Here is a 144,179-nt window from a genome sequence, read left to right as displayed (position 1 = left end):
CTTCGGACTCCTTTTTTTTAGAGCTTGAATTGCTGCAGAAAGTGGCAAACCAACTGCAAGAGAGAAGGAGCACTTGGAGAAATTTCCCGAGCAAATTAAAGTTTGGTGTTGGCAGCCTAAAAGGATTCCCATCCTGACATAGGCAGAAGAAAAGCTAGAAGAGAGCCCAGAAAGGAAGTGTAAAGTGTGACTGGCTCAGAAGACACACACTTTCACCTTTAGGTCATAGCATTGAACCTCGCCCAGGACAGAGGCGACTGAAAAATCAGTGCTGTCACTGGCTGCTGTTGAAGATGTTCTGTGAAATTAGTGAATAGCTAGTCCAGCTGCCCACATCATAAAAACCCTTGTTATCATTGTCACTGTTTTGCAGTTCAAGGTAAATCAGAATTAGATCTGAAACAAATCCCGCATCTTGGATTGGACGGATGTTCTCTATACAGCAGCTCTTGATTCCCTCTTGCCAAACTGGTGAAACCGAAGTAGCTAGATATTTAATATCAAGCCAAATATGGACAAGTAGGAGCCCTATATACAAACACCTCTAGAAACAGAAGTATATTCACTTTCAAATAGAAATATGACTGAGCAGTACACGCAGATACTGCATCTGCATAGGAATAGGGATGTTTCCCACATTCCTATTTAAATAGCGCTATAGAAAGCAAATTTCTCACTTACCACATTATGCTACTTGCAAAAACAAAACATATTTTATCTTCTGAGTCTCCTTGTTTTGCTCAAATGGAGGTGGGGAGAAATGCAGTTCAGTTCATCAACATGTTTAAATAGTGCCTTTGAGAAAGGATTCAGAAGCAAATATGTACCATTGCACTGGGCAGCTGCTCTTGTGGATTTCCAGTTAAACAAACATCTATTGCAAGGTATGTCTCGTAATGAGGTTGTTTTTTCTGGATTTTTTTAGGGTCATGGTCATAACCCAGGAATTGTGCTTTTCAGATTTACGAAATTACTAATCAATATTTGTGCAAAATTACACAATAGTATATAAATAATAGCAGTGTACAGTGTGCAGTGCAAAAAAATAAAAAGTTTGTTTCCTGTGAGAACAGTTGATATCCAGATTTTAATTCATATTGTACTTTATTAAATAGAGTCAGAAGGAACAAGTGACAAAACTTATAACACGATGAATACATTTTTACATATTATGCAAAAAGAGGCATGTAAACCAATGGTACAGAAGCAAATGTAAATATGATTCTGATCTAGCAGTACTCATACATCTAATTTTTTGTTACATTTAATAGGGAAGAGTGAAGTAAAGAAGCATATGTCTTTGCAGGATTGGTGACTGATCATTGCAGTGCACTTGCAGTCTTCTCTAGCATGTTCATTCAGCCTGCTGAGCCAGGAGAAAGCTTTTACTAATAGCACTGAATAAAAAGAAATACTAACTGCCTACTACAAGTCAAGGAACGGTTTTTCTTTTTAAATATTGACAAAAAACTACTAATATACTAACCAGATTTTCTCACTAAGAGCCATTTTAACTGGCATGGTAAATACATTTGCTTTCAGCTTCAGAAAGACAAAACATTCCAATCTGGATTTCCTTTCTGACTGTTTTTACAACAGTATGGAGTTATAACAGGTTCTCAACTACTGCCAAGACTCTATACCCTGCTTTTAAGTTAGGTGCTCAAACTGCAGTGAAGTGCCTGGCTTCATCTGTCTCTGATTTTCAGCAGCTGTGTTTGAACTGAGAGCTTGATTGACAATTATCTCACCTTGACAGAAGCTTGATTACTTGGTCTATGAAAAGATTCTTTGGGCTATTTTGTAATGCTTCATGATAAACAATCACTTCTTTATCCTGCTTCTTCACATTTGTTTGTGAACAGTCAAAATTACCATTTTAAAATGGGATAATCCCTTAATGGGTAATAATGTTCCTACTTGGTACAGAGCAGATTTATCTGTGCCCACAAAGTTTTAGCACTGATAAAATTCTAAATCAATTTTTTCTCAAGAGTTCTAGTGAGCAAGGATTGGGATAAACTCTGTTAATTTAGGATAGCAATAGGGGATGAGTAATGGAAAATGTTCTTGCTGTGGACTAATCAGAGTGTAATTGCTAAAGGAACCAATCTTTCATTAATTGGAAAGGCAGTAAACTCAATCAGTCACAGTGCCAAAATATTGCAGTTCAGCTGAAGAATTTTATTGAACTAATTGATTTAATTGTTTTAAGTAATGCTGTTATAAGATTCATTATTAAGAAACATTATTCTCAATATAATATTCTGAAACATAAAAGCTTTTTATGAGGCAAGTGATTTTCCTTTGAAAAAAATAACAATTTTGATTTAAAAGAGCGACTTCACTAGGTTACGTTTCATTTGAAATTATCAGTACTTGATTTTAGATGCCATCACGGATAAAGTGAAGCACTTTGCAAGTGAAGGGTACTTTAGCTATGTTTAGACTAGGTTAAACATTTCTGGCGGCATTTTCTCTGTATCGGAAAAATTGGCTGCATCTTATCTGCCTAATCCAGGTGTAATGGACCAGGGAAGTCAACTTCCCACTTTCACACATCCCATCCTCCACTGTTCTCTAGCCCTGAGGGAACTTTCTACAAGCTCTGTAAGCTCCTCTACAGCTCCCCAATCAGTTTAAACTGGAATAAGCAACCCTGGCTTACCTTCTGGTCCTCACCTGTGCACACTTATTGCTGCTTCCACGTGTCTCTCTCCCTTCTGCCAGATGTTCATGCAGCCGCACAGTGAGTGGGATCAGGGCAATCCTCTAGGTTAAAACTAGCCTTTTTTCCCCCTCACATATGTATGTATGACTATTTGCAGTTACCGGAGAAGCAAGGAGAGTGAAAACAGTGATTGGGTCAGTGGGAAGCTGGCACTGCCTCTTTTAGCATCAGCATTTGCTTATGTTGACTTAAGCTAGTTGTGGGACTATAGTGTTAGAATCGCTCCTCTGTGGTTCAAACTTAGCCTGCATCTGTGTAGCAAGAAGCAGGAAACCAGACACATCGGTCACTGGTTCCCCTCCTTTCCCAATAGCGTTTTGAGTGATTGAGGAATCCTGCTCGTTGGCACCAGTTCTGATGCAATACCACTTAAATTCAAAAGTGGAGGGAGAGCGCTTTATATGATATTGTAACCCTATATGAACTGCGACTACAGTGTGCTGACCACGTCTGTGTAATCTTGCTCAGTCTGTGACCGTGTCAATAAATATTTACATCACTGCAAAGCCAGGCAAACCACTTGGGAGGGTTTTATGCCACAGTGAACCTCTAGTGTGTTTCTAGCAACATCCCACTGGTTACCAAAGCTTAGACAACCCTCATGAAGCAAGATTTTTAGGGAAGGTAATGTAATTCTTTAGACCAAGTGATAGAATTCAGGAGGGAAAATTCACATTTCCAGACCCCAGGTCTGAAAGACAGAGTTTTGCATTTGTTAGCCTTTCATATAAGGTGCACAATTAAGAAATATCACTTGTAAATGGGTTTCCATAACATGACTTTCTTTGATCGTTATTTGTGTTCAGACAGTCACTTGGCAGAATTCTTGCTATCAAAAGTTGTGGATTCAATCTGGCTCAGAAGTCCAAAAGACTCAGTTAAGTGCTTGGAAAGCCTCTGAGCCAAGGTTTTCCATAAATTCATTGCAGCTGCAGTATGAGAATAGGATTGCCATTAGTTCTTCTTTATTATTGTTATTTTCAGTTATTATGTATGTCTTTCGCATTCTCCTCTTGATCAAATACTGTTATACTAATAATCATGCAGACAGGCAGAACATAACTGTTCCTATCGCACATTTGAGGAAAGAATAGAGCTTAAAATTCAGGAAATCTGGTGAACTAGGATTAGGACTGAAGAAGGAATCCTCCCTATGGAGTGCCTCTCAAAATTAGGTATGGTACTGAGAGGTAAAGGACAATCTGCTCGGTTAGATACAGGCTACCATCACGCAAGGTTTTTGAACTCAGTGGATCAATGGTTTGATCACAGAGAGCAAAACCTCACAGAATTTTCACAGTTTGGTCAGAGCTAAAGTATGCTTTTCACAAGGTAGCAGGAGGGATATAAAAACATGACAGTGTAATAAACATGTTTCAGCTAGTATAATAAACACAATTTGGAACCTTCAGAGCTGAGCCAGATTTCTCTTTTTAAGGAGGAAAACTGCACAGCCAGGCATTGTCTCATATGACAAATGATAATAATGAGCAATAACAATAATATGAATCATTGTTATAAGTCCATCTGGTGATTCTTTTTTTTTTTAGAAGTTAATAAAGCATTACAAAAAGTCACTAGCATGGGGTAAGGACCACTATCAAGAAAAGTATGTAGAACTGATAGAGATAAAGCTTTTCCAAATATGAAATTTCAACAAAAAAGTAAGAACAGGAATGTTTCACATAGAGTATGATTTTGATCTGTTTAAGCCAAAGGGGTTGGCTTTACAATATTATTCATTCTGTTAAATATAAGTTGATAAATGGCAGCCTGTTTTCCTTGAGAACCTCTGTGCTCCTTTGCTGTTCTTGTCTATATATCCAAGTGAAATAGGGATGTACTGCATTCCCCATTTTGCAGATGGAGGACTGGGGAACAGAGAGTGGATTAGGTCCATGAAGGATAGGTAGACATTTTATTCTGAGCTGCTATCAGTTTGTCTACAGGGTGTGTTTTGGGCAGACATGTGCTAATACTGCCCATGCCCAAAGCCAGTCAAACCCATGGGACTCTCAGTAGTCCAACATGGAGGAGAGTCAAAGCTTCATTAGGCTCCTGCGTGTCGTACCACTGTTGCGTGTTCTGAACATATATAACAGACTGGGCTGAAATGAGACTTGAGTAAAGGGATTTGGATTTTGTATTTTGTGGAGTCTGATTTCCCAGGTCCTAAGCTGCTCAGCCCTGCCTGTGTGGTGGCAGCGCTGAACAAGAACACTGAGTATCTCGGAGACCTCCCTCAGGGAAAATGCAGAAGCCTAACACGTTGACATGAGCTTTAACTGCCATCCTAGTGCCTAAGCTCTTTGTGAATGTGACGTGTTCAAGATGGCAGGAAAATTCTGCAGCAAAACCAGGAATTCAGTTTCATGTTCTGGAGTACCTATGGGGCCACCATGCTGTACAGTCTGAGGACAGCAGGTTTGATTACTATGTATACATCTCCTTCTTACTACCAGACGAGAAAAAAGGACTCCTGCTCTACTGGAGAATTAAGTCCTGGAATGTATCAGTTTCACCTCTTTGCTCATTCCTTTTAATAAATGGGAAATCCTCGTAAGCTGTCAACACCCTTGGGTCTCTGAAGGCATGCTTTTTCCTTCTTGCAAATATAAATCTTTTTAAGGGTAGTACCTCACCCTGATTTCTTTTAAAGAGCTGTCTTTGCTCCCAGGGTTTAAGCAACGTTATTGAGTGCTGCAGAGTATTATACTCTGTTCAGGCAGTACAAATCACAGTATTGCTCTCCTGCAGAGTCTGCTAAAGCAAGGGAATTCTGATTGTTTTCATGGACTGATTTTCATTGCATCTAGTTTATATGAACATGTTATTTTTATAAATAAGTTTTAATAAGTTTTATACAAACTTATTGACTCCTAATACAACAACTGAAAAACACAGAGCCAAATCATGGTTAACATGAACACCTTCATAGATAGATTAGATGGCTTGGTGGCAAGGCACGAATAGAGTCATGTAGGCTGGAAGGGGCCTCAGGAGTCCATTTGGTCCAGCCCCTGCTCAGAGCGAGGCCAACTGCAGCAGATTGCTCAGGGCCGTGTCTAGTCAGGTTCTCAATAGCTCCAACAGTGGCAATTTCACAACCTTTCTTGGTAGCGGCTTCCAATGTTTGACTACCTTCATTGCGGAAAAACTTTTCCTAATATCAGATCTGAATTACTCATGTTCCATCTTGTGTCCACTGCCTCTTGCTGTGCACCTCCAAGCAGAATCTGGCTCTGTGTTCTGCATACCTCCCTTTAGGTGGCTATAGACAGTAATAATATCTCCCCTTAGCCTTCTCTTCTCTTCTCCAGGCTGAACAAGCCCAGGTCTCTCAGCCTTTCCTCATATCCCTTGCACTCAAGCCCCACACTGTCTTGGTGGACCTCTGACCAGTTTGTCAATGTCTTTCTTGTAGTGGGGGGGCCAAAAAGTGAGATGTCATCTCAGAAGGGCCAGATAGGAGGGAAGAGATTATTCCCTCAGCCTGCTGGCTGCACCAGTGCTAGTACAGCCCAGACGGTTTTCTGAGAGCTCTTTTAGCCCTTTGCTCTGCGACTCTCAAATGAGGAGTGGGGTTGGCCAGCTTGTCAGCCCTGGCAGGCCATACCAGCTACTATGGAGGCTGTTGAGGGCTGTACACTGCCACATAAATATATACTTCTCCAATTGATAAGACATGACCAAAAATGTGTTCCCCATTAAAAGATGAATGATGAGCTCTTCCCAATCCTGTGTGACTGGAAGTGCATCTATCTCATGTTAAATAATTGTGTTCAGTCATGGTGGACACACACCTAGTCATGACATGGAACAGATACTATTGGGCCCCAGGGAAAGGAGGCAGGAAGCAGGTTATCCTTGCAAATAATCCTGCTGGGAACAGTTCCTTACTCTCATCTGAAGGGCCTCCATGAAAAATGGCAGCAGAGATGCAAGGACCACCCAGGTGAAATGTTCTGGCAGGTCAGATCTGATCTTGGCTGCTGCTGATGAAGAGCTGAGGACACAGAGGTCATTGCAGCTGTTACTGCAGCTCAAGATAATACCCAGCAGCAAAAATTGGCCTTCTCAGATAAGGATGAAGACAGAAATATTAAACCATGTTTAACTCCTTTTCACCTGGCAGACCTGGACCTGCAAGTGGGGCTCTTAAAAGAAGCACAGCTCCCAAAGATATGCCTGATGTGCAGCTCTGGATGCTTCCAGGGTCCCTGAGTGCCCATCACTCACTGCCCAAGTCACTAGTATATTCAAGTGCTCAATGTGAGTCTTTCACATTAGGACAGAAAGTGGCAACAGCTATGAGAAAACATAGGCACCCTTTTAGTCACCATAAAAGGGAGTTTTCTACATTTAGCAAATGGCATGGTGTAAAGAGATTGGGAAAATTGCAATATATAGCTCCAGATGATCAGGGATGTTAAGACTTCTTACACATACCAGCATATAAAGGGGATAGACTTAATTGATCTAACACTTCAGTGTTTCTCTATGAGTTATTATATTGAAAAATACTGTTCACAAAATCATGGTATTATCTTCCATATTATCCAGTGGTGGCTATTCGCTATCGAGTGAATTCGTCATTCCTCTGTCCTGGAGCTAAGTTTGCTCAGTCTCTTTCTGTGTAGAGCATGGACAATATGTTCTTCCTAGCACACGTGGGCACTTTCAGAACACAAACAACAGACACAGGCTTGCAGCAAGAATCTCCAGGTAGCCTCCTGCCCTCACTCAGACAAGGCTTGAAGCCAGAAATAGTTGTCCCAACAGTGCAGGACGTTCCCAAATGTGTTCTCAAAATAACGGAGGGGAGATCGGCATCACTGGAGTCAACTTTTTTATGTTAGGGTGTGGAACAAGAAGAAGGCCTGGGGTAAAAACGTACAGAATATGTTTTTGTCTATTTCTGACATCGTTAAGATAGAAAGAAGGTAAAACATGTTTGGCATGGTTAGTTCTTCTTTTAAATAGCATAAATAATATGTACATCCTTCCCATGGCCCATACACATCCCATCAAGTTTTAAGCACCTAATTGAAGTTTTGAAAAGCTGGCTGGTGACTAAAAGCCTCTTCTGTATTCAATAGAGAAAGAGGCATTTTCAGGGAGCTATACAGACCTTAGGTGAGCTGAACTGTTGTCTGAGATGTTCCTATATCTCTCTGTGGAAGGTACAGCGACCCTAAGGCAAACTGTCTCCTTGCTTAGTCATTGCAGAGAAGTGCCTTTTTTTTGAGTGTGGTGAATCTGAACTTCTTTGTCTTTACCTTCAGCCTAAAAATATTGGGCAACAATAAATCCTTACAGTCTGCACTGGCAGGAATCATTATGAAAGGAAGATGTGGTAAAGGTGCAAATAAAATAGCCAGGGCCATCTGTAGTCACACTTAGTATGGTAAGCAAATGGTCAAAAGCATGGTAGCAAACCAATTAATATGTTGCAAATTATAACCTTGGTTCTGAAACTTGTGCTTATTATGAGGAATCCTAGTTCTTAAAATGAATTGCTTGAGTTTTGTTAAATAGTCTATTTTAGCTCTTCCTCCATTTACTGTCAGTAATTGCTAGATGCAGCTTTTCATACTCGCCTTGTGAAGCTCGTTATTGTCAGAGAGACTGGCATAAACTTGGGGATAAGAAGAAATTATGGTTTTGGAAATGAAAAACAGGATATTGCAGCATTTTTTCAAACATACCACGGTTATACTGCTAGAGAACATACATTTAATACATTTACCAACTATCCTCAGTTTTGTTTGGCAAAATTTGTAAATATTAGCATTTTTAAAAAGCACTTTCAACTCTGTGTGGGTAGTTGTGTATTTACAGTGTACATGTGAAGACAAAATGATTTGTCAAGCCAAAAATTGTTGTTCTTTCTTCAGTAAATCTCCTGAAGAAATCAATGGAGTATTGAATTCCTCACTAAGTCTTTTTTTTTGACCTGTTTCTGATGCATGGAGTGTTGTTTACCTAAGGTCTGGCCATGTCTCACCTAATCAGACCCCTGCCATGAGTAGGTTTGAGGTTATCTTTAATATCTTTGCTTTCCTGTCTGTGGCACTAAGTAGTTTATCAGAATCATCAAAACACCGTTTGGACAGCACCTCTGGAGGTCATCTAGACCCACTGCCTGCACAAAGTAGGGCTGTCACTAATGCTGGGTCAGTTCAGACACGGCTTTGCTTTCCAAAGTCTTGAAAACCTCCAAGGATGACAATCTCCAGCCTGCCAAAGTAACGTGTTCCAGAGTTGCACTACCTTTCCAGCAAAAAACTTTCTCCAAATGTCCACTGTGAACCTCCCACACCCTAGTTTGTGGCTGCTGCCCCTTATCTGTGTTGTTCGGCACTACTGAGGAGTGTGTGGCTTTGTTGCTTTTGTAATTACCCTTCAAGTAGCTAGAATTTGCTCTCAGGTCTCCCCTTAGCCCTTCTTTGCCAGATTAAATAATCTCTGCTCACCTAACCTTTTCTAGCCTGAAGATCCAGATGTTTTAGTCTAGCTGAAGCCATGCCGCTCCTTGGATTTGCATGACCTGGGTAAGAATTCAGGGTGTTTGACATTACTCCTCTTGGCCCTAAACTTAATTAAATTGTAAAATAAAGAGGAAATGTATATTACTAAGGATACAACATAGCTAAATTCAGCTAAATCTGAAGTGATCCCTATATAATGCATTCTAAGACTTTTAAAATGTGGGTTTGAACTTATTTGCATTTAGATGTGTGTATAGGGGTGGGTCCTTTGAAAACAGGTGGTTTAGTGTCACCAGTATTACTTTTCCTTTAGTGTACCAAAGAACAGTAGACAGTCACAACTAAGCATCAAAATATGCTTTGCTTTCTGCTAAAGACTGGCTGTTTGAATGATGATGACAATTAGTAGAGACTGAAATATAAATTCAGAGCTCCAACAAAGTCTCCTGTGTCTTCAGAGGATGGCTTGTTGAACAAGAAGCATGCACAGACATAAGAATCTTGTAGCAAGAGGAAGGTAGCATAAGTCAGAGAGTAGCAGCTACTCCAAAACAGTCATCTTATTATTATTATTTTTAGTTAGAGGTAAGAGTGGGCTTTCCTGTTTGTAGAAAACAGGAAAATGCTAATAAAACATTTTCTATAACCTCACATTCTAAAACCCCAAGGCCAAAATGTAGTAGAAATATGCTTAGTATTTTGATAAAAGCGTCTCCTGCACATTCAGAATCAACTTGTTTTTATACATCCATCATCTTTTTGCCAGTCTAGGCTCCAGGCATAGGCCAGGGACTGCAATGCAGCTGTGACCAGCTTTGCCTTTGCCAAAATCCTAGAAATTCTGCCAGCATTTCCTTGGTCCATCTCAAGGCTGATTGCTGTAGCCCATGTGTGTGAGTCAGTGCTGGGCAGAACGCACTGGTCCCTGCCATCAGTGCTTCGGTGGTCCCCATGTTTGGGGGACCTGAAGTGCTGAGCTTGGAACCAGCAGTCCCCATTCACACAGTCAAACAAGATTTGATTGCTTTTTGCCACAGGTGAGTGCTTTGAGCAATGGTTGGTAGATTTTGTTGCAAGTGCCCTAAAGAATACGGTAGTGCTCAGAAAATGGGAACTCATGAAAGTGGGAGGCTGTGCCTGGAGCAAAGTGGCACTGAACCTCACCAAGTGGCACTGCCGTCACTGCTAATTTCATGCCTAGCTTAAAACCTCTGCTGTCCAAACGCCCTTCTAGCTGTAGAAGATTGTTGAGGGAACGCCTATTCTGAGCAAAAAATATGCCCTCAGTCCTTAGATATCCTGCGTCCGGAAATTTTTTCCTGTAAGCAAAGGCATGTATTACTGCATCATGTGCTGTCTCTATGAGATGCTAGCTAGCCAAAAGGCACTAGAAGAAGAAAGTACAGTATATGATTTCCCAGTATTATATTGCTCGTTCTACAATTCACTGAGCTTCTGCAGAAAAAGGGCAAGCACAGGTCTGCGTACTGAGGGGCAGGCACTCGCTGGTGAACTGGAGCACACTCCACAGACATCAGGACGACTATCAGAGTTTGTAGTATAGCCAGTTCCACAAACTAATAGAGAAATAAGGGAACTGTGGAGATTTGTTTAGCCACTTCTTTGGCCTTTGGTAGAAAACAGTACACTTGGCCTTTCCCCGAGTGCAAGCGGAGCTGCTCTGACTGCAGAGAGCTTGCAACTGAGACATGCCCTGCAGAAGACCAGAGCCAGCTAGAACCAGGGATGGATAGCATGCATAGCCCAAAGTTGCGTTTTCTCTTCCTTACTGTGTTCCCAACGCTATAATCAAGAACTCAGTACTTTTCTTTGCTAGAAAGCAAGAAAATATCTTTGCTTCTTTAAACGCATGCATGATCTTGAGTAATCTTAGCAAAGGTAAAGTTTTCTTCAGAAGCAGTAAAACCAGATACAGCAACACCGAAGACAAGATAGAAAGCGGTCTGCAATCCAAGGAGTTACTGTTTTTCTTCCTTCAAGCAAGATTGGGCAGTGACAGCTGCTCTGTGGAGATAAGTCCTTTTCTACTTAGGGATATGCAGAAAGAACTGGTAGCATCAAGAAACGCCATATTTTCACAGGTGACTCCTCTTCTGCAGATAAAATTGCTTACAAGCATGTGCACGCTTTATGTCACGTTTACCTGGCAGCTCACCACACATGGACTGGCATCTTTTGGCAAGAGCAGCTGTTGGGTAGGCAGAGAGGGTCTCAGTGAAGCCAGTGCCCCATCAGTCTTGATGACTCCACCCATGCATCCACGCACGCAGAAAAGATCAATCCAAGTACTGTGATTTGGCTACAGAGAAAATTGTGGCACGTTACTTAGACTCTCTGGATATCAAATATAGACATTGGTATCTGTGGTATTTGAAAAGGAAGTGAACTCTGATGTTGATTATTATTTTTTTAATTAGGTTCAAAAAATGTATTAGATGTAATTTTTACAGCTGTTGCTGGTTTGTTAGTACATCTGTCCCTAAATCCCCCCGCTGTTTGTTTTATGGTTTACAATCATATTTTCATTTGTTTAAAGAAATGTTTTTCTCTCCCCTGTTGTTACATGAGACATCCACATGAACAACAGGGCAATGAGGAAACTGCCTATACCCACAGTTCTGTCAAGTGTACAAAACAAACAAACTGCAGAGCAGAGCAGGGCTTCCTTCCCCCATCCCCTTTTGCAATTGTACTCATCTCACTTGTAGCAACATTAGAGAATATTTTGGTGCCAAAACATGATTCTTTCAAGTGATTAAAAACTACTTCAATTCATTAAGGACATATTCTGTGTTGTATGCTTTTTAGGAAGCGAACGTATCCCTCATTAGATCATCTAATGTAACGGAAAATAAGAACAGCTTTCAGACTCCAAGTCCTTTCAACAAGCCTCAACCCAGAAGTCTGCCTGTTTTTCCAGCCGTGTTAATAGGTAGAACGTGATACAGGACCTCTTGCTCCAAACTCTGTGCATCTTAATAAGGCTCTACTGCTTTTACGGCAGCAACGTGTTTTAGTCAGGTAGTTTTGATTTACATGACTGTCTTTGTAATTAATCGCATTTTCATGGTCATGTGCAGCTGAAAGAGATAGAGCTTATTTTTTTGAAACTATTCATATGAGTCTAAGATTTTTGAGGGAAGAGAGGGAAATCAAGCAGTGGCACACTGCAGTGCGCCAGCTGCGGCGAGCTGGCAGAAGCCCAGCTGCCCTGGCTTCGCCTGACACAGCGCTGTGTCAGGGTATGGGGCGTCTGCACCCAGGTCCCCCCAGCCAGGGCACCTAGGCCATTGCCACCACGCTGCATAAGAGCAGGGGCAGCCCCAGCCGGGGCAGTCCCAAGCCAGCCCTCCCCCACGGGAAACCCTGCGCTGGAAAGTGCCCAACCACTGCCCTACAGCAGGGCGAGGGTCCCATGGGTTGTCCTCCAGCTTGCCTAAAACAGCCTGAAACGCTCTGCGGGAAGCGATGGGAATTGAGTCACATACCCTCACTTGCCTTTCTGCCATCTCAGCCGTGCCAGCCTGACTGTTTTGATTGCAAAGTCTGCATGGGAGGAGGGGTGGAGGGGTTGTTTTTTTAATGATGGTCATTATGTGATTGGACAAAAGGGTATAAATTCTAAAATACGACAGGCACGTCAAAGACAAAGAAACACTTCTCCACAGGTCTTCTATATTGCAGTTAAAATGATTTATACCACACCAGCCCTCTGCAATAGCAGTTATGGTAAATATTTCAACTGGGAAACTAAGGCACAGGTCAGCTATTATATTTGAAAGTACACACTTCTGATCAATCCTACCTGTGCAGACCTCACTGCAATTTCAAGATGCATATTAGTGGCAGAGATAAGAAAATTGTGGGACCCCTAAGCTATTTATCATAGGCGATATTTTTAAAGCTTATTGCTACTGTGTTACTGCAAGTTTAGCGCACACATACATATCTTTCAAAAACCAAAATCATCAAATGAAAGCATGAACAAGTCCAGGTGAAGCATTCTGCAGATATGCATTTTGTAATAGTGCTAAGCTCAGAGAGCAAATAGCTCTGGTAACTGAGATGTTTGCCCTCAGTGTGCTCCAATAAACTGATTTACCTTTCTTCTTTTTTTTCCCCTTTTTTTTAAAAAGAGCTGACGCAAGTTTGTCAAAGGGAGTTGTTGGGGTGTAGCAGCTGTTGATTGGTTCATCTGATACACTCCCATTTGTCTTTAAATCACTGTCCAACTGCTCTAGGTTGCACATGAGCAAACTTTTCATTACAGGTGCAATTCCTAAAAGATATATCCTGCTTAGCAAGCAAGTAAGAGAACCTGTTTAACTCAAAGGTAAACCTAAAACTTTTACTTTACAAGATATAATCAATTTAGTGTAGACATTTTCCACATCTTTAAAAATTGAAAATTAGAAGAAAATAAAGCTTCAAAAATTTAATTAGTCTGTAAATATATGTGCAATGTGAATGATAGGGTCCTTAAGATTTGTTGTCATAATAATTTATGTTGGCAAGTATGTTTGTTTTTCTTCAGGCATGAAATTCAGTCTTTTTTTGTGCAGAAAATCAAAACCTAAGCAACTACAGAGGTAATAGGAGGTGATTAAAACTAACCAGACAGTTAAGAAATGGTATGTTTGCTTTCTTTTGTAGCCTTTGGCTAACTTCTGAGAATTTTTATCAAGGATCCTGATTTAGCGATAATGGAGTTGGTAAGGGAGTTCAGGAAGTGAATTTGTGAAAGCTGGCTTTGCATTTTAATTGTTTATTTCACAGTGATAACACGTTTTTTATTCTGAAGTAGCTGCACGGACAATGATTTGGTAAACTCACTGCTACACAGATGAAGAAGCAGGCAAACTCTGCTGATTCAGATACCATGACAGGGTTTTAAAATATTTATATTTAAAAAAAAATTAAAAACGTTAGCCATATCTGTGATCTGGCATTACTTGCCTGTCTGATGGTTGTCCATGCTCTTAATATCCTAACCGTAGACTGGAAAGATGTCCCTAACACTGTGAAATTAGATGCCAAAAAAGTTTATAGTTTTCTGAGTTATTTCTGAAAACCATTATTCAATAAATGATACAGAACTGTACAGAACCCTGTACAGTTTTATAGGGATAAATAACTTTCCTGAAATAATAGGTGAATCTTTTTTGCAGCCAGTATTTCCATTTTAATACCATATTTTAAGAAAAGTCTTCTCTGTTCAGCCAAATACCACAGGAGGCAACAAAAGCATCGCTGCATTGAAGCCAAGTTTAAGGAATACTGTAAAGCTAATAGATTTTTCTTGCATGTAAATATAGTGGGAAAATAGTATTGATCTTAACTAAAGGAAAGGAAAAATAAGTGGAGAGCTTTTTGTTCATGTTCACACTTACAAAAATCCTCTCTAGGGAAAGGAAGTCAGTCAGACATCAGCGGGTTTAGATGCCCAAAACAGGATTTGGGCACCCGAATCCAGAATTCTGAACCGGAAAGCAGGAAATCCCAGGAGAACCTCAAGCAGATGCACTTCAGTGTTGTGCTTTAAAATCCCTCCCACGACTGTAGGTTAGGCTTCTGCCAGGGTGCAGGACTGCCACGGCCCCGGGTGGCCACAAGGTGCTCGGAGCAGCTGGTGGTGTCACCACGCAGGTCCCCGGAGCAGGTCGGTCTGACGCCCGTCGTACAGACCCGTCGTACAGACCCAGGCATGCCACAGCCTCGGACAAGGTGCGAAATGTAACTGGAGCCAGTGTTTTCTATAAAATATAGCCAGCTAGTGCATCCCTTGTTTATAAATGATGTCTCGCCATTAGAGCAGCTACATGAGAAGTGCGGCATTCCTCCGTGTTCTCCCTGGCCTGAGCGATCATTTGAAGGGGTAGCAGTACCTTTCTTGTTGTACTGTCTTCTCCAGTACCACCTCGCAAGGCTCAAGGGGCTGGGGTGGGGTGTGTGAGAGTATAGAGGCCCATGCCTCTGGTAGCTGGTGGTTTGGACCCTCATCCCAAGGGCTTTGAGTTCATGGCAGAGCTGTCAGGATTCTTTCTTGACTTTTTTCACAGCTTGCTTAGTGTAAGATGTCAGTGAGCATGTGAGAAGTGAAAGTGGAAGGGTCAAATGAGCGTAGATCTCATACATTGCTTGTCTGGTTGACATGCCGGGATGTAGACTGTGACCTTGTAAGCAGCTTTAACCCTTCAAGTACTTTTGGGGAGCACGTGCTACCAGGACACCTGGACCTCGATGTCCTCCTAAAAACTTGTCAGTATTTACAATGTTAGAAATGTGAAGAAATGGATTTCCACCAGCTAAGGACCAGCTTCTGCAAGCTCTGCTGAAGGTCAAAGCAACTGTTGGTTATAAATAATTTTAAAGTTAATAGTGTTTGCGCGATTTGAACCTAACTCTAGCTCTGAGTTTATCTCATGGATCTGATCTTGCCCACATTTATGTCCGTGGTTTTCATCTCAAGGTCTGCAGACCCCTTGAGCTCTATCATCTTCTCCCTAAAAAGTTCCTGCTGCTGTGTTCTCAGTAGATTTAATTTTGTCAATTGCAGGTGTGCACCTTCAATGGAAAATTTCTGTGAATTCATAAGTTTAAAAAAAAGCAAATCGCTGCTCTATGCAGCAATTCTGCAGCCTCTTGGGATGACTCCCATAAGTCACATTACTCACTTGTGTAAATGTTTGACAAGACAATGTCCAAAATGATCCTTACACTGTAATGCATGATTCTGATCAATTTTTGCTCTCCTTTCCAAACAATGTTTGCTGTGCTCTCCAGAATTTTTTTCTCAGTGTAATTGCTGTGTAACTTAACTCCTGGCAACTTTTTTGCTTACTTTTTCTCTGTTCCTCAGCTCTTTGAAGATCTGTATTTTTGAGGCTGCCGTGTCTGGAAAAGATGTTTTTCCAGCAAGCATTAGGTAGCGTGCACAGTGGAAATTTTAATCTTTAACAGAATAGGGCTAAATGTAGTCAGATTTATTTACCCGATTTTTACATAGCAGATTGAAAATAAATATTTGGAATCGATATGATTCTGTTCCTCAGACAGGACAAAGTTTGTGTTTAAAGTCACCTCTGTGAATGAAATGACAGTTGCACGAGCTTTTTAATTGTTTTGTCTCCTGGAGTTAGTCCATCCCGAGTGGGCAGGAGCATCAGGTCCCAGGAATGTAAGTAAGTCTGCCGGGTAGCTCTGACTTAATGCCGGAGCAGTCATCAGTCTCAGTCACAGTCCTGGAGTGGCAGCAGAAAGGAGTAAACAGAGCCGCTCTCTCTGGTAGGAAATCACCTAATACACTATGCTATTTTATTCCTTTTCAGTTGTTCATTCTGGTGAATGATCTTAGTAAGAAGCAAGGAAGTTGACTTTAATTTCTGACCTGTGGTCAGTTCTAGCTTCCAGAATCGGTATTTAAAGTTTACATTTACATTTTAAGTACACGCACTCTAACATTTTGCCACTATAAATAAGTTTGTAGATTCTCTTAGGAACAGCAGGAGATCAGCAGCAGAGGATACTGAAAGTCTGGTCATTGAAAGAGGACCTGTACATCTGTAAATGCAAAACCAGGAGACAGGCTATTGAATAATTGCAGGGTTAGTGCTGCAACAAGGCAGAAATAGAAGTTATTTATTGCAGTATTTGTTGATACTGTTATTATGCAGTGCTGCTCTGCATTTCACATGCGATATTTATGAAAAATAAAACGGATCCGGCCAGAGTGTCTGACTGAAGGTAGAAGTTAAAGAGCCAGGAGTCTGCAGTTCTGGCCCCAAGTGTGTCAGTAATGTGCTGCCTGATTTGTGCACGCTCCTTGCACCGCTGCCCGTCTTTGTCTCCTCAACTGTGGAACAGCAGTGCTGAGATGTGTCAAGGAATATCTCTGGGAAGGGAAAAGTACTATAAAGCTGCAAAATTTGTTGCACAATGTTTTCTTATCGAACCTGGGAAATGAGAAAATGAATGTAAAAATGTATTTGTAGTTGAGGTTGTAACAGGAAGCTGCTGTAAATGCTGGAGGCAAAGTCCTCTCTGTAAACTTGTTTTGTATTGTTTCCTTTGGTCCGTATAGAACTAGATTGAGGAGCATTCATCCACATGTTTTTTAAAAAGCTGAGAAATTTTCTAACAAGAGTTGAGATAGTAAGTCTTACACCTATATGACAATCCTGTGTGAGACAGATCTAGCTGTAGAGAAAGATGAGAATTAAACACAGATATACTGAGAAACAGAAATTGCTGTAACAGAATTACACCTCCCAGTTATCGAAGAAGTGACTATGCAGAGATGCTCTTCTGTTTGGTTAGATCCCAATGAAAGGGAAAAATTACCAAAAGCATTTAAACCTGTGACGATATTGATCTTACAACAAATGATTCAAAACACTGAGCATTTCCTTCAAAAGTATATATGTTTTGCAGAACTGGTAAAACTCTGATATACTCCCTTCATTTCTAGAGAAATGAGCTTTTCTGCATTACCATCCCCTTGCGATTCAAAAACAGCAAATCAAGAAATTATTTTCCTCTGGTTTTGTTATTTCACCACATACTGGCCATCCACTGTGCGTCTGCTGGTCACTGCATTCTTCTACCGTTCTGAGGAAGACAGAGGGGCCAACTGCTGGTATATAAAGGAACATTAGGCTCATACAGAATTTTCCCAGTCCAACACAATTTCCTCTCTTAATGCTATTACAAAGAACAAACACAAACCAAACGATTCACACACATTTGTCTAATTTGAGGAAAATTCTAATGAGTTCCTTTGTGTTTTGTTTGCAGAACAGAGTGTTCTGGCAGTCGCCACATGGTAAAGCGAACCCGCAAGCAGCAGGCGCAGTGCTGTTTACCCTGAAGAAGCTAGTGTGCGCACTGGAAAGCGCTGACCGCTCAAATGGATCGCATGGAGCTGCAAAAAGTCAACATCGAACTTGATGACCAGAGCAACAGCGGGGAAAGCCTCGAAGACAGCTACACGGAGATGGCTGATTCAGAAAAGGCTGCAATCAGGAGGTAAGCATTTCAATGGGAAGGCTGCTCCGTTAAGGCTAAAAAACAGCAACTGAAAAAACAGCTTCACCAACAGCATCTTGGACTCGCAACGTTTCGTAGGTAATGCATTGAAAGTAGTCTGATAGTTTAGCTGCTGTTTTCCTACAGCACAAAACTCTGCCTGTTCTGTGCCCTGATGAACCGTATGCCTCACATAGCAGGGATATCCCAGGCTCGCGCTTGCCTTTCGCTGCCTGGAGTGACCTTTGCAGGCTCCCAGCTCTGAGCACCCAGTTGGCAATTTGCAGCCACTCCAGTCACATAGTACACATGGAAATAGTATGTCAAAGGGGCAGTGTAACACGAGCACGCACCCTATGTGCTTCGGCCTCACGGGAAAGGTTTCTGGGGCAGGATATGGAGACGAACAGCAAAGTGCTCCCGCTGGGACTGCCCACGCTCAGGTATTTTCAGCAGGAGCCCCCACAGTGCCAGCATTTGGATGGCCTGAGAGAGACATCTCAAAACCAGCTATTGGCCTCTAGCCCTGAGCCTGCTGAGGCCCCAGCGTAGGTCTCTGATAGGGCAGTTGCAAGGCTCTGGGTTACACGGATTTGAACTACGAGCTCAGCTGAGCCCACTGCTAGCAGTCACAATTGTTACTTTCGATCCTCCACAATCAGATATTGTTTGAAGGTTACTAGTTCTAACAGAGATTTTTCCAGGCAGGACAACGATCCATTAAACATGCAACTGAACATGAGAGACTTGCAGAAGAAAAGAGTTTTGTTCTGAAGGACTTTTAAGTATTTAGCCCGATGCCAAAGGAAAGTTTTCGCTAATGTCAAAGGGCACTGACTGAACACAACGTGTGTCATAAGCTTTATCTAATGTTTTCTTATTTTTCTTTGTGTTCAGTCCATTTGCTAGTGATGACGCAGAAAGTCAGAAGTTCCTTACAAATGGATATCTGGGTAAAAAGAAATTGGAAGACTACAGTGAGGAATATGTAAGTTTTATTCATTTTTAAGGGTTATCACGAAATAAGAATCATTGACCTGAATCATTTTACAAACGTTTTTGTAAACAAAGTTACTCTGAAATTTGATCAGTGTAATCTTGGATTTGGAAGAGTAAATACATTTCCTAGTAATTAGAGCTGCAATTTTTTTCTGTTGTCTGGCAAGTACGACTGGGTCTTTCCTTCACAAGCAGTCATAAAGGTTCCTCAGGGCATATTCTGTCTTCAGCAGCACCTGTGTCATCTCACCCAGGATGTTCAGCTAAGGGTACGTTCGCGCACATACTTCTGAGGGGAGATCCAGTCCAGAGAAATTTTATTGCTGCAGACACAGGAAGAGAAAGAACTCAGGTGGAGTCTTAAATGTTGGGGTCAGGCTTACAAGTAATTGAAATGAGAATTTGTAAACAAAAAAGCCGACACTCCTTTAAACATGGCACCAACAATTCCATTTTTAGACTCTCATTTCAGGGTAGATCTAGGCCTTATTGTGTATGTGCTTGTATTGTTTATTTGCAGGACTGGTGTAAATGAATTTACATCCAGCTGCATTGCTTTAAACAGATGATATTTATGTTTAGTTTTGCAACGCTAAGCATTACACTCTTAGCACTCCTCAAACTCTCTAGGCAACTCCATGTGCAGATGGGAACACAGCATGTGTGCGTGTGTGTATTTGTGTGTGTGCGCATCTGTTTGGTCAGGATTTAACTTTATTTAAAGTTATATTGAATCTGATGACAAAGAAAGATGTTATTTTATTAGATATGTTACGGATTTTATTAGGATTGTTCAAATAAAAACATCCGATAAAAAGCGAAAATTACTGTTTGTAATTGTAAACTAAAATTAACAGTTGTATTTCCCCCCCTTCTCTTCCCTTCTCACCTGGTGCCAGATGCTACTCCCTGACACACACGGTCCCCTGCTTGCTCCTAGTTTTTAATCCTTTCCCGCTCTCCTTCTCCCAGTGCAGTGGATTCCCCAGCAACACAGTGCTTTCTTTTCTCCCACCACCCCTAGATACATTTTTAGCTCCCTAGAGGAGGAAGCACATCCTACTTGGATAAAATTCAATAATCAGTGGAATTCATTTTAAAAAATCATCTGAATTTGTTAAACTAATAGCTGGGAAACCTGCTGGATAAAAGCATTTATGTCCATAGCTGCTGGGCAGCGCAATCAGTTCTGGCTGCGTCATCTCCGTTGGCCATCTCTCGAGGGAGAGCTGGAGGGAGACACCACAAACACGTGCTAGCACAGCAGGCATTTGGCACAAAAGGACTTCTGAAGTGACTGTAGGCTCAGGAACCTTGATAAGCAGTAAGAAATAATTAGTCTGTTGCACTCTAAAACGCAGGTTAATCACCATTTGCTGTTACTGTTCCAACAGCACCGGGGAACAGTTTCCTTTGGGATGTCATCCTTTAACCTGAGCAACGCCATTATGGGCAGTGGTATCCTGGGGCTGTCGTACGCCATGGCCAACACTGGAATTATCCTTTTTGTGTAAGTACGCAGACAAAAAATGAGTAGAATAGAAGCAGTGCGCTATTGGATCTTGTGGTAAGAGAGGTAAGGTAGCTTAAGAAACCATGTTTTGTTAGCTGAAAAGTATTGTAAGACCTCTTGTAAAGAAAACGTTTTAGATGCACCACAAGAAACCATCCAGCGCTGAAAAACCTTTTTTTTAATTTGAGGCCTGTTTTGTATCAGGAGCACAACAGTGAATTGATTCTGTCCGGTCAAAAACCAGAGGGGAAGAACAAGTATACTGGTCGTAAAATAACAACAGAAATCTTGCTGGTTCAGTATGGGAATTCTACAAGGGCAATAAATCACCCATAAAGTATATATTTGCACCGTCCTAATTATGTAATCACTATGTAGAAAGGGAAGGAGAATATTCAATGTAAGTCTGAAATGGTGGCATGTTTTGACTAGAAAGGCACTCACAGATTTATTCAGATTTAATGTCACTCACTGCCTCAAGTCTATTTGTACTCAGTGTACTACCACAGACGACCATGGTATGTAGCTGACATACAGTATCTATACAAAATGGGTTTTGGTTGACAGTAACAGATAGCTGTGTGCAGTTTTTTAATCTACAGCTAACCTTGTCAAATGAGAGAACTTACAGAAAAATTGCTTCTCTCTAACAATTGGCTTTAATCTTAATTGGAGCCTTAATTTTAATCTTTCTTTAGGCTGGAACAGTGTACGACACTAGGTCATTGTTCTGAAATCTAAGAAGTCTCTAAACCAGGCGGCAAGGCTATTGCTATATGATTTTTTACTTTTGCAAGTTGTATAACTAGAACTGCAACAGTACTGCAAGTGTAACTTCCAGTTGCTAAGAAACACCTCCTATTTTTCTAGTAGAGTTTTTAACTGAAAATTAATTGTAGATGCAAATGCTACCACTCTCTGAGATAAGTACTTCTTAGCACCTGCAGTTGAATGGTTTAGATGTAGTATTTACACATACAAAAATGGAACCTAGTTCTAAAATTGACTGCATTAGAAACTGAAAAACTTAAGATTTTTTTTCCTCCACCTCCTTAGTTTAGGAACCTTGCTTTCTCCAAACATTTTTATTAATTAGTATGGCCATAAATTATACCACTGGAAAGAAAGCCATGGTATATCAGGCCTCAACAGTAAAAAAAAAAAAAAAAAAAAAAAGGCTCTGGTATATCTCTTTTTTTGAGGCTCTGTACATTCACAAGTGTGGCTGAAAAAAATCTGATGTGAGCCTAGTTACATTAGCTCTGTTGGCAATGCTAAGCAAAATGCAAGCCTTAGCCTTGAGTAATGCTAAAGCAACCCTATGGAGTCTTATATAGCAAAAACAAAGGACATATCTACCCAGCAGCTCATTTTCTTTTCTGTGCTACTTTCATACTTTGTGCATGAGAACATTCTCCCTTCTGGTAGAGGAAGGAGTTTTATTTAAAAGTACATAACTATGTGGGGGATACTGTTACCCGGATGGCATGCATCCACTTGCTGGAGGTTCTTCTGTTTTCACAAATTGTGACGTTAGCGTTAGTGGGGAAAAAAAATTCCACCTACTAAATGGAAGCTGCCGTACATCAACATTAATTCAGACTATGCTGGCAGCAGATGATTTACTGTTCTCATGTTGCCCAAGTACTCTCATGCTGGAAGATTTTCTACAGGGTGAAGGTGAGAGGAGGACTTCTAAAGCTCAGTAGACCCCAGGAGTTCCCATTAGCTCCTTCTCTCCAATGGGATAAGTGTGAAATTGCATGGAGCATGCACTGGAGCCTATTCTGCTGCCTGGCACAACTCAGCGGGTGCAACTGGGATGTCTTTGGTTTGCAAAGATGCACCTCACATGTCAGGACACGGAGACCATGGCTCTGAATAGCAGCTACACAGGTGCCCCTTGTCAGGAAGGCTGCCTTTTAATACACTGCAATTTCAGCCGTGAGACTTTAGCCAAGAGCCATGACTGCAATCTCAGCATGTATCACATAGCCTGTGTCCACAGAAAGAGACACGACCTTGTTCGCATGAAGTGTATGGTTCTGTTTGTTTCTCTCAGAGAAAGAGCCCTAAAAGAAACTTGTGATGGTCTGGTGGCCATCCCATGGCCCCTAAGCTGATGTCACTTCTGCTCTTAGGCCATAGCTTGCTTCGGAAGCTGGCTGTCAGTGTCTCCCATATCTGCACTGAACCTCATCTTCAGTGGAATAGAAGTGCTGGGGGCAGAACCTCCTGTTCAGCTACTGAATAAGGAACATAAGCAGATAGAGTAGATATTTCCTAGCTCCATCATGTTATCACCACGTCCCCTTCTGCACCAACACTTGTGCAAGCTGAAGACAAGATAGTTATGGTAACAAGATATGCTGCCCATGGTACTGTGGCCTGAGAATGTCATACAAAGATACATTTTTCACTAGCAGTTCTCAAGAGGCTGATAACTGAGATCACATAGAATGCAAATCTTGTGTGGAAGGAACAGGGCAACGGTCAGAATTAATAAATTCAGGTGCCCATACCTTCAAGTAGATTAGGCTAGAAAAGAATGCTGCAAGCTCTCTGAAAGCAAGTTTTCTAGTGTCATACCATGCTTTAGCATTATGCAAGATTTCTCCTGTACTTTGCAAAGTGAGTACCTCAAATTAAATTCCACAATTTCATGATTACGTGGTAAAATGGTCTGATTTTTAAAAGTATTGACTAGACAGGACTTGTCAGTGAAGTTGTTTCAATTCTTTTTTTTGTTAGGGGGAGGGGTTGTTGGGGGACACAGTTCTGTGTCAGGACAGATCAGGGAGCAAGCAGGAGACCAAATACCTGACATTTGCACAGAGATCTGTTTAAATCAGTAGGGTGTTGTTTAGATGCACAAGTCTATCTCTGTGGAAGAACATGGAATTGGCACCTACCTGCATTTAAACAAAGTCCGAGGGACTTTTGGGATGCTTACGGTCCAAGTGCAGCTACTAGTAAGCTACAGTTGACACTTATCTCTGCATTTTGTATCACAGGTCCAAAGCACAAATTTGCTGAGAACAATTTACCCATTGAACTTCTGAAGAACAAGCAAGCGTGAATTGTGCTCATACAAATTAACTGAGTGTCTTTGATGTCCTGTTTAGAATTCTGATTTCTGCTTTGCCTTGCAGAGTTCTGCTGCTCAGCGTAGCAATATTGTCGCTCTACTCCATCCACCTCTTACTGAAGATATCAAAAGAAGGAGGTATGAGGATCAGGCTGCGCCTGACTAAAAGTTCCTGTGTCCTATTTGCACATATTTTACCTTGGAACGCAATTCATCAAGCGCATCCAGGGTAGCGGCCCATATTTCTTTTTTTGTTTTGCTTTGTTTTTTTCAGGCTCGCTAATATACGAAAAGCTGGGAGAAAAGGCATTTGGATGGCCTGGAAAATGTGGTGTTTTCATTTCTGTTACAATGCAGAATATTGGAGGTAAGGGGAAAATATTCTTAGAAAAAAAAAAATTTCTAACTTCTAATGTTGTTCTACAGAATACCAGTGCTTTCTGCCTACATGGCATCAGAGGTGAGCAAGCCACAGCATGTGCCCTTCACTAGTATAGTAATGGAAGGACAGAAGGGGTTTATCTTGCCTAGTTTTAGCTATGTGACACTTTGGTGTCCAGTCAATGATAGTTGCCTGGAATCTCTCCATGACCAATGAACTCCGAAGATGGCTAAAAGGGCTTGGATGTCTCTCCTCATGGATTTGGCCATTATTTTTCGTTGACTACAGCTCAGACAAGGCATTTACCTGAGGTGAGGAAAGATGAATCCACCTAAAAGGAGGAAGAAAAAAAGAACATGGTTCTGACTTCTCTGTAAAAAAAAGACTCTTCAGGTCTTGGTTTTCCAATTAAATTCTCTACTTGAAGCCACATTTTGATTCTAATAGCTCTAAAATGTTGAGTGGTTAACAATGACCTTTTAAATCATTGTTTCACAAAAGTATTTCTTGTGAAATACTTTTGTTGAATAACTGCAGTGCACTCAGCACAAGATACCATTTACTTACTGATATAGATAGCAGCTGTGGGACGGGGCCTTCCTGCACTAAAACTTATCTCCTTTTACAATCCTATGAGAAACTTCTTAGGAAATTTCTGAAAGCTTATGGAAGTCTGCAATGTTTTCCAGATTTCTTAACAAGAGGCAGTAGAAATAATTTAAATGTATCACTAGTCAATGAAATATAGATTTTTTTGTGATCTCTCTTAGAACTTAGCATGTTTTGCAAATCTCCACAGGCAGATTACTAGCTTTAGTCCTTTTAGACTAAAGGACTTTTAGAGTAATTTTTTTATCCAGAGATGGTGCACATCTCTTTCCTGCAAGAGACTTTGATTTGGTTCATAAAAGTTCTCATTCCACAATCTTCCTTTCCTTACACAAGCTTGGATATCATATGTGGTTGAATTCAGGACGAATTATACTTCTCTGATAGAGAGGAATAGCTGGTCATCTCATTCAGTGGTTTTCAACCTGTTGTCTAATGTTGATCCATAGGTTTCCAGGGACCTCTCTGTGGCCAAAGTAAGATAACGGGGGGAAAAAAAAACGTGCCTGCTGTCAGCAGATTGAAATGAGGTATATAGAGGTCGACCATTCCACCAGGAATCATGACAATTAATCTTTTGGATCCGTGGAGTAAAATATTGAAAAAAAAAAAAGAAGTTAGAAATAGAAGGGCCAAAGGGAACAAGAGATTCAGAGGTAGCGACAACCAATGTTACTGCAGAAAGTGGACAGACAGTGCCCATTCAAAAAACATTTACATGGCAAAGCAAAAGGAAGACTGTAAATTCACATTACAAATGTAAAATTCATCGTAAGAGTGATTTATGTTTTTAATTCACACAGAATCACACAGAATCGTTTAGATTGGAAGGGACCTCTGGAGATCATCTAGTCGAACCTCCCTGCTCAAGCAGGGACCTCTAGAGCATATTGCCCAGGATCAAATTCCGTAATAACTATATTGTATTCTGAATACGATGCTGGATGAATACAGAGATGAATACAAGGCTGAATGCTGGATGTCATTCAGTACACTCTAGAAATAGAACAACATCAAAAGAACATACCATCTCTTTACTCACCCTGCTACTTAAGCAAAGTTCGTTTCTCTATTTTAATGAAAACTGATTCTCAAAACTGTGCTTTTCAAAAGTTTTTTTTAAACAAATTTTTTTTGAACTATGTTCTTTCCTCTAAAGGCATTTGTTTGTTTGTTTGTTTTTCCCAGCAATGTCAAGCTACCTCTTTATTATTAAATATGAACTTCCTGAAGTGATCAGAGCATTTATGAAACTTGAGGAGAGTTCTAGGTAAGTACCTTTGCCCAATTTCAACCTTGGATGAATATTTTCCACTTTAATGTCAATAAAAATGATTGTTATTTTTTCATTTCCCCTCTTCAGAGAATGGTACGTAAATGGGAACTACCTCGTCATATTTGTAACAGTTGGAATTATTCTTCCCCTCTCCCTTCTAAAGAGCTTAGGTAAGGTTAATGCCCTGCTTAACCTCATTTCTTATTTCAGCTAGTTCTGTGAATTTATGTGTGGCTAAACTGTTTATTTTTTTTTCCTTTCTCTCTGTCTCTCTTTCTTACTTCACAGGTTATCTTGGTTATACAAGTGGTTTTTCATTGAGCTGTATGGTTTTCTTTGTCAGTGCGGTAGGTGATTTTTCAGGCTATGTCTCTATGCAAGTATAGAGTCTGTAAACTGTGCAACACCACGAAATTCCTTGCTACAACAATTTAATGTAGATGTTAGAAAAGCACCTGCGGGTGAATCAAATCAATTACCCTAATGCCAAACGGAACCGGAATAAAAAAGATCAGGCTAAAAACAGCGCTTGAAAGGGTAAAACATAAAGCAGGACAACAGCAGAAGCAGGGTAACAAAAAATATTTCCGAAGCAGCGGAAGTGATAGCACTTGGTTTCTTGCTCCCTATCTATCCCCTCCCTCTTCAGTGTGCCTGTTTATATTTCTGTTGGCTTATCAAGGGTGATCATCTTAGCCTGCCTGTCAGGGCAGGCTTTCATAGGGGTTCCACTCTGCTCAGTCATCTGTCTTCAGAGAACGTGAAGGAAGTGAATATGTTGAAGGAATAGAATATTTTTAAGTCTATTTGACTGGGTTGAAATTACCCAGTGGGCTGAAAGGTTATTAGAGAGGTTCTGTCAGATACAGATACACACAGTTGATGATATAAAGCCTTGTTTTTTCCTTAAATAATCATGTTACAAACATGACATTGTGGAGCAGGGCTGAGTTGGTGGATCAGGGGCTGTAATCGTAATTGGCCGTGCTGGATAAAAAATTCTCACATTACTATCAACAGGTGTAAAGGTAATCTCTTATGGCTGTACTCTTGTGATCACATCATCTATTCTTATTGTAGGTAATCTACAAGAAATTCCAAATCCCCTGCCCTCTCCCTGTCATGGAGCATGGGGCTGGAAACTGGACCACCATCAACAACACCATGCCAATGCACCTGGTCATGCTGCCCAATGAGTCTCTCAATTCTGGCGTGAATTTCATGATGGACAACACAGCTGGGCACATGCCAGGCCTTGAGGAGCCAAGGGACACCTTCCCTAAAAGTGGTGTGGAATTTGAAGCACACAGTGACAGCAATGACATGTGTCAGCCAAAATACTTTGTGTTCAACTCACGGGTAAGGAAGATTCTGTTGAATTATCTTTAGCGATTCATACCACAACTAAACTGCTGCCTGCCGAAAGTCAGAGATCCAGTAGTGACCATTCTTACTAATGAGAGCTTTATTTTACAGACTGCCTATGCAATACCCATCCTGGCATTTGCATTTGTATGCCACCCTGAGGTGCTACCAATATACAGCGAACTGAAAGAGTAAGGTTCTTAAATTTTGTTCTATGCTTCCAGTTAACCATAGCGAGGGATCACTTTCTAGGCATTTTGCCTTACCTGCTAATATGTAGACACCCACCCAGTAATGATTTAGTGCATTCTGTAGTAAGCAGATACTGTCTTTGCTTTGACCTGATAATCATATCTTGGTGAAAGAGAACCACTATTCAGAGATCCACATTGGATGACACTTACTTAGGAAAGGAGCAATCTGGATAATCCTTTGAATAATATTAAAAACACTGGGGAACGTGGTTGCACAGCATATAACACTGAAACAGAGAATTCTGATTTCTAAAAATATCTTAATGAGTTTTCTGTCTGATCAGCTGTTGCTTACTCTTAAAGTTTCCTGGGATGTCATTGGTTTGAGTGTCTTACATATGGTCTTAACCTAGCTTATTTTGCTTATCATATATCAAAAATCAAACACATTTGCTTATCAAATATGAAAAATAAAATAAGGCTTAACCTAGCAAAAAGTTGTCAGTTGGGAAGGGCTAAAAAATGCACGTGCTCAGCAGCAGGAGTTACATGACAGGAGGTTGTGCAGCAAAATTCAAGAAGGCCAAGCCCCATTGCCTCCTATTTGAGCTTGTTCAGCCTCAGAAGAAATCCCAAAGTTCCCATATGATATGCAAGCTTACTTCCAGCCCCCGTAACCTGAAGGTTTTCTTATAGCACATTTTTAACTAAAGAATCTCTAAAGAAGGGATTTGACCTGCAGGAAGTTCTTCAACCTGCAGAACAGTTCTATGCTGATTTATGTGTATTCGCATAGAGCTGACTGAAAGCTCTTGTCTCATTACTATTAGCAGCCTCTGTAATTTTAGCTGGTCCATTTTTAATTCAAAAAATACAGTCTGAGATTGCTAGTGTTTAAATAATAATATATAAAATAACACGATGCATTTACATGTTGTCACTAAGTAAACAGTAGAAATTACGTCTGAGTACACTTCAATAAATCTGTGCTGTTCTGCACAGATCTGTGAAGCTTGAACTAAAGAGCCCCGTCTAACTAACATAGTTGCTATGAATTTACTAGCCAGTGAGGTGATGCCAGTAGAGTGAAGACTCTTCAGAGTACTTCTTGTACAACTAGAGGCTTTGTAAGAATAGCACTGTTACTCTCTTTCTCTCCTACTTCAGCCGTTCTCGAAAGAGGATGCAGAATGTCTCAAATATCTCCATCACCGGCATGCTTGTCATGTATCTTCTGGCTGCTCTCTTTGGATACCTTACCTTCTATGGTAGGTCAAGGCCCTGTTCTCTGCAGAATTTTCCCCATAACTTTTTTCCCCTAAGCAGGAGAGATGGAGCTTTCACACTTAGGATCAAGAGCCGTTGTGTTTTTGGTGGTCAGGAATACAGGTCTATGTGTTATTTAAAAATAATATGCAGCGTGTAATCTCCTGAATAAGTGGTGAGACATATCCAGCTGTCAGGCTGCAAGTTTCTCAGCTGTTGGATACTCAGCAGTACCTACTAGGGGGACCGGCTGTGTATCTGATTTTGTGAACTCAAACAACAAGCTGCTGTAAATTTGGCTCTTGGCAAAGACCAAGAGTGACAGTACTAAAAATACCCCAATACTCAAGAGCTTTGCGTGATACAATTAAATGCTACCTGCCCTAGCTCTAACACCAGTAAGTCAACTTCACCTATGCTGAAAAACAGGTGCAAATCATTCTAGTGTAAAAAAAATATGGATGAGCTGGCCTAACTGGAGGGTAAACAGAGTAGTCCCTATATTAGTGCACAGTTTTATGCAAACGACACCTCTTTTTACCTTGTTAGTTCCTCCATTACAGCAGAGAAGTGAATGACACAGCATAATCTGTACTCTATTGCTGTGGCAAGGGGGCTCTGTTTGAAAGCTGGGAGACTTGTGTGGAGGTCAGGAGATCTATTCCCAGTTCAGCAAGTTATTTTCTATTTCATATCAGAGAAACTATTTTGCCTCAGTTTCACATCCGTGTAATGACTTTGAGAAAGCATCACCTCAGAGCTGTACTACCATAGTCGATACTGGGTGAGGGACTTGTACCAGTCATACTGGGAAAATTCCTCTTTCCTGCCTAGCCCATAACACATATCTAATGACAGCAGCTGGGCCAGAGCTAGTCTTATCTCACTGCAGTATAAAGATCTCCCTTTTGCATGTGCAGATATTGCTTGAGTAATTTAACTCCTCTCTATTTCCCTTCTGTAGGAGAAGTTGAAGATGAGTTACTTCATACGTACACCAAAGTGTACACATTTGATACCCTCCTCCTGACGGTTCGCCTCGCAGTGCTGATGGCTGTAACTTTGACTGTGCCCCTTGTCCTTTTCCCTGTAAGTAGCAGAGTGGACAAAGCTGAAATCTGGGCTAGCCTGTACACGCTGACTGTGGTTAGCAGCTGCAAAATTTACGCAGACAGTCCTTAGCATTTGAGAAAAGGAAGCCTGAGCTTTAATTTGGGAGGGTCTATTTTCTCATCTATAACTTGCCTGAGGCAAGGATCTTAGGTAGTTAGGGTTGCAAACATTGAAAGACTAAAATAAATCAGCCCTCAGGAACAACTGCCCTGTCTCTCTCTGGCCCTCTCTGTACTACATTTAACAGAGCAGCAGTGTACTGCTCTGTACACTGAAGTACTAGACTTAGGGACATACTACAGCATCCAAATTCAAGACAGACACGTGCAGCTCAGGCCACGTGTTAGGCAGGGCTGCCAGACCTGGCTCCCTGGAGAACCAAGGTAGAGAAGTAGAGGCCTTGTGCATATTGCTTAGTGTAGGTGCCTAACTTGGATGTCACAAATATTATTATGTATATTATATGATCAAATAATGATCATTTTAGAAGTCTTATCCTTCATATTAGGAACAATTCTGGATGACGATATTGGGATTTGCATAAAAAAAAAAAACCCTTTGTTAAAGAGGGTTCGGGGTAGGCTCTAGGCACTGCTGTGGTTTTTAGTTTCAGCATTTTGGAAGGCTGCAGAAGTGGCTTTCCTCAGGCGGCACGATATAAATAAGGACCACAGCTCCAAAGGGGAACATACATACCATTTTACACTTCAATAGGTTTCCTGTGTGTTCCCACTTGCGGACTGACTCCAGTCAGTGAAACTGGGGCAACTGGCAGAGAGAAGTATAATGCAGCACACCTACCAGTTCAGTTCCTGCGCTCGCGCAAAAGGCTGTGGGAGCCTTCCCAAACCAACATCTTGAGTTGAGCCTATGGATAGGAAATGAGGCTAAGTGCCAAAAAACCAGATGCAGTCAAGATGCAGCCACACAGTCGGATATCTGAGCAAAGTGCAGAGCTTCTAGATAGTGTTCACAGGAAAAAATACAATATCCATAGCAGCAGGAACAGAAAGAGAAGCTAAATGGCTCTTCAGGGATCAATCCCAGCTTGAAGAGCAGACCTTTGGACTCCTGAACCTACAGCACTGTCCCTTATGTCCTCCCTGCACTGCTCTGCAGCAGGGGAGAAAATAATTGATCCTTGACAGTACATTTCAGGGGACTTGTGTGCCATTTTCTGGGGTCCATACAATGCCAGCATCATGCAGTTGGTGGGTTTCCAACAAACTGCGTTGCTCTCTAGTGTTCCTGTCTGATGGGAGCAGTAATCCCAGGGTCCTGTTGCTCCATTGTCCTGGATGCAAACACAAGTTGTGCAGAGGTACTGTTTCCAGGCTCACAAATACTTAAGAGCAATGATCACCATTCAAGGTTATCTGCAAAAAAAATCTGGAAATCTGGTCTGGTGTAAAGCTCCCAGAGAGGTCAGTCCCCCTGGCTTGCAGAGCGTTCTGATGCTCTGCCTTAAATCCGATGTTGAAAGAGATAGTTACGTGTGTATATTAGTCTTAACTAATAGATCATTTTTCAGGAGAAAATAGGTTCAGGGCCTTACAAAAACCTCTATCTGTCAGATGTTGTATTTTGCATTTTTAATTTTCTGTATAATTATTTTTATACCTGGATAGTGTACAGAGGCTTAGCAGTTACATACCACAGAACTAATTGCTCTATTAAAAGAATTCCTGAGAAGTTATCATTTATTTTAAAGCCAGTATACAATTAGATTGCGTACAGTTTATACAATTATTTGTATAAAATCAAACAATTTTATATGGCCTATCAAGATAGCCAGCTCAGCACTAGTGATGATCTGCTTACTCCAAATATGTAAAATAGCTGTACCGACTACTTTGTAATGAACTATTAGGTTTGTATTTTCTTAAAGTAGTCAGTTTATTCTCTTAAAAAATGTATTCATTGCACTGCAAAAATATTTTTAAAGATAGGTCTAAATAACATTAGTCACTACAAAATCTCTGTTTAATAACTTTGTTTCAAGGGCAACACGACAGCGGGAATAATACACAATATGCTGACAATGAGTGAGCAGGAATACAGAGCACCAGTTCACAGTGTACTAATGCTGTTTTACACTAACTCAGAGACTGAACTAGATTTTTGCAATCTGCCTCCCTCTTCATCCACAGCATTGGCTCACTTCACCCTGAAAAATATAAAATGCAAAATTCTTGCTGTGTTTTGCAATGATGGGCTCCGAGTTTGGCAGAACTCCATACATTTACAGAATTGCCAAACTCATCCAGAAACAGTTATTTTCAAATAACTAAACAAAAGTGCTTTTTGAGCTTTTTTTTAAGTTTAAAAACATTTTTATTCAATGCCTACCCTTCAAATCTTTTAAGTTTATCATGGTACTTCAAAGTAACTCTGTCTTCTGCCACCAAAGGGATTTGCCATTGACCTTTTTCCTACTTACTGTCTTTGCTGATGAAAAAGCAAGAGAGTCTCATATTCACGCAATAAAGTCAGTGGAACAAAAGAGATCCTCTACAAAAGCTTTTAAAAGTATAATTTCCAAGTGACGTTGTAAGATGTGCTTTTATTTTGATATGTATGCTTTTTTTTCGTAATGCAAGTAAAACAAAAGCTTGCTCTTTCTCTCATGAAAGTAAATGACAGAACTCCTGTGGGAATTTCAAAGGGATCAGGTTCAGGAATACAGCAACTCATATTTCACCCATGCATTTTTGCCTGTTGATTAGTATTCATAGTGGGGGTTTCTTTGGGGGTTTTTTGCTGATACTAGCATCTTTCAGTTGAACAGATTTCATCTCCCTGATTTTACACCCTATTTACTTGTCTTTCTTCTGCACTGCAAATATTTGAGTTTCTGCATTAAACTGTGAATGTAGTTCTCAAAAACCTTCATCAGAGTGAGATTACATTAAGGGAAGTAAAGGCTGAAAACACATTTCTTCAGTCAGAATTTCGCACCGCAAAAATGACTGGAATAGATCATTTAAAAAGTGAAAAACAAAAATAAATTAATTGTTGTTTTACTTTCCCTGGTGATTTTCGTCTTACAGATCCGTTCATCTATCAGTGCACTGCTGTTTCCCAAAAGGCCATTCAGCTGGATAAGACATTTCCTGATTGCAGCAGTAATTCTTGCTTTTAATAACCTGCTTGTAATTTTTGTCCCCGCTATTAAAGACATCTTTGGATTTATTGGTAGGTTTCATAAATACTTTGCATTTACTGTGCTAATCCTTTCCACAATATATTTACGTTCATGTACTGAATGACATTTCTCAGTTCAGGTCTTACAATGGAGTAATTTAAACACAGGTTTGAGTTTGTATAGGAAAAGTTAAAACGGAAGTAAAAATTCCCAAGTAGCTGACACACAAAGCCAAATTCTACCCAACTTAGCTGTCAGCCCGCAGAAGGCACAAGGAATCTAATAAATCTAGCATAAAAAAATGATAAGGAATTCACATTTTGATTAAAAAAAGGCATTTTGTGCGTGGAGGGAAAGGGGTTTTCAAGCATCTCTAACCGGTACAAAATGCATTGACTTGCAAACTGTGATGTTAAAAAGGAGAGAAAAGTAACATATTTCTTCTGAAATTCACAGTTCTCTCTCTACCTCTTTCTTCCAGTCAAATTTGGCACCTGATCACTGAGCAGGGAGCTTCCGTCCCCCCAAACTGCTTGAGGACTCAGGGACTGAGATGCCCTTGAGACTGGCACCCCCACGTCTTTTTCGCACTGGTGCCTTTTTCACATTTTGTGCTTCGTGCAGACAGCCAGTTTGCAGTTCCTTGCTTTTTACATCTGAGCTATCACCCTGGGCTCTGTTAAGGGCCTCTCCATTGAGAGGAGAGAAATAGGCACGTCCAGGGCACAACTCAGCCACCCAGTTTTATATACCTCCTCTCCAGGGCACTTGTACCCTGGAAGTGCTTATTTGTTTCCACTGACTACGGTGGCAGTCTGGAGGACCAGCTCACATGCATCATCTGTATCGCAGGCAGCTGCGCTGGATTCAACGGATCGTCCCATCACCAGGCTCTTTTCAGGCCCTGAATGCTCACATAAGTGTGTAGACACGAAAAGAGCTTTCCCAAGTCTGGGTCTCAGGAGAAGGAGGGGACAACGGTCCTCCAAAGAACACAATACAGGCCTGAAGTCAGCCCCATAAAGCCCAGTATAATTATTCCTGAGGCAGAGACCAACCTGAGACTTTTTTGTAGCCTGGAAGTGAAACTGTGCAAGTTCTGGGTGAATGTAAGACAGTTCTGCATGAACACCAAATATGAGATAGATCCTTTTTTGTGCAACTGGAATTAGAACAGCAGCTAGCACCCTACACGCTCTTTTTGCAGCATACACCACACTGATGTGTTTTCCTTACACAACACAGTACTCAGATCTAGTTTCTGTTCTAGGCGCCTCTTCCGCCACGATGCTGATTTTCATTCTTCCTGCTACCTTCTACATACGGCTTGTTAAGAAGGAGCCTCTGAGGTCTCCCCAGAAGATCGGGGTAAGTGGGCGGGCAGCCACTGCAAAAGGAAGGAAGGGAGATTTTGTGCTTTCCGCTGATCACAAATACTCAAACTTTGACTTGCAACATCTGGCAGCTGATCACAAATGGTAGCGTTTCACTCAAAATGCTTGGTGATTGTTAACCTTTGGGCTCTGATTTAAGACATGTGGTGATTCATGCTGAGCAGTATCTCCCTCACTCCGTTTCAAGTCTCCATGACCCTATAGTAGAGCGGGCAGAGCTTGTTGAGTGGCTGCTCCTCAGCCACCGTGTCCAGCTGGACGTGGACCCACCACATGGGACTGTGGCCTGCACCCGCTAAAGAGCGACGGCTCAGTGCCTGAGCTGCCACCTCACTGACAGGGGCAGGGGTGGGGTGAAGCATGGCGGTGGAAGAGGGAAGCGGGCGGGCTGTGTAATTCACACTAACCCAGAGAGCCAGCATCCACAAGTCAAAGACTTTGAGGCCCTGATGCTACAGATACCTTACTGCTGTACAGAAAGCTTCCTTCTTTGTGTGGAGTCTGACCAAAAGCTTTGGTCCCTCATAAACAACAGCATTCAGTCCCTCAGATTATGTATGCTCCAGAGATTAATTCTCCTAAAAAATTGGGAAGGGCTCTTGGCCCTGTTGAAGTCAAGGAGGGGCAGAATTTCACTGCTGAAGCATTTTTCGCAAATATTTATAGGGTTTGTGGTATTGTTCTTAATATGGATGAGGCTACCAAGTATAAAACCAACTCTGCCTAGCAAACCTATCCTTTTACTTACCTTGCCATGTGGATATTATTACTATCATTAGTGCAGAACAGCTTTGAGGGGTCAAAGACCTGGAGCAGGGCTGGCAGTGGTAAATGAAGCCACTGTATTGGTCTTGTTTGCAGTAAAGATCATGAGATTAGAGCAATGAAAGAATTTTCACTGTGGCACAGCTCAGAAGTGATATCAGAAACCAGGAATGGAGGACAGCATGTGTATGCGGGAGGATCCATCACAGTTCTTTCACACTAGACATAACAATCAGTGCAGGCGAAAAAAGGCTTAATACGACAAACCAGTCACACCTACTGGTGCTGCTTATTCCCAGCTGTCTTTATGCATCTCTGATGTAAGGGAATTTCCTCCATTCATGAACTTCTGCAGTCCACCTGTTCACAGAAACAGTAGAATAAGTCTCAGGCCCAGCTAAATTGTATAATAAACAGTATTTGTCTAGATTAAAGTGTGTCTTAAAACACTAGAAAAAGGCATTTATTTAATCCAACCTAAGGTTTAGCTAAGACCTGCACTTGTATAAATAATACCTAAATACTATATAAGGAGCTGTTGATTCACACTAGAAGGCCAGCTGCAGATTAAGAGGAAAATTTGAGGTCAAGGTTAAGAAGAAGCTTGTACTGCAGAGATAATGAAGTAACAAAGAGATGGGAGTTCCCCACTGAGATAGACTCATACAAGCACAGAAGATATACAGAAGATATATATAAAGCTCTATCGTTTATACACAGCATGTGTTTACAGGTCATGCTGGACTGCCACAGCAGTACCTTTTATTCTGAACATGGATAGCTATCTGCACATTTAACGGTATCTCTTAGGAGATGTTCTTTGAAAAATTAATTGGAAAATCTATTGATGAAATACATATGCAGACAAATAATGTAAATAGATATACATATCCACATCTATATACATGTAAACAACAAACGATGTACATCATTGACATGAAAGAAGTACCAACTGAATTGGTACATAATGCAAGTATAAAAGAAAAATCTTTACCATCATAAGATGTTTTCTGAAGATCATTTTTGAAACAGTTATCATTAGAGAGAAACTGTGAATATTTGTTCATGTCTGTCTTTGTTCATTCTTCAAGTTTCTGTGCTTTGATCATATCTAGAATTTCCCACCCTGTGCTAGGATTGCATGCAATATTCATCTTTGTGTTGTGAGGCAGAATATTGTTAAGTGTGGACAGATTATGGTAAATTAAAGTCCTGCTAAAGCAGAGGGGGAATGTAAGCACCTGAATCGTCTGAATATACACAGAAATGCTTTTAGAGGAGAGAGATGGATTTGCCTGTTTGTCTACTAAGGATGAAAAGGATTAACTATGAAACTGTTCTTGATATCAGAGACAATGATCCTTCATTGACAGCAGGCCAGTTTTTAAAGAAAAAATATGCTTCTCTTATATTTGTATTACTACTCTTACTAACAAAGTGGGTTTTTTTAAGGTCAGGTGTTCTAAAGCCCAGCTCTCTCAATCTGAAATTTATTCCTAGGTAGAAGCACAGGCAATGCAGAAATTACACTGAACTTCTATACAGGATTAACTTTGGTTCATGTAGCCCTATATGATGTTATTTAGGCTTAATCACAGAGAATGTCCTCAGTTCAGGCCCTGAGTGCTGTACAAATAAGATTCCCATGGAATAGCCAGTGAATTACGGTGCATTCAGCCATTTTCTTTATTAATATAATTTTATTTTCCAATTGCAGGCTCTAATTTTTCTTATAGTTGGCATAATCTTCATGATTGGAAGTATGACTCTAATTGTAATGGACTGGATTTACAACCCTCCAAGTTCCAGACATCACTAACCTGTAGAGATAACCACGTACTTTTTATACCATAAATATTTGTATTGTGTGCTCCAAAGGACATCTAAATGGGAATGTTATTCCTTGGTAATAACTGCAATATTTCGGAGACGGTTTCTGGTAACCTCACTAGAACCCAAAGGAGTACTACGTCATCCTTTCCACCGAGGATCGTTATTTATGCATTAAGAACCTGAGCTTAGCATTTCTGGCCAGGTTAGATGAAATGTGTGGTGTGGATGCTTTTTATTTCCAAAACCAAAATAAGAGCAATTGTGTATATAGTCCTCAAAAATAGTTTGGTGTCACCCTGTCCGACTCCAATCCCTCATCTGAATAACTACAGTTCCTAGAGCACTGGAAACGTAATGGCCGAAAAACTCGCTCATGCTTTGTTTTGTATCTGAAACTCATGGGAGCAGCTGTCCAGCTTTAAGAGAGAGGATACGGTTTTTGTTGGTGAGCTCAAAAGTGGCTGCTCCCTGCCGATCTTTCTATAAGAAAGGTGACAGCTTTGGCAAGACAGTAGACAAGGCTGAGCATCCGATTGTTGCCCAAATTCATCACCCTCAGCACACGACAGCTGTCATTCAAAAAAAGCTCTCTCTTGTACAGTCAGCTCTCTGCAAGGAGACCCTGTGCTGGCGCACAAGCTTAAATAACAGTTGAGCGTTAGCGGTGTTTTGTTGTTAAAGATGCCTGTGCTGGAAACAACAGGCATTTCTGGTGTGGGTTTTTTGGTTTCTCTACCTTTTTTTAATTCTTGTGTGAGCTTGCACCACTGAACAAGTTGTACCCTCCATAGAAACTTGTCTTCCATTCTCACAAGAATTTAAGGAGACCCCAAGGTGTTGCACAGCACCCTATCCAGTATTGTTCAGTACTTGTGTATTTGACAAATGTTCAGTGCGGGAAACTGTAATTTGCTATATATATGTCTATATATATATATATAAATATATATATATATTTATGTACATAATCTTTTGTTTTCCTCTAGTTATCAAAATGTTACCCTACGGTACATTATTTTTGATTTTTTTTTTATATGTGTCACTGTTTTCGTAGCCACACACTTTATATTGTTTTGAAGAAAACGTATTGGATTGGTGGGTTTGTAAAAGGTTCATTTTTATTCAGCAGTGTTTGAATTATACAAGCTCTAGCCGTTACACGTGTAGAAAGAAATTCAGATATTTACTACATATGTTACAATAAATTGCAAGATGCTTTTCTCCTGAGAATTTTTAATGTGTGCCTCAAAATTCTGTATTATTATCATTGTAAACTAAAAATTTGGGTAACTTCTGTTGCTGTATCTTAGCTTGCCTTTGTATACGCTAGCATTCAATGACATACATATATAATTAAGCTACGTCAAGGAAAAGACATTACTGGGAGTCTCAAGTGCATCACGCCGTGCAGCTGTGCAAGACCAAAAGAAAATGTGAAGTTCCATGTTATATGGATGATTCATTAATGCTCAGTACCCTACAGATTGTGATTTTCTCTGTGCTGTGGGGTACTCTGTACTCACCAGGAAAAACAATCAGTGAAGACACACTAATTCCATAGCATGGGGAATGAGTGGGGAGGCCCCACTCTTGGATCGAACATGCTTACACCGATCCAGGCTTATGTAATCAGAGTTTTCACTCTCCAGCTTAAAAATCTGTTGAGTACACACCTGTGAACTCAGAAAGTCATAAAGCACACAAATTTATCTCTGTTCACAAAATTGTGTGTGTGTGTGTGTGTGTGTGTGTGTGTGTGTGTGTGTGTGCGTGCAAATGCAGGTATGCATACAGATTAACTGAAAAAGCATCTCAAATATGTATTCCATGCTGACCACTATCTTTCTGGGCGGTATTTTATGCTCACTTAAGTACTGTATACTTAATATATTGGAGTACATTTCCTTGTGAATACTAAGTCTCTTTTTGCATTTTTTAGAGAAAAGGGCTGCAATAATATTTTCCTCTGTTTTAAGCAGATTAATGCAAATAATGCTGCATTAATACTGAAGAGACCTTTAACATGGACTAGAGTTAACAGTAATACACACACACACCCTTTCCTGTCGTTTTTATTGAGAGTTACATGTATGGAAGAATTGAGCTGTAATTGCATTTTCATTTTAGTATGCAACTGCATATAGTAACTGCAGTTGTATTTTGTAGCGCACCTAAAATGTGGATGAAGTCAAGAGAAATAACAGAAAAACTACAGGCAACAGTGCAAGTCACTGCCTTTTCACGGCCCAAAACTAGTGGTACCATATAGTGAATGACCTTCCATAACACAGTTAGAGAAAGTCTGTGAAAGGCCAGATTTTAAAGCTAAAGTATGCTGCTCGCAGCGTTATGCAGCTGCCATTCATACTGAGAGTAAAGATAGTATTGTACACTAACTTATTTAGCACTGCTGGGAATGGTGGATGTTGGAGTTACTCGTTCATTTTGTAATACTGACAATAGGCATTGTGAGGATTTTTATTACAAAACCATCCACTGATATACAATAAATGAACTTTTCAAAGATTGCAGATTTTCTTTTCTTCTGTTTTAGGCTAGCAGGAGAAGGCTTTTTTTTTTTTTAAATGAAGCACTGGCAAACTGATAGCCTTCACATTAGCATCACTAAAACTGCATTCCCTTTTAAGAGAGAAACTTGTGTATCCATAAATATGCAGATGAGCAAGAGGGCAGACATGGCAGCCCCTTCACAGAATAACCCTTTTACATCCCCTGTTTTGCAGCTATTCATGGAGATTCATAGAGATTGCAAGGTAAAGAATAGCTGGCATTAAATCTGGGGTTATCTGCAAGATACTCTATGCGTTGTTCTCTGGAGCATGGGATTAGTCAGGATACACGGTATAACAGCTAAGTATAGTCACTATTAGGAGTGCACACCAGATGGTAGTGCTCTATATAAATACTTCCTATAATTGCAGCTGTAGGTTTTCCTGCTGTCACATATTTGTCTGGTGTATAATCATAGCCCAAAATATACCAGATTATATGCCACTCTGGCACTGATGATCTCGTATGAGAACCACATTCTCAGACCCAGCAAGCCAGAGTTTGTAACCTGTCTGCTCATGAGAAAGGCATTGCAGACCCAGACACTTGCTAAACACCGGCTATGCTGCATGGACTGAGGACCACGTGTCCCCATGAGCAGAGGGACAGTGGGAGAAGCCACCACATGTTGCTAGCAGATCCACCGTCCATCCTCAGAGCCGAGGCTGAAGATGTGATCATTGCTGGTGCCTCGGCCCTGTGGCTCACAACTCAACCCAAAGTGCTTTAAATTAGGAGGCCAGCCTGAAAGATTAACGCATATTTGCTTCTGCCATCTCTGGCTATGGCACTCACTTCCAGCTAAGAGAAAAATCATCCTGCCATGAGTCTTGACTGGTGGTACCCGTATTGCGAAGAACGGCTGCTCTCAGCTTTGGCTCACTCTTCCTCATCCACAGTTAGCATGGAGGCCACACTGCCACCGCCACCAGAACCCCTCTTGTCCGGGACTGCAGGCCATTCACTGTGCCCTGGCAGAAATTCCTCACAGATTTTTCTCCCTGCCTTTCGGTTAGGTATCCTTAATTCCCTGCAGCATTTACTTGTGCCCTGCCTTGATGTTTCTTAAGCTGTAAGTTCCCTGTGGCAGAAGTTTAATTAAGTAATTAAAATTGTGGAAAGTGAATGAGGGAAGTTAAGGAAAAGGAAAAAACATGTCTATATGGACAAAAAAAAAGAAAGTATATTAGAAATTTTAGCTGTCACAGAGGTGTGTCTTTGAATGGAAATGGTAAGAATGCCAGGAATGATATAGAAAAGCAGAAGTGATCAATAAATATCTCAGTTCTGGCTTTGGAAAGAAACTGAACGAGGGACGCTCATTAGAGGGCAAAGTCATCTCTAGTCCATAAGTAATCAAAGATGATGTTAAACAACATCCATCTGAATAGAAAGGCAGCAGGCCTAGATAAGTCACAAAAGCAGCTGGCTCTCTGGTGTTAATTTTCAGTAAACCTTTGCATGCTTGGCTAGTTCTCGATGGCTGACATAATAATAATTAGAGCTAGTCAGCAATTACTCACTAAGAGGTTTAGTCGGTGGTATTGATGGAAAATTTCCATGACTTTAAATTGCAATGGAAGTTTTGCTGAAAATGTGCCATTGTAACAACATTCTGACAGAACCGAGGCAGACTCTAAAGGAAAATCTGCCTGGTTTTCTGTTAACCCATCCGCAAGGTGCTGAAGGCCTCCAGGAGCTGTAACTTCTGGTCTCCATGTACCCTGGAAGCTGGATCCTCCACAAGGCTATCTATCTGGTGGCTTGAGATAGGGCCAGCATGCTGACAGGGAGCCCAGGCAGCCCTGATGCTTTGGCTTGGGGTCTAGGGTGAACTCAGGATCGCAGATTTTCCTGCTGTGGAGTTTGGCCTCAGTGCTGCTATGACAATCCCTTCAAAACTCTCACAGTAATAATAATGCTGTCCAGTAGCATCCTGCAAAAACCCATTCTGGAGAACAGAAGCTGCAGCTTCTTTCTATTTAATTAAATCAGCACTTATTTTATTTTATAATTTTTTAACTATTTTATAAGCTTGCGCTGAAGCTGGGTGATAAAGACTGTTTTCATAAGAGTACAGGAGACACAAAGCTGGAAGGGATCTCAAGTAACTTTATACTTCAAACCTCTGTCATGGGTTAGATAAGAGCGTAAGGTTAGTGTTTACAGGTAGGAACGTTGGGTTCCGCTGCTTATTTCAGACATTCAGTACACTCCACGGAGAAAGAAATTGCAGTGCTAACTGGTTTCACGATCGCTACAGACTGTGAAGAGCTACTTTTTCCGGTCACACGGGAGACGCTCTTGACAAGCCTGAAGTCTGCCAGCATCCGCCCTCTGTACACCTGAGATACTACGACGGGCCCACAAATTGTCACGTGCAGCTGATTCAGGCAGCATGTCAGAGTGCTGCAAAGCTACAGTCTTTATTGGTGGAGTATAACAGTAAAAACAGCTGTGTAATATGGATCCTAAATGCCCTGTGCCAGTATGGTGAGCTAAGTTCTAGAACTAATGCACTGTGTAATGATGAATAGCTTTAGAAATCAATGCACTGTCCTAAATTTGCTATATAAAATGAGACGGAGACCTTGTTCTGTTACTAACAATAAAACAGAAAGTATTTGTCTCCCAAAAGAAGTCAAACTAAATGTAGTGGGACACTTGCTTGGCCAGAACTTTCTGGGACATATTGAAATGAATGCTTCAAGTTCCGCACATTCAAATGGAAAGTGTTCACAGCATTCATTCATCTTTACATAGCATGTGCCTCTTCTGGCACAGTCCTCTCAAGGCCTGGGAAAACTACCCCATCTTAAGTAACAGATTGTCTACATCTAAATTATTACCTAAATATTTATTCCCAACAGGGCGATCAGTACCTCCTTTCAGGCAGAAACTTGGTGATGGCAGGAAATGACAGTTGCATGCAGCTTCCTTTTCTCTATCCGACCAGAGTGAAACTCCTGCTTCTTCCATCACAGAACATCTGATTCATCTCGTCCTTTCTTCTTCAGATTTGTGGCTGCAGTTATTATACAAGGAGCTTGAACAACTGACCCATTCCAATTGCTACGGTCAAACTAAGCCAATACACAGTTTCACGTATATGAGTTAATACAAGTGCTGATAATATGGTTATCACTTTTCATTTGAATCCTCACCTTTAGGTCCATCCTGAAAAACCTAGAGGGCTTAGCATAATACAGGCCTTCAGATCCTAATATTTCAGAATCCCCCTGGGAAGAAGCAGCTTCTGAGGCAGATTCCTTTTCAGATAGCCCACGCTATTTGCTGTTTCCTACGGGCTTGCTTGGTGTTCTCCTCTCGGTTTGCAAGAACACCACCTCACCATTCAGAGGCACTTCAGCCTCATGTATAATCAGTGGACAGAAATAGGTGCCCTACTGACGTCCTCAAAACCTCATTGCAGGAGCTAGGAGCCACCTGTTTTCATCCATCACCTGCAGTGATATAGTCTTCATATATTTGGAACGTGCAGAGAACTGAATCTTCTGACCCTCTGGGGCCTGGAAATCACTTTTTGGGTACTTCAGTGACTGAACTGCATACTTGAACTGGGCTGCCATAATACACTCCTATGTCCCTAATAATGTTTTTGCATTCTACAACTCTTTGTATAAACTTCCTGCAAAATACAGTTCAGACCTTTTTTTAATCCACCTTCAAAGAAATCCAGCATTTCAACTACCTCTGGTTTTACACCTCTGAATAAGTGGGCAGATACAAGCACAGCAGAGAATTGTAGTCTCCCTTATTTTCTCCAGGTAATCATAGGTCGTACCCTAGACTGTTGTAGGGAACATGTGTGTAACAACCAGGAAACTCCTCCATCTTTGGCTCCTTATGCTACTCATCAAGGATCTGTTAGACATGGAATATCAATAACCTAGTCAGGGGTGAGTTGTGCAACACCCTCACAGTAAGCAACTAAAGCAACAACAGGCAATTAAAGCAACTGTGATCTTAACAGCTTTTGGGAAATCAAAGACAGGATTACTCAGAAAGCAAGTTTCCCTGAAATTGTCTCAAATGCCCAAGATCTCATAGTACTATGTGACAATAGAGTTCCATTTGGTCAGATAGCATTTATGGTCAGGTGAGTGAAGCAATCTGTTCAGGAATAACTCACTTTCTTATGTACAACTATATACACTGTCAGAGCCATGAACTGATTCATTTTGGTTAAATGGGAATATTTTACCAGGTTTCAGGTAAAAAAAAAGCACCAGGGCAAACTCAATATTCCTGTTCAAAAAAGAGGGTATATTGCTGGCCTCCAGACCAAAGGTGAGACCGGAACTGTTTCCCTGTCATAGACACCGCTTCACTAGCACCAAGGGGTGCATCGCTTAACATCCTTAGCTTCAAAAATTCGAACGGTGCAGTAAATACTGGCTAAATTTGTGCTCCAGACACTTTGAAACACAGCAACAACACAATAAAGCTGTGTTCAGTACAGGACAAAGGTAAATATAGTAAACACTGACAACCCAGCTTTGCTAAAACACTGGAGTCTAGTAAGTACTGAAGCCTTCAGGCAGCATCTTCCAGATTCAGTGCCAAATCAGAGAAAGGTCCCACAGCTGGGTGCATGTGTAAAAAAAAAAATTTACAATGCTTCTAACAGTCTGATAGAATATTTTGATTGATTATCATATAAAATGTTAGGACGAAAACTATTAAAACAGGAAAAAGAACAGTTTCCTATACTCAAACTGGACGGTTTCCAGCCACAAAGAAGCTTTTTCCGTTTCACTTGAACCAAGCAACGTATAGGTATTAGCGACAAAATGTGAACTCTAGCAGAAAAGGGCCTGCAAGGTGTGCTAAACATTCACTTCTCTCACCATGAAGTCAGATGCTGAATTTTGTCTTCTTTCATCAGCAGCAATACAGCCAACTTTTTTTGACCTGTTGGAGACAAAACGCAACGAAGTTGACACGGAACCATTTGAAATCAGGAGCGGATCACCCCAAATGTCCAAGTCCATCGTGCTTGCTACAAAATGATTTACAGCATTTCAGCCTCAGTTGCAGCTGGAACAGCTTTCTCTCTCTATGAGCAGAAACTAGAAATTGCTTGTTTTAGCCCAGATTCCTCTCTTAAAAGCTAAAAATAATTCCCTGCAAACCTGTCTGGGGAGAAAAACAGCAAAGGATAATGAAATGGGGAGAACTTCAGTGTTTTAAATGTTGTCACCGAGTGATTGGGGAGGGAAACAGGAAACAGGCATTTTTAAGCTTCTCTAAATACACCATTCAACATGGGGGAAGGAAGACCTGCAGTGTTTGTGCTCCCATGTCCTATGTGCTGAGGTTTCGCCTGAGCAATGGAAATTATTCCTTCTGTAATCTTCTTTGAGTCTACATTCTGGCTTTCCTAGCCTTTGATATTTGGAGGTCTATGCTGGTCACCACAGCTGTCTCAACGTGAGTTTTTAAATGCATCTAATGCAAAAATCTCCAGGGAAACGGCATTAAAAAACAATAGTTACATCTGTCCCTGAAAGGAACAATGAAAAAAAACTTCTCTGTTTGCTCTGGTAAATCAACCAGTGCGTTCACATTGGCAAATAGTTACGTTGAAGCTGGTGATCAGAAGATAAGGGAGAAAGAATGAAAGATGTCACCTTCCCGCCCTCAGTTTGGAGGGGAGACATGAATGACCACTTTTTCAGCTACGGATTAGAAGGCAGCGAACCAAGAAAATAGTAACAGTATTCTCAAACACCTGTTTAAATATCATGTGAATGCTCTCCTTATTCCTGGATGAAAAAATACTTTGCTCATGACAACTCTTGTGCAAGGAGATTGCCCGCAGAATGCTGATATGAAAATGAATTCACCAGAACGATCACTGCTGGTTGGGGAAGAAATACACTCCATGATGGATTATACGCAAACACAGTGTTCCTGCAGCAATGCTCACATTGATACGTGTTTGTACAAAGGTCCAAGTCCTGAGGGTCTCACTCAAGCCATCATGAAAAGTTTCAGGTCACCAATGAAAGAGCAGGAACAATCCCATGGGATGTAGACAGCCAACACGCCGTATATTGCAAGAATTACTAGTCACTAGGGACTGAAACAAGTCACAGGAAATAGTGAGAATTCTAGCATCTGACTAAAACTGTCCAGAACTAACCGAATAATGAATATATTCATAAAAATCCAAGTCTTCCAATGATAATTCACAGGAGTCAGTAAATGTATGGAGTTAATTGTTTGCCTTGAACAGTTGCGTCATCTTTGCTAAGATAGGCAAACTTGATACGCCACATATCAAGTACAGGCTGGCGTGAAGTTACTCTAATAAAAGCAAGTAGACAAATTCACACGCACACAAAGACAAGAGGGAACCAAATCACAAGAAGGAACACATTAAAACATGTTTCTGAAATAATTTCTTTACTTCTGTTTTGCGGATCCCTCATATATTATCTTTTAATGGAAAGAAATCATGTAAGTACTAATACAGATTTACTGTTAGCATGTGCCTTACTGCGTCAAGACCATCATCCCTATATAAACTATCAGTTTATATAAACTATCAGTTTATAAACTATCAGTTACAGCACAATCCTCTGGGCTTTTTTTCTGGGGCATGATTATTCTCTGAAATTCACTGTAATTAGGAACACAAAATATGATGTTCCTAGCACCTGACATATGGAACAAAATGTTGAATATTTTGAATTTTTCAGTTAAAATCACGTTATATTTACATTTATCCTGACTATGAAGAATTGAGTTGAATGTCAGACAAGTTTTTACGGATCTACTGTTAGTGTTAGGGTGTCCTTTAAAAGCATTCAGCTCAGCTGCATCCAAGGCTCAAAGAGATTTTAATCTTAGTGAGGTAAAATCCTAATCAGAAACCATAAGTATAAGTAATTTGTTGTTGATGTTGTTTTTGTTGTTGTTGTTGTTGTGGTTATCATCATCATCATCATGCAAAATTTTGCCCCATCTTCAGAAAGCATGTTTGTTAGACAGCTCTCCTCACTGGTCACATCTATCCATAGATATAACCTTACCAAAACCCGATGAAAGGCAGGGGTGCAAGTTGACAGCAGAAAGCCCATGAAACTATTTCTGAAGTTCATGCAGTATGAGGAACTGTACTTTGCATTTTCTTTTTCCACGTGCCTCATCACACTGACGAGCCTCATAACAACATCATTTTTAAGGCAACCCGCTTATGTAGATGCCTATTTTAAACATTGTTGGACAAAGCTACTTATCATAGTCATCAGGAGGTGGCAGGAAGCAGTAGCCCTGTGCACAGCATAACTGTTGACACAAGGCAAGAGGCCTTTCTTGATTAGGCACTGATTAGATCTTTGTGTGTTAAATGATCTTTACTGGGCAGTGGTCACTGACATCCTCCCTGTGAACCATTACACTCCCCAGGTCACCACAGCAGCATTTAACCAAAGGAATAGGAAACACTCAGACACTAGCCCTGCCAGTGCCTTTGAACAATATCACTTGTACTTCTGCCTGGAGAAAACATCCAAATGCATCCCTCTAGGAAGAGTTTTCAGCATTAACAATACATATTTATATATACTGCTAAAGATTGCACATTAAATCCTGCCATGAGAGGGGAGAGAAGTGAACCTAGCTACAAGGAGCTACTGCCAAGTGGGAGCAACCATCCTGGAGTGTGCGGAGCAGTTTGAACCAAGCCAGCTGACTTTGCTCTGAAACTACTGCCGAATGCTCATGTGTCCATCCCAGTGACTGTGCTGCGGCCACTGCAATTTCCAGCAAAGGGCAGTAACAGAGAGCAGAGGGAGAGTAACTTTTCAAATGCCGAAGCCCTTTTCCTCAATGTCTATCAGTGTATGCATGGTTACTGAAGGCAGCCAGCCAATACCCTTTAACTTGCAGTGTAAGAGTTGAGACAAGCCAGTATTAAAACCATTTGACTAATATCTCCTCTCTGAGCTAATCTGTTTATTCTAACCGACAAAACTGCATTCACTTGTATTTGATTCTCTGTGTGAGAGAGGAAAATTTCTCTTTGCAGGTCTGGCAAGGTCAAACACCTCTGCATTCAATAATACACGATGTGCATGACAGAAATGAATATTTTTAAATATGCACATTGCTGTTTCCTGATTGCTTATGCCTGTGTAAAGAGTGCGACAAGTTCTTGAGTTTCTGCAGGGCATGACATAGTAATCCTCAAAACTGCTACAAACTAGCTGAGGTGAAATTTCTGCCATAGCCACTCCTGAAGTGATTGAATAAAAGCTGAGTACGCTTACACATCATACACACTCTGTGCTGTTCTATACCATGTTGCAGAGAGCATGGTCTTTTAACCTCTTTTTGCTGTTCGTCAAACCTTTTGATTCATGTTTCAAGGAAGATGCTACATGCTGCTGGGTCACGTGTGGAGGGATGATTTCACATAATTCCCAACAGCGACATCATCACAACATCTGAGGCAGTCAGTACAGATAGGATGGAAGAAACAAAGTTCACTTTAAAATGACACATTTCACAGATCAGATGCTAGAAGGAGGGGAAAAATAAGCAGTTCAGAGAAGATTGGTTTTATTCTATCCATGTGATTATAATTGAGGAAATGTCAGGCCAGTCTCTAACCTAACAAGTCATTGAACTGGGAGGGAGCAGGTGGATCCAGCACGACTCTCTAGGGAAAAGATGGGGGATGAATTCTTGTCTGATTGTTTTCAATTTCTGTCAAGCAAAAAAAAAATCTGTAGACAGGATTTATATAGGTGGAACAATATGGAACAATATTAAAATGGACATATGATGATCCATAAGTTCAAAATTTCTATTATAATTTTAAGATTAAAAACACACACGTCTCTACTGTAATAAGCAGTGAGAAAGGTAACAGAGCATGAAGCAATTACATCCAAGCGCACTAAAATCCTGCCTTTGCCTTGACTGGGAAAATGGCAGCATTGTATTGGCTGAAAAAGGTATTGCAAATGGCATTAGATTGCTAAGGAACAGGGTCTAAGCTAATCACAGCACGCATACACTTGGGGAAAATTATTCAAACCTGAAGCTGGATCATCCCGTTGGTCCAACAGGAGAAGATTGACCACTGAGACCTTCTATGACCTGTGTGATAGGGTAAGTTTGGATAGGATACTAATAGCCACATAGCTAGGCCAGCAGAAGAAGGGCTCCCCCAGCAATTTACCCCTCTGAATGCTTACTCAGGGTCACAGGCCAGTTTTGCAGCCCACACTGCTGGGACTGTACACTGCTATCAGTGCCTGGAGGAGGTGAACCTACATACATTGCAGACACACTGTGGAGCGCAGACAGCCCTGCAACCAAGCTTACCCTCAGCAACAGCATCGGTTCAGTCAGCTCTCAGCTACCAGTTAGCAGGTTATCTCTTCTGCAGACAACAGATGTCACAGGGTAGAAATATCAAAGCTGGATCTACACAGGGAAGTATATCTACAGCTTCACTTGCATGGAAAATGGATCTGAGGTTGGCCCCAAGGACAAGCAGTACCATACAGCTCATGGCCATATGGACAGATCGCTTCCACCCCAGAGTGAGATGGCCTTGTCTGCATTGCCTTCTGGGAACAGTGGCCAGCCCATGCTCTCCAAACTGTGCCAGTCCGCTCAGGTACAGGGGAAAATCATGCCAAGAAATGGATGAACAATTAACAGTATGGAAAGTTAAGGGCCACTGCTTGAGTCCACACTCTAGCTGTGTTTTGTTTAGTATCATTGAGGTACCTAGGACAGACTTTTTAACTCAAACAGGCCTTCATTCCTGCTGAGCTAGCTGGAAGCAGTACATCTGCAGCCAGAGCCCAGCACCAGGAGCCAGCGAGCCTGCAAGCGCTCCATACCTCTGCCCCGTGCTCCTTGGTCCTCGCTGCACCAAGAGGGCACACTAGCTCAGTCTCGAGGCCTCCGCTCCCATGAGACGGGGCTTGTGGACACTCGCCTGGCAACACAAAGAAGCTGGGGAGTCCTCTTGGAATGAGCGCCCCAGGCAACATGATGCAGAAATTTTCAAGCTGGCTTTAGGCAGAGCCATCCCGAGACACCCTAATACCTGTATTATCCAGGTCTTCCTGTCCCATTTTCTCTTGGATAACCAAAGCCTAGCAGGATATATACTATAACGGTACAGAAACAAGCAAAAGCTTAGGAAACAGATTGCTATCCAGAAAAGCATTCATTATGGCACATATAACATTTTAATTTGCACTTTCAGCTTCCATTGTACAACTTTTATTTGGTGCAGTTTCTTTGTCCTTCACTTGCACATTAAATGTTTCAGGGCATTATCCTGAAGCTTTTATGCCTTCATTTATTTTCCTGAGGCAAGGTGCAGTATACATGTACCTGTAGAACTAAGATCTAAGTGACCATTTCCATCTCCTTGCTTGTAATGTTTTGATCATCTCTTTGTCCTTTTGCCTCATTCTCCTGGCAAAACCTTTCAAAGCCAAAGGAAATGAAGCAATACTTCCCTCTACTGGAAGACTCGGGAATTCTAGAAATCAATTTGAAGTGCTAAATTTTTCTGAGCTACTTTTGCTGAATTGAGAAGACAGATCACAGCAGCAGGGGAAGAAGAAGAAAGAGGGGAATTAGACTTTTTTGTTTGATTGTTATCCATGGATAGTAGCTTTGGAGAGCTCCTGTGTAACTCATCCTTTTTTCCTCCAAATTTTAGTCAGTGTCATGTTTATGATGTTCATTATTAACACAGTTCTGAAAACTCTCATGCCACTCAGGCCTTATGCCCAGATTTTTAAAGTCTCACTGTGCACGCAGTTTTCTAAATCTGTTGCATGGTTATTATACAGATTTTCTCAAGCTACTATTGCATGGTTTCTTCTACGCCTCCTGTGAAAGGTTTGGAAAAAATCAAACAGCACCAGCACACATCTTTGAAGTTTCCATTGGGGAGTGAATCAATGGCTGGCAGGGGAAGGCTCCAGTGGATATGGAAAACTTCAGTTGTGGTTTATAGATCTTGTTGAGAAGGTTGTTCCACAGGACTGGAAAAGGTGATTCCCACTGTAGCTATGGGAGCCCTGAGATTTCTAGCTTTCTTTATAAATCAAGATCATATAAAGCAAGGTCAAGCATTCCACACCAGCTGTCCTACTCCTGATTTCCAGGCATCATCTATTGGCAGCTGTCCATAAGCTTTTCTATAGATAGAGGGATTTCTACTGCTTGGAAAGGCCAACAAGGAAATCTGATAACAGAGGAAACTTATACTAATTCCCAGATTACTTACACTGAGTATTCCCAGTTTTGTCTCTCTTGATCCTGTCAGGTTGTCTCCCAATCTCTCATAGGGTTCTGCGGAATAACTATATTACCTTGCATACCTTCTGATTATGCATAACTTACTGCTATGATCAAGTTAGGACCACAAAAGTAAATCAGATCAACTGGATTAACATCTACAAATATATTTTCATATAAAGTCTGAAGTGTCCTGGATTGCTCTTTAACTGGTGAGGTATCAGTATCTAACACCTCTTTAACTGGTGAGGTAACAGATGAGGTATTTTAGTCAATAGTAAATGTTACCATCTCTGGGCTGAAACACAGAACTAAGCAATAGCAAAACTACAGGCAGGAAAACAGCCAGAAAATAGCTTTTTCAATAGAAAACCAAAAGAATTTTAGGTAAGGACTCTGTGGTTAGATCCTGAGACCTTCTTTGGTACACATCCAGTTCTTACTGAAGGAAAGCTTGTACTGATTCAGTAATAACTCCCAAGGACAACGGCTCTAAACCAATGCTCACATTTTGCTAGGGCTCTGGAATTAACACCTGCTACTTTGGAAAAAGCACCATGGAATCCCTCAGAGGCTAAAAGAGGTCAGATTGCCCTCCTTTGCATTGCAAGGTCCCCTGAAGTCACTGGGTTAGCAAGCTGGCTAAAAAACTGAAAGGCGATAGCACAACTTTATTCATGGCTTTGACATAGTCGGCTGAGGACTCTTTTTCCCCTTTTTGCTCAGTTAAGACTGTTCATCTTTTTCGCAATGGATCTCAGATACTGCGTTTCTTTCCCACATCCAGCAATGTATTTGCCTGAAGTCTGAGAAGGAAGGAAAATGTACTGTTGCTAAAAATGACCATACCATACCATCACTTCAGGCAGGTCATGAGCTGATCTTTACGCCAGCAGTTAAGCAGTCATGCTCAGCTAGCTCTGTTCAATGAAATCAGGTTGCATGTATGAGTAACTGCTTACTCAGTCTCATACAGAATTCAAAATCTGGTCATTTAAAGTCAGAATCAGATATGAGAATACCATAGTAGATCACAAGGCCTAAATCACATTGTAAGAAAGGACTTTGTGTTCTCAGTTATTCAGAGCAGTGGGACCTCGAGTCTTGGCATCTCGTATCAAGCATAAAAAGGGACTTTTTTGTAAGAAAACAGCACACCAACCTCCCAGAAACAGCATAGCTGAAAGAATAGAGCTGGAAAGATTTCCTTTTAGGGTAAATCTCTCAGCCATTCACTGATTTATTATGAACATTCTTACTGCTGTTGTGCTAAAAGGCTCCAGCTAGCTTGGGTTCCACTGGGCTAAAGTGACTGATGACTTCATCTACAGCTCAGGGCTCAAATTCAGTCTGTAACCCAAAGCTCTAGATCATCAATACTGCACCCAGCTGAGAGATAACAGACTGATCCCTAAACTGGGAAACTGAGGCAGAGGATGAGATGTTCCCAGGTGAGGTCTGCCTTGTAGGCAGCACTGCTAGCTCAACACCTTTGGCTCTGAACTTGGGATATAACTTGAGGAAAATAGCCAAAAGCCTCAGTCTCTGCAGATTTTCAGGTCTGATTCTTCAGAGCTATATGCCTTGCTTCTGAATACAAGGCATTTGCAGAATGGGGGAAAGACTTCAACCAGCATCAAGACATGAGTATATCACGAACTGCTTCTAAAAAGTCTGATAATAAAAACCGACAGTATCTGTACCATTGCTCTCAGCGTGACTTTGCTAATTGTCAGTAACGAAGTTGTACATTCAACTATTGCAACATATGGGACTTTTTTTAAAATGGTAACCTTTGTCCTCCATATTGAGTCTGTTGAATCATTAACCACAGATGCCCGAACTGACACATCCCCCGAACGGCAGTCTTTCTGACTGACAGGAAGAAAGCTGTGCATCCCCTCCACAGCCTCATCGATGACTAACCCACCTGATTTGACTACGTTTTCCCTGCCAGAGGCACAATTTGAAACGACAAAGTCCCCAGGCTGATTCTATCTGGCCACTGGATCTCTCTGACCAAATGTACCTAGCAGGGTTTCAGTGGACAGTGTGCTCCTACTACCTCCAAAGTCCTGTCATCGCTGTTGAACCATGGAGTTGTGTTGCACGTTGGCAGGGACCAGCTTTGCAGAAAGCCACCTGAGCTTGCACCGTACGCCATTGAACTTGTACTTGGCTGGGTGCAAATTTACAAGGCTAAAGGTGATGTGAGGTAGCTGGGGATTATTCTTTCAGTCTGGACAGCAGTGAAAACTTGGGCTTACAGCAACTAAGAGCTGCTAAATAAGGCTTTTTTTGTTCTTGTGCTTGAAACCAAAGATGTAGGACCCCAATACATCAAACGGAAGCTGCAGCATCTGGGGGTTAGTTAGCCCCAGGGGTGTGTGTCAGGGGTACCAAATTTCAGCCTTTGGGGTACTGTAGGGTGGCATGAAACAGCCACAGAGACACTGAATCCTAGACGGTTCCGTTTTGTAATTCTGCCTCTGCATAACCAGGACTGATGACTTTGTTGTCAGAACAGGATTTTGTAGATATATACAAACATTAATCATGTTTAAAAAAAGAATCAAAGAAAGCAAAGATCAAGCAAACAGCATGTGGTACACTTGTCTGTGAAATCCTAAGTTCAGCAATTTAAGACCTGTGTCCCTTTAGTGCCATCCATTTTTGGTTTTGTGGCTCCCAGGCCATGGAAAGTTGGCCACTCCAGGAGTGTGCTCTTGCCATAGTGTCCAAACAGCACTGACTGCTTGGCTTTGACTGCCAAGACAGCCCCCTTAGATTTTACATGCCCTGCTTGTGAATCATTAGACTTCCCAACACAAGGGAGGCTCAGAACAGGCTTTGAACATAACATCCCACATTTTAGGGGCGTTACGGTGTCTGTTAGCGAGGACTCTAACAGTGCCACCTTAGGAGGAACCCATGTCCTCATGGGACCAATATAACACAACTTTTCTGTTTCCTGGTCAATGGTAATTAATAAATACTACATGCTGCCAGGGCAGTAGCACAGCTCAGGGGCTCCCCAGGGCCAGGGCCAGCAGCAGTGGGGCCTGACCGCCAGGGCCCGTCCGTCCCCCCGCCCCGAGGGTGCAGGGCCGGGGGGGCAGCCGGGGCAGCCCCAGCCCTGCCAGGGGGGCGTCGGGCACCACCGCGGGCCGGGGCCAGGGGGTGCCGTGTGCGGGCAGGGGCAGGGCCGCAGTGGGGCTGGAGCCGGCACCGCTGCAGCGTGGCAGGGCAGTGACCGACGGCCCCAGGGCTGGGCCGAAACGGGGCCGGGTTGGATGGGGGGAGCCCTGGGTGGTGGCGGGGGGAGCAGGGACAGGGACGGGGCGGGGGCTGTCTGGCAATGCCCTCGAGGCCTGGACACGTGCACCACTCACAGACTGTGCAGAGTAAAGAAGATAACATGCCATGTGAAAACTCTTTGTTGTAGTTGAGCCGCGGCACCTTATAAAGATTTCTTTCAAAAGGGAACAGGATTTGCTTTGGATGCAATCCTGGAAGAACTGACACACGCAGGTCCCTTGGCTGCCGGCGCAGGGCTATCTCTGACTCCAGCGGGAATTGTGCGTAGGCGGCCGAGTACAGACTGAGGCCCGAACAGTGCACAAAAGGGAAGAGCTGCTCTCCTGCAAAGGTTTCCTTATGCCGGTATGCAGCGTGAGGCGCTTCCACCCGCCAGACTGCCTTGCAGTGAAAGGACGCTCCGCCAGAAAACCAAGCAGGGTCTTACTTGAGCATTCCTGGAGCTTTGCTCAAAACACAAAAAAAAAAAAAAAAGACTCTTCACAGATTAAAAACAGCACACTGGGAGCAAACACGGGGTAATGTAATCAACGCCAGCAGAGTTCTCCTCGTGCCAGGGTTTTAAATCAAGGTGGTATGCCCTTCTGAAACACAGCCACACGACATCAAACATGAAGAAGCAGGTATTACGACAGGAAATTCTGGGGCCTGTGCTATCCAAACTAAATATTCAGAGGAGCTCATTTTAATGGCTACATTCTACACTACTTTCTTCTATCCCAATTGCCTTAAATAGAACATCCAACCTAAAGAATCATATCTTCTTCTCAGTCTTTTTCACAGGAGCTGTTTTCTAAACCTTTAGGAATTTCTCTTGCCTGTCCTTGGACTCCATCTAATTCATCTGCGTTTTTTATTCCAGATCCCACAACATTCTTGCTCATATACTTCTGAATCACATTTTCAGCCCTTATTTAGCAGCATTGGTTTTATATGGCAACTCCATAGAATGGGAGAGTAGGTAAGCAGTCTGTCTTTGCAATCATGTCAGTTTATGGCAGGCAGAAAGGAAGGATGATGCCTCCCCTTGCTTCCTACTCTATCTGCACATATGGCTGACTTGTATTTGGCTTGTGATCCAGTATCCCAGATCTTTTTTTTGCTTTGCTGCAGCATAAGCACTTACTCCTTTTTGGTAATTCTGCCTTTGATTTTGCCGTGCTAGACCCAGCATTTTGCACTTGTCATGAAAATAATCAGTTGAAACTTAATAACGACATTTTTCCAATTGCTTTCATTTGGAGTGCTCCTTCTGCTCTCCACAGTAATCCCCGTCCCTCTAAGTTTAGTGCCTTGAGTTTCTCCACCACTTGATGATGAAGTTCATCAGTTCCAGCTAAGGCAACTAATTAATTAAAATATTTGTTATCCTTTTGCAGTTCTAGCCCATACTCTGAGCCCCTCATGGGTAAAGTTGTGTTGAAACCAGAATTTTGGAACAAAACAACACATGGAATATTTCAGCCTCCTATCCTATACAGACTGGTCCAAGGAAGAAATCCAGGTGCTGATTTTTTGGCACATAGGATGGATTTCACCCCAGGACAAGGAAAAGTTTTCTGTCTTTGTCACAAGATTTTAGGGTTGAGGATTTTAAAGCTGGACAACCCAGCCATGTGAGAGTGGGTGAACTGGCAACACAGGACATTTGGGTCTATTACTGTTCGCTAGTCTTCTTCATTAAGAAATTAATCAATGTATTTCTTCACCTTCTAATTTTATGTGAGCTGTGACTCATTATCTGCCTGTATCTTTCTGTCTGCTTTTCAGGATTCATTGCTACATGTCTGTGCACAGTCAGCATTCATGCAATGCTCTTGTGTCTTTTTGTACTTTTCAGTCATTAAACCAATCTTAAAGCACTGTCTTTCCTATCATCACCCCCACATGAGGATAGTTTCTCTTAGAAACATCAAGATCTCCTGTAGTTTTCTTTCCCTTCTTATTCTATCCTAACTGATAGATTTTAAGGCCAGGGATTGCCATCTACTATCACCTCTGGAGACCACAGACCAGAAGACCCTCCAAATTTTGGTGAGGAAAAAAAGATAAAGCCTTGAGGTAAAGATTTCAGGTACTGGTGTATCTACCACTACAATAAGCAAGCAATGCAAGGATAGCTGCACTGTTGCAGGTAAATAAACGAGGCATCGATGTAAGTAAGTATCTGACAATCCAACAGTAGCAATGGGAAGAGAGCCCAGCTATTGTGTAGCCCCAGAGTCCAGCTCTCTATTCAGCGACACTGCCTCTGAAAATCTAGTCCTTTCCACTGTGCTTCTCTGGCTTGAAACTGAGCATAACCTACCAAATACTATTGATTAAAACATTGTGGTATCCTGTTACTTTCAATAGCACTCTACTCCAACCCAGAATAGTATTTGCCTTTGATCCTCCATACCGAATGTTTTCACTGGTCTATCCACAAGGACATCCGATTTCCCGAGTGGCTACAAATCATTTGCAATTCAGATTACTCTTCCTATATGCATATGCAGTATTTAATGCAGTATTGTGTCATTGTGTTAGGTGGCTTGATTTGGTCACTCTGACTACCGAGTTCCTCACAATCCTCCCCAGTATTTTTGATTAGCCTAGAAAAACTGTTATCTGCAAGAGTTATGGCTGATGGTCTTTACTCTCTCTTCCAACAGCTTAAGAAGCAATATTTTTAAAACCTCAGTCAAGACAGGTCCATGTGTTATCAAATCAACCCTTCTCTTTTTTTTTAACCAGTTACATGATCTGGCCTGACCTTTATCCACTTGTTTATTGAATTGTGGGGACTTTTGTTAAAATCCCTTTTGGAGGGAAGACATATGCACTAGCAGTACATCACTTATCTGGGTATTAAATTGCCATTCGTCTCTTCTAAACCTCAGAAAAAAAAGATAATTGAAAGGATAAGAGAGTAGAGGATGATTTAAGTTGTCTTACATAACTATGAGAACAAATAAGCATCTAATCATTCTGAATGGTCTTAAGCAAAAGACCACATCCAATGAAAAGTGGGGTCCATCAGTAATATTCAAGGGAGGCTGCCACAACTCAGTAAGGATTTCTCCCATAAGATCCAATAGAAAGATTCTCAGCAGCCTTTCTCTCGTTCTCGTGCTCTGGTCCAAGTGCCTCCATCAACAAAAGAACTTGAGCAGTTAAAAGTAGGATCTAGACTCTTCACTCAAAAAAACTCATTTCCTCAAACCTCTGTTGAGCTTCCACATATCTTGCGATACACAGAGTGACCTGGAGTGAAAGCCAGCCAGAAAACTGCTATTCTGCAAGCTGGTCCACTGAGAAGCCACAAGGTCAATTTTGCTGGCACAGAGGAGAGGGTCATGCGGGGTTGTAATGAGCAGCAGATGGCGGAGAAGTGTGAGGGCATAAAGACATGCTGGAAGCCATGGCCTTCAGTTCCGTAAATTATATTTTCTTTTATCTATTCTCACTGCTCATAATGGACTGATAGGATACCCCACTTCATGTTAGCCTGCATTCCCATTGAAAAGAAGTTTAGGCAATTTCTCTTTGTCCCTGCGTGCACCAGCTCTTTCTGCTGTTTTCTGGACTGATTTTTGCCATTTCAGACCATTCTGATAGAGCCTACCAGACTTCAAGAAATTGATGTTTCTAAAAGTTGTATGAAAATCAGTATCTAAAGAGAGAAGAGAGATCCCAACCAGTGCCTTCACCAGGTGGCAGATTGAGCCTGCTTTCTCTGGCCTATTTGACCATTTGACGTTTTTTCAAGCCAAACACAACATATCTCGCCTCTTGTCCAGCTAACAGTTGGGGGAAGGGGCAGGGTGCTATAGATAGGTGGGAAGAAGGAAATAGTGCCAAGAGCTATAAAGAATGTGATTTCTGCAGACATAGAGGAGCAGCCTAGCTCAGTTTGCACAGAGGCAGCTGCTTCCAGCTCCTCTGGGCTTCCACGTTCAGCAGGAGTTAGGAGCATCTAAGGCAAAATACTTCAGATGAAATAAAAGCTCCAGTTGAGCTCTAAACCACACCTCACTGCCTTTCCCCATAGGAGCCCTGCCTTTTCCACCCATTCTTCAAGCATGAGTACACAGTAGGCTCCTCCAGAGCCAACTCCAGGCTTCTTAGCAGTAAGGGCAAAGCTGTTTTTTGCCATCCTGCATTTGAGGGGTTGGCTGTTCTTGCCATGGGAGGAGGAAAGGATGGCATGAGGCAGAGGCGCAGGGGAGCCAGGTTGTCCGCTTCTGCAGCCCACGGGGACAGTGCAGCGAGGTGGTAACTGCTGCCACTGAAGTGGCCAGGTGCGAACTCAGCGTGGACTCCAGTGCATCCCTTACTGGCAGAAAGCAGCAAACTTGTCTTTCCGGGGCTTGGGCGTGGTCCAAACAGGCTGTAAGGCCAGGATTATTTTACCATCCCAAGGATCTGCTGTAGTCAGCAGCCTCGTCTGTGTGTACAGCTAGCACTGGGTTTCTTCCAGAATACAGCTACAGAATACAGAAGCTGCTGCTTCCTTTCTAACTGGATCTCGAGAGTAGGCTTTAACTTTGAAGTGCTTAAGCTTATTTTCTGAAGTCATTGCACATTGCAAGGAAACGTCACAGAGACCAGAGACGGAGGATGTGCTCGATGAGCTCTCCAGCTTCTTGACGCTTAGCAAGGCAGGAGAAGGCCTGGGTTCCTGTACCGCCTCCAAGAACTGTCTCTGCATTTTATCCGAACAGTGTGGGATGTTAAAAAAAAAAAGCATAAGTTTTCCAAAACCAGTTTGTCTGATGCAAAATGCTGTGAAAACCAAACTAGAAATTACTTATTTTTTCAATCTTAATTTCTCCCAATACAGTCAATAAAGTCAGCCAACCAACATAATCTGAGAAACCTCAGACATTTTGAAAAGTTTTCCTTGCCCCATTCAGGGACAGCAAAAGTAGGACAAATAGCATGAAAAATGAAAAAGATTTTCCACTTCTGCCTAAGGAGTACGCTAGATAGTGTTCAACTTTACATTTGAGGAAGAATGAATAGGGCCAAAGGTTTGATATGTGTTTTTGCAATGCAGAAAGATATTCTAGTGGGTTTTGCAACCACTAAAATGATGTGTTTCTGGTGAGGATAAACACTCCATTATCTGAGAAATCGAATCTTTATTCCTCAGCAGTAGTATTATGACATATTTTTAATTGGGAGCTTGTGTTGATAACAACTAAAAGTGCATCATCTTTTCCAGGAAGCTAGCCTAATGTAGAGATCCATTTGATCTTTTGATTTCTCTATCGACTCCGTGTTGCATGCCAAAATAGCAAGTCATGCCTTCATGTCATTGCTAGAAATGAGCTTAGCCAGAGTTCATCTCCAGACAGAAAACATACCCAAAGTCTGAAGGGATTTGAAATCACTACATCATAAATCGGGAAAAAATATCCGATACCAGAGCTGGGAAGAATTTGGGAGGATGAGGGTAAAAGTGAAAAAAAAAGTAAGAAATTGCAACAGAACTTAGAAAAGGAGATCAATGGAAGCACTTTAAATGCAATATGGTTATGATACTTCTTTAAGTAATTCTAAGTCTACTGAATGTGACAAGAAGAACTCGTGCCAACATGCTGAACATGTGAAGAATGAGTATGTTATTCCCAGTGCTTGTGGGGGAGGAGGGGGCGGGATTTTAGGGCCGAGCAGTTTGCCCTCCTGAGTAACGCTGATGCTGAGAAGAGGACCCGACTCCATGCCAGCTGCACAAATGGAGAGAGTTCAATCTCACTGTTTCAGTTTAGCTTTTTTTTATCTGTAACTCAAGTGAAGAAGCAAACTCTACTCTTAAGAAGGTATCTCAGTCATTCACAGTGAACCACCATCACAAATTTTGGTCAGTTTGCTCAGCTATGAAAATATCTTGAAGTATTTCGATAGCAACACTCTCCAGAAGCCTCTTTGGCATGTCTGACACCAAATGTCAAAGGAGATCACAGTGAAACTATGACCTGGGCAACACAAATAGGTGCTACATATAATATGCATGGCTTGGATAACACACACAGACTCCCTCCATCCCCCAAGATACTTAAACCAATACTGCGTTATGCCGATTCTCTTGAAGGCAGGTGAAAAGGGGTCCACATTTACCATTTCTATCGTGCCTGTGCCACAGAATTGCCACTAGAGGACACTGAATCAACATGAGACCTTGCCGGAGGGCTGGAGCAAGGGAGCTGCTTGGGGGGGGGGGGGCCGTGGGTGTCCACATCACTGCTTTCTCCCACTCATGAAAACTCTGGGAAAGGTGGAAACTGATTTGTGGAGGGCTCAGCTATCCTAGAGGTATTTTACTCCTCGAGGCTGTGACTTTTTTAGATATTTTCCAGGCCTTTGAGATTCTTTCATTTTATATTTCGGGTGCAGTTCTTATACTGCAGGGGATGAGAACGGGAAAATCAGTGTTATTTTGCATTGTGCAAACCTCGATGTGTTTGTTTATGATGGGCTCCTTACTAAGGAGTCCATTCAAAAGGAATTGTGAAAGAAACCAAACAGGAAAGGGTAGAACAATGATCTAGATAAGAAGCATCACAGGCAACTCTCAAACACAATAGTTAGATTTACAGCCTGGAAGATGTGACGGCTCAGCCCCAACCCCAGTGAAATCGTTGTTTTTCTAAGGCTGCAGATCCGGAGATCAAAAGGTAAAGATCAAGCCTGCAGAAGGAGCAGGGGAGAAAGGGCTGAGAAAGCTCTTTTAGGCTCATCCAGACTGACAGAGTCATGAAGTCTGCACTGGGTAGGTTGGAACTTGGTTTCCAAAAGAATAAAGTCACACCTAATCACGGGTATGAGGCTGAATATAGAACAGCAGTGTGTAAATATATTTCTGTTGTTTTAAATCCATTCCAAGTACTTTGGACAAATAAGTCATGCTTAGTTATGAAGAAGCTCTTTAGTAGTATGTAGCAACCCATAATCATCCGTGCCTGCTCCCAAGAAGAAATAGCTACCTTGCCACAGCTGTTGGGCCTGCGAGGGATCACCCTCCAGTAGCAAGAAACTTTATCCAGGGAACTTCTTGGGGTGCCTGGCTGCAAGGCACCACTCTAAATGCCAGCACCTCTGCCTTACAGCCGTTATGCAGGTGTATCAACAGCAGGGCTGGCTCCAGGTATAGGCAGCAGACTACGAACAAGAAAGCCAGAATAGTTGCAACTGCCAAAGGAAGGTTAGTTTGAGACTGACTTTGACAATATTGACTTTCCAAGATCCTTTCACTCAAGCTGGTATCCCACTGCTCCTTTCTCAATAGCCCTCCCTTGCCAATGCAGAAGCAACCCAGGCCTGGTCCACAATGGAGCAAAGGATGATTGCCCCACGAGTGGCCTGTAGCTAGCTCCAGACACAGCCCTGGCAAGGGGCCTGAGCAGAAGCCTGCTGAGACACATTACTGAAATTAAACCACTGTGTGAATGACACAGAGGTACCACTGCCACCTCTGGGAGTGGAGAATAAAAAGGTTCTCCATTAAAAGCAGGACACAGGCTCTGTGTCAGGGAAGAAGGATAAATACACGTGCATATGTCACGGGGAGATCTATGGCACTATGGCACAACTCTGCCAGTAATGCTATGAATCAGAGCGTGGTTGTCCCCTTGGCATCTTTCACAGCCCAGCAGATCTGCCTCCAGAAACCCACACTGACTTTGTGGAAGGCTTCATCGCACCATGTTGGACACAGAGTGCCTCAGAGTTGGCTTCAGAAAGACAAGCTGCTTTATGACACTTCTATGCCTTTTTCTTCTGAATGAAAAAATACATTAGGACAGAGCTGATTTCTGTTCTTCACCCTTAAGCTCTGCTACTGGTAAACCTCTGTAGCTACTAAAACCCACAGTAGGAAAGGGAAAGACATTAGAAGCATGAGGAGAGGACTGTCCTCCCCCACAGTTACCCACAGCGTCTTTAAAGACGGGCAGGACTTGAAGTATACTGAGAACAGGAGAGGGTGGAATAAAAAATTAATTGTTTTTATTAAAAAAAAAGAAAACTGAGGCTAAACATTAACCTTTACTCAGTTACTGTTTTAACCACGTCACCAGACAGCACGCCGTCATTGCAGAAGTTGAAGACCTTCCTCCAAGCTCCTGTTGCCCGACACATAGAACAGGCTCACAGAGGGGGAACAGGTCCAATTCAGAGCAGGGTTGCAAACCTCCATCTCAGGAAGCGTCTCAGCCAGGGGACTATGGGATTTTTGATGGGAGAGAAGAAAGAAGTTGGCTCCGCCACTCCCTCCCTCAGCCCTTGGCTCCTTTTCTGAATCTTACCATGTAGCAGTTTTGATTTATTTCTCGAGCACCAATCCAAACCATTCTGACAATTGGGAATAATTCTTCCATTTTTTGTTCATTTGCACGGTTAGCTAGGCTTGTCCCCAATCAATAGGCACTACTGCTAACCTAAAACTACATTTTCAGAGCACCAACAATTTGATAAGATAAAAACAATTTCCAGCCTGCCTTAATATCCAATTGGATTTCAAGACAAGTAATAGCGATTTCTTTTTCCAAACTTAAGGAAATAAGTTTCTGGAAAATTTGCCTATGTCAAGTTCCCCATAGTCACCAAGAGGCAAGAACGCAGCTCTAAACCACAGTGTGAGACAGGAGGGGCTGAACATCCTTGTCACGTATAGCCAAAATCAAGAGCCTGGAGGGACTCTAGATAAATCCTACACTGACGCAACTCATACTTTCTTTCACTTTCCAGCCCCTCCCAGGATTGTGTCAAGTTAGACTCCTTCTGGGTTATCCAAACTTTGAGTTGCTAACTTCTATGCGGGTGCAGCCTCCACCTCACCCATTCCTCACCTCTGCTCTCTGGCCCTGGAGTCCAGGGGAGTTCAAGGTGGAACCACATGCATACCTCAGAGCCTCGCTCTAGCATATCTAATGACAACATGTAATGCTTATTTAACTTCTGGGATTGCCCAAAAGAGCTATATTTAGGAGAAAAATCTAAAAAGTTGCCCCTTTGACTTGTGTTCTCAGGAAGTTCCCGGCTCCTGCGAGTCTAACTGTACCAAAGCTAACTATTAAGTTCTTGTTATTGGAGCCCATTTCAGTAACAGCAGTTGTCCAGTGAGCATTATATTTAAACTGCACAAACCTTCTGGAATTCACATTAACATATAAAGGATGTTTTGCTCTGTCAAAACACTTTTGCTTCTTAATTTTGTGCTGTTATTCAGAAAACTGAAATAGGGATAATTGGCAGCCAAAAATAAGTTTCACAGCTTCTAAAAGGTAATAGTTGTCTTAAAAAATATTGAATATCTTCCTAGAAGCAAACATGTACACATTTTTTAGTATTCATTTCTGGCTGACTTTTAAAAAAACGAATTTAAATTAAGACACCTGCTGGTATTCACCTTCTACCTAATTTCAGTTATTGCAAACACACAATAGAAAAGCAAATACTGGCAGTTTCAAATAGCACTAGAGTTTGCTATCATATTCAGACTCTTGTTTAAAAGTATGCTGGTCAGAATAGGCTATTTTCACAGAGGAAGAGTTAATGTCATGTTCTGATTTCATTTTTGTTGCATAAGATAAAGATTTACAAGACTTCAAGGAGCCCCGAATTGATCAGTTTTGAAACTCTGAAGCACAATTACAATTTCAGTTATACACATGTTCAGAAGCAACAAGCAGCAGATTTTAAGAGATATTCAGATGTACACCCTCCAATTATGGGATGAGCATTCGTAATCAAATATACCAGCTTGAAATTAGGAGGATTATTCATTCACCGCTTGTCCCAGAATTGGTGTTAATGAGAAGAAAAAAGCCATGAAAATTCCTGCCCCAACTAATTTACAGTTAAGCTTCTAGATAGGAAGATCAAACTTGTTATTTGAGTATATGTGAAAGGTAATGTAAAAGTCTCAAATAATGTTTTTAAGTTTGCAGAATCATGTTGTATAGAAGAGACTTGAATGGTGGCTCTGGTTATAAATAAGTAATCAAATATTTTAGATTTAAACTCCTTATAGTAGGCTGCCTCTCTAAGTGGGTTGCACTATTTGGAAACAACAATGGGCTGCATCATGATAGGCTTCAGCTGGTGTAAATTGTCATCGCTGAAAGGCAAAGAAACAGAACAATCTGGAAGACCTGAGTTTTAGGTGTTTAATGCCTTCTCAAACATGCCAAAAGATCTAAATGCACAGAATAAACATCTAGATAGTTTTCATTCCAAGAGGAACTTGCAAGTAGAAATAAAATGCTATCTATCTAGCACTATTGTGCTATTGATTGCATCACAGAATCAGTCACCAGCCATGTTTTTCCTCTCCCTTCTCAAATCATTTTCCAAATGTTTTCTAACAGGGATCAATAACTCCAAGATTACAGCTCTCCTGGTGCCCACAGTAGCATCGCTCATCCAGAGACAGACTCAGCCCCCTTAATATCTGCTGAGGGGGGGCTACAGATGTATATTGGCTTGCAGCTGAGCATAAGAGTACAAGACTGCGGCCGAACTTATTACAGAGTTGTGGAGAATATGTCCAGTCTGACACACATACATCTGAGCAGGCTGCTCATCTCTTAGCTCTGTGCTAACCAATTTGCACTAGAAGGATGGTACAGGCCATATATGTCCAAAGTTCTGCTTTTCCTTTTTGAGAAGTAAGTTCAGAGATGGTTGCAGAGAGCAATCCAGAGTCTCCCCGTGCCAATCTTCTGCAAAAAAAAGTATTCAGGCAAGTAGTAGTTTGGGACAGTGGGGGACCATGGCTCGCAGCTAGGGAGACTAGCAAGTGCGAGGTTTGTACGCACAGGCCAGGCTCCATGTCACCTTGTGCTAGGTGCTGCTTCAAGCGTGGCTTGAACCAAAGGGCTGCACAGAAAAAAGAGGATGCAAGAGGATGTGGATGGGTAGGAAATGAGCCTGGCCAAACCAAATCCAATGCTGTGGCTCACCAGTATCTCTCTCTCTTTTTTTTTTTTTTTTTAGAGGGGCGTGAGAATCTCTTCTCAAATGTGGCAATTGGCTGGGGGTATTTCAAAATCCATTTACGTATTTACTCTTTTAGCAGTTGCTTTTGTCCCCATCTGCAGCATGGGTGTTTAAGAGGCCATGTTAAGTAAGCACAGTCTCAATCGACTTTACCTTTAACTTTCTAATAGCGCAGATATCTCCTGTTCTCAGAATGCTATTAAATGTTATCTTTCACCAACTGCTTAGTAAAAGTATGCTTTATGTTGATATCAATGTCTGTGGTGTAAGCAGCCCCTCCATCCTGACATTTGCAAGTGACATTACAACTATGAGGCATGTCTACACAGAAGGATCTCTCCAAGATTTATTGCAGCCCCAGTGAGGTTCTGAGCTGGAAAGGGCTTCAACCCTCTGCAGCAGCCAGAAATCGTAACTCAGAGACAGGTAAAAACATGGCTTTCTCAACTGCAGACAGTTTATATTTTCCTAAAACCAGCAAAACTAAGTTTTATAAGAAGCAGTGGGAGGGGTCAGCTGCAGATTCACAATGGGGAAGAGATTCCAGGGTGAAGGTATGCAGCACCTCTCAAAATAAAACTGTGGTTGAAAGTGCATCAGCAATGAGACAGGCAGTCTATCAAAAAATATCTGGGCCTTGAGCCTAAAAAGACAAGATGGGCAGTGAATTCCCAAGGCCTTTTTAAACTATTTTGAAAAATTACAGATTAGAAATGGAAAGAATTTTAATCAAGCTTTCAAGCAGTTTATTACAACCGTATAAACCTTCTGAATATAACTATCATGAAAAGGTAGAGGTCCAAGTGCAGCTTAAAAGGTGATGGATGAAAGAATTACTGTTGGGTTTTCACCAGAAAGAGTAAAAACAAAAAAAGAAAACCCTCAAAAAACAGAAACCCCTACTTAATGTCAAAAAGGTAATGGCAAATACGACAAAGTTTTACTGTGTTGGAAAAGTTCCTGCTAAGAATGGAAGAAGAGGAACCCTGAGGCGAATTGGTTGGAGTGACCCAGTAAACTCAGCTTTTGGAGGAAGCCTTTCAACACCACACTGCTTAGCTTGTACTCTGCAGGGGAAAAAAAAGAAAAGGAACAGGGAGGATTATACCCAACAATATTGCTCCAGGGTTTCGCTCATGAAGAATAGCCCTAGACTTTTTTATTGTGAAGTAAACTCAACTCCTTGCTCACAGGCTGCCTGATGACAGAAGGATGATATAATAAAACATCACCTGCTAGGTCTCAGCAGTTAGACACGACTGCCCCCCCCATGTCCAATCAGCGTTTTGTTACTGCCCTTTAATGGAGGCCACCATCTTGCAGTTCACACCAGCACTGCAGTGTAGCAGGCTGGTCACAACACGCTGCATAGTTCTCCATTGGGCAGAACTGTGTAAGAAACAATGGACAACTGTGAGTACTAACTTCATCAGAAGTACGGCATTGTTTGGTTGACAACTTCTGCAAACAGCCAGCTCCATATGTTATCACCTCTTAGAAAAGATGGGCAGGAGGGACAAACCTGTCTTGGGCACAAGATAGCCATCAAAGCAAAACAGCAAAAATATGATATGAGGAAGAATGCACTCGGTATCTTCACAAGCAATGTTTTTAACAGAGCTTTTAACTTGAAGCTTTAATTCCCTGCCTCTGAGCAGGCAGCACAGCCTTTGCTCATGTCTTGTTAGCAGACCATTCCCCTGTGATGCCTAATTCCACAAGAAGAATTGAAAAAGACCCTTTCCAAAGGCCATCCAGCTTAAAACCAGTAGGATAGACTCTTCTGCAGTGTCTATCGTGGTCATCACAATAGATGTTTGTCACAAGCTAACTCTTCAGGAGAGCTTCCGAAGATGACCTTTGATTCTCACCATGTTCAAGGAGTCCCTCTCAATCTTCTCCAGTTGCCAGGCCAGTTATCTTGCACCCTTCAGCTTTTATTTCTCCAGCCCTGGAGAGGGCTCCATTCCTCCACAAAGTCCTCAAATGTCTGATCCGTCTGTCCTGGTTAAGAATCAAGGATGTACTGGGTTTGTTGTTCCCATTTCTAATCACCACAGCAGAAACTCTGATACCACTTGCTTGTATCAAATGGGTAATTCAAGGAAGCGTCTTGTCCGACCTTCTGAGAAAAACGCCACAACAATGCCACACAAATATCACTATTTTGGCTAACACAGACACATCAAAATCCCTCATGGATCAAATGCCACTGCTGGGACTCTTCTTGTTACCATGCATAACAGGTTGTGATTTTGAACGTGCAGGGCACTGATGAGCCAGCAGCTATCCTTCTTCCCTGAAAGAAACCCTCCCATTGAGCATATTCACAATCCCAAAGCACTTCAAGAAGCACCATAATGGATCTGGGGAATCCAGGAACACATTCAATGGTGCTAGCTACATGCACTTTCAGGATGGTGAGAAACTTTGATCATCTGCCTTCAGTTGTTAAATGGCAGAATCCTATAAGAGTCATTGACACTCTTGTTGGCCCAGCTCTGTTTTGGTGAAAAAGTCTGTAGCTCTTAATCTGCCTTTCTATATTCATGTTCCCAGACTGGTCTCACCAGCTTATAGAGCTCCCTCTTCTGAGAAAAATCAGGTAACAGCGATGACCAGATGCTCTCCTATCCATGAGACTCCATGCTCTTTCATTATGGCAGATGGCAAACTCATGGGAATGACATCCCTCACTTTCAAAAGCTCTAGGTTTATCATCAACAGCTCTACAAATGTTTACAAAACAGCATCACTTTTTAAACTCCTGCTTAGGAGCCTGCTGGATGTTCCCAGCCTCTCTCTGGTCTATACACCTCCAGAAGCAGTGCTGGCCCTTTCAGTATTGATAAGCAGACATCCTAGAATAAGCTTAGAAAAGCAATGAATCCTTCTTAAAGCTTCACATCATCTTTCAAAGTTTACCGCTTTCCTGTGGACTTTACGTCTACTTTTTCCTTTCCAACATCTGTTGGTGACTAAGAACACTTGCATCACTGCCGTATGTCCTATGAACTAATCGCACCTACAGTGGTGTCATAGTCTCTGGCACTTTTTCAGCCTTAAATTGTACACTAGACATACCACATTTCTTCATGTAATCAGATGCCATCCTTTATCATCAAGGCTTCTTTGCAAAGAGAATCAACACCCATTGTACCATAGACTAGGCAATCATTTCTATCCTGGTTCACTGGGGCTCACTTACCTGCAAACAGCACACATTACAACAGCACTCACACATTTACATAGCCTTGGCTCAAACAGAACTGTCTCTGAAAATGACATTTTTTTCAATACTCCAGTAGTTATATGCAGCGGAATAAAATGCATGTAATTACAAGGCACTGTGGATATTCTAGGTCAGTCAAATAAACTATTCTAAGGTACTCACCCAAAAGATTTAACTTGCTAGAGTTGCCTGTTCCTCGTTCTCAGCGCGTTCTGTCCCAACAGCAGCATCCAAGCTCATTTCTCTGTGGCTATGGTAATGCATCTGACTTTTCCCTGATTAAGAAAAACTTTAATTTCCTTGAGCCATCTCCCATCCTAGCAAGGAAGTCTTTGGGCAACTTTTCATAAGATTCCCACAAAAGCTAACCTATTCATTGGTTGTTACCCATACTATTAGAACGCAACATGCAAAAGCTCTTTGCCTGTTTTAAGTGAATATAAATAAATAAATCATTCTCCTCACATAGTTTTAACATCAGAGATCACAATTCTAAGTTCATATTTATCTTGCTCATGACAGCTTCAGCTTCTCACTTTTAACATTATGCAAAGCCCTAATCTTTTAATCACTATACCCTTATTTCATTATCTCTTTAAACCTGAGCTCTTGTTGCAGAGTTGCTCTCCTGCTCCCATGCCTCTTAGAGCACCGAGGTTCAAGTCCCTTTACTTTATATTCTGTGAACAGCTTTAAATTCCCTGTGTGGGCAACGTTTCCATACAGTTATTGGCCTCCTGAAGACAGTTTTCTTGAGAACCACTTACATAACCGGTACATGATGCAAATGCTCCTCAGAGTCTAGCCATTTTTAAGAGCAACGCTAATAAAATGCCTCATTGCCCCATAACACATACCACACATCTACTTTTTGCCTCAAGACAGGACTGTCCTCCAATGGCAGCCTTCAGTTCCTTTTTTTTTTTCTCTTTATGATCTTTATCCTAATGCTTTGGAATGGCAAAACACTTTCTTTTAGGCTCCATCTTCTGAAACCTTCATGTTGCATTGGACTCTGAAGAATAGAGCCATGTTGTCTTTCAGAAAAGCAAATGCGGTGTTCGATGTTTTCAAGCTTGACAGATCTGAGGAGAAGCCATGCCCCCTCGCCCTCCAGAAGTGCTTCCTGTGGATTCAGCACAAGGTTTCCACGTTTTGGCAATGCTGGTGACCACCCTACGAAGCTGTATGGAAGCCTTCAGAAGGAGTTCTTTCTCCTATTTAAGAACAGGGAGGTGTTCTGGCTCAGTGTCAAACACCATTTTCTAGAACTCGTAAAGAGTTGAACTCGCACCAAACTGTGATGAGATTTGCTTGTTTTCTTTTACCAGAAAGGATCTGCTAGCAATGAAACCTGGCAAGTCACTGATGAACAGTCAGAATATATGCTAGTTATTACCTACTATAATTTCAGTAATTATTAATTATCTGCTATTCTGCCATGCCAGAGAATTTCCTTTTTCTGACAGTCTTTTCCCCTTTGAGCTTATTAATGACTCCTGCCAAAGAACCTCTCCTGTTTTCTCCCTGCTACAAATGAATTTCTCTCCATATCATGTAGCATTTTAATAAATGCTATAATTATTTTGGAGCATATAGAAAGCTTTCCAAAAACATGCTACAATTTATAAAATTCACAGCAACTGTTCATAAGACTCACAGTTTCACAATCCCCACTGATTTTCCCCTGTGGCTACTTCCTTTCCCTGTCCCCAGCACAGAGAAGAAATCCTATTTTATTTTACATACTTTAATCTCTACATGACATGGGCATTAAGTTCTAGACCCAGTGGGAAAATAAGGCAAGCAGAGTCCCAAAGCAAAGTTGTCAGGAACCACACTGAGCACAGGGGTCTAGGTCCCTGCTTCACCCTTCTTCCCCACAGCCTCCGTGCCTCTCGGGCAGGCAGGATCCGGGCTCCCCCAGGCTCTGGCTGCCACATGGTGCCGGCAGATCCACAGCATGCTGCCCCGTTGTGCCTCCCACACTGGGTCCTGTGCTACCAGGCAGCTGCTAGACTCCAGGACTTAGAGAGATGGAGAAATGTCTACCTAGCCTTGCAAAACAGCACCCCCAGCAAACTCCGTCTAGAGCACGCACACGCATATTTTACTCACACTCACGGCATTCATTTCTGAGATAAAGCCAGTAATCAAAGCAATAAAGCCAGCTTTTTAAATTACACCCATGCAATGCACACAAACACGCAGACTTTCAAAGCATGATTTCAAAAAGAAAAAGAAATCCCTGTCATGGGACGAAGACTTGCTAGTACATGATCTTTTTCTATTTTCGCCCACTCATACTCAAAATCTTTGGCTTAGCTAACATAATAATAGTAATAATGAGCATTACTTCCTAACCACTAAGTTTGCTATACTTACCTAAACAAAAATAGACGTTTTAAAATAAGACTGTGCAACTATACTAAAGGAATGCATGCTTAAAATGAAATTTTACATTAATTTAACAAATGCCGGTGGGAAACCATTTCATCCTCAGTAGATGTATCACCCTGCAATAGACACATGAATTATTACTTGGAAAACATCCTACAAAAACAGAAAAAAGGGTATGTACACAGAAGTGGGGTCGTGAAACAAACATATATGTATTTCACAACCCATCAACAGTTCTGCCCGGGATACTTTCTGACACAAATGTAAAAAGATAGCCTTACTAACAGTAGCTGTCTCAGGAGGCGTTATTCCCCATCCGTCCTTTGCTTCAAACTTCAGCATCTGTAGTAAGCATGTTTTGTTCATCTCAGCTTTAACCAACACACAACTCACAAGAAGAAACAATGCACTTCCACCCTCTCCCCACAAAACTTGTTGTCATCTATGAAATAAAGAGAATATTTTCAAATGGTTGGGGTTTTTGTTTGTTGTGGGGTTTTTTAATATTTCAATGGAAAAGAGAGCATTAGTAGGCCTCTTACATCCTGAACGCTGGGATGGCCCTGCTTCCAGAGAATCAGGACTCTGGCTACGCAGACCTACCTCAAAACCTAAACTCTAGAGCTGAAACTATTCCTTCTATTGTTAAAATATTTTAAAGTAAAGCAATACAGCCTGCATCACTATTTCTTACACTGTCAGCATAGTAATCACCACTCTAAAAACACCTAAAGCTGCTCACTTTACAGATTGGAGCAATTTATTTCTATAGGTGACTGTAACTCATCAGGAGGGTGCAGTGAGAGGGATGGGATGGGGACCCGCACGTCAGCCTTGCGCACAGACCTTGCAGCAGCGTTCCCACCAGCAGCATCACCAGGACACGGGACATCAGCAAACCCTTGGCCGGGGGGGCAGGCGTGCCACAGGCAGCAATTTTGACCTGAGTCAACGAGAACAAGCTACTGCGCTCTCTGAGCCACACTTGACCTGGGCCACCAGTCTTGCGCTAGCTTTACCCATGCAGTGGGCTAGCAGCCGGGTGGCAGCACTGGGCTTTGGCGGCTCGGTTGGGCTGGTGACAGGCCTGGGTTTTGTCCCAGCGGCTGAAGATCTTGGCAGCCCCATTGTCCCCGCTCCCTGTCCTGGCCTCACCACTTTGGCAGGGCAGGCAAGGCCCAGAGAGCGCGCAGCCTCTCTCCTCCCTGTTCCCCCAGTTTCCAGCCAGTTTCTGTGGATGAGAGCTGCGACCCATGGTCCTAAGGGGGGAGGGGGGAAGCAACAACTGCTTCAATCACTGTGCCTGAATCCAGCGGGGACTGGGATTCAGGTTCCCATGGCCTCAACGGGATCTCATGCCAGCACAGCATTCCCAAAAGAAGGCCAAGGAAGCAAAGAGCAAAATCACTTGATAAATGTGTTCATCATGTTACCGACTTCATTTTTAATTCCTGTAATGAAGCACCAGTCAAATCTTTGCTACAGAAGCATCAGATTTGGACACCTTCCCTCCTTGTTGCCCAGGGAAGCGCTCTCCACTGCCAGGAAGAATCAGGCCACGTGGAAAAGAAAAGAAATTTTGCTAATTCCCTCTCTGGTGGGAATGTCCTCATTCACGAGAAATACTAATTTTAGCAAACATCACAATTTGTTTCGGTTATATTTTCCCCAAACACTAACAGGGAAAAAAAAAGTTGAAGGCTGCATTCCGTTTTCCCTTTTGGGGTCTTGATCTCCATGTGAGGAAAGTGACTGAAACCAAAAAAAAATAGCATCAGTCCCCTGGGGAGAGGCAAAGCACAGGGTGATTCACGCTGTAACGCTCTGCCTGGGAAGGCCTGTCCTCCCCCCAGCGTAACCCACATGTTGGCAGCCCCTGCAAAGCTAAGCCTGCAGCAGCAGCCAGCCTTAAAAGAGGCAGTTCTCAGAAAACGGAGCATCTGTTTTCAGTTATATCACTGTATAAACTGCAATCTCACATCTCGGCACAAGCTTTAAAAGCATCCTGGGGTAGCAGGGGGGGGGTGACAAAAAACAGCGTCATATTCATTAAGTATGGACGTGGTTTCAGTCGTCTGCTTTGTTGCTGCTTTTGCTCATCTTCAAACCGTGCTTTCACGTCTGTGCGCAAGCTGGGTGCTCGTGAAACAAGTAGGGTCCTGTGGAGCGAGGGGCTCCCGGCCGTGGGGCTGGCAGAAACGGCGCCAGGGTTTGGGAGGCCTCCGGGTTGCCTCGGCTCTGCCGCTGGCCAAAGGAGACGATCGTAGCCAGTTCCCTCCCCCGTCCTCTCTGACACAGGATGCTTTACGAGTGACTCAAAGACTATCGTTTGCAACCTACTAAGGAAAAGCACGATAAGGAAAACCTCAGGCCTAATACTATCCCAGGAACACACGGCTGGAGAAATAACACTGCAACTTTCCGCTCAGCTGGTGTGTCAGACCTGTCGGGAAGGCTGGTCCCAAGGGCTGAGCAGGCTCCTCTCTGCCTTCGCTGAGCGTCCAAGGCCTTTGGCAGGCCCCACCAGCAGCAAGGCCAGCTACTAATTACTGCCATCAGCGTGCAGCAGAGTGGCCGACCCAGGACGACTGTGCGTATTCCACATGTAGACAAAAATCTGGGGCAGCTCAATTGCTGCCGGTCACTTCTTCTAGTTTTAACCACAGGTGCTAATAACAGAATGTGTTCAAGGGAGCAGACAGCTGGTGAAATGGTGCCCACCGAAGAGAGCACAGCTGTCTCGGGGACACAGCCCTGGGGACGGGCTGTGCTGCGTGGGGTGGCGCAGGGTGCCCCAATGGTGGCACAGGGTGCTTGCCCCACACCGTGGCCTTCCCAGCCCCGTGCAAGAGGTGCCCCGGGGGTGCAATGCCAGGCATCTGGGGAACAGGGTACGCAAACTCTGGCCTAGAGAAAATGCCAGGGAAAGGGTAATTCCTGAACCTGAAGCCTTTGAAAAAACACCTAGATAACCAACGCAAGACAAGAAGGTGTTGCTGCGAACCTCTTCTTCCTCCCTCAGGAGGAGATCCGGCAGAGGCCCCACACCTATCCGTCTCTTGCAGATTTAAGGAGTCACTTGCAATAGGGAAAATAACTTCTCAGGTTATAGGAGAGACCAAGGAGGAAGAGCCCAGCTGAGGATGTGGCGGGAGTTCCTCAGGCTGGCGGCAGCTGTCTGACGTCTGTGAGGACGCATGCACCCACCCCAGAGCCACCAGCCAAGGACATAGCTAGCTCTGTGACCAGAGGATATGCCAAGCACTGCCAAACTCCATCAGTAGCGCCTCTCTTCAAAGGGCACATTTTCACATTCCTCCCGGCTTTCGCTGGCTCCCGGAGGGCTCAGCTGTGCTGTGCACGCTGCAGCTCATTTTCTCCCAGGTGCGTGGAAATCGTGCTTCTAGTAATTCACAATGGCACTGAGGCAACTCCATTTTGACTCAGCTAATCCCGCACTTGTCCCACAATTAAAATGCAGGTGGAGGAAGAAGCTGTGCTCCAGCCTTTCACATAATAGCCTAACAGCGAGAGCACTACTTTCCTTGAATGGTGGGAAGCTTCTGCCTGAGGCCACATTTTTCAGCTATAACCATCTCTCTTCAGAGATAAGCGCTGGCTAAGAAGAGGTGATCCAGTCCTCCCATCACTGCTCTTCAATTTTGCACAGGTTTTTAAAATGCAGTGGTCTTTTTTTACCCACTGCCTCCCGGGCACAGTGAAGAATGACACTTCCCCTTCTTCACTCCTACTCTCACAGGATGGTTGGTAGCCTGGTGATCAAGGGACTCACAGGAAGGAGCTGGCTTGGGAATCCTCTTAGGCAAAGAGGGGGCCCAAAACCCTGTCTCACACATCCCAAGCAGGCTCCAGGCGTGGAGCTACTGGATTAGAAGGGTGGCAACCAGCCAATTTAATATAAGATAAACCTCTCTCTGCAAATTCTCGATTCCCTTCCTTGCACTAGCAAGGGACCCTGGGATGACTAGCCAAAATGTTAGCCCTGCAGCTGGGGAGATAAATCTCACCATTTGCTACTGAAGGGTCTCAGCTGGGAGAAGCGCTCCGCAGCAAGCGGCTCAGCCAGCATGGCATCAGCTGGATGTGGTGCAGCACAGCATCAGCTGGATGTGGTGCACTGTCACCAAACTGAAAGCATCTCTGTTAAATTGCTAGTGAAAACTAGAGCATCTCTAGACTCTGGAATATGGTGGCAGTTTCTCCAGGGAGTATGTGTTTAGTTTCCAATGAATCATGTTGTTCAGGTAGAATTTAAGTATCTTTGTGGCTCTGGGTCTAAATATCTAGAAGTTATATTAAAAGTCCAGCAACAGGAGAGCTGCATTAGCACAACGCTGTACTTGAGCTAATAAGCCTTGCTGAGAGGCAGGGTACGTTAGCCCCCGGTGCTGTGCCATGCTATTGCAGCTCCAGGCCAGGGCTGGCTCCCATCCAGCTGTATAGGAGCGCAGTGTCTGTCCCTTCTCTCTGGCTACTCACACCTCTGCAAGCTGTACAAATGCCACCTTTGTCCTGCCCCTTTATACTTACTTCAATATACTTATATCGAACAGTCTTGTTCAATATATTCATCAATGACCTTGAGGAAGGGACAGAGTGCACCCTCAGCAAGTTTGCTGATGATACTAAACTGGGGGGAGAGGCTAACACACCAGAAGGCTGTGCTGCCATTCAGAGGGACCTGGACAGGCTGGAGAGCTGGGCGGAGAGGAACCTCATGAAGTTCAACAAAGGCAAGTGCAAGGTCCTGCACCTAGGGAGGAATAACCCCAGGCACCAGTACAGGCTGGGGGTTGACCTGTTGGAAAGCAGCTCTGCAGAGAAGGCCCTGGGAGTCCTGGTGGACAACAAGTGAAGCATGAGGCAGCAATGTGCCCTTGTGGCCAAGAAGGCCCATGGTCTCCTGGGGTGCATTAGGCAGAGTGTTGCCAGCAGGTGGAGGGAGGTGATCCTGCCCCTCTGCTCAGCCCTGGGGAGGCCTCAGCTGGAGTACTGTGTCCAGTTCTGGGCTCCCCAGTACAAGAGAGACATGGAGCTCCTGGAGCAAGTCCAGCGGAGGGCTACCAAGATGATTAGAGGGCTGGAGCACCTCTCCTATGAAGAAAGACGGCAAGAGCTGGGCCTGTTCAGCCTGGAGAAGAGAAGATTGAGAGGCGATCTCATCAATGTGTACAAGTATCTGAAGGGGGGGTATCAAGAGGATGAGGCCAGTCTCTTCTCCGTGGTGCCCAGCAACAGGACAAGAGGCAACGGGCAGAAACTGAAACACAGGAAGTTCCATCTTAAACCTGAGGAAAAACTTCTTTCCTGTGAGGGTGACAGAGCATTGGAACAGGTTGCCCAGAGAGGTAGTGGAGTCTCCTTCGCTGGAGAGAGTCAAAACCCGTCTGGATGTGATCCTGGGAAATATGCTCTAGAGGACCCTGCTTGAGCAGGGAGGTTGGACTAGACAATCTGCAGAGGTCCCTTCCAACCTAAACCATTCTGTGATTCTGTGATTCCCATCTTCAGTCCTGCAATCCTGCAGCAGCCGGACTGGTTTCTGTGCAGCATCCAGCAATAAAGCACCTCTCACCTTCCCTTCCTCCTTTTTCAAACCCGTGGAAATATGATTCACACCCTGTTGCACTGGAACAGAACAGAGCATATGGGCCAGACACAGTGATCAGGCTTTTTTTTTTTTCCTCAGATCATTCCATAAACTGTGATTAAGTCCAGTGTTCGCAACACGGTTAAGCCATGATCAATATGGACCTGCCATAAACTCACATGAAATGGTGCTTTCATCCGAGGAAACAGTGCCTAGCTGTGACCCCAAGTACTTCGTAAAGCTCTTAGCTCCCAGCACAATCCCTCCACGCACTGTCTAAACAAGGACAATTTCTTTGCATGACAGCACAAGCCACAAACATAAAACTGCTGTTACAATAGGTCACTCTTTCTCATGTGCTGTTTCTACGCAGCTTTATCTTTCCTGCCATTGCCAGAGGCTACTCGACTAGGACAGGGGGCTCTAAGGCAATGAAAACAGACCAATACATCAAGGAGGAGATGAATGGCTACCGCCTACCACTGCTCAGTTTCCTGTTCTCATTGGCTTGGCATGCTCTTTAATGTCATGCAAAGCCGAGTTAACTGAGGCATAGGGTTGCTGACATTATTCTGGCTCCTGTTGTAAGGGTACTAGCCAAGAAAGCAACCTTCCTGGAGAGGAGAGCACAGTTGCCACACTAAGGAAACAAACTGATGCTTCTGAACCAAAGAAGCCATTTAGTTCCTATTTCATTTCTCCAGAAGGTCAGTAAGCTAAAATAGTTGGCAGTGAAATCAACTGCCTGAGTACTGAAATCAATGCCACTCAGCCATCAGGCAGCTGTATTTAAACCTACCATATCTGATACCATGGATACCTGTGGTTTGTAAGCATCAAGCTTTTAGCTTCAGCCTTGCGTATTTGGTCACCAGTACATCCAGCTAATGCACATCTGCACAACTCCTCCAGCTGCCAGTTTAAAAGACAGATCTCTCACTCCGCAATATTTGCACTGTTCACCCTCATCACCCTAAATTTGACAGAGCTGGTCATTTGTGCCTGGGAACAGCTCATACTCCAGATCTGTTACAGCTGAGTTTGCCGGTACTGATAGGAGCAAGCCAGAGGAGCTGCCTTTCTGTTGGCCATGCTGGGAGAGGTATGCTGCTCTAATTATGCTGACACAATCAGAGTAACAAACTCGTCAGTGTACCATGGGCTTATCTAGAAAAGGCGCTTACAGGGATTAGGACTTCACTTCTGTTGTTAAAGTCAGGCAAGTTGTGCCCCTGACTTCAGGGGCTTGGGAGGTCACTCCAGGCCAAGGAGAGGCTGGCGGCAATCAGACTGTGGCCCCCGTCACAAAATCAATGGTGTCCATGTGGTTAGTGCTGCTATGTAAATTGGTGGCTTGTGAAACTGATTAACACAGGAACAACTCACCTAAAAATAAAAGATGTCATAACGAGAGGCAAATGCACTTTATCTTCCGGCATGCCTTAAACAGTTCTAAAAAATTAACACATTTTTAAAGATGCACACAATTTATAGATTTTTAAGTTTCTCTTAAAAGTGCATTAAGAATCATACACAAATATGGTAAATCCATTTGCAGAAATATGATAAAGTTAAACATACAGAGAGGGTATGCAAAGGTTCCCACTCCTACTATTGCTACTCCACTGTTGCTACAATTGTAGCTGAGGAGTTATTTTACTTTCAGTAGCTGATAACCTTCCAAAGAAGCTTATTCAGGAAGGCAGGTTCACAATATTCTTTTTGAGCAGTTTGTGCAATTAAGTGACTAAAAAGGCAATCAGAAAATATACTCAGTGACAGACATAGAAGAGCTCACAGGCAGTCTATGTTACACCAAGGAGTGGGAATCAGATCTGTCAGTAGCTTTTTTTAGTAAGTGCAGGGCCATGCAGGACTCACTGCAATGTTTTTATACGCTTTCACTTACCCGCAATTAATATTCTCTGTATCAAATTCTGGGATGAGGTATACTTCTGCAGTTTGTGGAGACATGCTTCATATGTAGACAAGTCCGATAGGTAGGCGTTTACTGTTTGTTTGACCAAAGCTGGCAGTCCCTATTGACGTGCTTCGTGTAAAACTAGGAAGCAGCTGGTTTTGGTTTCATATAAGTTACCACAACAAAGTTGCAATGGAAGGGGCAAGCAGAGACACACATTCAATTTGAGCACCCTTTATCCAGATCACAGCACACACTGTTCCTGAGACAGGCCTGTCCAGGAACCAGCCTTGGCAGCTGCTGTGTCAAGTGTTAAGGAAGGAATTGTGCACACCATGTAACTTAATCGGAGGCTGAAATAAACTGCGTAGTATAAAGAACTCACTTATGTCACCGTTAATCTACCTGAACTGCAAAAATCGACTTGCAAAATCACCAAATAGCCTTACATGAGCTTTCCTGCTCCTTCTCTTCAGTAGTGGTCTGCAAGGCCCTGGAGTCATGAAGCTGTGGCTTCGTGAGGGACAGTGGCCTTCAGGTGGATGCCTACATCAGCCAACAGCCTTCAGTGTAATGGCCAAGAAACTATGCAGAATTGAGAAGTCTGGGCCAAATTCTCCCTTTCTCCCATTGCAGCTTGTCGGCAACGCAAGTAGGGTGGGATTCCCTTCTCGCACCAGCTGGGAATTTCTGTGTTGCAGCATGAGGCCAGTCTGCATAGAGGTGCCATAAGCACCTTCTGTAGCACTGACTCTCCGAGCCTTGGGTGCAGTGAGCCAGTCACAAACCAAGAAGAAGATGTGACAACACAGCAGCAGTTTTCATGTGCTGTCTACATTGCCCAGACTCTGAGGGGAAGGATGCTGCGTAGGTAACTGCTGAGTTATAATCCGCTTCAAATATCCGCAGCTGAGCAGATCTTGATTACAGAAAAGAACTTGACCCATTGTGTGCATACAAATGTGCATGGACTTGCAGAAGGTATGACTGGATTACAATTTTAACTAACATAAATATTAGTCAAAGAGTTGTTAAGAGATTTAAAAGCCCATGAAGCTGCTACATCTAATTACGCATGTTGTCAGGAGCAGGATATACTTAATACAGACTTAGGTACAAGTACCACTAAAGAAGCCATGCAAATCTTTCTGTTTGGTGATCTCTGAAAACTGAGCGACTGGCATTTTTTTCAACTTAACTTCAAAGAGTATCGCTCTCCTTGCCTAGAATTTCAGGTAGTTTTCTTGGATTACAGATGGAGAAATTGCCCTCGTGGTACTAGCTCATAGGCAATCTTTTGTGTAGAGAGCTCACTAGAAGGGATTATTTGCACTAATCTTGCAGTGCAAACTTAGAATTGTTCTGTGTGGAAGAGAAAATAATGTGACTATCTGTACTCTGTGGAGCTGAGAACAGACATTCAACCTTGAACACTGGATGTCTTAAGAACGAAGCAAATTGCAAGGTAACAATGAAACCCCACAGCTATTTGGAGAGGGGCCCAGCCCCTCCACACACTGTTTTATGGGAGGACAAGTCCCTCAAGAACTGGGAAATAAATCTTTGGTTCTCCCACCTTTTTAACTTGCAACACATAAAAATGTTTCCTCAAGCTGGAACATGGCGCTCTGCTCTCATGCGGGATCTGCATTTCAACAACTCCTTCTGGGAGAGGAGCCTCCGAAAGGTCCCTGTGCCCCTGCAGGAGCCCTTTTCCAAGCCTCACTCCCCTTGCAGGTTAATACAGAGGTGCTATGGCCAGCAGCCGCCTCCTAGCACCATCCTTCCCCGGGGAAGAGCCCAAATGGCCAGGCATCCACACGAACGCCTGCAAGGCAAGCAAAAGGAGCTGGGAAGGGATGTCAGAGGCCTCGTTCTCCTGTGTCCATCGCATGCAAGAGATTCCAGCTCAATCTGATTTTATTCCTTCTTCTTTTATTAGCCGCACGCAACAGGCCTAACACAGTGGTGTCAGGGCCCATCTTGGGAAAGGTGCCACAACACTTAACCAGTGCCAAGAGACAAGCCATGGACTGGTGGCCCCAGCAGGTGAAGCTCCTGTCAGCTGGTACATCCTCAGCTGCCTCTTCGCACCAGCTCCCGCCCTGTACACTCAATTCAGCCACCGTGTTCAACACAATTACAGTTCAAAGCGTCACCAAAAAAACTCCTGAATGCACTTATTGTTAGCAGTTTGAAGCTGATTCAAACGAGCCAAAAAAGATGACTCAGACAGCAAAACAGAAGAGACAGTGTCTGAGGAGCTGGCCAGGTAGCTACCTGCAGACGATGAAAGCATGCCACAGGGAGCGTTCTCCTGGACTGCCTTGCAGAGAGTTATGGGGAAGTGCTGGTTTTGGAGGAGGCTTGATCTGCTGCTGTTCCTTGGGCTGCCAACAGTCAAGCTCAGTCCCTGGGGCGAAAGTGTCAAGGATACAGACAAGTCGTACTAAAATATTAGCACGGCAGTGACTTTTGAAAACAATGATTAGGTATAATGACTTTTGTTCCCTCTGTAACAGAGAATTAGGATACTGGTTTTACAGCTTTCCTAGCAGCTTTGCTTCCTCAAAGCAGCAGTTCATCCTCAGGAAGAAAACCCAAAATTAAACATTCAGTAGTTCTGACCACAAAAAAAATTGTCAGATGACAGAAAAAGGACAAAACAATTCCAAGTTTTGCCATAGCACAGCCTTTCTCCCCCTCTTCTCAACCACCTCTCCCACCAACAATGGAAGTTACTGGCTCCAATTTGGACAGCTTATGAAAATCATAGAAGTTGTGGCAACAAACACATCCTGAGGTTTGCATTGCTGTCTGCGTGAGGCTCGCATGGCTGAATCAGCTTTCCAAGCTATGGATCAGCATCCAGGCCCTTGTGTGCGCTTTTGGAGAAAGTGCGGCAGCAGCCTGGCTAACCATGACATTTCTACTGGGTAGGTTTGTGGAAATTGGCATGAGTTACCAACTTTGTTCAGTGTATCCAGGAGCCCTCTGACGAGTTCGGTGAGACGTGGAAGTAGGACAACACTTTAGTTCAGTTATACTTTTCGGAGAGTTATTTCCAGGCTGGTTCCTGCACTATTACTGCTGGGATCCTACAGATACTTCCCTAAGTGAGGAGCCAAATGCTCCATGTCTCCCACTGGGGCTTCACTTCCATCCTCTCCTCTCCTGCAACGTGAGAGGAAAACAGGTGGTTTTCAGAATAGATGAATGTGACTGTACAAAAACAAGAAAATCCAGGCCTACAAATCTCCAGAGTGAAATAACATTAATGACTTGCTTAAGTATTCTTAATGTCATAGTCTATTTAGGTCCTCTAACTTAAAGCCAGCAAAATGAGATACCTAATAATTTAAATAATGCTTTGGCTTGCAAATCTATCATTTTCCCCATACAATGTTTCTCTCCCACTCTGTAGGCTATAGGAAAGAAGTTTCAACTTTTAAGGATATTTTGACATTACACAGCAATGATACACATTAATTAAGGTGTTTTCCTTTCACTTAATAGAAATCAGTCAGTGAAAAGATATCTGAGACATTTGTCCCACGTGAAAAATTTAATTACTCACCTCTATTTTTACCCTTGTATGAGAACACATCTCTCTCAGCAGCCCTTATCTGGTAAGCCCCTATGCTCATTCCACGGATGCTGGCTATTATCCTGTGATCTTCAAAGGCCTCTCAATGTCCACGTGGCTGGGAGAGGACAAGAGAGCCAACAGTAACAAGGAAGAATAAAGGACAACGACCAAAGCTGCACAAACACACAGATGAAATACTACCTTTCCCTGCTGCAGAGGACCTTTAACTCCAGCCTCTTTACAGCTGGATCTCTTAATCCATGCTTTTAATAAATGGAATCTGAGCAAATCATCATTTGCTCTAAAAGCAGGGCAATAAGCTTTGTATTAGCTATTAAGGGAGGACTTAGACCAGGGCAGACCTGGCCTTGTCTAAGCTGGAGAACAGAGAGTGATATTACGGATCACAACCGCATCGCCTGGCACAGCAGTAAATATTGCACCAGCCGGCATTTGTGGGAGAGCAAATTACCCCAGAGCCTCCCCAGTAAATCTGTACCTGTTCATAATATCCTTACACGCAATCTGCACCAAAGCAGGGAAAAAAATGCAGCAACTGCCCCTGCCCCCGTAAGCTCAAACCCCAGGCTGACAAGCAAACTGCCCGAGGGTGAGATGCAAAGCTGCACAATTTCTCATAGATAGATACTCTCTATAAAGCAGTTTTCTCAGGGTCTCCTGTTATGAAACAAGTTTGTGATAACTGTGTCTGACTTCCCTGAATCCACTCGGTCAGTTGGCCTGGTTGCTCCTTGCGCAAGAAGCTGGGTGTCAGAGGAAGAGAAAGTAATAGCCTCATAGACCAGTTGGGAGCATGAATTGCATTTGCAGGGTGATGGCAAAAAGGGGAGTTATGGGAAAAACAAATTGGCAGGAACATAAAGAGCCCACGGAGAGAAAGAGCTTCCCCAGGGTCGCACATACATATTGCAATGGTTTGGGACATGCAATTTCCTTGCAACATAATATTTAATTGTATCACATTAACATTCCTGTGCTGTAGTAAAATGTGCTATTGTAGCATGTTTTGACACGAGCTCTAGGTTTTGGCCTGTTTTTGCTGTTAGTGCCGTATTGTGGCAGCTTGCTGTAACTACATTTTATCATGTGCACGCTCATTGTCTCAGAGCTGCTCAAAGCCAAGGAATGCAAAAACTTTTGTTTCAAAATCTTGTTTTTGAAACAAAAAGCTTCTGAAAACCACAGTTCCGCCTGGAACCCAGGAAATCTAGATTCAAGTCAATATGAGGAAGATGAATTTTTTCTTTCCTTACTGAATATGAGGTTAAAGTTTTAAAATCTGAGCTAGCGGGGATGTCGGTAGCTAGAGGAAGAAGGGGGTCCCAGGACTGTGCTATACCTGAGAAATCTTTCTGATGAAATACACAGCTGTTGCACTGATGATGATTTTTCTTTTGCTGTCTTTGCCATTTTTTAAAATGTTTCTCATGAAAGTTATTTATGTAAAAATAAAACAAATGAGAGTACTAAACTGGAGCACCAAGGTAGTGCTATACATGGCTCTCTGCTTATACACTCACCCAGTTTCAGAAGGCAGACCCAAGGGTATTAGTTAGCTTCTGGATGCTATTATAGAAGAGTAGCAGCAGTGAGTGAGGGTGGGTCATTGCTTGTGCATGGAGAGGAAGTGGGTTCGCTGGGGCAGGGAGTGCAGGCACACCCCTTCACTTTCAGGTCACTTCTCTGTTCCTTCTCGGACATTGTACAATCTCATTTCTTCAGCTTAAACTGCTTGTGCTCCATCAGTATGCTATTGCCACATTCCCGCTTGAACCCAATCCCCAAAGAGGTCTGTCTGATTTACAAACACTAGGGAATTTAGTGTTCAGCATTCCCTGGAGCAAGGAAGTCCCATCGCACTGCAAAGGGAGAGATGGCTGAGAAACAGGAGCACTGTGTTCCTGACCCAAACTCAGAAAGCAAACACATATTAGAACCTAGGACTGAATCCTGGAGTACTGATTCATCATCTTACGCAAACAGCCTACTTCCGTCCCCATCACTGAGCGTATCCCCAAAACCGAGATTTACCAGCTAAGAATTCTCCATGAATTGTGGCTCATAGAAGAAATGGACAGGTATGCAAGCTGACTAACTGTACCATTGCTGTGTGGAAAGCAAATTCCTTTCTGCCCTTGGTGAGTTTGTCAGCATTCGGAAATTTATCAAAACAGCAATTCTTCAGTACAGTTCTTAGTACAGTTCTCCACAAGAAACGTTGGAAAGAAGTAGCAATTCACTCCCAGAATTTAGTCAGTGTCCAAGTTTAGGCAAGGACAAATGTCACAGACCTTTATAGTATTCCAAGAACTAAAATCCCTCAGCTCCCTTCCACTCATTAGAGAAATAGCCCAGAACCTAGTCTCTTCCAAGTTTCAAGCCAGGAAAAATGCATTGGTCTCTATACATTTGTGTTCGTTCTGCATGTTCCTTATTTTATATTTTCCAAACTGATTTCAGCCTTCAGTCATCAAATTCAGATACTTGTTTTAACAATGGATAACTACATTGTGCATGTGAATGTTTTCCCACAAGTATAAGCACTAACTCAAGAGTACTGTCCTTGCAAACAATGCTATTGTAATATATAGTAACATCAAATATTTAGCTGGTGTACATGACACAGCTTCACTGGAACTAACAGAGCTACACCAGTTTACACCATCAAAGGGCTTGGTCTATAGCTATTTTACCACTACTGGACAGCCAGGGCGCTATGTTTGGGCCAACAGGATTTACGACCATTTTAAATAGAACCAATTTTATTCTGCATGTCAGGAAACTGCTAGGTTATTGGACTGCAGGCAACTGAGTACTTTTCCACTCTTTTAGCTATTGCTATCAGAAATTATAAGTTAGTCGATAACCACATTCCTCTGAGATGAGTTTGCCAGCGCGCTGAAGGAGATCTGTTCACACTGGGGGCATTGTTTTCTGGACTGTTCCAAACAATACAGAAAACACTGTGTTCTCCTTTGAGTACTATGAAGAAAGAGCTCAGTGGATGGGCTTTTAACGAACTAGCATATGCAATTTTATAAGCTATACTCTTTAAAAAAGAAAAACCCTGTATGTTATGTAGAACCAAATTATGATTCATTTATGGACTGCATCCAGCATCAGAAATATGGATTAGTTTTGGCTGGGCTTTCTTAGCAACAGAAATAAATATTTCATTCCCAGCAGAAAAAGAAAAAAGAAAACAGAGACTACACTAGCCTTTGAGGCCACTTTATTCTTATTATCCAAATGCAATGACAAATTCATTGAAATTAAACAGAATCAAGATATTTAGGATGAGACCTTGGTCCAGCTAGTTAACTCACTGCAGAGAGATGTTAATCTGCACATACTATACCACATCAGTTTTGCCAACCAGGTCAGAGGTCGCATTTCAGACACTTACTTGCCGCTGATACTTTAAATAGCAATGGAATGTATGTGCCCCTCATAGGGCTTGTTATGGGGAGCAACGCAAAAAAATATTGGTTTTGAGGTGGCTCTGCAAACCGGCAATGTCCTGGTGGAAAACAAAGTGGACAGACTCACCTGTATGGCATTCCAAGCCAGACACTAAGAAGTGGGCAGACTCCTCATTGCCCAAATTGGAAATGAATAAGTTCTATTTATGTGCTTTTTATCCTCGGTTACACTATTGCTCATACACAAGGAACTTCAGTCCTCAGATCTCTTTCCTACCATTCAGGATCACTCAGAGCATGTACTTGTTTTTGCATCATTTGTTCTCACCTTCTCTCTTACCTACTGATTTCTTTTATTTGTGAAGGTAGCTGGATCAGGCCAGAAAATAAAGACCAATAATTTTCTCAGTAGGAGTTCAGCATAGTCCAACAACGAAACAATGAAACAAGCTTGTAATGAGGCAGAGCAGACAGCACATGTGAAACAAAGTTACTCATTTTCCCTAAGTGGAAGCTTGAACTATTTCACTTACATGACTGCAAACCTTCAGAAACATGAGGATTTAAAAGCACAATTACATTTATGTCCTCTCATCCCCTTCTCTTACCCCCCCTTATATGCAAGCAACCTGAGAGGAGTCCATAGGAGATGAACAGACGGACTGTCTTTACTGAACGCCAGTGGGGTTGGCTGCCTGGCAAAACTTAGCTTATCACGTTCATGCTCTTCTTGAGAGGATCTGTGTCCTAAAGAGCAATTCCAAACCGAGATGTCTGCGTCACAGTCACTGCCAAGGAAAGTCTCCAGGCTGGATCATAGCCCAGCTTAATGCTTCAGCTTTAAAGGGGCAATTTCAATTTAGGATTTTTTTTTGCTTTGTTTTTAAATGTGGTATATTTCACATTGCACAACTATATGGACCCACAGTCAAGCTACATTGAGAAGAGGATGAAGGAGGGGGAAGTAGTGCAGAAGAAAAATAAGTGTAATGTTAAAATAGCGAGTGTGTTTTAGCAGCACTAGAAGTCGTCTGAACATTCTTGCCTACATGTTTTTCTCAACAGAATCAGGTCTGAGGACAGACTGTAATATTGATATTAAGCAGCATGATGGCTTCTCGGACCCCATTTCTAAGGGGACATAGACAGGAGCAACTACTCATTGGCAGTTATAGCATCTTCGTTCTTCTTTCCTAATCCACAATGCTGCATACAGCTCAAGTAGGCAAAATGGTCCTTCACTCTGTCAGCCTCAAGCGATAAGAGAAGCAGCAAAGGAGACCAGATATCTTAAGAGCAGTGAAACTGTGATATAGCACTTATACAAAATAAGCAGCATAAATTTTCAAACAGACATTACTGCTCTAAAACCACCAAAGGCTTCAACGGGCTTTTGGTTGGGCCCTAAGCCAGGAACAAGCAGAAACACCCAGTAAATTCCTAAAAGTTGTCAGTCTAGGTTTTATGTAAAGTGTTGTGAGTGGTCTTAAAAAAACAGAAAAGCAGAAGAGTGAGAAATATTGTGTCTAAGAAAAGGATTTACTTTTTTCTGTGAGGCTCATTCAAGATGGAAAGACTAGGAAAATGTTGGAAAAAGTTCAGAGAAATACTAGATTGATCAAAGGGCTCGGCTAGGATGAGAAATTAAAGGATTTGAGTTCTTACAGTTAGGAAAAGACACGGCTGCGGGGGAGGAGGTAGAAGAGACAATATGCACACGAAAAGGACCACTATTGCATTGTGAGCCTGAAAGGGAACTTAGTACGTCAGTTACAGTACATTCACATTACTCTGCAGGGCACAGATATTGCTCCTGATGAAAATAAAACATTTAACCACCTCTGCTTGAAACTAGTGCAGAAGTCTAACAGTGCAGTCAGAGCTTCGATCAGGCAACTACAACAGGCTAGCGGAAGGCTGGTGTTTACAGTCCCAGGCCGTGCGTCCCAGCGCTCCAAGCAAAGTCCCTGCAGCTGGTCCCCACCATGCAGGAAGGGTTTTGAGAGACGAGCTCTTGCAAATCTAGCTATGACACCTTGAGAAGTTTCCCCTCCAGCTCTCTGGCTCTGACCTGCTGCTGGGTGTCATTGTCCGGTGGCAGGACAGGTCACGCATTGCAGCCATGCCAGTACTACCGCAAAGCAATGTGGGCTTGAGCTCAGGTGTGTGCCTGAGGAAGTGTATTTTAACCCATTCTAGTAAACATAAATCACAAATCCCTAACATACCACTAGATATTAAATGTCAGCCAGTGCCTGCTAGAGAGTTGGATTTCTGCTTCTTGTCACAGCTGAGCAAAGTACAGTTGAGCTGATGCCAAAAGGGAAAGTCCTTGTCCTACCTCTTACACTGGCTTTGTTGCTCATCTAGCCTGCAAAATAGGGGAGAACTAAACCGTAAGAAAATTAAAATCACTTAGGTTTTGTTGTTATGGTTGTGTTAGTTTCCTGAAAGTTCAGCTGCCCGAAGATGCCTGAAGGAAGGAGGGAAGCAGTGGGGGCATGCAGCCAGGAGAAGAGCCACCCTTTTCATGCAGTCTCATCATCAGTTCTCTGTTTGTTGGTTTCCTAACCCAGTAAAAAGATAGGTTACCAATTTAGCTGGCCACATAGGCAGCAATACCTATACAGGGGAGACTGAAATAATTTCATCTGGGAGTAGGGAACAGAACCACAGCCTTTGGGGAAAGCTAGCACTTACACCAGACCATGAGGCTGCGGCCACACAGTGATCCCTAAGCTGACCTCAGTCAGTAGCTTGGAAGGTGAGGAAATCCAGATGTCTCCAAAAAGGGAGAAAACAAAACAAATACATGTTTACTCTTGCCTACACTGGGGGAATTATTCCCTATAATATTTCTCTCAGGAACCTAAGAGCGCCCAACACTCGCAACAGTGCAACTCTTCACATGTCAGCGGCCACTAAAATAGCAGGGGTGAACTAAGGTAAAGAACCGCAGGCTAAGCTGTGAGCCATGCATCCGAGCTCTAGTCTACAGCCATGCCTATTTTCTGCATAATGGGCCAGGGGAACACAAACCGACGGATCACTTGCACTATGTTACAGCACCCCGCTGTGTATGGCAAGCCTTGTAGCACACGAGCAGAATGAAATCACTACAACTCATTTTCACACAATCTGCTGGCAGCCTTGTTAGATTGATACTGCAGTAGATAAAAAGCTTAGAAATTTTTCATATTGAAGGTCATAGCAAAAGGTAATCCAAATCAACATCTTCAGGTGCTTCAGGGACGTCGTTTAGTTCATTGAAGTCTTTTCATTTTCTCTTTGTGCCACTGACAGATTCAGCTGGTACTTTGCGATTGTACAGGTGGCTCAACGACTATGAAGCGTTCGTCCCAAGTTGATACACAGTTAGAATAAGAAAAATACACTGGCAATCATTGCACAATCTAGGCACATTAATAATGCAACAAAGATCCTGCTTTCTTTCTTAACCTATACTAAAACTGTAGGGGAGACTACAGACGTCTAGCAACTAATGAACCTAAACCACGGGGTGAGGAAAAGCTTTAAACAGAACTCATATTTTGAAGTCTCAATGATAAGATATCTCTAAAACATACACAACTCTTTTTTTCTAATCTGCTTTGATTTGGTCAGTAAAATATGTTAGTCCCCTATTTGGGGTCTAGAAAGCGTATAGAGTCTGAACAAAGAAGCTGACTGAGGTTCACTTCACCAATAAAGGACCAGCTGAATCACCCAGGCAGGTCTTGACAGCACCAGTCAAATAGGGGGAGGGGGTAGGATATCCTTTATTAGTAACCTGGGAGGATGGCAATCTGGTTAACCATCAGCATTGCACTGAGTAGCACAAACTACATTCCCCAAACACCCACACATGGTCTCAGAAGCAGCGCACCACCAGTAGCCTGGGCTGCCACAAAACAACCGACTGGCCGAGTACGGCAGGGGGTGGTGTAGGCAACATGGAGAAGTCGTTCCATGTAAGTGCTACCACTGCTCGGCAGGCATGATTCCCTCTCTAAAATTAAAAACCAGTCTTTACAGTCTCATAACTTGTTAGGAAAATACACCTTCTGGGCAAGGTAGGTATTTGTTTTAGCTGGAGTTGCTTCCCCTTCATGCACCCTGGACCACGGTGGTGGCTGGCATCTGTGGAGAATTTCTACCTCCTGAAGAAGGGAAAAGGTTGTTTTCATGGAGAAAATCCCACATCCCAGGCAGATCTTGTCAGTAAATTGCTGAATGGCTCTAGGGAATCAGCTAGCATTTTAGAACCGATTTTTAAGAAGTGTAAATGTTTGCCTATTATTAAAACAACAGAGTCAAATATTTTCAGCCACCTGTAAGAGACTGGTAGATTTCCACGAACTTCCACCTCATTCCTAGATTAAAAATAAAGATCAGATCCTAAAGACAGCTTTTTCTGCAGAATACATTGAGTACTTACCTTCCTCACCCATATTCACCCCAGTCCAGGAAAGAGTTCTCTTATACATCCTATACAGAGAAAGAGAAAGGGGGGCTGGGCCCCCACACTATTACAGGGTTTGGTGTTGAATGCAGGAAAGTAGCCTCCAGATAGATTGACAAAGGGAAAAAATATGGTTCTTCAATACCGATTTGAATGCACTCTTTTTCGATTAGAGACCCCACACTTGCCAGCTTTAAATTTGACCCAAAGCCCACTTTGTTTTCAGTCTCCTTCTGCATCAGACATCCCCATACCTCTGGTTAGTCATCTGAAACAACTCCTGTGTAACAGTTAATTTGGAATGGGTTTTTCTAATGATAGTTTGATGTGCTGCATCATATGGGACTGGAATTATGATGCCACCCCAGAAAATACCTAGGTAGGACTTCACTGAGTACCCGCTTTTGACCATTTACGCTTTGTAGCTAAACGTGGCACGAGAGTAAAGATCAGGCCTTGGCAATTGTCAGTTCGTTATTAAAACATTAACAGCTCTGTAGTCCCCCCTTTTCTTTTGCTCTGTGTGCACACACATATACATACATACATACATACATGTGCACTTCGTGACTTCTTTTTTTTCATCTTGACAAATCCTTCCTCTTCCTTGCCCCAGTTTTCAATAGCACAACAGGGAGTCCACCAGGAAAGCTTTACAAGGCCTATAAAACAAATACGTTTAATTTGTTTCCAATTCATCCCAGATTTTTGTGAGGAAATACATAAAAGTGATGCAAAAATTACCTTTCTTCTACAAGACCTCTAGGCCGTTATTGTCCAGTGAAAAATATGTCCAATAGGGAGCATTTTTAAATACGTGTGCATCAGCCTGAATGCCTCAGAGCGCAGCTGCTTCCTATAAGGATTGCCATGTAAGGGCAGACTCTCTCCTCAACTTACTTAAATTGTATCATGTTTTTATACCTATAATTAAGTCTCCAGAAAGAGCTAAGCATTGTCTTTACAAATGGCTTTTGAAGACCAATATTAGCTGCAGAGTCCAACAACATTTCTGGGCTTCTAGAGATGCCATTTGTAAGTAACTAGCCCTCAGCTAAAATCGTCTCTTTTGAGGCTACTTGACACTGCACAAACTGAAGTGATGTGTTACGCAAAAACCCCTACGGTTTCTCATGTCACAAGCTTCAGAACAAAGACACTCACTTGGCCAAAGAAAGATTTCACGAAAAGGGGACTCTTCTCTCCTGCAAAAGGGAAAGGGCAGTGTAGACATGGCCTCCCACTGTTGCAGAAGATGCACTGGCCGCCTTGATATGGGAGTAACATCAAAAAAGACTTATCTTCATGGCACAGTGCCACACCGCTCAGGAATACTCTGCTGGGCTTTCCTGGGCTGACATAGCTCTGCTGCTTCCAGTTTCAAAGCAAACTGGGCTGGCACTAGTTCAGAGGTCTCATTGTGCCGTGTAGACGGGGCCCCGGAGTGGCTCTCCTGCAAGGCCTTCTGAGGGAAGGGATTGTTTTATTTATAAGACGGGAGGAAAAAATAAAGTTCCTGTATTGTTTTTCAGTTGGGATGAAGAGGAGGAAAAGAGTTTTCTTATTTTTAATATCTAAAGTGTATTCAACAAGAATTGCTTTGAAAAAGAAAAAAAAGGAAGCGTGGAAATTGAGCTTCAGTAAAACTTGCGAGTTTCTCACACAGAGCTTTCTTACTCAAGAATATAGTTTCTCATGAATCAAAACCTAAATTTGATTAAGTTCACCAAACAGTTCAAGAAAAACACATAGCTGAGCCAGATCCATGAAGCTGTGAGGCTGTTCAGCTCTCTGGGCACACATGCATTAAACCAGAGAGGAGAAATTTGCCCTTCAAGTTGAGAGGTGAGGATCTGCCCTGGAAGATGGGATGCTGCTCCTGCTCAGAACAGCTCGGTCACTAATACTGTCCTCTAGATGTTTTTTTTTTTCCCCCACACAAAACCAACTAGACAGTGAGAGTGGCCCACCCCAAGAATATGAGAATATCTATGGCCAGGGAACTCTCCTGGGAGATGGAAGATGTTAATTCAAAACAGCTCAGTTAGTTAAATGAGGCAATTCAACCAGAGGCTTCCACATCCTGAAAAGTGCCATAACCTCACGGCTGTCGGGCAAAAGCAGCAAGGGGGAAGGGAAGGATTCACATCCTCCATGTTGTGAATCTAACCCTTCATTTCTTTAGCTTTTCTTGCAACTCAATGAAGTGCTTTGTTTCAGAGAAAAAATGAAATGTTTGTTTGACCCAAAATGAACTTTTAGGTCTTAAATTCATCAATAAACCATGACAAAAAATGTTTTTTTGAGCTAATCCCTCCATTTTCTTCACATTTATGTGTTGACAGCCAAACAAAAAAATTAACATTCACACAATGAAGTTCTGTCTTCCGGTTGTTTTTCATTTGACGGAGATTACCTATTTCAGTAGCTGGTCCAGACAAACTTTTAAAGATTTTACTGTAAACTTAAATAGAAATACTTGGGAGAAGGGAAGAGTTAAGAATATACTAAACACGGATATGTTTTACTTAGCAACTCTGCCCCTTGGAGAAAGCTTAATACTATTTATTTATCTGCTACATTTAGCTGGATAGATTCCATGTTTCATCACAGTTCAGAAGTGATCTTCTTCATCCTGTAATAAGGATTCCCAGTTAATTAATACAACCAAGAGTGTTCGTTTAAACCCATGTATCAAAAATCACGGTGCAGAACTCAGCTCCTTAAGAATTAATGCAATTTTATTCTGAATTTCCATAAGAGAAAATAGTATTTTAAAGTACAAACTTGTAGGCACAATGGAAAAAGAATTCCATCCAGATGATGTAATTAACCCCCAGTATAAATAATCTGTGGTGTATATTGTAAGATGATAATGTGAATGTCCAAAAGAACTCATTCCCAGACCACATCTGAAAATCTACTGAGTCAACAACTGCAGCAGACAATAACAGCATGAGCTAAAGAAGCAGAGCTTTAAAAAAGGTTAGTTCAAATTGTATAGCATTTAAAATGTCACTGACAAGATTAAATATGACCATTCATACTCTGGTGTTATGTGAATTTACTCAGAAAAGATTTGATACGTAAGATCAGTGTGATAAGTGACAACTAGCTCAACTTGCTACGTCAAATTACCTTGCATGGAAGTTTATTTCTGCCTCTGTTTTGTGTTATCGCCACTGCAAATATTTTAAAATAATTTAGAAGGAAAATGATTTGCTTAATCCATTTGCTAAAATTTGTTTAAATTACATTAAGGAATCACATCTGAAGCTCACTTTCTTACACAAAGATTTTCTGTGCATATAGGATGTGGCTACAGAACAGATGTAAGGACTCGAAATGAAAAAAGGCATTATTATAGAAATAAATATGTTGTTTCAACTGTTCTCTCAGATCAAAAAAAAAAAAAGAAAAAAGAAAAACAGGCATTTCAGTGGGATATAAGTGACTCAACTCTCAACTATATATGTAGAAACAGCACAAGTGCCATATGGTAATAATTACTAGAAGTGCATAGTTGTTCACTTTTTCTTGACAAGAGCCACATGGCTTTTTTAATCTATTGTATCATATATATGATGTAACAGTATATCAATGCAAATCAAACAGACGCAAGGCAGCTTTCCAGCTGAGAATCCAGACACACAGAAGTCAGGCAGCTCAGACTTCTGCTTCCCATTCCCAGCTTAGCCCTCTACACACACATTTTCTGTTGCTATCATCTGTGCTGTTAAAAATGCACAGTTTCAGTCATCAGAGAAAGGAGAGAAACCACCACCACGTTTATTATGAATTCCAACACCACAGCAAAACTGAACGCAGGGAAAAAGAGCCTCTCTCCAGACACGGCCCTGAGTGCTCACCTCATCCAGGAGGTAGTTATCATTCCTTATTGACAAATCCACAGCAACTCCTCTACCATGCAGCTTGATCTAACATAAACCTGCAACTCTGCCCACATCTTAGCATTACAGCAGGGAAATAAAACGAAATTCAACAGAAGCTGTGGTGCTAAAGGTATGTGTTGCACTGCATGGAAAAATGGCCAAGTTAAAACGGCTGTAGGCCGATCCTCCTAATAATTTCTTAGGTTCCCTGCACTTCAGATTCAGTATGGTAATGCTTTAAAAATGAATGCTTTACTTGCATGTTCTCGATTTCTTTTTAAGCGACGCAACAATATCTTAAAGCCAGAAGAAAAAATGCCCGTGACACAAATACATTCATCTCATGCGAGTTCATGGAGCTAGATCAAAATTGCCATGACGATCCTAATGGGTTAACTACATGCCACAGGTCAGGTCAGACCTTTGATAAGGGTGCTCAAGGAATGGCACAAAAGTTTACCTAGCAGCATCCTAAATGGGAGTACATATTTTGGCATTCCCCGGCAAGGATTTCCCCTTTACCTAAGGCCAACAGCGGCTGCAGGGCCCTCCTCTGGTCCTACCTGCTCCTGCAAGGATCCCAGGATCAAGAAGTCCAACAAGCTGCCACCAGCTCAAATAAAAACACCCGCTTCGCAGATCATTTCCTACTTCAGGCATTCTCCAGTTTTATTTTCCCCTCTGGGATCTTCTTTTCTGGGTGCATAGCTAAACCCTGGGCCCTCGGCCAGCCCATTCCTTTCCTGCCTGGCTCTCAGGCACCGGGTCGGCCCCACCTTGACAACTTTGACTACTAGGAGGCTTCACGATACTCCTCGCAGTAGTAACCTGCTGCTCAAGGCCCCTTGCCCCAGTCCCCCCATCAGCTCCTTCTCTGCATTAGCTATAAGCTGCCATGCATGGTCCACATGAAGAGCAGGGCCTGCTTCCAACGTAGAGGGTCATGGCATGACAACGCAGCCACTGACAACGTTGTGATTAGATGCAGATTGCTGCCATTTTTGCATTGCTCCGGAGGAAAGCGAGAAAGAGTTGACTGAGATGTCTACCCTGAAACAGCCTGCTGTTGGCAATACCTTAAAGAGGCTGTTGCACTGGATGACAGCTGGCTCCGTGAGGAGGAGAACTACCAAAAAAATACCTCCTCAGTGCAATACTGCTCATATCCCACAGTAGACAGGGCAGAAAGCAGTTAGCTTAATACAGTGCAAGATGGGACACTTCACGGCTTGTGCCAGCCAGCTATTGTTGTCACATTAGCTTGCTCCTTTTGCAGTGGCCATTCAAAATCCAACTGCATACTATGCCTGCCTGACTCAAGCCTGAACCACCAGTTCTATTGCATTGCACAGAACCAATTTTAATAATCCCAGTTAATCCTAATTAATAGGGAAAGCTGTGGTAGCATCAGAGAAAGTAAAAGGCCTTCTTCACATCTGAGGTTTGGATTTCGTAGAATTTCGTAACTATACGTTAAGGTCAAACCAGCAAAGACAAAGTTAAGCCTAGCGTCTACTTCAGTGAATAGAAAAAAGGCTCCCATCAATTTCCCATGGAATCAGTTGATTTCACAAATCAACTATAAGATGAACACTTACAAACCCAGAAAAATGAACAAAGTCTCTCTCATTCTATTAAATCTACAAAGTTTGGATGTGGCAGGAAAGAGAGCTAATGTGAAATTATCTTTTGGGTCAAAATATCTATTTACAGTGTTCAGTTACATGATCATATTGTTTTGCACAGCCTTCTTTATATTGGCAAGCTATGAAAGAGCTTATTCAAATGGAACCATTGTTCTGCTACATACTCTAAGAATAGCACAGACTATATTTAAGACCTCAGCTCCAGAGCTGTGAAGAGCACCCAACTTGATAAATTCAGAAGTTTCCTATTACATCAAAGTTCCTTCCTCCTTTCTCTTCCCTGTCTCTCGCCCAAATGTTCCAGACATTATTTGGACCAAGGAGCCCCCTCACCCAACATGTATTTGGTACCGATTTTCTGTCTTTTCTTTATAGGAGAGACCACTGACTTTTATTATTTCCAAATTTGAAAGGCCAACTTTTTTTTTTTTAACCTTATTTTGCATAGCCTGTCACATGATAACAGGAGCAGGTGTTATCTGCAGGTCCACCTTTTCACTCACTGGCTAGGAGATGCTAACAGAAAGCTTTCCAGGGCTCCAGCTTGGACCATTCCTCTGTCCATCAGTAGGTGATGGTTTATCCACGGCTTACAGAGCAGCCAGCCACCAGCGGCACCTCACTCCTGAGCATATCTCTATGGAGAAGAAGACTGGAAGAGTATCTCTCTTCCACTGGGAAGCCTGCTAGAATACTCAGTTTGGGATATTTTACATCCATGCTTCTGAACACAGAAACAAAAATAAAAATGGTAAATAGTCCAAAAGCCTTTTGAGGCAGTAATGAAATTTTACCGTGCTTTCAGCTGGTGGAAGGGGGGGAAGGGGGAAGAATAGCTTCTTATTTTCTAGCTGGGTAAAGAAACTGTAAGAACATCAGTATTGATGAAGTTGTGAAGACGTTGTTTGATAATATGGGGATCTGAAAAAAAAAACATGAACTGGCAGAGAAACTAGATTTAAACCTAGAGTTTTGGCAATTTTAAATAGCCAAGAAACAGAGAGTCTTCTGCTAACATATTCATGATTAAAGAAAAGGTTGTTTGCCATTGAGATAAACCTCTCAGCACAATCAGATAGATGCTGTGTGATGACAGTTTATGATCTCTTTGTCTTTTTTAACACACTGCCAGCTCCATTTTGAATATGCATACCTTTGCCTTCTCTTCTTTTAACCTCCCCGTTGGGCTAAACCCCCCAAGAGCAGTAGAATGCAGGTAGCAATACAGATCTTCCCACTCAAGTGCAATTCCACTGAAATGCAATGATCTTATACAACACAATGGTTGGGAAATATGGGGCGAATGGAGGGAAATAAGGTGTGTCAGAGGCATGGTCCTCCTTGGCCAAACCAGCATTCTCCAACAGAGAGGGCAAGGGCGGGGCGGGGGGGGAGATGCATGGAGATCACAGAGGAAGCAAAAACTTATGAAAGCAGCAGGAACAGAAATACTTGCTCCTCTCAGCTATTTTCAATAGCTTCCCAAATCAGGGGCTCAGTGAAGCAAAAGGGGAAAGCTTGGCCTATTCAGACAGATTCCCAGGGCCCCCCAAGGGCAAGCTGACCTCTTGGGACAGGAGGTGCTTAAGTAAGTCTACTTTGCCCTCTGCCTGCAAAAGGCCCTTGCTTAAACCCCGAGCAGAGCAACAGCAGGAAAATGGACAACAACGGATAAAAAACAACCGTGCAAAGCTTTTGCTGTCTGTTAGGTTTGCTAGTGCTTCTCACCACCTCCTAAAGGACTGAAATGTAAAAGGAAGGGCAGTGTCATTTCCAAATATCACTAGAGGCTACATCAGGTGAATGTTTATCCCAAAGGTAGCAAAAGTACCTGACTGACGCCCGGGACAGCACCCTAAGGAGCCACCGAGAAGCCAGATTTCATCACAGTGAGTGGACAAAAGTTACAGAGTATTGCAGAGTATTTTATTGCATTTGTATAAGCTTTTAAAACCATGCAGACTATTTCCACGCAATTTCTTCTAATGTAACTCACTCTGCATCTCAGGCATGCAGGGCAGGAATGCAACAGTCTGGCACTAGCTGCTCATGAGGGGAAAGAGGACCCAGCTGCTATTTTTATATACTATACATGACTACCCACACTCTTTTAACAAGTGACTTCAGAGTGTGGCATGGATAAATATTTCAGTGACAGACTCTTATTGTATTTCAGTTTGAGAAATCCCACCAGCGCACTTACTGAAAAAAATCAGATCGTAAAAAAGCTGAATCTAAGTTAAAGAGCTAGACCTTTAAACCTTTAAAACCCTTAAAATCAGTTTTAGCCTGATTCTGGTCCCTCTAAAATCATCTTGGGTAGCACTCACAGTTGCTGAGAATCTCACAGACACTCCTACATCAGAGAGATTTCTTCAAGCACATACACTGATCCACTGTAGAGACATTTCCTGGATCTTTAAAAAACCTGACTTTTCTGGAACTGAACTTTCTGTTAAAGATATAGAAAGACTGATATACAGTTGCACACATTTCAATACATCCCACTTGCTGTCCTATTGAATCATGTGAAGTCTTTACATTGGATCAAATGGGACTTTAAGGGGAGCATCTGAATAAATAAACTGAGCAAAGCTTGGCTGATAGAGTATATAGAGTAACAAAAAACGGCTCTCACTAATGGTTGGAACGCTCATCACTTCAACCCCTTTGCTATACTTGAAAATTCTGCATTGATCAATAATATTTAGATGGTTACTTGAACACACGGGCTATCTCTGTCCTCAAGCAGTGCACATCTGTGTAGCAGAGGGTTCTAAGAAGAAACAAGGTCCAAGAACATCTAAGAAAGTGGAAAGGAAAGGGAAAAGAGGAACAAAGATGCTGCTTCAACTGAGGTTTCTGAAGTAAGTGAGGAAATACCTAGCAAGTGTAAAGATATAAAATCTACCCTTCAGAAAGGAGGTTGTTCTGGATCTCAATGCAGTGAAGGACTCGAGTTGCTTCTCCTGGAAGTGCACCTTGGCTTTACTCTTACCACTGTCCCTGGATCGTTTGGCCTTTTCGTTGACTTCGGGCAGGATTTAGTTACAGTTGCTATACTAGGCTATATGCAAAATATAACATGCAAATATATTTACCTGGCACAGCTGAAACATAAGCAAGTAGCATCTGTTCCACTTGGGTGTAAGAGTCATCGACCCGTAGGAAGAGACAATTTGCTGAAAGCTGCGAGTCAAATCTGTGGGCGAGCAAAGCTGAGAAGTCAGACATTTATCATTTCTGAGAAGAAAAGCTTTGCGTTGGTGGCTGGCTACTTGCTAAATCTGGGGAAAGATGAGAGGGAGAGGAAAATCCTTTCTATTAAAACTAACTGCAATCCATACGTGTGCTGACTACAAAAGCATCACCAATGCAAAATGCATCAGACAGCTCGGCACACTGAAAGGTAGAGAGCAATAAACACTGACGCAAAAAATGATTAAGGTAAGTCTTCTGGATAATGTGATAGATCCTATAATTCATAATCATCCCAAAAATAAACTGCAAAACTGACTTCATTACTCACACCCATAATATCATCAGTCTGCAAGTGCTCGTGGCTGGTAGAGAGAAGTTACTGCTCAGTATGATCAAGGCAGCCAAATCACCTCTGAACACCTGTACACTGAAATGGCCACACGCTGGGCCCATTGGCACCCAGAAAAATCTAGAATGGGTCCGTTGGTATCCTTAACATTTCTAGCCTGTTTACAGAAGCTGAAGTGGATCTATAATATAAGTGGCTGATCAGGATGGACTGTATACTGTGCGTGTGCATTCTCTTCATGATAAGAACCAATTTTATCTTCTCAAACAGCAGAGATAATTTTGCTTGATAGAGCACTTTATGGAAATGGCTTATCATTTCACAGAGATAAACAAGAGGAGAAATGTCATAAAAATCATATCAAGAACAAGGCCGAATTAAAGAAAAAATAAGGGAAAAAGAAAAATCAATTTGAAGGATAAAGCTTTTACACTAACAGCTAAAATAGACAATATATAAATCATAGGAAAAGGCCAGAATAGGCCTGAGAAATCAGGTAGTCCATCCCTGTGCTTTAAGGAAGATTGACTGCACATCATGCCTGACAGATATTTGTCAGACCTGTTTTTAAAGGCTTCAGTGTTGGTTTCACAATCTTCAGGCAATCCCTCCCCACATTTCACTATCCTTCTCTGAGAAAGTATTTCCTAATTCCTTTTGTTGATGAAATTTTTTGCCTAAACTTTTTCTTCTGAAATGCAAAGCCATTAATTCTTGTCCTAGCCACTGTGGACAGGGATAATACCATATTCGGTTTGGTTCTGCAGTAACGTTGTACTGCTTTCAAGATTATCATCACGTTTCCCTTCACTCTTCAGAGAAAAGCGAACAACGGTGATCCTCCATCTTTCCTCATAATTTAGGTAGACCTCTGATCATTCTCACGATCTGGGAAACCGTAATCTCCAATCAATCCACATATTTCTTAAAATAAAGTGGTTTAAATTTAAAAATACATTTCTCCAGCACAGGGTACAACAGAAGGATCACCTCATATCCTATACGTGTCCCTCCAGTACGCTCCCAGTAAAATATGATTTTTCCCTCAGTAGCTGGGCACTGATTCACACCCAGCAGCCCCCTGCCCGCTTTAACGCTATTACTTTGGTCCTTTGCGTCCACCTCTCCCAAATACATTGGTTCATTAGCAACTCCTCCATCCAATAGATGCACAACCCAACAAGCACACTAGACAAAACCTTCAGTCTTCACATTTTTGTAAGCGCTTTCATTTTTCCTAAAATAAACATGACCATGCTGAACAGGGAACAGAGATTTCCAACAGGCTCTCCCCACTTGGCTGCTCTGCGGGCAGAGCCAGCCTCAGCGAGTGAGGAGCTGCACCCAGATGCTCCGGCCATCCCGGCACCACCAGCACACACGGGCAGCTGCTGAACAGACGCGCTCCCACCCGCGTCGGCTTGCAGCAGGCGTCTGTCACCGTGCTGCAGCGATCACCCCTTCTCTGCTGTTTTCAACCTCTGCACGAGGACTAGAGGCACGGTTATATTTTTAGGGACTGAGTGAGGCATCTGAATTCTTCCTCAGATATCTCGGCCAACACAGGGCTCATCTCCCGGGGGGTCTGGAGCACAGGTCCAGCCCCACCAAGGCTGATAACAGGTTGCATCAGGAGGTGGGAGTGCAGCAGAGCTGCTCAGCTCAGCTCTGCTGCTCTTGCTGCTGTGCCCAGATCAACAGGGGCATCCGCTGCTCCCGCGCAGGCTGAGCAACGCAGGGCATTTTGCCTTTCAACTCACCAAACAAGAGATCCTCTTCCAGCTAAATATATTGCCTCCCCCAGCTGCTGACCACCACTTCCAAGCACAGATTCACAAGTTGTGGAGATCCTGCACTACGCCAGTAGCAAAAACGCTCAAAACCTTTACTAATGCAGTAGCTCATTCACTAAACCACAAACTCCTTGCACCCTATCAGTGTAGAAGACAGATTTTATGCTTTGATCAGGGAACTTTCATGTGCCAGAATTACCATGGAAATAAATACATTTAGAGCTGGCTGACAGCGTTCGGCTTTAAAAATCTGAAGAGTGCAGCCTTCACCCCACAGCATAGGGCAACGCAGCTGAACGGCCCCAGGCAGGGTCCTGGGAGACACTACCTATAAATCCTGCTTCGATCTGTCAGCTGTGCCACGCACATCAGTTTGCTCTGTCCTGTCCATGGCACAGCATATGTGCATTCCCTCCTTCGCCGTGTTTTGTCCGTGCAGTTCTCCCTTTTCTGTGTTCCTTGGGGCTGCCCATTTAATCAAGGTATCATTACAACGTATGCACAGTGTAAGAAGCATTTTTGTCACTGAAATTAAGTGACCACCTGTTCAAAAGAATTTTTAAAAAGTGAGGAGAGGACTTTCATATCCAAGGCAAATTGGGGAACCCTCCCTGTAGCTGTGAAGGGACAGATTATAAACATGTGGTATATCACCCACATTCAGAGAGCTGATTCCTTTGTACGCATTGAAGGTGTCGCATGAAAACATGGTTAATGAATCTTTACTACATCTCTTTACCACTGAATTGTGTTTCTGCATTTGTTACAAGCAAAGGAAACTGTTCAGGAATCCTTTCCATATTAAAACTCTACTGGAGCCAAAAGGGAGGATTGCTTCTATATTATGAAAATCAGTAAACCCCAACAGTCTTTAGACATGCAAAGCCTCCAAGGAAGCCATCTCATAAAGACATTAAGGTCTGGGTCTCTGTCTGCATCCTTTATCTCAACGATTACAAAAGTGTAACCTCACAGCATAACGTGTGAGGACCAAAAGCAAAGAACATATTTCGCTGATAGTATTCCCCTATACTTTCATCTAATATTCATCACTATTAAAATGCTTAGCCACTGTCACAGATCTTTTATTTCTGGAGTACTTTACAGATACGAACAATGATGGTAGAGACTGTGGTAAGGAAGAAAAATAAAGCAGATCCACAGAAGCAACAAGAGCTCCCTTTCAGAAGCCTTTCATCTGTAATATGATACCTTCTGGTTAAGTGATCACCTCTGATTTGTTGAATCAGAGTCTTAATCACGTACTTGGCATCAAGCAAAGGAACTACTGGCAATATTAACAGGGTTATCCAGGATTGGGGGTGGAAGTCCCCATCCCCATTGTTTAAAGCAAGAGTTAGACTGTATTACCACATGATCCCCTCACTCAGAGTCTTTGAAGTGTTATGAAAACATTTTTAAAGCAAGACTTGCCACAGGGTAGTCACTCGTGCTATATCTGTCTTTCCCCTCCTCTTTTCATCTGTGAGCACCTCATTACCAGTGGATAATACTGATGCTGTAATACCACTTTCCCTTGGGAAAAAATAATAATCATATGTGTCATTCAAGAAGGATCTTGCTTGCACCTTTCTTTATGTGCAGTAATGCACAGTTATAAAGCATGCCTGGCAAAAATCACTATGTTCTCAGTTCAAGAAGTACAGGTACAATGTGTAATCATTTGTTCCTAGAAAGGGCTTTTGAATACACTTTTGTATGCACAAAAAGCAGAAGTACCTGCCCATTAAGAGAGAAAATAAAATTAAAAAGCAGGTAAATGGAACAGCAACAGTGCTGCTATTAGTATATTTCTATTTGTTTGATCTAAAGACTACAATGAGTATTTCTTTCATTAGATTTTCTATGCTCTGTAATATGATTTATTAGGACTCATGCTGTAAGGAGTTTTATCAGAAAACTGCAGTGGCCTCTTCAAACCACCTCAAGAAATCAAGAACAGAGTGAAAAAGAGCACTGAAGGCAAGACAGCAAGTGTCAGCAAAAGTGCTGAAATCTTTGTACACAACGTACTTGTCAGTGAGCCTCTTGCCCGATGCAGGCTGCACAGCTGTGCTGCGAGCTTCCAAGTCAGCAGTGCAGAATATGCATTCAGCTGCTGCAGCCTGAGAACGCCCACCGTTGTTTTAAACGACATGAAGGCTAGAAACACAAATTCTGCCTTTTTTTTTTTTTTTTAAAGCGACGGCATTCTTTCCTCCAAATCTTAAAATTGTTCCGGTTCTGTTTTGCTTTAAGATAAATGAATCCCAGAGAGTCATAAAGGGAACCTCCAAATATTAATGCAATCTAAGTTTATATTCAAAGATGGGGGTACCCTTCCATAAGAGAACAGGACATGTTTCATGCTGTCCCTTGCCCCAGCTCCATCTCCCAAAATACAGAGAGAGCAGCCTTCAAAGGACGGTGTCCACCACATCCATGCCCTCTCTCCAGGCAAAAGAGTGAAGGTCACCCAAGCCAATATAAGGGGGATAATGGGAGAACGGAACAATCTGAACTTAAGGTATTTTTAAACTTTATCATCAAGGGAGTTAAAATACTGTACTTAATGTTGGCTGTTGTCAGGATTAACTATAGTATCGTGGGAAAAAAGGACTGAAGTCACATAGTAATTACATGTACTTTGATGTTTATTAAGAACAGCTACTCTTGTAAAATTATAATGCTACATTCACAGATTAGAGCTTAGGTTTCGTCAGCACTTTCATTGTAATATTTTGTACTATTAGTCCTTTTGTTAATAAAACAGGCATATGATTGGACTGTGCTTTTTTAAAACGCTTTATATACAAGCTCTTTAACTTAAAAATAAATGACTGGTTTGATGTGATACAGTAAGTGCTAAGTGCATACACCACAGCGACCCTCATTCTTGTGTGCAAGGGTGCATTTTCACACATGGATTTCACTTTTTGGTAAATTTACTTCAAATTTTCTGAAGGCACTATGTTTGCAGAAGGTGAAAATCTCACTTTACTTAGAAAAGACAGCAAATATCCAAAAAGAATCTCATCTACTGTGGGTTCACAGGGCAAAACTTGCAGATGGTGGCTCATAATTGCTGTATATGGGAGAGAAAGCAAAGAGGGGAATGCTTGGAGCAAAATTGTTATTCCATGAATTCTCATCAGCACAAAGGTCCATCCAGAGAAGGTGGCAACTGTAGTTTTTGCTTCAGTCTGCTTCTCTTGAATCAGTAGCTACAGCAACTAGGTAACTTTATCATGTCTATACTTACTAACCCTCACTGTCATCACAGGTGGGTGTTTTCTAAGCCTTTAAGTATTCATTAAACAACATCCTGGAGAGGTGGCAATTGTTATTATTATTCTTTAATGGATGTAGAGGGAGGCAGAGAGAAAGAAAGGGCCTAATGTGAATGAATAAATAAATAAATAGAGCAATTTAGGAGAAATTTGGGCATGCACGTTCAAGCAAGCGATCCATAGGATCTCCACCCAGCTGCCTCAGCTGTCTGTCGGGAGGCCAGGTTCCCATCTGCCAGATGAGGCTCAGGCTCGTTCACGTTTTCCAAGCATCTCCAAACTCTGCCTGTAGACAGGACTGAGCCAAGCCCAAAATGCAGCAACCGCAAACACAGAGCTGGACACCAAGTCTGGCAGCCTTCCCCGTCCCCTCCAGGCATGGACCCAGCGCTCCCACCTATCCCACCCTGTCCCAACCATCTGGTGAAAGGCAAGAGATAGATAGCTGGGGATAGCCTTCCCCATCCTCTCTTTTGGGGCTTGACTGGTGTGTGGAAAGAAGTAATACAATATTCAGGCAGAGGATAAGTCCAGAGAACAGGGCAGCAGCCTAGTCCTGAATCCAGGGTTCAAGTCCCTGTGCCCTATTTTGATTAAGAAAAGACGTACAAAGGGTCAATTTAAGAGGTTTTAATAAAAAGGCATAGTTAGTTCTATTGCTCCAGTGTTGTTTTTTTAAGCCAACTTCAGAAATCTACACTAAACTTCAGCTTGTGGTACAGTCGTATTTAGAAAAGAAATGAATGGGAATGAATGGTTGAGGAGAGCTCCGGAGATGTGCAGAAGAGTGATATCTATGCAATTCACAAGCTAACGTTCATAGCTGTAAAGATGATCATATCCTGCAAGATAGGCATAGAGAGACAATGTTGACAAGGAAAAGTGAATGTTGTCTAATCGTTATTTTTATTTTTCGAACTTCTGGGAAATTATCAGAAAGCAAGAAAAATGGGGAGCACAGTTTTAGCTTTCAGATTTACTCACTATTAGTTAATGGCATCTTTAGAGGTGACTGTAGTGGAGCAGGAAATTAGGCCTCAAATGGGATTATGTATCCAGCCTGGAATTATTTCCTCTACAGCTCACAACAGACAGTGGGGCAACACAAAGTAAGTTGCCACTGTCATACCTCACCTGTCACAATGGAGATTTTATTATCTGGAGCTGCCACTTTGCACGCACCACATTCAGGATACATCTTCATTTAAAAAAAAAGCCCGAGTCCCAAAGGTCATCCAGCTGCAACAGCTAGACTGACAGATGAGCACTGTTTACATTCCTCCAGAAGGATGAGATAATACAAGAATGTCAAAAATTCAACCAATCTCTTCAAGAAAAAATTCCGTCCTTCACAAAACATTAAATATTGAGCAATGGGATTTTCCACGACTATAGATTGTCATTTTCCAATTTCCATGCTTTCAAATGATCTCTTAGCTGGTCTTGCACAGCTCTAAACACAGCAATCTGTTTTCAAATGACATTCCTTTAATTAGACACTTAGTTAATCTCCTATTCAGTTTCCTGAGCTGCAACTCGGAAGAATAGGAATAGCTGAGTTGGAAAGCACTTCATTTTGACATAAAAGACTTGTGATTCTTTTCCAACTGAATGAAGAGAATAAGTTCAGTAGTTTTCTCACAATACGGTGCACTGCTTAGGAAAAAAAGAAAAAATATACACACACACACACCATTTTCTCCTTTGCCTTCATCTTTTAAGCCTGTACTTCAAAAGAAAGTTCATATTATTATACAATGTGTTGATATTTTCTGATTTAAATGGTAAATGTTTGGGAACAAAGAGTCCCAGCAAGAATGATACTCTACAAGGCAACACTTCATTTGAATTTGTGATACATCTTTGATAGAAGCCATTACTATATGAGGCAGTTCTTTGTTTCTCTTTCCTTTTTTTTTTTTTTTGATAGATAATATTAAAACCTGACAAAACAGATTGAGGATGAACAATTATTTCTTTAGATTAATAAAATCTTACATAAGAGGCAGATCCTGCCCTTGCTGCTGTTGACTTCAGTGAAAGTCGGATCTAGCATTTGATGTGCATCCTATGCTCTGGGCCCAAGACTGCAAAAATTAAAACGCACAATCCAAAACAATATTAAGGACTGCCTATCCCGTATCATAGATGAATATCTACCAGCCTACACAAGAACAATTAAAACTAAATTCTTAAATGGAGATCAGATGGCATAGGAGACTACAAACATAATATGGGTCATTTCATCTCTAGTTTACTGATTTACATACAGCCCAAGTGAGTTTAGAACAAAAAAATCATTAGCAGCAGACATCTGCTGGTAGCCAAATGAGCTGATCTCAGTCCAGCTTTTTCTGGACACAAGGATAAATTGGGAGGGAGGAGTATTGAGGAGGAAAAGGGGGGAAAGCACCAGAAAAAAGTTACACATGTAGAAACCTTCTAGCCTCTTAGGGAGCAGCTTAAGGTCAACCCATCTCTTAACCCTTAAGTGCCTCACAAGAAGTTGATGAGCAAAGCACCACAGGCAGGACAGCAACACCTTACTGCAAGTTTCAGTCTCCAAATGCTTAAAGCATTTTTCCCAAGAGAGTCTACTTTTAGAATGGGATTTGAAAGTTACATAATAAATAGATTTCCTATATGAGAAGGCAGGTAGAAATTACTCTGTTCAAGGGCACACGTTGTTTCACAACAAGACAGGCTTTCAGACACTTCACCATGACTGTTGTTACATATCATGGGACTCATTTACATTTAAAGTGTAAACCTGGGTTCTACCATAAATAGGCATGACTTAGGTCAGAGCCAGATTTGAACTTTCATTGCTAGGCCAACAAGCTATGGGCAAGAACAAAACACAAGCGACGCGCTGGGGAAGACTGATATTCCTTGAGCAACTCAGAATTCATAAGTGCCTCTTAAGAGAGCCTCTTTCCTGGCAATGTGGGAAAGCGTTTTTTAGGATTCACTGAAAATTAATACATACACACAAAGACATGGCAATACACAACTGAAGCAACAGATCTCACTGACATCTAATACTAGGAGTCCTAAAAATGAGAAAAAACTATGGAGGAATGAAATGCTCCATATTGCAAAGTCCTTCTCCTTTCTTCCACTTACATTTTTTAAAATGTTCATGGACAGATGATTAGGTTACTAGATTATTCTTAAGTCTGAGATTAGGCAAATAACACAATCTCAGCCTACAGTCAATTTGCAAAGTATTCATTTTGCCTGTTCCCAGATAGTAGCATCCAGGTAGCCAAAGCCACAGAGCATGGCTGTAAAGTCTGGGCAGCATCAAACATAGAAACAACAAGAACAGCAAATAGTTAATATCAGCCAATAGCAAGTCATTGTTTTCAATTCAGGAATAATTATTTGAACTAAAAATTCAGACAATTCTTGAGCTATATAAGTACCCTAGTATAAATTAAATTACCCCAGTATGTACAAAGAATGAATAAAATGACTTCACAAATAAACAAAATACTCTTCATTAGTTTAGTTAGAAATATTTAGTAAGTTCCAATCCAATTTTCAAACAAGAAGACTGGATTCAGAGCTTGAGGAGAAGTTACAAATACTTTTCAGCTTCCTTAAAATAGTATTGTTAAAATAGAGTAATACAGGAACATTATGCCTGAAAAGTTTGGGTTTAATCACTCAGTTTTAATTTGAAATTAGGTTTATGAAATGTATATAGCTAAGTGACATGTAAACTAAATGTGATAATCGAAAGTGATGCATAACAGATTTTTATTGCTGTATTCTTCATCCCTTTGATTTAGCGAGCTAGTTGGTCAAATTCCACCAAGGTGGAGAAAATGCTTCAGGGACAGAGTACAAAAGATATTGATACATCTTACTAAATAATACAATCAACTTATAGACATACTTTTAAAGTAATAAAAGACAGCATTATTTTTCTACTGGAACAAGTTAGAGGCATGAACTAATCCTTCATTTCAGCCTAAGGGAAAGGGTTAGACATAATATGCGTTGTGGTGGGTACTGTTACATTTTGTTACAAGCTAAATCAAGTTTAAAACCACTGTTTAGACAATAGCCCAGTTGTCTCAATGTTAATCAGGCTTTTTCCTTTTAAAAAAGATCTTATTCCACTTTTTGTTTGTTTGTTCCATTGCTATTACAGTCAACATTCACATTTCAGTTAAGCGCATTCCTCTCAGTAATGTTATGAACCATAAACAACCTTGATGATGCACAAAATTTGTCAGGTAGGAAAGTTTTGTTGTTACTAAAGGCGTTACTTGCCATATGCTTTGCTTGTTTGCTCCCTAGCTTGTTTTGTGTTAAAAGGAATCTGTTCTTTTCCATCCTTCTTTTCTTTTTACTCAACTGCAATGTTCCTTAAGACCTAGAGTTGCAAGGTTTTTAAGGAACATAGGGACTGAGGGGAACACTGACTGCCCAGTTCAAGTTTAATTTTCATTTCTTTCTCTAATTATCCTTGGTTGAAATGCACTAATTATTGTTTTCAGCTGTTTGGGGCTGTTTTGTTAACAACTGATCTAGTAGAGAAACACCAGAATCAAAGAGAATAAGGAGAAGGAACCTACTGTCTGCTCCCCAGGAAAGCAGTTGCAAGGCTATTTCTGGACTATAACCTTCTTCCTGCCTTCAAATCAGCAGCTTTGTTCTGCACAAACTATTGTAGCCTTCCCTTTTTGGAAGTCATCTTTCAAGTACACCCATAAGGCAGTGGAGGAGCAGCTTGAGGGCAGCTGGTGTGGGTTCGGGACGTGGCTCCACAGAAAGGGGCAGCACTGCTCTCCTGCCCCTCTGCGCTGCACGTGCCTTCCCCAGCACCAGCAGCAGTACTTGCAGTGGGCGAGAACTGATCTGGCAGAAGGAAAACCCAAGCAATTAATAAATAGCTGTGATCAGTAGGGAGAGCCAGCCAACTGAAAACACAAGCCAAAACAAAGCATGAGGGGGGAACATAGGACCATTGCTTTCAGCGAGCACATCTTAAACCTCATCCTTGGGTGGAATAGCCCAAGAATGCATTTGAAACATAACCACAAGTAGGAAAGAGCACAGTCTTGGCAGGGATGCAACAGTCATTTCGCTGCGTGCCTTTATAAACAGACTATCAGCCTGACTGCATCCGGGATGGGGAAGGTGACCATGCAATGGTCAACGAATGAAATACGTGGGTCGAATTCTCTCGGTATATGCGGACAGAGATGAGTTGATCTGACTAGTGTTTAGCTTACTTATACTAACAAAGAACTTGTCCCATCAACACTGTATTTTATAACTAGCTATGCCCATTCTGTTAGCCAGTAACATCTCGAGCGCTGCTGGAAGGGCGCTGCTCTTAAATAACTCAACTCGTTTCACATTCCTCAACTCCGCATTCGCGCAGCCCAGCGGTTTACTTTACAGATTCCCTGGCTTCAGATGCAGCTATCATATTGCTGTGCCCCAGCCGTGGAGCTGCTTCACTCTCCTGTCTTAACAGTGCCTTTGTCCGCTGCCGCGCGGGCGCTGCAGTGGCTCTGTTCTAACCTGACACCCGGAAGCAGCTCCATGTTCTGCACCCAAACGTCTCCTGTTCTCCCCGTAGCCCTCCTCAAAAACACGCCGACCCTAATCTACTCCGCACATGGCCCTAATCGATTAAGAAAAACAAAAAGCAAGACATAGCACAATGTCAGCTAAACAAAGCCCAACCTCCTTCTTCGTCCATGGTGCGTTTATACTGCAGTCTTGCACGTTACCACGTACGAACTAATCCTCCAGAACAATGCAGCTAATTCCTTCAGACTAGCATGGATTGAGGCAGAATTTCTATTTTGCACTTTAATCCTAGACCATCTGCCCAGTTCTGTTAAAAAATGTAGCATTTTAGTTAATCTCACTGAACTGCAAATGCAAGATAAAATTAAATTAATCCCATAAAATGGTTTACAGTGATCAAACTACATGACAGATACAACGTGAAAGTGACAGTTATTTCTTAATACCTTTCACATTTGTATCTTAATTACAGTACAGGTAAAAGAAAATCAGCTCTGTGAATAGACATTTATAAAAGATGACACTTTCTATCCTGCATTTACTGTAATGAGGCCCTAATCCTCTGTTAACGTTACCATGGGCTCCTATGACAAAAATCAGCAACAGAAGGAATGGAAGAAGAAATATTTCATAGCCTAGACCAGTTCTGTGTTGACTCTAGGCCTGCTTCTGAGCTACTCCCACAGTTCAGAACAACGTATAAGATTTTGCCTGCATGTCACACGCAACTTAGCATTGCAGCCCGAGAATTTGAGGTAAAAAACACCTGACAAGGGTGGGTGGACACCCAATTCATTACTGTTTGTGAACACAGTTCACATCTGAGAATGCAAAGCTCTAAAGAAGTGGAAGAAATAACTGAATACAATAGGCTTGAGCCCATCATGAATAGAGTCCTAAAAAGTAAATATTTGTCTACCTGTAACTTTCATAAAGGCTATATTCAGCTCACTCTTCAAAGAATGGGTTGAAAGTACACTCCTACTCTCTATTCATTCCCACTAGAGAATACTATTACCCCTTTGGGCTAGAGTCTTTCGCTAACACTCTAATCATTTTTGTTGAGGATACCAAAGATTTAATTGTGTATGAACATGGTAACAACCCTGTTTATTTACTGAAAATGGGCATTAAATTGTATTTCTCCTAATACAATCATCAAACAGTAAGAAGGAATTTCTTTGCTCTTCATTCCAATCCTTTCATTCACTGGCCAGCACTTTACCCAAAAAGCATGAACGTCTTTTTTTTCCCCCTCTCTCTCCCCTCTCAGGGCCCCATTACTAAAGCTCATTTGACCATTCTTGGCTTTCTCCAGTGGCCTCAGCCTGCTTTTGTGGTATCCCAGCTGCATTGCCCACACACTGCTTTATCCAGCCCACACCCAGACATCCCCTATCCCTCTGCTCTTACTCCTTCCTGAAACGCCTGTAATCATACAGCTCAGCTCCCAGATGGCCTTAGACACATTCTGTATCATGGTCAATGGCCACTCATGGCCACTACCATGTCAGGTTTCCTACATTTGTCCTGGCTTTTATAATCATGAGCTTCCAGGAGACTTCACCCAACTTCCACCCCAATGATGCATGTAAGGTGCTCTGGGCTCTTAGAGTGCACCGCAGCAACCAGACCAAGTCAGTGATCTCCCCCACTTGGCAAGTCTCATATGGAGAACATCTACTTAATCATTTCTACTCTGTAGTTAAAATCCTAGAGGTGTAAATATGGCACAGAACAAATGAAGGAAAATGCCCACTCCTTTCTGCCAGGTGCCACGTAACATAAGGAAGCTTCTACCTGTGCCCATACCTGCTGCGAGACAGCTGCATGATACAACATGGTGGCTTTGGTACAGCTCCATCCAGAGTTAGCCAATGTTACTCTTACCTGCTGCACACTGCTTCATCTTTTGTCATACTACAGGAAGGAAAAAAAGAGAAAAAAAGAAGCTCCATCACTCACAGAGTGCACCCATACCGCTGCAACACCATGGAGGAAGAGGAGCCTTGAGTACTTGGGGCCCTTGGCGCCTCAAGCAACCCGTAACTGGAAAGGCATTACCATGGTTGCATCAGTCAGCTACTGACATTAGATGATATAGATAGCTTACTTTAAAACTGCTGCAAAGCTGTAAATATTTCACTATTGAGAAAATAATTAAGAGATGAGAAACCAAAGTCCTTTCAGAACCATTAGACAATATTTCAGGAGGCTTTAATCAAACCCATCTTACATGTAGTTTAGTTGCAGAAACAAAATTACAACTAATTCCCCAAACACTACCATTTTTCTTGCCCTCTTTGCTGCCAGTAAAGCCTAAGCAGTGAGAGTTAACGCTGGTTTTCTTGCCTCCTGAAGAGAGCAGATTCATTCAACTTCATGCTTCACAATCTACACCAATAAATTATGCTTCTTATGAAGCCTGCACAAAACCCTCTTCTCAGCAGAATTAAATTGACATGTTTTTGTAGACAGAGCAGAAAGGAAAATGAAAAGAAAATACTGGGTTTGTCAATACACAATCAGATCTGTACTCCAGCTAGTTCATTATCCCCAAGTAACACGACTACCAAATATGTAAAGGAAAAAAAGATACAAGTGCTCTAGCAATAGCTTGATGCAAAGGCTCTGCTTCCAATTAAACATATCATCCCAACCATTAAGAACTGCAGATTACTTCATACCCTGAGATTTTTTCTGCACTCCATCCCAGTACTTATTGTTACTGTCTCCCAGGTTATTGCTATCTGGCAGTTGCCTTCCTGAACTTACACATGAATCATTAAATCTTCCCATCTATTATTTTCTGAAACAGACAGTGGCAATGAGTTCCACCATCTAATCAGAGGTTGCAAAAAAGAGTTGCTGCTCAGCTTCCCACACTGAATTCAGCTACCTGCAAACTACATAACTTATGATTAAAGGACACACAACTATTCCTGCTCACCTTAGCTCAACGTATTGCTTCCTTTAGGGCAACATACAGGTAGAGTTACATCTGTTCCTTACAGATATCTTTTACTGCTACATTTGTTTTATTTCACACTTTGTTTTGTGCTTTCTCAGGCTGCAGCACATCTGTTCAGACACTGAACCATGCAATGTTGAAAGTACACCTAATGAAGGTAGAACTTTAGACATACTTCTGAGAACCTGTGAAGCAGTAAACAGTAGGTTGATAGCTTCTGTTATTGTTTGGACAAGATTTGAGGATGAAATTGGTAAGCTTTTGATCATATTCACTGAAAATCATTATTGGAGAGGTTAACTGAATAACTGCCATAAATACTATTTTGCACCTTAAGAATTAGTCTATTTTGCACCTTAAGAATCAGTCTGTTTTGCAGATGCATTGTAACACAACGGGCAAGGCATCACAAGACCAATGAGTACTGAAATAGTGTATATTTCTTTTTATTAGACAAGATTCATCACTTATCAAGTTTGAATAGGAATCCTAACATATACTAGAGAAAATTATTGTAAGACACAAAAAGTGGCCAACATACTGCACAAGAATTTGTCCCTTAACAGATGCACTTTCAAAGATGTGAAATAGCCCAATTTTGTCAGAAGGGAGTGGGCTATATCCTCATCCCAGTTAATGATGGATTTCAGTTCCCATGGAGTGGAATTTGGTGCAGTGTATTTAACAGGAAACAATAGATCAAACAATCTCATCGCCTGTGAAAATTGAACACTGTATTTTCATAACTAGGGAGTTATGCAAGGAATACTTCAGAGGTACGCAGTTATAAGAGCACCATACTCAGCAAGTACACTTTGAAGGATAAGGCCAAATGATAATTGCCTCCAGAACTTGGGAAGTATAGAGATCTCAAAGAATCATAATCCCTAGAGCATGTTAGTTTGGAAAGTTGTTCAATGCACTTTTGGAGAGAAGATGTGAGGAGAGGAAGGGGTGGACCAGGGGAGTGAAAAGGACTTCACAAAGCCAAGTTTAATCATTCTCGTTCTATGCGCACATACGCAATCTTTAGCTAGCCAAGCACCTTGTTCCCCTGAAAGTCCCAAAGCATGTATGTAGGCAACACATACTCATACCACTCCCATGCACAAGGTTAAACGCACCCCACCATTTCCAGGAGAAGAATCCTAGTCCCAGCTGTCTTCAGCATCACTGGATTGGTTGGGTTTCCATCAGTAAAAATATGTACACTTCAGTCATGCAAGACAGTGGGAATCACATACACGCCCTTGTGTGTGTATATTGGCTCTCGGAGCCCTCAGCCTAGAGCTCTGTATTCCATTTTTTTAAACTAGCTCTTTTTAAATTTAATAAAATATATATATAGTTGAAAAAAAATTATGAAAATAGTCATCCCACTGAGAAAGCAGATGTCATGGATGGTAAGGACTGAGAATAGGAGGTAGAAAAATTCTTAAAGAGTCCAGCCCTCACCTTTGTCCTGCTTGTTAATTCCTTCCAGACAATGCAAACATCAGGCCTTTTGGCCCACTCCGAGGTCTGCTTCATTTATTCCCTAAGTTCAGAGCTAGCCTGCTCATGACATGGAAAGCAGTAGTGGAAGCAAAATGTAAAGAAGTCTGATTTTGAGGAAGGACCTGAAGGAGAGCATGTAGCAATATGGAATGATCAAAAGGGAATTGGAGAAAGCTGAGACACAAACAATAGGAGAGATCTATGTTTGCAAGTCCTGTGCCCCAATAGAGGCAAATTTGTAGAGTAAAAGAGCCATTGCTGAGGACCTGGCATCCACACCACGTGCATTTCAAGGTTTACTTTGGATTAGCTCTAGCCTGACGCTGTGGACTGCTTGCCCACTCACAGCTGGAGCACGAGGTGTGCTTCTGGGGAACATCCACAGGATTAATCTCACACAAAAGGAACTCAGTCAGCTCGTGGGCTCCAAGAGTGCCTTGCAGCTCGATTCAAAGCATAGTAAGTGGTGATAATAGGAAGATTTGCTTCAAACAAGCATTCCTGAGCCAGGCTAAAATGCTCTGTAGGCATACTCTGTGGGACTTGACATTGCATAGAGAGCATAATTAGGTAAAACTGGAATTTCAAATAAGGAAGAGGCCTTTGAACTTTATATGGATGTAAGAGAACTTGTGCAGACCACACAATCAATTCAGAAGAAGTAGCAGCTTATTGTAATCATCTATATCATACAACAGAGACAGGGGAGAAGGGCAGATTTCAGTACTCTCTTACCTACAAACAGTAATAGACCTATTGCAATAGACCCTGTCACACCATGCTCCACTGTTAGGTATTCAGTCCATCCTTTTGCTGTTCCTATACCCCCATACCCTCTTGACGTGAGGGAACCTCCGAAGGTTTACAGTGCTACATATATGTTTTTGCTTCAACCTCGTACACGTTAGACCACAGCTTTTTAGATGCAAACGCAACCCAAATAAAGGTGCAAGTCCTCAGCAGACACTACAGCAGCTATATGTGACTAAGACTTATCACTGAAGAGCTTTTCTATTTGCTTGTGAAATGCATTGAATACAAGCTCTGATCTGACTTGGACAGCATACAGTTGTCACACCTCCCCAGAAATGCCCATTCAGGAAGGAGAAAATCCCTAAGCTGATTCTGTGTCTTGTCAGTTAAAATACTGAAAGAAGTCACTCAAAATATTACCCAGAAAAGTATTCTGACTTCTTAGGCTGCTCTCTGCGAGGCTGGGGCCACAGTATATCAAGTTGCTCCAGAAAATGTCACCCAGCTTTCTAAACACAGGATTTTTGATTCCTGATCTCTGAAGCAGCAGCCGGCTAATTCCAAGCATGGCTCCACCGTGGCCCTTACCTGCATGTAATGAAAATGGAGTCAGGGTCCGTTTTCGTGACTCAGAGCACTATTGCTGGATTCCTGCAGGACCAAGGGAAGTGAAAATACTAGACTGTAAGGAAGGAATTGCAGAATGAAAGATAAGCCTTCTCCCTCCTTCATTTACTCGTCCTGCATTGATGTCTGAAATACGACAGGTGAACCTCGTCTGTCTTTCAAGGGCCTCATCAGTGCCATGCTTATGGCCCATGTGAAGAGGAAACCTCCAACTCAACCCAAGGTGCAGCCAGAGGGTGCCCCAGGGGTGTGCAAGACCCAGGGCATCTGAGCGTGCCCATAGGCTCTGTACAACATCAGTCTCGAATAGCCAAACACAGGCAAATGCTCAAAGGAGACCAAAATGGGAGCAAGCAATATTCTCAAGGCCACTTTTGAAGAGCAATATAGATATCTTTGTAATATCTAATTATTATAATTAAACCTTAGGAGTCAATTACTCTACAAAAATTAATGGCTTGAAATAGGTGGGAAAGAGAAGCAAGGGCTGCATCTAATTCATTCATCTGACTTTCTCTCTGCGCTTAGAAACAATACGTTAAACCTTGACTCCTTAACAGTCAACGGGAATTTTCCCTTGACTTTCAGAGAACTTTTATATGAGCCTGTCCCTGCCAATGGAAAGAAAACACGCAAATCCAAGTGATATATAAATAGATGAATTAACAATAAAGAGACACTATTCACTATCGTCAATAAGTATTTATGATGCAGATATGAATCCTTCCAGAACTCTTCAGAGATGCTTGCCAAGAATCCCCACTTCATCAATGGAGAATGGGCAGAGGTGCAGAAATTCAGTTCATATTTGTGATGATAAACTTGAAACAAAAAATAACACAAGCTGTGGCATGCATGCAGGCATGTCAAAACACAATATTATATTAGCGTGCTCTTCCCACAGATACGGCAGAGTGACAGTCAGTCATCACCCTACAGTGTCAACCCACGAAGCGTCTAAGGTGCGGCTCTTCCTGAATGAACGTGAATAAACAAAGTAGTGACCATATATAGCTGTAGTCTCCTCCAAGCTACCAAACATCTTTCTGTTCCAAGGCACACAGTTTTTTTTCTCCAATCTGCTGGCTCATTCGTCACTGTATTATTCTGGTTTCATGCTGTTATAACTCTGTTAACACTAAGCCCATAGAAACTCTGATTGCCTGCTGATACTAAAAGAAAGCACGCATCTTTTCAGCAACAGAAAACCAAGTTTTGTTCTGTAGTTTCTTTCAAAACAAACTGTTCCACTGAGTTCAAGTTCATGACAGCTCTGTAAATTAAGTGCCACTTGGCAGCACAGCTCTAGAGAAGTTAAATAAAATGCATTATTAAAAGTCAAAACTTGTCTACATAAAGCAGCTATTTTTTAATCCCTTCCTTCTACATTGTTTAATCCCTGCCTTTTAAACAGACCTATATTTGTTGTACTCTTCTTTTGCAACCACAACGATAGAAATAATGGCTAATTCCTTTATTAGAACATTTAACATTTTAATGTAGGATATCCACTTACCACGCTCTCAAGAGGCATACAGAGTAGAACCTATCAATTTTAAAATCAATAAAGGGAGAGTTTTATTGTGGGCTTTCATTTAGCCACTTCAGCTGAAAGCAACAAATGAACAGCTAGGAACAGCTGAACCTCGTAGAACGTAAATAAGAGATCCTTGCCAAATCATTCCTGGTTACCAAACGCTCTACCTAGTTTTAAGATCCCATTGTGAAACCTTTGTACTTTATTTATAAGACTTTGAGTAAGCCGCTCCCTTTCCATATTTGTCTGAGTTTATGCCTGTATTCCCATGATTATTGCAGAACAAAACCAGGGGAAAGGTTGTTCTAGTTTCACATCAAAATTCATCTGAATTTTCCCTCTTTCCCAAAGATATTTTTAGCCATCGCTTGAAGCCCTGGAAGAAACTAGAAGACTTCAGAAAAGATACTTGAAGTTCTGTTTAAGTTTTGTTTTCCTCAGAAACAAGGCACCTTTCACAGAACAGTTTAACTGCACACTGAGTTTCAGAGATCCGGTTCTAAGGAGCTTTTGTGAAGTTTCCAAATGAAGAAAAACTTACTGTATTTTTCTCATTTCTCCAGTGGACTGAGAAGTCTTTTAATCAGAGTAAAGAGACCTGCTATCTGGATATCTTTTCGCTTCATCAGTGATACCTACACAGTACTGGATCTACTGCCAAAGTCCTGCCTGAACATATTCTGGGCTGATTTGTGCAGGAGTTAGGAGGGGTTCACCGAACACCAGCTTTCCTCTGGTGGCTCCTGCCGCTCTGCTGGGAACGCAGAAGAGCGTTCCCAGGGTGTTACACAACTTCGCCGCAGGTAAAGCATGAGATGCTGAGTGGGAATGCTAATTAGTAAAAATTTGAAACCGAGTGACCTTCCCTCAGCACTAACATGCCACATCATAGTACTAGCTTTGTCCTGACATGTGAGGCACCTCTGTGCTGTACCTAACCGAGGAATCTCTTTAGATTTCATGAATCTACATGCAGCGTGAGTCAGGTGTAAACAGAGCTGCCCAACCCTTTAAAAAATTCCATTACACCTATTCTTCCTGCCAATTAAAGTGAAAGTTTTAGGTAGAGCAGGTGGCCCACAGTCCAGTAACTTTTCCCTCTGGATTGAGAAACTGGGATGAAACAGGTAACTGGCTGACAGAGTGCAGATTACCGTCTGCACACACAGAAATCACTAGCCATATTTTCACAGCCCCCCAGCCTCGTGTTGTAGTCCTAGGGAGATACCCTTCCAGGCCTCTGATCCACTCCAGTCTCTGGTCAGCGTGGTCCTTTTGAGGGATTAGTCTCTCCAACTTAACAGAACAGAGGTTTCACCTGTTGACTCGCACCTTGCACTCACAACACAGGGGCTGCCCAGGCACCTTCAGATTACGCTCCCTAACACACAGGATGATGGAGTTGTGTGGCTTACAGAATAATAGGAATTTCCAAATCTCTATAATCAATGAGTCTGTTTGTCTTTTTTTTTTTTTTTGAAGTCCCATGATATTTCCTGACAGCCTTAAAGCTCCTCTGAAATGGACTGAAATTAGTTGATGGATTATTTCTTTTACTATAAAAAAAAAAAGTGGGGGTTAGGGGAGAAAGGGAAGGAGGGGATGGTCTGTAGATACAACCTTGCAAGTGCCTTTAGGCCAAAAGGCACAGAGCTGGGAGAAAATAACATTTTAAGGCAGAAAGAGGAAGCGTAACTCACTGTTTTTAAGTTTTTCAGATTGAATAGTAAAAGCTGCTAATGTTCGCTTACCTTCAGCACATGAGGAACTGACATAAAGGGTAACCATGGATTTCTCCCCAGAACTTGAAAGGAAGCTGGTTGATATAGACTAGAGGCTTGAACTTAACATTAAACGAGCAAAACAGAGTTCACAGGTATAACTGCTAAATAAGCAACATATACTTTGGGACATCCGTCCACTACTGCCACTGTTTTGAAAAATATATCCTTGCTCTCTGCCTTGTTCCTTCCTGAGATGCCTGCTGGCTGGTTACTGCTTTCTTCCCCTCACCACCCCACCAATGTAAAACAAAATAAAACTTTATCTCCAACCTCACTTCAGTGACTCACACCAGAAACATACCCTTTTCTACTTCCCTGAACTTCTGAGGAATTTCGAAGTGCAATCCTCAAAGCCCTAAGGGAAGTTTGGCATTTCATAATAGCCCAGGAGCCCCACCTCATGTGTGAAGAATGCTTTGAAACATGCCTATGATTAATTAATTAACATATTGGCACCTAACTAGCTCTTTAACACTCTGCCTAATGTTTTAGTTTAGAGCTGCCTGTGCCTGTCATAAAGACTGAATGGATTTATGCCATTACCTTGTAAAGAATAATGTGTTTTACATCTAAGTAAACATAACAATGTAACATAGATACAGCAACTTGCATTAAGCATTAACTACAATGATTGGTAGTGTTTAAAGAGTTTACAAAAGGAGGAAGCAATCACTTTTAAAGACTGGTTTTTTTGCTTCAACATTGCTGTGCAGTTGCATCATTCTCACTCCTGACAACAAAGCAAAAATCAGCGTATTAGAGAACAGCTCCACAAACGAGAGTCACCGCTCTGCCCGTAAACGAGCTTTCCCAAGCAAAGCGAGAGCTTGCTCTCCTCTCTGCCCTGGTTAGGGCATGCCTGGGAGACAAGGCAGGGCTGAAGCCCGCTGCTCTCAGAGCTTCCCAGGTATGTGGTGCTGTTGGCTGCACTCACCTGCAGGCCGGGCTGGAGGCCCCCGTGCTTATAGGAAGCTACAGTTATAGGTTAATCCAGAAACCTTATGCTGCATGCATGGGCATTGCAACAACCCCCAGACAGTCCTGGGAGTTAGGCCCGGCACGCTCTTTCATATCAGATAAGGAACAGAGCTGGGTCATTTCATTTGTAGAAAAAGATGCTATTTGCTCAAAGAGTGTGAGTTAAATTAAATCTTCATTTAAATGTTAACTAAATTACTTGGTTAATCAGGGCATTTTGGAATATTTCTGGTTGTTTAGGTAGGCGTAAAACGCACACAACCATAGTAACAAAGTACAAGAACAAAGTTTTAAGCACATATCCCTCTTTCTCCCCTTCTAGCTACTAGCTGAAATAACCAGATCTGTTTGTTGCATATGAGAGAAACTTAGGTAACTGCTAAATCCAAGAAAGGAGTTTTGCATTTAGCCCTGTGAGTAATAAGGTCTATGGCCACTCTTAATGTCTCATGGCAGTAAGCTTCACCGTGCTGCTGTCCCTTCGGGGAAAGCAGTCTCCTGTGCTGGCGGCCTTTCCTCCACTGGTCAGCAGCTGTATTATTCCCAGGGACTGCAAGCAAAGTGCTTCATCAAAGGATGTCCTGGCATTACTGCTAGTAGGTATCCTGATGGTTTTTTGGGTAGCTTTCAACATCTTGGGAGGGCAGGATCCGAGCACAGGTGGTAGCTGTGACTGCTCTCAGTTTCACACTGACTCCTTGAACAGGATCCTGTGCAGCGCTGGGAGCAGTTGTTCCTTTTTCTTCTTCTACTTTTCTAATTTCTATAGTGTTCTTTGGTTTGGCTTGACTACAGACAGCAAATTTCCCGGAAGACCAGAAATAGAAGAAACACTACAAAGCTATATACTAGACTGGGAGGCAGTTTGTAAATGTCCCACAGATCAGTCAAAAGCTCAGCTGTATCTAGTTTCCTCAAATAAACATGGAAGAAAGGTGAGCAGCACAGGAATTCTCTTTGGAAATGGTGCCAAGTCTAGATCTTCCAATCGTCCTCATCACAGGAGGCTGCTTTTCTGGCGATGAGTGAGATGCAAGAGAAAGATCAGCACTGGATACTGATCCAGAGTTGCACAAATAAAATCAAGAGATAAAAAATACTGGTGGAAAATAACCAAGTGAGTCTCAATTTAGAAAAAAATGCATATGGGAAATAATAACCCTAAATCCTTTGAGAAAAAGCAGCCCTACTAGAAGAGGCTGAGTTAACACTGAATGTCAAAATGTTTATGAGCCAAAAAATCTATGATTTAGTACTGTCAGTACAGAACTAGGATGTACTAATCTTTCTTGTATGACCTGGTATACAGATCTAGATACCTCAGTACCAGAACGACAGCCACAAATTGGAAGGAATTCAGCAAAGAGCAACAATGGAGATAAAAGAGCTGCACAGACTAATGTATGTTGAGAGAGCAAAGAGGTTAACACATAGCCTGAGGGGAAAAGAAAAAAATGAAAACTCTTACAAGTATTTGAAAACTGTGAACAGTAAGGAATTAAACTGTTTACATTGCTACAAGAAAATGGAGGTATGAATAGTAACCTCTTCTTCTCGTTGTATTACTAAAGAAATATAAACATCATGCACTGAGCAGTCTCATTTGAAGGTGGAAATATGGCAGCTGGATTTGTTTCAACTCTGTTGTTCCTATGTTTAACTTGCCCACTTTTTTTACACACCGGTGCAATTTTTTCTCTAAGAGTAACATCACTATAGTAAATTGGATTGCTCCCGAAAAAATTTTGCTCTCTGTCTCGGAATATACATACATGGTAGCCAGGAACGGAGAGTGGGAATTTTTACTGCTAATTAATCATCTGTCATTTCCACTTTTCCCACATTTCCAAACTGGGTAATCTGTTGGCCTTTTTGAGCAACAAAAGCATCACAACCACAGCCAGGTCACGGGTGCTTAAGACTCAGCTATGTCCTACAGAGATGAGTCTTGACCCAGCTTTATATTATGGAGCATGCCAACAGCCCTATGCCACTGTAAATGGCAACATTTTGCTCATGACTGCATGCTTGTTGCTAAGCTTGAGTGTACATTTGTAACCAGAGCCCCATCACCTTGACAGGGTCATAATTCACAGGCTAATCAAGAATAGCTGACAACAGCATTTGTTGTTCAAGGGAAGGAAATAGCCTTTGAAGGGCATTTCCACCAGTCAAACTTCATTATACAAGATTAAAATATGTCTTTCTGCACATTTGGAGATTTCAGAATCTCCTGCACCCTTCAGAAACCTGCACCTTTGTAAAGCACAAACTTCTCTCTTCCCAAAGGGCTGGTGGATAAGGAAAAGACTATACGAGGTAAAAATTTCAGAACCTGCACTTCCCCTCCTGCCCTAAAATTTTCACTGTCAGTGGTACAGTCTGAGTCTACAATATTCAGCTGACTTGAAGTTCGCCAGTATAATTATATTTTTGTTAAGACACTTCTCACTCCTTTTATACTCACTAGATCATAAAAAACACTGCATTTTCATCAAGAATCACCTGAGTAGAGAGATGTTATTAATTACTTAGGATTCTCAAGCAGTTCTGAAAAGGTTAGAGGAAAAATTTAAGGAAAAATAATAATCACAACTGCATGAAATCTGCAGTTTTCAAATTACCCTAATCGCAAGCAGTATATATTGACTATATCTTTGTAGAGAAATGTGGTCATGAAATACCATTGAGACACAAATTCAGTGTATGCTACAGATTTATTTCTCGAAAAAAATGCATTACCTAATTAAAGACCGCTTCTGATTTTTGTCAAGCTTTTGGGTAACAAAAGGCAATAGGAAGTTCTAGACTGTTCTTATTCTTCCATGTAGCTCCCCTTGCCACAAGTTAACCTAATAATACTACATTATCTATTAATTATAGTTTAAATTCTGCATAATGTTGGATTCATGATCAAATGCTGTAGTTGGTAGCTCAGAATAAGTCCTTTTGAAACCAAGAGGAATGTTGACAAACCATGACTGTAAATTTGCCTGCCCAGTTGTTTGCGTAAATCTGAAAACAGTATATAATTAATCCAAAATCTAAATTAAGAGTATTGATTTCAGGGGAAAAAAATGTCCCAAAAAAGTCAATGACACAATGACTTGCTTCTTACTGAACCCTTTTTAGCCTCTCAGACTTTTCTATGAATTCAGCTGTGGTTGGCAGCATAGAAAAGCTGTCGCATCTTCTCACTTGTTTGGTGGCTTATGTGAAGTACATTGGTGGTCTCCATTGGATAGCTGGCCACAACCAGAGACTGTCACTGCAGCTGGCACAATTTTGTGCACTTGTCCAGGGGCGGGAGGGCAACTAGAAAGGGGCTGTGTTCTCCAGTGTGGCCTGGGTGCGAGGGATCCTCCAGCGCCCATGCGCCATCTCACTTTCTCCCACAGCAAAACCTCGAGGGCGAGATCCTGAGCTCACCGGAGGTGACAGCAAATCTCGCACTGATTTCCAGTATGTCCTGGACTGGGCTCAAACCCTAGAATTGTCAATCTAGTATTTTTCATCACACCATCAGCACTTCAAAAACAGAAGCAGGAGACTGAAAAATGAAATACTGTCTAGATCAAAACACCAGGTTTTACCAGGCAGGGTGTGATCCCGCGTGATGCTGAGACCTTCCTGCACGCATCCTCCTCAGCCTCCCATCCCTGGATCCTTATGGAAGCATGTGGCGCTTTGCAGCTGAGAATTATTTCACAATACAAAAAGACAGATTTGTTTGTAGCCAACTCTGAAATGACTGATCTGTTGAATTGTCTGGGTCTGACAGGCGGAAGTATTAATCATTTAAGAGGGGGGAGGGGTAACCCGATAACAAGGAAGCAAAACTACACGGTCACTCTGCACACCCCGAGGAAGGTAGTACATTGTACGAGGCTGGACTCTGTTCAATCAAATACTCTGACCTTTGTAAAAGAGAAAACGCCTATTAGGAATTAATGTACTGCACATAGAAACGTCTGGTTGCATTCCTCTTTCACAGACATGTGTTTGGCGCCTGGGGTATTAACTTTCAGACTTTGTTTCTTTTTACTGCATATTCGTCTGCAGTACTGTTGCCTACAAATGGGGTGCAGTAGAAAAACAAGCTGTGTTGCCTTTGCTCTTTCCCAACTCACCCCGATGAGAAGGTGAATCATTCATAAGATCAGAAACAATCTTAATCTTTTGTCATATGAGATACCATAGTCTAATGAGGTTTTATTTTCAATTTTGGTCTGAACTATAACCCGCATTAAGTCTGTGTTTATAAGTAACAACATTTTCTATGCTCCAGTAGCAATAAAATAAACTGCATTGTAATGGAGTGTCTCTGGAAAACAAGAAGAAAATAATAAATGCTTAGACACTAAAGGCAAATCATTGTTATTTAATAAACATACAATTGCTTCCGAAAAAAAATTACATCCGTATCTAGTTCAAAGCTACATTATACACTATTTTGATTAAGCTTCTTGTATAAATAAAAACATTTCTTCCTGTCTGTAAGACATAAGAAATGAAAAATATATTCTACAGGATGTTTCTCACCAGCCATCCAAATGATAGTTCTGACAAGAACGCAATCTGGCCAATGAACTGTACAATTTCTGTTCTGAAAAGTCTCTACACTATAAAATAGCATTTGCTAAATTTCTTTAAAACTAATACATTTCTCACTTCATATATGACCACACCATAACTTCAACCTAGTCTGTTTTTTCTCAATATAGCAGTAATTTTAGATTTAGACAGTAATTTTAGATTATATACCCTTCTCTGTGTGCCTTTGCTTTTTTGGTAGTTCTACTCTTACATCCTTATTTTGCAAGAATCACCATGCAGAGCTTCTGTTTTGATATTAACAGGTTACCATGCTCAAGGCAGACATCAAGAATTGTGCAGCTTGATATGTCTGTACTCATGTATTGCTCTTTGTAAAATGGTAGCTAAAAACAAGCACATATATTGCATATTATATTGGTTTAATATTAAGCAAAAATTAATGTCAGTAGCAGGATGTAGCTACTTATCATCATTAAATAAAGGAAGTTAGAAAGGACATTTATGTGAATACACTCCAGAAAAGAGTAACTGGAAAGAGAATACTTGGTGCAGAAGTCATTTCACCATCCTTTAACATGATGGCAACTGTGTTTTCATGTATGCAGAGCTAGCTACTCAGTGTAGGAAAGTTGAGCTCAAAAGCTCCCATGCATGAATACATAAGGATAATGCTGCTAAAACTACTCACTCAAAAGGGGATAAAGAGGCAATGGGTCAAAAAAAGCATGAGATTTTTGTTAGCAGCATTATCTTCAGGTACTAACACAGTACCTGAAGACCCCCCTTGCCAGAAGTCAAAGCAACTTGACTTCTTGATCCCTGGGTGGGATGCTTCTGAATCCGCCCTTTAAACGATTACATCTCGTCTTCTGAAAAAGGTGAAGGCAATTGCTTCCCTCTTACATCCCTTCCCTGCTTTTAGCCACAAGAACGTGTGAGCAATCCCCAGACCAAGAAAATCCGATACATCCTTTCACTAATATCACTTCAGTACACTATTTTACCCTAACTAGTTCATAGTTATTTTGTAGATATTTGTCCAGAAACTTGTCTTGCGTCACTCGTTCGTATGATAACAACGCGCAGAAACTTGACAACACACAGCTGAACCTTCTCTTAGTTACGGGTATAAATCCCAACCTTAGCCTTCTATTACTACATTTCTAAGCTGAATACCTCCATTCCATTTAATTTACAACTTTCATCATCTATATTTTAAACTAGTATATTTTTTCCCCAAGTAAGGATGTGAAAGCTTTCTTTTTTTTTCTCTTTAAATAAGAACCAGACAGCCCTCTCTGTTCACAGAAGAAATAATATGATTCACCCATTATTTTACAAAACTACTCTCTGCAGAGCAATAAGATTTGGAGATGCTTAGGGGAAAAGAAAAGTCATTAAGAGAAAGATTATCCTCACCATCTCTATCAACCATCAACACCTTCCTCTCTTTTCTTTATGAAGGATTTGTTTTGCTCCCAGGAGGAGAACAGAAAGGATAAGAACAATGGGCACAAGTTTATCCAAAATATTTGAATAATTCTAAAAAAAAAAAAACAAAAAGACAGTTTTCATGGCAAATTATGATAGTGGCATGCAGGAGAACAGGTGTCACTTCTTGGCTCTCTCAAAACTTTGTGATTGACCATGGCTCAGACAAGGCCTCATTTCTCTGTGCCCCAAGTCCTTATGTTAAGCAGAGATTGTAATAATGTTGTCTTTGTGAATCATTTAGATAGTTCCTTAGCGCAACACCTCTCTCCTAGGAAGCTTATGCCAGGCACCTGGTATATTATCAATCTCATGTACAGGTTGACACCGCTGGATGACGTAGGCAATGATGATGATGCTCAACAACCTGCTGTGCAATATAGTAACTTCTGATACAGATTCATTTAACCTTGTGGACTTATTCAGCCCCAAATAAAGTAGAATCTGAGCATATTTAATCTACCTGTGCTCACCCACCTCAGGAAGGCAACTGCCTATGTAAGGAAGGAATACTGATATATAAGAAGACTAAGTAGTAGTTTCTGATGGGACCTTAGGCATCTAAGTTGGACATAAGTGGATATTAAACACCTAAACCCAAACTGCAAGTCTGGAAATACTCTCTTTCCTGCTATCTAATCCTGTAGGCACATCTGTCTCTGTCAGCAGAGTTCTTCCACTTATGGTCCTGTTGTCTGCATGTCACCCCAAGTTGCTGCCTGGGCACATTAGTAATTACTCTGCAACCTACATCCTATGGGATCTATGGTGCTGCTATACGTGATTCCTAATCCTGCATGGGGCATGAACACAGTTTGTACACCGACAGGCACAGACGCTGGAGGAAGTACCACAGCAATTGCTGTTTCACTTGAGTTTCCAGCCCTGCTCCAGGTACAATAATACATTAACATTTGTGTCATCCATAATGGTCAAACAGGGGAAGCAAATCTCCAGTACTCACATACACCCACACAAAGCTACATATACAAAGCTATCCTAAGAAAAATGAGTCACTCACATCATTTTTTACAGTAATAGTGAGCGCATCTTACCCAAAGGGGGACTCCAGACTGGAAGAAGGCTCCCACCTACAGCCCAGCGTTAGCTCTCGAGCTTGGGACAGAAATGGGGCTTACAATGTGCTTTATAATATAGAAAAATTGGAAAAGAATAAAGACGGGTGGCCAAAGGTCTGCAGCAGCTTCCGTGTAAGGAAATGTTTGAACAGTCCAGGACTCTTCAGTCTAGGAAACAGATGACAGCGGGTGCATGCAGCAGAAGGGTGTAAAATCATGAGTGTTACGGGGAGGGCAGTCGCACCCCAACTTTTCACTGCATCTTCCAGTTCAAGAATGAGGGGCACCAAGTGAAGCTCCAAATGAGAATTCAAACTGAATAAAAAGGAGTGGTTCTCTGGAAATGGGTGGAATTCCTTGCAAGCAAGGTCATGAATGCTAAAAGTTTATATGGCCTCCAGTGGTAATCAGATCACCCAGGGAAGAATCTGTGGTCTTCCCTAGGCATCCACTTAAGATTATTGGGAATTTAGGGGTAGGCATACATTTTAACTCAGGAGAAAATGCACACTGTCACCCACTCCACAAATCTTACAGTCAAGTTTCCTGGATGTACCTCACCCCCTGAAAACACCCTTCTTGATGATGATGTCTCCCTCCCAGACGAGTATCACAGATAGGCTGGGCTGGGTAAACTCTGATGTGACCCAGCACAGCCATCCTTATGTTCACTCATCTCCACCGCATCTCCTTAGACTACTTGAGTCCTCACTCAGCTTGTTGGAACGTATATCTTCATACACATCCTCACTTTGGAGCCAACTCTCCGGGCATTACAACTTCAGCACTTCAACTCTGAGTTTCACAAACCTTAGTTTCTAGTTGGAGCTAACACTTACAGCCACCTCCAGGCTACTTAAATAGGCAGCACAAAGCTCCAGACTACTTCAATAGGCAGCAGAACATCTATAAAATGGACGCTGTTTGTCTGTTAAGACACTAAGTTAGGGCATAGACAGCATGTGCAGTGGAGAAAGGCATTCCTGAGGAACAAGCTAAAAATTCTTGCTCAGTGGGGAGCAACCGAGAGGCAGCCAACAGGAAATTTTATTTAAGGCATAAACCTCTCTGGAGACTGGACACACTATATACTTCCACTGGGTCAAGATGTAGATCCTAAAAGGCAAATGGACCTAGCCTAGTGATCAGGGCTTTCAACCGTAATAGAGCAGTGATAAGGGATACGTGCTTAAATAAACATTCATCAGAATGCTTTAGATGCCTATGGTCTTGTAGCTTTACTGGTACTCAGGTTTTATACCCTCTTTACCTAACTTCTATGTAAATTGCATAGGAAATGTCTCGGTGCTATTTTGGATCTTGCCCTTAATACAAACACGTCTAGAGAGGAGAATCAGTTAACTAAATAGAAAGAGTCTGACGAAAACTTAATTAAAGTAGATGGAAGTAACTCCACTGTACATCTCACTCAGGGAATATATGAACCTTATGGAGTTTGAGTTTTTGTGAACCTAAGGGATTTTTAAATTCTCTGAGGGCTTGCAAAATGAATTTGGTCTCTTTTTACTCTGTCATTTAAACTCATAGCTTGTTTTATTTCATATAAGGATAATTCAATTTTTAAAAACCCACAAAAAATGTTTTTCTAGCTACAGACAATCATGTGCAATGTATTAAGGATAGAACAGCCTCCAAGTTCAAGGTTTGGCACAGTCTCTGTTCTAAAGACATACTTACAAAAATTAGGATTTCTTTTCTTTCCCTTTTCTCTGCTGCTTTCCCAGGGTATCTCTTTCTTTTTCAAACAGTCAGCTCTCTGCTTCTTTTCGCATCCTATTTTTCGGTGTATATATTTCTATCTTCTTCCTTTTTCATAGTCACCCTTAAACAGCTAAGAAAGATGTGCTCCCAATAATGCTGAAGTCAAGGTCAAAATTTTTAATGAATAATATTTCAGCAGGCATGAAATCTGTCAAAACGTTTTAGCCCACTGCTAATAAGAACAGGATGTCCATGGATTATTTCCAGCATTCCCTCTTGTGAGTTTGCCACTTCTGATTCAGAAGTAGTGCATTTTGCATAGAATTAGGCCGAATCTTCAAAAAATATTAACTCAAATAAAAACTCAAACTTGTCTGGGTGTCTTCATGCCCCCTTTTCTATTCACTCACCACGAGAATACGCTGATAAGTGAAATGATGACAGAACTGATCAGAGTAAGAAGTAAATTTCAAGAAAACTATTGGGAAGGATCCACAGACCAGAAAGAATTCCTAGAAATTACCTAGAAAAAAATGTCAATAATCTGAGAACATTGTAAACAGCAAATGGGCATTTCTCAAGAAAAAGAGTCTAATTTACATAGACCAGTATCAGTAAAATATTCAGCACAAATATTGTGCATTTCTTCATCCGAGATAAGAGTTGAATTTGTAGGTCGTTCAGCTACTCCATAACAGCAGTCTCATCTCCCACAAAAACATCTTAATCTTTAAAATCAAAGAGAGTTATTTGAAATAATTCATCCTGGGACACTGGAGGAACATGATAACATTTGTATGAAGGATGGAGCAAGAACCGCTGGTTTCAAAACAGCTTGCTTCCTAGACACAGATAATTTGAAGCATCTTCCCAGCAGGCTCTGCCCTCTGCTACTTGGGAATGGCAATCAACTCGGATGAAAAAGGAGTGCTGAAAAGGATTCAGCCTAATGTGCCTAATCTGAAAACTATATTCCCTCTCACAGAAAAGAGTTACTTTATAAAACACGCTTTACCAAGAAAGACCCCGAAATAAACTAGACAACTTCCTCAATTTAGTTCCTTTATCAGACCTGCTCCAGATTACTTAAAATTACAGCAGGTACAAGCCATTTTGAAGAAACTCAAAAAGCCGATTTTTAAGGAGGAAAATGTTCAAAGGAAGGAAATTTGAACATTTTCAAAGATAGATAATTTCTGAAGAATACTAAATAATGTGCTGTGAGAGGCACAAGTTTTACTACTCTTACTTTTTACGTAAAGAGTAAGCAGAAGGTGCCTTCTCATACCAGTAAATGCCATTGTTCCTGAACCTGACTTGCACAGAAGGATATGGTTTATGGGTTCTTTTTTCCGCCACAAAAAATATAGCAGTTTACAGACTACAGCAATTCAAACTTTCATATTTGAAAGACTAACCACTTCTCCAAACTGTTGATTAAAAGCCTTTTCTTCTGTCCAAATGCATAGCTTTAGGCCTAGCTGAACAGCAGAGCCACAGAAGGGTTCTAGTCCTGGCCATTTTGCATCAATCTAAATATCCAGGTGAGAAAATGGAGTTATGCCCTGAATCTGGGCATATTGTTTTTCATACATGTGTACATTTACAAACATGTTTTGCAGCAGAGCTACTGACAGAAACCAAGCGAGCAGACTTTGGACCGGACTCTTTTTTTTTGGTTGCATTTTTAAGGAAAAGGCAGACAAAACTTGTCAATCTAGTCTCAGCTTCCTATCTTTCAAAGCAGAGTGGTAAATTCCTTATGACTGACAGCAGTGGTAGCCTTAGTATTTGTCTATTACTACATTGCTTGGGAGCCCGTGGCACCAACCAGGATTCTGGCTACCTAAACGCTGCAAACGAGACTTGGGGAAGAAGGTCAGTATTAACTGTAATTATTAGAGCTAGCTTTAAGCAGAATCAGAGCTCAAAGGAAAAATTTTGGAAAATCTTGGGCCCATGTTCAGACAAGCTGCTTTGGCCATTTCTGTGATAACTGCTTAGTCTGCATTCTTCAAACCCTCAATTGCTCATTCTGCTTTGCTTTAAACTGGAGCCCCTTTTCCCATCAAAATGCCAAGACACAGAATCAATAGAAACCATGGAGGAGGAGAGAGTCTTATTCTACTACTTCAAGCGTTAACTGAACGCAGACAGTGAAATGTGAGGAAACTGCAGGTTACATATTGGATACATCTGAGAGGCTCTATCTCCTCCGCTAGAAGCAAAGCAGAGGCTGTAAGCACAAGGGCATACGGTAAAACTAACACAAAGTGAACGAATGGGGAAGAACTAAAAAAAGGCCATCACGGAGCAGTTAGACTCTTGTCTCTTCAATAGTTAATGACTTGGGATACTTGCGTAATCTCAGAATACTTTATTATTGGGAAACGAAAGTAGATTATTTCCTTTACAATGATGACAGCCAGAATATTTTTTTTATTATTTCATAGGAGGTTCCTTTCCTTTACAAAACACCAGGACTTCAGTCAGCAAACAATACAGTTCTGTTAATTAATTACCCAGCCTCACATGTGAAGTAATAACCCTTGTGATACGTGGCTCTTGCTCCATGAACTCTCTCACAAATAAATGTCTTTTGATGATAAGGATGCCCTGTCTCTCGTCCCCCTTGACTGAATATGTGTTAGTTTCACAGTATTTCTGTGCTACCACGAATCTAGAGGAAAGACTTTAGGTAATGGCAGAGATTTCACAAAATATATTACAAAATGCTTACATTGTAAATTCTTCTGTACCCACAGGTAAAAGGGACATGCAGCAGCTTGCTACTTTGCTGCAGGAGATCCTGCAAAATATAAGCAAAATAATGAAAGAAAATAAGCATTTGTAAGGACCTGATCCTGCAAGTTTTTGAGTCACCACCCAGTGATCTCCGCGGGAATGTCTGTGCTTAAAGTTAAGAACATACTTAAGAGTCTTGCTGATTCAAAGCCAGAGAACTCGGCTTCTTGCAGCATTTATATTTCTCCTCTTTTGAAGCTATAAAGATCGTCCTGACATTTTGTTAGCTGCTTTAATCAGCTCATGTATCCTAGATAAAAAACAAGGTGAAACAAGGCGCTTTATTTTTCATTTAAAACTATGCATTTTTTACAGTATGCGTAAATGCTATGATTAAAAAAAAACCTTCTCTGCCTAACCTCAAAAGGACTCATTGACTTGTTATTATATCTCACAACTAATTAAATGGAGTATTGTGAGTATAACGTGATTTACCGTATGCTTTGTCTGATTGCATTTGATCTGCCTTTTAATCAAAAGGGAAAATAGATTTATTTGTAATGAAAACATGACATGATTACCAAATCTGCCTTCCTTTCGAGAATTTAAAAGAACATTTTGTACCTAGCTTTTACAACTGTATTTGTGAATCATCTTTCAATTATAAATAGAGATGTCATCATGTTTATGACACAGTGTTTTCTTTTTCTTGCCCCAATTTCCGTTGTGACTTTAACAGAACAATTTAACCTTGCACTTTCACCACTGCTTCCTGTGTTAAACTCAGACTGCTGAGAATGCTTTGCTGATCTCTTAACCTCTTGCATGTACGTTTACTACATATTGCATAGTCATTATTAGAATCAGTAACATTTTCTTGGAAACATTTTTAAAGTCACTGAAGTATTTTGGATTGTTGCCTGTTAGTAATCGGCCTATAAGGAATACTGTAAATCAGTTCTTAGCCAGTTTAACTGTAATTGTTGCTCATATTTCTGTCATTCTCAAAAAACTGGGAGCATACCGCAGCAGGAGCTTCACAAATACAGGGAGAAACACTACAAAGGAGCTCACTGTTGCTCAGGTTTTAAAACTCTTTACCAAAAAGACATGCAACTTTCATTAATGAACAATGTTGTAATGGTTCTGGCATTCTCAGCCAGGATCAAAACAGCTGTTTTCTAAGAAGAGCACCTTTTCCACAGAAGATAAAATTATTACATAAATGTTGTAATTCCTATGGCTATGAAGAAAAACTTTTCCAAAGTAAATGGTTGCAATAATTAGGCTTGATACATCATACTGAAACGTACTCCGGATCTTAAAGCCAAAGAAAAATTTTGTTGCTCCTGTTTTATCATAGTGAAAAGCATAACGTACGTGCATATTCCTGGACTATTTGCCATAAAATGTTGAACCTAAAAAGGTTGAACAAAAATGTCAAACCTGTGCCCAGTCATCTGCCCCATCTTCCAATTCATTTATAGAACATTTTTACATATTTATCTCAGAATAATTTGAGAAATGTGATTATCTCAGGCAGTTGCTCCACTAGTCACTGGCTTCAGTGGTATAACCAGTTTAAGAAGCCTGGGCTTCTCCTCTTTCACCACAGCAGTTTACTTCCTCCGCAGCGAGACCTGTGGAGCCATCAGTGGGGCTCTGCGAGAAGGTGGGCTGCTGAAGGGCTCCAGGTTACGAACACGTCTTGCAAGGCTGCATGCTGCAGCGTCGAGGTGGGAATGACAGACGAGCAGAAGAGGCACGTAGGAGGCATGAGAATTCCTTGCATCAACCTTGCCTCTGCAACACAGATCTGAACCCTAAGAAATATCCTCTTGTGGCCTGGGACCAGTTACCAGGAGGTAGGAAGAATTCTGCTGCAAGCTCCTAACACCTTAAGCAAAAGGGAGAAGGTATTGGCTCTTTAACAGCAGTTTTGAATTTCAAAGGCTAACTAGTCATAGACATTTAAAAAAGTACGAAAGAAAAAAACAAAAGTTTACAAAGTACAGCTAGAAATTCCTCCTTTTCTTGGGATTTTTCATTCCTTCAGATGTTGTGATGTTATTTCACTGATGCTGCTGTCACCTTATACATTTTCCTTAACTGTGAGGCTAGATTTAAAGAAAAGGTTAGTCAGACAAACTACTTTGGTTGTGTTAGATCCAGTGTCAGTGGTTACCCATATAGACTTCCCAAGCCGCTTTTTCAGTCCTCACCACCCATCCCAGGAGAGATGGCTGCACCTTCCCATCTGCTGGCATCGTTGCGTGCCTAGTTTCCTCTAACCCACTTCTGTCAAAATTGATTCAAGTATTTTTTTAAAAAATCCCTCACTATGAAGTATTTAAACTCACTCAAATCATTTTGACAGAATAAAGTTAATGAGTAACCATACATTCAATTCTGCTGGAGCCCAGGAGGGTCAAAAACTTCCAGTAGGAAGACAGTGGCAGGCATGTGGCATAGCCTGGGTAAGTCAGTCCCTTCACCCTGTTTAGCAGCAGCCGTATGTAGGCTACTCGCATACAGGTTAGCAAAGCCTGACCTCAATCTTCAGTTACTCCTGACTGATGCTTTTCAGCCCATCAAGAGCATCTGTTACTCAAGAACAATCTAGACAAGACAACCCAAGAGTGCCTTAGCCCAGACAGTCTCTGAATTTGGGAGTAAGAAGAAAAGGTATAAAATAAAAAAGAAATTTAAAAATACATATTTTGAGCTTTTGTTTACACACCACAAAGTATAAAAAATCTAAAATATCAATCTATGTTTCAACTTTGCCAATTAATTTTAAGTAAAAATGCTTTGAATGAGAGTTGTACAATTACAGGGCGAATTAGTCTCTTAGGATGAACTTTTCTCAACTATAATGAACCATGGGGAGTCCACAACCTTATCTTATCTACCTTATCTTGCCTTTTCTTTCTCAAGTTCCTTTTTCTATCAAGTACATTTCAGTTCTGGGCACGTGTTACTGATTAGGTAACAACATTTCCTCTCTTTTGGACCAGTCTTGTACTAAGCAAACCTAGAGCTAAGGCCAGACCAGTTCATTCATAATTTGTCTGTGCTAGAAATGTAGAACTGGACCTTTCTGATGGCAAAAGTCATTACTGATTAATCAATGTACAAGATATTATGGACCTGATTCTCTTTCTTTTAACTATCCTGATATAAAACAATATTTTGCTTTACATCAGGCTTCATTGCTGTTGACGGAGTAACAAAGTAGCAAGACTCAGCTTCTCTGAATCATTTCTATCTTAAGGGAAAATTACCTGGCTGACACTTCATTCTTTAACATAATTCTTCCATGTCTTACTCCTTTCAAAGGAATTGCAGGGCTGTACTTTAGAATCACTGCAGTCCCTAACAGGTATGGTATTAGACAACTTTAACTCACATTAAATAAGCAAGTATTCCTAAAGAGCCCTTACAAAAATGCAGGTTTGGCCACATTAAAAGTCCTTCCTTACCATTCCTAAAACAGAGCGGTCATGTATCAGTTTGCAGTATTTTTGCAGCTCATTTCAAGGTTGACAAACAGGCACAAAGTTTTAAACTATTTGCTTGTGGATCTCTACTTTTTCATACGCTAGCATAAACGACAGAAAGTTTAAGTGCCAGTGCAACTATTTATCTTCTTGTAACTAGCCTTGGAAAAGAATGCAATCATTGTTATCAAGAACAGCATATTCATCCTCATCAGGAGTTTGGATAAGGAAATAATTTTACAGGAAGTTGTAAGAAAAAAAGTACTTCTCATATAGAAAAATACATTTCCAAAAATATATTTTCTTTTAAGGCATCTGTTTATTAGGTATCTGTTTTAAGGTGTCTGGTGTCTGTTTATTCGCAGCTATTGAAAAAATAAGTGTAACAAAAACATTAGTTTAAAATACATGAAATTTTGAAAAAACTTGTGTGAAAACTGAATATATTGGGTGGCTTGTATTTTCACAGAGGGCCATTGATGAAAATTAAAAAAACTCTTGCCATCCTTTTTTTTTTTTTTTTGAGCAAAATACCATTTCCTATGTAGGCATCCTATTTATAGAATTTATCTCAGCAAAAATGTTGTATTCTTTCAAAAGTGAAAATGAACAAGTTTTTTTTCCATGAACAGGAAACCATATACAGCCTGGTGTTCTATGGATCCACGTCCCATGTATCTCATATTCAAACCACCACAACACCTCTAGCTTCTGAATGTTTGTTGCTCTCTTCCAATTATACCTCTAATTCCTGTCCACATGCCTAACTTTCCTTCTCCTGCACCTTAACACCCAGCTTCTTGAGAAACTAGACTGAAATGAATTTAATTTTTCATAGAGCAGTTTAAATTACGAAAATATTTTAAAAATTCCTAGGATGGTATCTAGGGCTGATTTCTATACCTATGTACACAAAGGACGAAGGACTGTAGCAAGTACCACTTCCCTGGTCATGCAGAAGAGCGCACAGATGCTTTAGGTGTATCTCTTCAGCTTTGGGCTTCATCAGGGCGCTCATCAGAAGTGTTGAGGAAGGTGTTCAATCGTCCCCAGGCCTGGAGAATTTGACAAAACTTCACTCCGTATCTATCACATCTTGGCATCTCACTGGAAAAACTCTATCCCTTCTGTGTCTGTCCTATAGGTTTCTGTAATTAGGACCTGCTGGTCAGGACATTCCCTATCCATTACACTGCACAGTATTTATCCTGGATCTGGCACTTTTCAGTATTTTCAGTAATGATGATTCGCATAATGGAGTCAATAGCACTCTTATTAAGTCTGCAAATGATGCAATCCAGGAAAAGCTGCAAGCCCCACAGAGAGGACAAGGTTTGAATTCAAAAAGATAAACTGGAGAAACAGATAGGGTGCATTACCAAAATAAGATGCATGTGGACACTAAATAAAAAGCAATTCACTAAGGACAAATACAAAGTACAGCACTTGGGAATAATCAACTGAATAAATATAAGATGGAGGACTGACTAGGCAGCAGTTCCATAAAAAGGACTACAGGTCAAATTGGACTGAACATGCGTCAGCAATACCACAAGGTTACAAGTAAAGCAAATAGCATCCTGGAAAAGTGTCAATAGGGAGGCTTCATTCAGACAGAATTCAGAACTGTGTTCAGTCTGAAGCACTGTGATCGGGGAATGCCGGGAATCAAATGGAGATTGCGTGGAGGAAAGCACTAGGGGATATCTGAGCCTAAGGAACATTGTAAGGACTGAGGCTGTTCAACTACAAATGATAAGACTGCAGGGAGACATAATAATGGTCTTTAGGAGTGTAAAAAGCTGCTCCAGAGAACACAGACCATATTGGACTTAAATTGCAACAAGAGAGAATTAGGTTAGGCATTAGGGAAAGCTTTCTAACAGGTGGGCAGTGAATTGAACCGATAGCCTGGGGAGGCTGGACAGAGGTCTCTAAGGACCACTTGGGCAAATCTCTGCCAAAAATGGTTTAGACATAGTTAGATATGCCTCGAGAATAAGGATGGACTTTCAGCGGACTTTTCACAGGCAGTTCCATGCCTGTTTTCTATGACTTCTGTGATGCAACATTTGAATCTCTGCAGAAGCAAAATTCAAACATGTCTGCAGCTCTGGAGACATATTAACTTAAACATACACTGAAAAAATAATCTCCTCTTCTCCAATTAAAAGGGACTAGCTCCAAACCTAAAAATAAATGTCAAAGACCAACATCTCCACAGCAACTGTGAGAAAAGGTATGAAGCATAAAAATAGTTTCTTGCAAACCGACAGAGATATTTGCCAATGCCAATGACAAAAAAAGGAAAAAAAAAAAAAAAGCAATAACATCATGACAGCTAAAAGCATGCATGACTGCTAATGCCTAACAATTTTGTATGAATGCTAAGTATTTTTATAAGGACTTGTTTCATGACAAAATCGATCAATAAGCTGTAGCAAAACAGCCATTTTTCATGTAGATACAACATTTTAGAATACTCACTTCATTCTTCAAAGTCATTTTTATCTTGGAATGTTTTTTTCATAGGAGAATCTTAGCTACAGAGTTATAACAGATTAATTACTATAACTATTTCAACACTACCAGCAACAGGAATGAGTCTGGCTCCTCCAGCTTCCCATCCACCAGGACCTGCTTTTTGGACTCCAGGGTGGGCGCAGTGATTTATTTTTATCTAGAGAAATTCTAACTGGGCTTTAAATTAAATTATCCCTGGGCTTGGGAACACTGATCGCATTTCCTGGTATTGTCTGTGTTGGCAGGAGAAAAGAAAGTAATGCTTTGGGTCAAATACTTCTCCCGTACAGACAGGAGCAACTCTCTGTCATCGATTTTATTTCTAATGGCACATGTGCACAGAAAGGCATAATTTGGCTTTCTAAACTTAGGATAGCACAGATAGTTCGGGATAAATTCTCTGATTAGCTACAGACAATAACATTATACCAGCAGACAATCCACCCCAATGTCCTACTCTGCTTTGCATAGCTTGTATCATACGATAGCATTTGGTGTTAGTCAATGCCTGCGTCTCATTCTTATTATTATCATTATGTCGTGCTTACAGACTACCATAAAATCAGAGTAATTTCATGCTTCAGAATTGTAACAACAGGATATATTACATAAAATCATTTCACTTAACATTCAAGTGTAGTTGCCTTTGCACCAAAGTAAGACGGCTAATCATTAAAACAAAAGCATGTGGAAAGAAGTACATACTATGAAGACTATTACATTTCAGTTTAAGAAGAAAGACATAAAAAAACAACCAAGCCAGTTACCCAAGACGGAATTTCAGGTTTTGTATACATAGCACCCAAAATCAAATATAGAGCTAATTGATTGAGCAAGCCTCTGTGTAACTTTAAGCATATAAATAAATTTAAAATTTCACAGCAAGGTATTTATTTTCTCCACAATAACTGCAGAATAACTTCCTCAAAAATATACTATCCTAAAGGCTAGAAGAGGAAATAGTTGGTTCTACATCACCAAAAGATCAAAATGTAGATATTTTGTGTTCCGTCTCTATCGCAGAGAGGATTTATAAAAATCGAAAGCCAAGAGTATCACCTGTTAGTCGCGTAACTTTTTATTTATAGACTTGAAAAATGGTGAAATACTATACTTAAGGATACATATATCACTAGGAAACCCTACAGTAGCTCATCTTGAGAGACTTTTGAAATGTATTTGGCCTGTATATTTAGACACGGTATTAAAGATAACTGGTTGTAAAAAGGAATGAGAAATAGCATAGAAACATTTTGAAGTTTTAATTTTGATAGATCTTCTCCTATATCCCTTTGACTTATGTGACATAAGCAGCACTTGCTCAAATATGTGAAGAAAAATAAGAGTCTTATTAGACTTCACTCTCTTGCATTTTCACTAATCATAAAGAAGGGGACATTTGCAATTCATTACTTAAACAGAAAAGAAAGAGCTTTAAATGCTCAACACAACACTGGGCATGTGGGCCCAAATCCTGCTGTTCATACGCCTGCGAGGGACCCGCTGGCTCCCCCAGACTCCAGGACTGCTCAGGCCCCTCTGAAGGAGGTGAAGCCAGCAGCAAACAGAGACTGTATCACCCCATCCTGTCTCCTTTCTCCTCTTCCTTCTATCTGCACTCCAGAACACACTGTGTATCCAAATTCAGCCTCTAGGTAAGAAGAGTTCCCAGGCACCAGCTGTTTGGGACCATAAATCTAGTGAAAGATGCTGCGTCCAGAGCGGAGCTGATGAAAAGATACGTGAGCTTTCCTTATGCGTGTCATGCAAGGCAGCTCAGGTTAGTTTAAACTGTCCTGGAAAAGTACTGACTTTGCGCTGAAACAAATGAGAAGACTTCCCATGATCTGCTCCACCAGCCTGGCTGCAGGAGCAAGGAAAACCTCCAAGCAGCGCAACCATTTCTGCTGTGAGTTTCTTCTTGTGGCATTAATGTGAGCTTGGAAGCTGAGACCAGGCTTGGCTAGCAAGGACCGCACCTTCAAAGGCAGCGCCTAGGAAGAACTGACTGAAGAAAATCCAACTGCCTACCCACTCACATTTACACAACTATTTACATTATCAGTTAGGCATGCCTGCATACCCAGTTTTCACATGATTATCCAAAGGCAGATAAAAGGCAGAATTAGTCATACAAGTTCTGATAGTGCTTGGAAATATCAGAGACTGATTATAGCAGTTTCATACGTTTTATGGGCACATAATAAGAAGAATATTCGCAATTACTTCTAGCGCTGGAATATTTTTTTAAACATTCATGTGATCTCACATAGTTATGACCATCTGTGTACGGTAGCGTGGGTGTGTGTATTTATGTGTATGGAAGCATAAAACGAACAGGACAATGTTATAGAGTATTATAACCTTATGTACCTTTAAAAACAAGTGTTTGCATAGTCCTCCTTTTAATTTATAGAAGTACAATTTTGCGTGTTTAACATTCAATAATAACAAACAGAAAACCTTGAGAGAAAATGTTATACAATAAATGTACTGGCATGTTTTATATTCTATAAGCTAGTGTAAGACCTTACTGCCCTTCAATATTTCTTTCTTTCAGATTTATACCGGGTAGGAAAGAAGATCAGCTATACTTAAAATGCAAAGGCTGTCCCGAGTGCTGCATTTAGATGCTCACTTAGAGATTAACTAAACTATGCATTCCAAAATAGATCATCATAATCTAATATTGTCTTCATCATGATTTGTAAGCAGCTGGCACTTCGGAGTACAACTAAAATAAAAAACCAAACAAAAAAAAAAGTGTAGTACTCAGTAAGAAAGTATTTTGTTTACCCATAAAAGCTTGTAGTGACTCTACACAGGCAGACTCCCACACCTTCCTTTTATTAACTGCAGGACTGGGGCCAAATTCCTACCGAATGTCTTTGACTATAACCAACATAATATTACGTAAATACACACTCGCAGAGTAGTAAAAGGAGTCTTGAAGTGCTGTAAAAAATAGATGTTTTTATTTCCACTGCATGACTGTGTACTGAAAGTCATTATACTTCAAGAAATATATAGCTAACTGGCATGAATCTGTACCACCTTTCCGAGAATGATGAAGGTTAGTAGACTACGAAGGTGTACCTAGGAAGCTGGGCCCATCTGCGTATGCGCTCTTACCAAGCTGTTCAGCGAAATTAGGCAGCACCAAGGAAAGAGATGAATATGGTCTATTAATTTTGTTTTTAAATGCACTTTACTGTAGATTGTAAATGTAAAAGCAGCAAATAGGCTTTGAATGCACTTGAAGAAAGGTTGCAACTAGATGCTAGGATTTGAAAAGGAACAAAAGCTTTGTCCAGCCTCAGCTCTGCTGCAACTTGTTGAATCCCCCTGCTGCGCAGCCTCCCTGTCGGTTCAGCAGCTCGCCCCGCTGTACCTGGTAGCTGCAAGAAGAAGTGCCACAAAACCCACGGACCCCGGCCTCGGCTGAGCCCTCGGAGAGCAGCACCAGTGGGGCTGCCGCGAGGGAGGAAAGCCGAGGACCACGGCACAGGCAGGCACTGACCCTGACAGGGAGCAGCCTCACAGCCCCAGCAGACCTGGGGGTGGTTGGGGCACCATCCATCACCAGTCCCTAGCACGGCAAGGCACTCAGCCACGTCCAGTGCCTATCCAAAGCATCCAGCCCGGACCACCAGGAGAGAGGGCTGGAGACAGGGCTTCCCATATCACGAGTTCAAGGTCTGTCCAAGAAATAGGGCTGGAGAGAAGGCTACCTGTAGCTTAGGTCCGAGGTCCATGTAGAAAGGCAACCAGTAAGTCAGGACAACAGGGGACACAGCTAGGCAGACGCATCTGCAGCATTGCTCAGGCAGTAAATGGAGGCCTACCTACCAGCTCCCGGCTCGTACCTGCTTGGTAGCCCAGCGCTACCGTGTACTTCCTTCCAAGTACTCCGGGGGATTTTGTTAGCACAGCAAAGGATCGCTAGGCCAAGAGGATACGCAGGGGCACAGACTATTCTGGATTGTCACAGACTTTTAGGGATACCAGGAAAATACAAAAAGAGAGTCGTCAAAATAACTCTGGGCTAGTCAAGATGGCATATGATCACTTTGTGCTCGTGGTTAAAATGACACACACGCAGGCAAGAACCGAGGCTAGCCAGCAGCGTGGTAAGGGGGCTGTGACAAGTTCTTCACGGCAATGTAGTGAACCAAATGATGAACTCTCGATGACTCTCTTGCCTCTCCGTGACTCCTTTTTATGAGTTCTCCTCTGACGCTAGTCTTTTTTTTTCTTATAAAGCTTTATTATTGGTTCAATCCAAAACTTTGCATAAAATCAAAAACTGCAGAGAAGTATTTTTTTCTGTGTCATTAGGGTTTTATAAGGTGCTAGTATGATCCGAGGAGAAAGGCTCATGGATACTAGGTAGATATTGGGAAGTCAAGCAGACAAAGAACAATGGAATGTTCCTGCACTTAGCAGAGAAATTCAAATGATAGGTGTGGAAAGGCAGTGTTGTTCATTTTGTTCCGCTTTCTAAATATTTGTATGATTCTGTCTAACCTGCGGCAATACTGTCTTATACATCTTCCTTAGGAGAAAAAGAAAATGTCTAAATTTTTACGTTTTCTAAGTCCATTTTGGCAACAGCTAAGTTCTCAGAGTTTCTATCTTACAACAGATTGCATTTCTTATATTCAATCCTAACATTAACATAAAGAATATTTGTAAAGCACAGGAAAAAACAATAAATGATGGGCATGTCTAGTGCACTGATATAATAATTATTGGCTAACTTCCTTCATACTGCAGCAAAATTTACACTGAAATTATCTCAACATTTTTATTTCTCTGTGAGACTTGTCCATTTCGGACTGTTTACCCGAAAATTACAGGAGAATAGACCAGGAGGAGTTCAACTCCCTGAGAAGCTCTGTAAACTAACACCATGTTAAAAATAACTTAGCAATCAGAACAGAAAGGAACAAATTGTGTTTAATAATAGCATCCACTAGCCATAATTAACTCTAAAGTTCCATTAAAATCATGTTTCTCATTTTAAATATATTACCTATTTCAACACTAATTAGTGAGTTTATTTAACCATATCACTCACGATCATATGACCTCAACTTCTGATGAAGAGATGTCATCATACATTCCTTTCCGTAGCCTCCTTGTTCATTAACTGCAGCCAAAATCATCTGCTTGTAGGTGTGTTTGTGTGTGCTTATCTGTGCGTGCAAGTGTATGTATGTGGAACAGAGGCAGTGATGTAGACATCCTGTGTTTCTTAGTTTGGGGTGGTTGTGAGTTATGCAGATTGCGCCACATGAGCGCTGATCAAAAGATAAACTACAAAACATCATTATGTATTCTATATATGTTAATTATTTATAGAACTGTCTGCTATTTTAAAATTCTTCAGATAATTTGTAAATGTATAGTTATTTTTTATCATGCCACAAATAAAACTAAGATTTCTTATTATGACAAGAAAAAGGCCCATATCCTATTCCAGTGCTACTTCTTCAATAAGACATACTGCACCAGAAATACTACAACATGAAATCCACCATGTCCACTCCTGCAAAAGCTAGCATATGCACAAAATCATACGTGTGAAGAGTGTATAACACAGTGCTCAGATGAATAACTGTCCCACACAGGGATCTTTCAGTATTATGGCAACTGAGGTATTCCATGGGCTGTAGGAAAATCCAAACTTCCATTCCTAAAGTTAAAATCTTTTTTTTTTTTTTTTTAATCCAAGCAAGGCTATCAGAACAGTTGTGTAATAAGCACTTTCTTAGTGAGCAACAACCAAATAAATGGACTCATCCTTTCCTTGCTGAACTCAGGGGCAAATTTTTCTATGGGATACCATAGGTGTACCATAAATCTCAAACAGAAGTATGTTTACATGAAAAATTACAGTAAAATCCTTCATGGTAAAAGGTAGAATTCAGTCCCAGTTAAAACACTATACCTATACACTTTGCAAGGAAAGTGAACGTCTAAACAAAATGTAAAGTACCACACTATTTACGGAATAACTATGTTTCTAGCAGCTATATAAACTATCTACTTAAAAGATTTTAAAAGAAATAATGACTGTAGATATTTCTATAAATAGGAACTGGATTCTGTTTGTCACAATCCAAATATGTATCTGAGCATTCAAGGAAAAGAGCATTTTACAAACCCTATAGGAACGGGAAATAAATGTATTGGACAGATTTGTGATTCCATAATAAACCTTCCTACATTTATGAAAAGGAAAGCAATGTTTACAGCTCCTTCTAGCTTATTTTGGCCTTATAAACTATTCAATTTATATTATACAGGGGTATCATAAACTGTAGATTATCTAGATTTAGATTTAACTACTCTAGTTATGCACAGAATTTTCTCTATTCAGAAACCATAGCCAAGAGAGTAGCATGCCTCTCTCAGATTAAGAACTAGCATATAGTCAGGCAACATTCCCTCTGAATAACTGCACCGCAAAACTGCCAATTCAGCGTGCTGGAATGAAAACTATTCTACTATTCTATCATTTTATTTTAATAAAACGAATCATTACTGCCAGTAAATGACTTAAGGCAGGTAGATTTTGATTTACTTTACACAGCTGCATAAGTGCATTTCCATTCTCCTGCTTAGAGCAT

General features: G+C 41.7%; 1 protein-coding gene and 2 long non-coding RNA genes across 9 annotated transcripts in view; 1 reads left to right on the top strand and 2 right to left on the bottom strand.

Annotated features, from left to right (window-relative positions):
• Nucleotides 1–859, bottom strand: part of LOC104147925 (uncharacterized) — a 17,730-nt gene extending 16,871 nt beyond the window's left edge. For 2 of the 4 annotated variants that reach the window (XR_011139491.1, XR_694998.2), the window contains exon 1: nucleotides 682–833. This is a non-coding gene — a long non-coding RNA (uncharacterized lncRNA). Of the gene's footprint in view, nucleotides 1–681 lie in introns of all 4 variants that reach the window. The other 2 variants (XR_694999.2, XR_695000.2) reach the window with 2 other exon arrangements.
• A 12,621-nt stretch (nucleotides 860–13,480) lies between these two features.
• On the top strand, nucleotides 13,481–39,121 carry SLC38A4 (solute carrier family 38 member 4). Of its 2 annotated transcripts, none has more exons than XM_009680861.2 (16): nucleotides 13,481–13,576; nucleotides 18,037–18,267; nucleotides 19,165–19,255; nucleotides 20,661–20,776; nucleotides 23,932–24,005; nucleotides 24,142–24,234; nucleotides 26,047–26,128; nucleotides 26,222–26,304; nucleotides 26,423–26,481; nucleotides 27,215–27,493; nucleotides 27,611–27,690; nucleotides 28,861–28,961; nucleotides 29,924–30,048; nucleotides 33,123–33,267; nucleotides 34,488–34,585; nucleotides 37,094–39,121. In XM_009680861.2, the coding sequence occupies exons 2-16, from the start codon at nucleotides 18,149–18,151 to the stop codon at nucleotides 37,193–37,195; spliced, it is 1,647 nt and encodes a 548-aa protein (XP_009679156.1). In that variant the 5' UTR covers nucleotides 13,481–13,576; nucleotides 18,037–18,148; the 3' UTR covers nucleotides 37,196–39,121. The 2 variants fall into 2 exon arrangements, with proteins under 2 accessions (XP_009679156.1, XP_009679157.1); XM_009680862.2 differs by lacking the exon at nucleotides 13,481–13,576 and adding an exon at nucleotides 14,844–14,967.
• A 41,367-nt stretch (nucleotides 39,122–80,488) lies between these two features.
• On the bottom strand, nucleotides 80,489–142,822 carry LOC138066248 (uncharacterized). 3 transcript variants are annotated; one of them, XR_011139481.1, is made up of 4 exons: nucleotides 142,625–142,822; nucleotides 90,608–90,714; nucleotides 82,136–82,262; nucleotides 80,489–81,732 (listed from the first exon to the last, which is right to left on the bottom strand). It is a non-coding gene; the product is annotated as an uncharacterized lncRNA (long non-coding RNA). The 3 variants fall into 3 exon arrangements; XR_011139482.1 differs by lacking the exon at nucleotides 142,625–142,822 and adding an exon at nucleotides 118,917–119,192; XR_011139483.1 differs by lacking the exons at nucleotides 90,608–90,714; nucleotides 142,625–142,822 and adding an exon at nucleotides 90,029–90,078.
• Between the last annotated feature and the right edge of the window lie 1,357 nt (nucleotides 142,823–144,179).

This window comes from Struthio camelus, chromosome 1, assembly GCF_040807025.1.
Source record: "Struthio camelus isolate bStrCam1 chromosome 1, bStrCam1.hap1, whole genome shotgun sequence".
In the NCBI taxonomy this organism is placed as follows: Eukaryota; Metazoa; Chordata; class Aves; order Struthioniformes; family Struthionidae; genus Struthio; species Struthio camelus.
The sequence above is the reverse complement of the archived record's forward strand: the minus strand, read 5'-3'. Positions and strand labels throughout refer to the sequence as shown.

What these genes read in the sequence shown, in the direction of transcription:
- SLC38A4 (XM_009680861.2), top strand. Translation starts at nt 18,149, where the DNA reads ATGGATCGCATGGAGCTGCAAAAAGTCAACATCGAACTTGATGACCAG. An exon ending in CTCCCTTCTAAAGAGCTTAG is followed by an intron (nt 26,305 to 26,422) that starts GTAAGGTTAATG and finishes CTTACTTCACAG; the next exon opens with GTTATCTTGGTTATACAAGT. An exon ending in GGTCTCCCCAGAAGATCGGG is followed by an intron (nt 34,586 to 37,093) that starts GTAAGTGGGCGG and finishes TTCCAATTGCAG; the next exon opens with GCTCTAATTTTTCTTATAGT.